This window comes from Pinus tabuliformis, chromosome Q (assembly GCF_031772625.1).
Source record: "Pinus tabuliformis cultivar Carrire ecotype Pingquan chromosome Q, CPIR1, whole genome shotgun sequence".
NCBI lineage: Eukaryota > Viridiplantae > Streptophyta > Pinopsida > Pinales > Pinaceae > Pinus > Pinus tabuliformis.
Genome location: NC_142296.1, coordinates 953917163 through 954061341, shown reverse-complemented (window position 1 = coordinate 954061341; position 144179 = coordinate 953917163).

Genomic DNA, 144179 nt, shown 5'->3' with positions numbered 1-144179 from the left:
TGTTGAGGGGTTGATTCAATCCTTAGGTTGTTTAACCTTAGAGGAAGCAGAGTCTGTGCTTAATGATTTCCATAGTGGATCTCGTGGTGTTCATCTTTTAGGGCTTTCTACAACCCAGAAAATCTTGCATGCCGACTACTTTTGGCCTTCACTTTTCAAAGATTGTATTGAAGCGGTCAAACATTGCCACCCTTATCAAGTTTATACTCGGAAGATGCACGAGCATCTAGCTCCTCTTTTCCCTGTTATAATTGTCGGTCCTTTTACAAAGTGGGTTATTGACTTTACTACTTGTAATCCACCTTCAACAGTGAATCACAAGTACATTATAGTGGTTGTAGACTACTTTACAAAGTGTGTTGATGCCATGCCCACTTATAAAAATGATAGTGAAGCAGTGACATTGTTTCTCTTCAATTAGATTATTTCTCGTTTCGGTATCCCGAGAGAGATTGTCACTGATCATGGCAGTCATTTCTAGAACCAAGTGATGTCCCAATTGGCTCTTAAATTGGGCTTCTGACAGGAGCATTCATCTTCGTATTATCCTTAGGCCAATGGGCAAGTCAAAGCCATGAATAATTCCCTCAAGACAATCCTGCAAAGGACAATTGACAAAAATCGCTCCAATTGGCATCTCATGTTGTATCCGACTCTCTGGGCGTACCGAACCTCGATAAAGATTTCCACCGGTTTTACACCTTTTCAGTTAGTTTACGAGCTAGAATCTATTTTTCCTATTGAGTGAAAAATTCCATCCCTTAAGCTGGCTGTTGAGCTCCTTCCCAAGACCTCTAGTCTCAAAGAGTGCCTCCTTCATTGGGAACATCTCGATGAGTGTCATCAAGATGCCACCATAATCAATGAGGCTCATAAGAAAAGGGTTAAAACTTAGCACAATAAAGTTGTCTATCCTCAAGTCTTTTCTGAAGGCGACCCTGTCTTGGTCTATGACCAAGATAAAGACGCCTTGGGGGTAGGAAAATTCAAGTCTATGTGGAATGGTCCCTTCATAGTGAAACACGTTTTAGGAAAAGGGGCTTATGAATTAGTCAATTTTGAAGGGAACAAGTTGGCAGAGCCCTGAAATGGGCTCTACCTCGAGAAGTACTTTTCTTAGGTTACGGACGAGCAAATGGCTTCTTTGTATATTTTTTATTTTTGTACATATTCTATCGGGAGTTTTTTGTGATATCGACACTTTTTTATATCTAATTTGGTAGGTGTTGATGGATGACTTGGTCTATTTCGGATTCGCCAATGGTGTTAGTCAGCACACTTAGAATCTTGATTCCACAGCTTGGGTGATTTATTATCCATCTGATCAATTGATGGTGTCAATGAGAGTATGTATTGGTTCTGTGTCAAATAATATTTCCGAATATACTGACATCATTAATTTACTATCCAAAGCTATTTCTTATGGAATTGATTCATTGGTAGTGTATCTTGACTCACAGCTGGTAGTGTCACAATTTAATAACATTTATCAAGTTCGGGATCCTTATTAATATCACCAATTTTTGAGAGTGAGGGTGTTGCAAAGATCATTTGTTTTTATTACTTATTTGCACATTCCATGATCTGAAAATTCATTAGTGGATTCTATCACTAATCAAGCATTAGATTGGCATATCATTAATTCATCAGGATAAAAACAAACATCAAAAATCTGGAACTGTATATATATATATATATATATATATATCGCCTGTGTGTACATAAAGTGTTTCAAAAATAATATACAAAATCAGGACTAAATGCCCATAATCATGTCCAGTATATCTAATGACTCGGCTCAGGATGAGAGGCTAAGTAGATGACTATTGCTTTGGTCACACGCCGAAAAAGGCGAACCCATTCACGTGGCACTCTTGCCACGCGGTGTTGCATGTCCTCAGGTAGATCTTCTATGGCCTCCATTGGTACCCAATCAGTCAATCTCACCAAGTTTCATTGGACTGCATATAGTACCCTCTCTATCTTTGCAGTCACCTCTTCGACACCTCTTTTGCGATGCCTATACCATGGAAATCCGTCTGGTCGTATCAAACCCACATCTAGAACATGATCATTATGTCAGTATTTTAATCCCATCAAAAATATCTTTAAGTTAATTTTCATATTTAGAAAACATATAAAAAAATCTTAAAAATTGATAAAACTTAAAAAATGGTTACCTATCTCTCCCCATGCAGCATTTGGTGGTAGCACTAAGTCCATATTTCCTCTGAAATCCATGCCAACATAGGGATAGTCATCCACAACGATGATTTGTTTTTCCCACCAGGAGAAGAACTTATCATCGAAAGTAGTACTCGGCACATCTCTTCCTCCAAGGTGTTTCATCAAGTTGGCCCACCTGCCCATCCGAGGATCTCGAGGGCTACTGATAAAAATTTATACTCTGAGACATAGCCTTGGAACCTTATCAAAGAAAAAGGAGCACAAAATGGTCCCGTATCCAAAATTTTTGGTCTGTCCTTTCTGAATGGAGGACAACTAGCTCTTCATGTTGGTAAGAAGAGGTGTACACCAATAAAAAACTATAGTGAGACACTCCATGGCCAAGCTCATGGATAGTCATGACGCTTGGTGCAATAAGGATGATCTATTTATCCTGGCTATGGTTAACAGTAAAATCCTCAGGGACAAACTCTCTACATGTTTTATTGGAATTGGATTCCAATTTTCTCAGGATACCCTGGACAGTATATATGCACGTAGTCTTCCACTAAAGACTACCTCGTGTTCGACCAGTCAAATGTACAACTTCTCCTCTCCGGGAGAGACTAGTGATAAATTAAATATCTTCTACCTCTATCCTCAAAGGCATTTGATCAATCATAAAAGCATCATCTTCGATACTCCAATAGTGGATTAACATTTCAAGCAAGTGAATGTTGGCCTTCATATTTGGCATTTTGAAAATTTCTAATAAACTACATCCCCTCAATGCATCTAAGGCCTTCTGATCATTCATAACTTCATTATCAATGGTAGTATGCTCCCTCTCTCTTTAGGTGATTGTCATCCTGAAAGAAAATTGATTTCCAACTGTTATTTTTTTGTATTTAAATTTCAAACCGCGTATACATGGGTCCCTTTCATATACAGTCGCATGTAGGGCCTACATGTACGCGGGTTGATAATGTCCAACCTACGTATACGTCACGTTGAAATTTTAACATAAATTCCTATGGTGAAATCTCAATAAAAATTTCTAAAAACAATCATAAAGTAATGCAAGCTAAGATTGGGGATTACCTGCTGATTTTTATACAATTTGAATGGTCCAATTCTTTAGGGGGCAAGTTTGCTCTCTTTTTCTCCACAACTTTTTTTTCTCAACACAAATGGTACAAATGGTGAGTCAAAAAGTCATTTTATAAGTTTCGAAAATGTTAAATTTTTTCAAAACTTGATTTTTTTCATCTCATGAATCTTTTAACTTGTGAGCTTGGATTGTCGAAAATAGGTTGTTTTTTCAGGACATTTTGGATGCTTTTTAGAAAATTTCACATCGGTTCCATGACTGATAACCTATCATGGCAGTTATTGTTTACTCACTGGCATATAGGTTAGGGAAACCTTTTTTCCGTTGCATTTTGCATACTAGCCTCCACTTGATGATACACTTGCCATAGGGTTGATCCCATCGTGTTATGGTTAGTAAACCATGTTCACTCACTGATTTTTAAATCATGACATGATGGTAGAGCCATCCTTTACATGGGAATCGTAGTTAGCACCTCGCTGACATTGGTTTCCGATGTTATTTCATTGAGTAGGCTCGGGATTCCTCTCTAGTCCCGCCATGACTTGCGCGTTGAAGACTCATTCCTCTTTGCTTCTTTGCTATGTTTTGGTCATATACCCTAGAGGCTCCTTTGTGTTGAGTTATACTACTGCATTGCATTTTGACCATTTTCACCTTTTGGCCTTGAGCCAGCTTAACTTGGACTTGTGTTTAAGACACTTTTTGACCATGTCTTCTGCAAAAATCAAACTTGCAATCCCTTAGCTTCTACAACTTAACACACCCCCAGACCCATGGAAGGAACATCCCTTTGAGTGTCCTTGACCAGTTTCACCTCCCTGAATTGAGCATAGGAAGGTTCCCATCCCAGGAACTAGATCATCTGTTTCACTGACACTCGTTCTTTCCGCTGTACTATAGCATTCTTTTATTCTTTTTCCAACTTAAAGAAAAAGACAAAAAAATTACATATTCCAAAAAGAGCGGGAACGGGACAACATTTCCATATATTGTTGGCAACTAGAGTCAATTATGTTGCCCTTGAACAAAGCACTTAAAAGAAAGTCTCTCCTCCATTTGGGTGGGATTTAGTTTGACTTAGGTACGCCTTAACCTTATTATTGAGTCAATTCTCCTCCGATTGGTTATCTCTTCCAATCATATGGAGAGTTTGTTCATGCCTCCTGCATGATGAACTTGTAAAGAGTTATCATATGATACCACATGGTCATGATTGAGTCATGCTTTTGTTCAAGGGAAGTAAGCATGAGTCAGCCTCTCTGCGGTGTCTCTTGAGCTATTTTTCAGTCGGCCATACTTGGTTGTCAGTGTCTTGTCTATCTTCACATCAATTATATTGGTCCTTTGCTCGTGCTAGTTTGAGAAGGTCTCCATTGACTTCTTGTTTATGGGTCTTGTCCTTATCGACAACAACATATTACTCTAAGGACAGGCCTAGAGCTGCAACCTGACCCTATTTTAATTATTGATAGGTCACCTTGTGCTCAACATCAATCAGTATCATGGGTCTTTGACTGAGTGGTTTCCCTTGTGTTCGACATCAACTTTCATTATCACACATTGGGATTCGTGTAGTGCCTTAGTTTCCATTTGACCCTATTGGTGGATTACTCACCTCTATGTCATCTTTCATTATTGGTTGGTTCAAAGGGTTTCTATCATGTGCTAGCTACATCTTGTGTACGTTGGAAATGTGCTTCCGTTAGGTTACTACATCTTTTTTAATCCGATTCCTTCCACATTATTGGCCTACAAGTCACACTCACGCTAGATTGATGAATGATGCCTTAATGCCTTCCTTCTAGTGGATCTTTCCCTATTGACTATGACTCATTACTCTGGGGCAAATGTCTAGAGTCCATTTGGTAGTACCTTGGGGTTTGCAGTCATCAGTGGCAGATCCTTCGCTATCAACAGTGGGAAACCATCATTATCTGTTGATTGATAGATTCTTCCAGGTGTTCGACTTCAGCTCATCTATTCACACTTGTTAGATTGTATTGGGTACCTTGACTCTCATTATCATTATTGGTGAGTAGTCTTGTGTTTGTTAACAGTATACATCAATCACCAGTAATCAAACAATTTCTCACATGGTCGACTTCAGATCATTTATTCCCATTGTGTAGAAATGTACCACAGTGATCGGTGAAGACCTCGAGTTGCATTAGCATTCTTTGGTTCACTTGTCAGTTACTCCTATTGCTGCTAGTTAGCACCATTCCACATTATATGTTGCAGTCCTTCACAGCGACATCCTATATGCTAGCATCCGAGTTGCGATGTAGTATCATCTTATTCCATCATGTTCATTTAGTACTATTGGGATTAGTTTTCGACATCAGTGATACTTCATTGATCATCTTCTTATATGTGATATTCAGACATGTACTTGTTCGATCATGATCAAATGATTTCAGTTCCTTATACTCGTATACATAGTGGATCCACTTGTACTTGATATGTGGACATGCTTTACTTTCTCTGAGCATGGGTATGCCCACCTCAGACAGTTGTTTCTTTCTGATCTTCTTTTGCTAGCTTGGCAGGCTGAAATATGGTGAAGTCCTTTTCAGTTTTTGACAGGTTTCCTTTCCATATACTTAATACATTTCAGCCATCATGTACCCCTTCTGACCTCATATATTGGGGGCATCTATTATAGCTCCAAATATCACCCTTTGTATTTGTGATGCTTGGTTTGTGGCCTAGGGCAACCCTTACTTCTATACTTGGTCCAAATATTTTAAAAACAACGTTTTACTCCCTGTACACTACTTTCCCCTGTGTTAAAATCATGTACATGTGGGTCAGTCAATACCCAACTCGCATATATGTGTTAAAACACTTTAAAATATTAAATTTCCTTAACTATCTGTGGAGATCACAGGTTTTACCTCTTTATTACCTATTAGTGCCCATGGCCCAACTATTCCCAACTGTTTCCCCACTAAAAAACTAATTTGGGATAAGTATAAAAAAACTTCAATGGGAAGGCCTTAAGGAGGAGAGAAATGATAGAATTACTATACTGAGATTATCCCCTGATCAAGTCTGAATAATCCTTGTGCTTCAAGCACTTCCCCAAGTTCAGGAAACCCTTGTTTCCTTGAGTTTTAATGTTCTCTCATATGCTTGGAGATATCATGGTATTGGTTATGGAAGGAGGTTGTTGAAGACTAGGACTAGATGGACCTGGAGGATGGTTCGCTTGGAGACAAAATAGGAAGACTCGGGTGAACTCTTTCCATGTTTTTATTATAGTTTTCTACAATAAAAAGAAATTTTGTCTTGTTCCTGATATCAACTTTATTTATGCTTCTGATGTGATTATTATGGTTTATATATGAATGACTATTTCAATGCATAACTAACCATCTACTTATATGATATAAAGTTGATTTCACTACAATGCTTTATCTATATGTTGCTATGTGTATTCGAATTGGCTGATTTGCAGGTTCGAAGATCATTAGGAGTTGCAGAGGGTTTGAACCCTGGTTGGAACTACCTAAACGAAGGACATCCAGGTATATCCATCCTTGCATAGTTAGTTTGTTTAAGCATGTTACCTGAGTTAAATGCTTGTTTCTTGATGTAGATTACTCCTACTCTTCTAGGGTTTTGACCCAAAGCCCTAGGGGACTTATTCCCTCAACAACTCTAGTGCTGGGTATAGGAAGCAATTCCAATCCTTGGATATCTTACAATGAATAAATTTATGGGTACTACCCGAATCAATCATCACTATTGCCTTTTTCTTCTTGATATGGCCTTCTATCTTGAGAGGTTGAGGGGTGGTAATTCCTATAAATTCTTTAAAATATGTGGTCGGATTCATTTTTCTACGGTTGGTTCATGGTGTATATCCTCTTCTTTTGACGTTTCTTGTTCCTTTTCTTCCACCTCTTCACAATCTATGTAAAATAATTTCTTCTTGGCACACTTATAACCTTTAGTGTATTTTCTATCAAAATTGTAACAAAGCCCTTTTGCTATTTTTTCTTTCAATTGTTGTGGTGTCAACCTTGTAAGTTGTGGATGGCTAGGAGCAACAACACTTCCATCTTTATAGTTGTGAGTACTAGACTTCCTTGTTTCCATAATTTTCTTTGAACTTTTCTTGCCACCCTGAATGCCTTCTCCAATGAATTAGGTTCCCAAAGGTGAACCTCATGTTGGATGTTATCCTTTAAAGTCCCTATGAATACATCAATCATATGTTCCTCTAGAACATCATTTACCCTTATATTTAATTTTTGGAAGTCCTTAATGTGCTCTTCCATTAAACGATTTTGTTTGAGATTTATCAATTGGCTAAAGAAGGTGTTGCTCTTTGTATCCTCATAAGGTTCTATCATTTCCTTCATAAAAATTGACCAAGTGACAAGTGGTTTACGAGAAAAAATACATCAATACCATACAAACTAATTGGGTTCTAATTATAAAGTTTCAATGTGTACCTTTTGTGTTGCTTGCACATTATGGAGATCAAAATATTGCTCCATCTGTTGTATCCATGTTACCGGATCCTTGCCATCAAAATTCCTCATATCGATATTTGGAATATGGTGGGTCTTCAATCCAATGTTAGAGTCTATGAAATCATGATTAAAATTTCTTTGATTCTCATCATGAGTTTCGTCTAATGTTTTTTCACCATTAGGAAACATTTCTTGTAGCAACTTTGTCAAACCTTCCATGTCTTCTTTTAAACCATCCTTCAAACCTTCCATGCCTACTTTTAATCCATCCTTCAAACCTTCCATGCCTTATTTTAAACCATTCTTCAAACCATCCATCTTAGCTTCCATTTCATTTTTGGTTACTCTTTGCAGGAGAGAAATTTGTTTCACTTGGTATAATAGCAATAGTGGGCTTCTATGGGGAACAATAATTACAATATGGGGACTACACAAGAACAAAAATAACAATAAGGGGAATACACTAACGATAACAATAAAATGATACACTAGTAGTATAGGGACTTAACAGCTTTATATTTTTATAGTTTTTCATCTCTGGCATTGTTCTCCTATGAGCAGGCCTGGACAGTAACCCAAAAAAGTCACTTCAGGAACACAAACATTGCCTCGCTGGCATTGAGCTTGGACAATACCCCAGTGGAGTTTCTTGGTTCACCTCCCTACGCAGGAATCCTTTATCTTCTTTCACCCTTTATTTATTTACTTTATATAGGATTATGCATCAACACTTATTCATTTCATGGGTGGAAGAGGTATCTCAACTTATTGAGAGAAGAAGAGGTTTTTCCTTCAAAGAGGCATACGTAAGACCTCTAATATTGGTTTTCTCGTTTATATTTTCCCCTTTTCCTTCTCTACTTGGTTGGATCAATGTGGAAAATAGTGAAACATTAAGAACTAATTGTAGGCATGAGGCTTCTAAAATAGACATGAATATCATCATTCAACACAAAGATTTCCTCACGCAAGGATCATATTTTTCATCAGAACACCATCAACCAAAGGATAACCAAGACAGAGAATAAGGACTGAAGGTTATCCAAATGTTGCAGTGTCACAAAGCCCTTTTCTATTTTGACACGTCGTCTTTCGAGCCAAAGGGAGTATCCTTAATGTGAAGTCTTACTAAGAAAAACATGTAAGAAGAGACAAGACACAAAAAGAAACCAAAATCAAAATGACAAAACAAAAGGAGGCTAGACCAAAAACAGAGTGCGATACAAAAATAAAAAAACACAAGACAAACTACAGAAAATGAGTTCAGGATGAATGTGTAGGTAAACTAATATGTATATGGACCTACTCCTAACCTATCCAGCTAGAACGTTAGGGTCACGTATAATGACATTTCCAATGTAGCCACCATAGCTTCTCCTGACCTGCATTCACAAAGATACAAGCAATTAAAACAAACATAAAACAATGTGCAATGGAAAATATAAAATCTTGAATAACTTGCACAACAAAATGAAGGTATTTCCAATTATCAAAAAGATATGCAATAACCACTACCTATAAATATCTTTCTTTCTTAAATTTTCGTTGAAAACCAAAATTAAACACACCTCAAAAGCTTCTTGCTAATGTATCTTTACGAGTACTACTCACCTTAGAAAGCATCAGAAAAGATAAAAACTTTTTATTTGCGACGAAGCTTTTTAAGTAAGATTTATCCAACCATTCAACGATTAGATAATAAAATTTGAGACAATTCTCTTGAAAACCCTGAAATCCTTGACAAGAAGAAATTTTAATTAAAAGTGCGGGATCAAGATGAGAACCTTGCAAGGGAAAACGAGTTTGATCATATTCAGAAGGCTTGTCAAGATAGTGAGGACCTAACATAACCATTAGTGAAGGCTGAACTACCTTATCTTCTTGACAGGTATTTGAATAGTGAGATAAACCATACAGATTAATCAATGTGCTACAATTGTCATCGGATATACTAGTGGGAAAATGATAAGAAGAATTGCATTTAATATTATAATCGAATGGACAGTTTGTGGTGTGAGATTCTCAATTAGAAGATAATGAATATAGCTTAGTTTGAGCAGACTTGAAAGTTCTTTGAATGATATAATCATCTTCCTCGCATAATGGATGTAACAAGCCATTTCTTTGTGACTGGTTTTCCACTACCATAGCATCGTAATCGTCGAAGGAAGTTAAAAGGAATGCCATTATATCAAACACATGAAACCAGTGAGGATACAATGAGTGAAGAAGAATCTTATTCAATAAATATCTCATGCATTTGTTAGTACTCGAGTATTTAAGGTGCGATGAAGAAAAATATTAGTAGTAGAACATTCACAAGAAAAAACTAGAGCTAACTATTTTGAAATGCAATTGATAGACATGATTCCTTCAGCCAAATATAGTCTTTGAAATAATCAACTTCACAGTTCCATGCTTCTATGAGATATACACACTCCAAACCCAAGTTAAGAACAAGAGCCTTGCATGGAGATGAATCAACTGAAATAGAATATTGAATCCAATCAGAAATCTAATATTGAAAGTTTGAAATATTATATCCACAACAACAAACATATTTCAAGAATAAATTTACATCGAGTGAAACCATGTAGAGAGAAGAATTTTGCGGTGAAAACCAGATCTGAATTATTTCGAGGATCTTACCAGCGATGCGAAGTTCTAACATAACCATCAACTGAAGTTGAAGTGCCTTGACTTCCTGGCAAGTTTTGGAACTTTCAAGGATTGTAATATCACATTCTAAAGATTAAATCAGATCATGCATAGTGTGAGGATAGTTTCTTTCACTAATTTCAATGAGACCACTACTAACTTGATAGCATCCATCTTTGTCACTGAGTCATATTTTACAACTTTGACAACCAAATTACTCAAGTCAAAAGATTCTTATGATCGAAAACCTAGAGATATATGAATTGGAGAAATTTCATGAGCAAGTTGATTTGAAGAGTTGTCTTCATGCAAAACAAGAGATGATATGGGATGGAAAGGATACTCAATGATATGATTAGTTTATCTTTCATCATGGAAAACCTCACTACCTTGTGTCAATTGAGAAGTGAACTCATCTAATGAAGAACTTGAAGAGCATGGAGTATCTTCATCACATGTAGATGCATCGCAAATAGGAGAGTAAAAGGGATAGTGGGATGAAGAGGAAGTTTCGATAAGAACATTTTCTTTGTCTAGATCAAATTCTAGATATAATTTTGTAAAATAAACATCTTTTGGAGGAACTGAAAGATCAGCTGGTGCACTTGGGAATTCATCATCGCATACATTTACAAAGCCATCATCATCAAAATGATTTCTTCCCAAGACTAGGGGTCTAAAAAAATTGATTTCATTCAATTCACTACCGATATTAGGAGATTGCAAGTCATCCAAGAATGTTAGAGCATAATATTAACATGGGGGACTTTGAAAAAGATAATAAAGATTGAAAAAATATTTGCTTTTCTACTCCATAACCTGTGAAATGTGACTACCGTGCACCTAATCACTTTTTGGATTTGGAATAGGTTGATCAAGAAAATCATCGGGCAAGGGGTCATGAGAAAGAGACAATAGAGGATAATAGGAATCCAAATTAGATTCAAGGCTAGAGTTATGAGTGCTACTACCATGTTGGGGAATGGAGAAATTAGACTTCACCATAGGCTTGATGAACCATTTTGGTATTTCCTTCATGGGATTTGAGTCATGAAAAGTGAAAGGAGGATGAGAATATGGATTAGGAATTTGATTTGTGGATTTTCCAACTTTATTATGATCGTAAGGAGGCACACTCATCGTGACTGGAAAAGGAGGAGGCCAAGGAAAAAAACAAATAGCAGGTTCCCCATTTGGAATTATGGGTGTCTCATCGCTTACAAGAGTTGGGGAAGGAGAAACATCAAGAGGATTGGATTCGTCATGTAAAGAGATATGAACCATATTGAAATTTTGTTTAAAGAAATCCCAATCCATGTTTTCTTCAGGAAATTCATAACATAGGTGAAGGAACCAATTAAACAAATCCTCAATTGATTCCTTAGGCTTCACTCTTAATTTATTAATCATTTTATGAACATCTTGGTAATCATACCTATCAAATGTGAAATGAAGCTCCTTAATGAGGTGTTCGAGAGAATGAATGGAAGGAGGTATAGTACGACACCATCGGCTAACTCGACCTTCAAGTGTGATGCAGAAAAGAATGCAAGCTAAATATTCACATAACTTAAGGAAAATAGATGCATGCTCGACAATGGATGTATAACCCTCAACATCAAACTTGAGTTGATAAAATTCATGAAGAGGCTCATCAGGTATTGAAGGTTCACTAGGATACATGTTATAAAAACACCTTGGGAGTATGATTTGAGGATGAGCCATTTTAGATAAGAGGTTCAAAGCAGACTCAACAGGAAAAACTTGTCATCTGGCCCTCCTTCTTGCTCCATTTTGTTGTCAGTGCTGGAAATTCTTCAACCAAGGGGGTCTCCCCGATGTGAAGTCCCAATTAGACCTCACACTATTTGGAGTAGTAGCCTCATCCGAAGTATCGCCCTGGCTTCCATGTATTCTTGTATATTTTCCTCGGCTACAAAATTCAGCACAAGAGAGTAGTACACAGGTATTTCTAGATTAGCAAGTGAGCATGCCTTGTGAAATGTCCAACTTCAAAAAGTATCAAAGTACTTCTACCAAAAGGGAATAAAAAAGTTGGGCCTTTAAAGACAAGTAATAGTACTAATCTAGAAAAGGCACATGATCATATACATAAGAATGAATCGTTAATCAAATAGTGAAATAGTGTGACAAGGAGGAAATGATGATTAAATAAAATAAAACACACCTTCAACAAGATGAGTACCAAATCCACCGAAATAGTTCAATTTCCTTAGTAGAGAATGAAACAACATACATTGAAAACATCCAAAGAATAGTCTTACAATATTCACTTCATATGCATGAAAGTGTGCTGGCTCAACAAGCCTCTGAATTAAGTTCCAAGATACATCAATACAATTAATACCACTAGCCCCAATAGTGAAGCATTAGAGAAGTAACTCACTCCTCCGAAACAACTATCTTCCTCTCCACTACCTGGTTGGAGGAGCCAAGGTGAAAATGCCTTTACTTGTACAATGAGGGTGTATATATAACAAATGGGGTGATCCTTCAGCTCCCTTGTGACTCTTGGACTACCCTCATGACTCTTTGACTTCTCTATGACTTTTCAACTCTTACATGACTCTTCATATTCTAGACATGAATCTTGGACTTCCACTTTACAATAAATTTTCCAATATTGAATTAACATAACCCACAAAATGATGTGGCACATGATGACTGATGACATGATATGACACTACTGGCATGGAATGCATGATGACATGGAAATATCAAGCCACTCTTTGTTGTTGCTTTCTTTGATAAAATATCTCTCCAATATTTCATCTTCATAAGAGATATGTTTTTTTCTTTATATCCACCCTCCAAAGGTTTGTGAATCAATATGGAGTCTTTATGCAGTCCTAATGTTTGATCTTTTTTTATATTCTGGTGTTCCTTTGTCTTCTTGCATGTTGATTATTTAATATCTTTAGCTATGATAGGTGTCTTCCAACATGGTTTCCTTCTCCTTTTCCTCCATCATCATCCTATCATGATAAGATAGAGTGCCGAAAACTGAAATCCGATCATGAATAGAACACATCAGTATGAAAACCCCTAATATAACATGCTTCATGAAATGACTTATTAGGGCTAGGATCAAGTGACCGATTGAGTGATTGACTCAAGGATTGTGTAGTTATAGAGGCCAAGGTCTGAGACTGAGGCTAGAGACTATGCAATGCACAGTTCAGGATGGGTATGGTAAAAGTATTGCACAATTAAAGGGTTCAAGAGCTCAAGGTTGTGGCTTGAGGCTTGAGGTTTCCCAATGCATAGTTATTGAGGGACATAAGCCAAGGGGTAACATATTTGAGGCTTGATGCTTGAGACTATGCAATGCATATTTTTAGAAGACCGAGGCTAGTGACTGCATAGTTGAGGGGATAAGAATGTTAGGCTTAAGGCTTGAGCCTTGAAGTAGCCCAGTGTCTAGTCCTAAAAGGCCAGGCTAAGTGAATACATATTTGAGGCACTTAGGAGCTCAAGGTGGAGGCTTGAGGCTTGGAGTTTCCAAATTCATAGTTCTATAAGGAGAACAAGTTGGGACATTGCACAGTTGGGGAAATCAAGAGGTCAAGCAGAGGGCTTGAACACCGAGCTTGCCCACTGCACAATTATGAGAATAGGAGTCCAATGATTAAATAGTTTCACAGTTCAAGAGCTCAAGGTTGAGGTTTTAGGACTAAGACTCTGCAATGCACAGTGGAGGATTGGCTGGAGAGGAAAACTGCATAGTTCTAGAGTTTAGGGGTTGGGCTTGAGCACTGATATTGCACAGTGTAGTTATGGGGGTAGAGACTATGCATTATGTAGTGACAAAAGACAAGTTTTTTACTTGAGGATTGAGACTATGCAATGCATAGTTCGGGATAGTTGGATGAGGCTGAGTGGCCCAATCGAGGAGTTTTCCCAATTTTGACTAAGTGTGGGATCAATAAGATAAATTTAAACAGGAACAAGACTTAAGCATGATCACACACTTAGTTTACTTGAAAGAACAATAAAGGATACGCATAACATATGAACACCATACTTTCCTCAATGTCACAACCTTACGACAACTCACTCCAAGTGTGACACTAAAGATACACTTTCCGACAATAGTGACGAAAATTTTGTGATAGTCCTTGAAACTTTAGAAATGAATATGATACATGTTTACATGATGAGAAGGACTCATTATCACAAATATTACCCCTTGAAACAAACCAGAACTATGTTTTAGACAATGTGTGACACTTAACATGCCAAAAGATGACATTTCTTATATGAACAAGAAAAGTGCGAACAACACTTGCAATATGTGAAAGACAATGACATCAACACATGCCATATTGAAGATAACATGAAAATGAAACTAATTAAGGTGAATAAAATCAAAAGAGACGGTTGAAAACATCTAAGCGACACTTGCAAAAGTGAAGATGCGCAAAAGAGAGTTTTAAACACTAACTAAAATAGAAGTAAAAACATAGTCAAAAGTGAGAGAATGTCAATGGTCGTGCACACTGACTATCGACATGGATTTAATATTGCATAAGAACTATCTTGATGGACTATACTAGGCCTATTCAATATTGCATGAAGGAATGCACTCATAAATTCATTACGAATTGAGCATGTGTGAGCAGGTAACTTCAGCACTTACAATCCAAGAAGAAACTCAAAGACTTAACAGAATATTAACCAACAAAGAAGTGACTATGGAACGGGCGATCACAAGATCCATAGTAGGCTCCAAGATTCAAGTATAGGCAAAAGTTTGGAGGGTGTTTGTCGCAGATACAACAGGAGGCAAGACAAGATAACTCTTGGTGCAATGAGGAATTTTAGTGGACAAGAGCTGAGGGATTGTCAACTAAAATTGTGCCATGCGCTGTGACTGAGATGCAGGATTAAGGGAAGACATATTTTTCTTTAACAATCATCTATGGGAAGTTCCACTGTCTACTAGAACCACGCCATGCACTGGGTGGAGGATGAGGCTTAAGAGAAGTTGCATTTTTCTTCAATAGTAGTTGACTATTCAACAAACATGCACCATGCACTCTATGTTGGCACAATTTTATTCCACATTAGCTAATTGTTCATTAAAAGTGCACCCAGCACTAACAAAGGCTCACTGGAAGAGGAGATTACACATTTGACTAAGGCACACAGTAGAAGGTAAGTCATGTTTCCTAGGAGATGGTTAGTGCACTGTGAGAGGGATGATACTATGTATGGTGCATTTTTATTTTGCAGAGGGCCACTTGAAATGCTCCATGATCCCTACAAGGAAAATTACTCATAACTCAGTGCAATGAGGCAATATATGAAGGAAGGGTTAAGTGACTATTCCTTGAAGGTTGTGAAAGTGTAGCCATGGGAGATTAATTTAATAAATACTTAGTACAAAAGTCTGGGAGGGAGACTTTCTATCTATAAGGCTCATAAATAAATAGGGTTCATCACTTCATGAGGGATAGGAGCTTTCATAAGTTTTACTTGGAAGTATGGCCAAGAAGAGCTCCAAAATGGCTAAGTGTGGTATCAATAGAGTAAGAGAGGGACAAGTATCTGAATGAGACTCATGTTGGAAATAATACTGAGAGGGGGGGGTGAATTAGTATTTACAAATCAATAACTTTTTCATTTCCATAATCATATTTATATACACTACTTTAGAGAAGGGAACTCGCATGTGCACGCAATTGTTCTTAAGGAAACCAGTGTATATACAGTGAACTTATGATTCAGTTAATTCATCATATGTTGATCTTTAATCGGTGCATCAGTACTTTATTAAACATTAAATAATAACAATGTGCAGTAATAACAGAATAAACCATCACACATAAGCAACACACGTGAACACCAATATTTAAGGTGGAAACCTAATGTGGCTGAAAACCACCTGCTGCTATTGTCTCTGTCTTCTTTTAATAATAAGAAAAAAAAATTACAATATTGTACTGGTGTAGACTCATACCAGTATGCAGGCACCCACCTGTAGAAGGCTACAACCTTCTCTAGTTCTCCAGCTTCTTCTGGAAGGGATATACAACCCCCTAGTTCTTGTACTAGCCGATATATTTATTAATACATAGGCTTTGACCTACAGAAGGCTACAACCTTCACTTGTTCTTGAGTTGCTACTAGAAGAGAGCTTATGGTCTTCAAGAAACAAAGACTTCACCTCAATAGCATATACAGATGCAGATTGGGTGGGAAGCATGGATGACAAGAAAATTACAATTGAAGGGTAATTTTTCCTAGGCAATTTCCTAGTATCATGATTGAGAAAGAAGCAAATGTCAATATATCTATCAATATCCAAAGTTGAACACATTAAAGTAGCAACATGCTGCACTCAAATTATTTGGATGAAGTAGACTCTGAAGGATATCAGGGTGTAATATGATCATCCAATATCAATCATATTTTATAATACAAGTGAAATAAACATCTCAAAGAACTTTATAATGCATTCAAGGAAAAAACACATTCCCATCAAGTATCACTTTTTAAGAGAATAAAAAGTTGTAAGATAGAATACGTTTCTATCAAGGAACATATTGTAGACATCTTTGTTAAACCATTCCCAGAGAAACCTTTGAATATCTCAAACAAAATATGGGAGTGATATACTTTCCAAATCATCAGTAAAGGGAAGCAAAAGCTAAATGGAGTAGTCCTTTTCCATTGATGTCAAAGGGGGAGTAAATATGGGTAGGGGAGGTCGCATATAGCGAGAGTTCTACAACAATTGAAAATGTGGGGAGATTGCAAACAGGGGATTTCATTAGCAGGAATGCACAAATGTCTAGGGTTTCCATCAATGAATAAGTGGTATATGTTTGAATATTGGGTTGTCAATGATTTCAAGGCTAGGGGGAGACCTAGGTGCACACCTAACTCAAGGGGATTTCAATTATCAAAGTTGGCCCAAGCCATGGGATAACACACACACAGATATATTAAGAAAGAGTGAGTGCATTTAGGAGAGAGGGTGAATTATTTGTGAAGAGGAGAGGACATCAGAAGTGAGAGAGAAGGCATAATATGAGGTGAAGATGGAGTAGAGTAATTGTTGGGTGCAGGATCCCCCAAGGGAAGTTTTGGGGCTTAGAGCCCAGATTTTGGTCAAAAGTTGTAACCCCGATGTAAAGACTCTGCATTTTGTGGGCGCAAAGTGCGTAGTTTTCAAAAGAGTCATACGGTTGTCCACCCTCAATTTTGTAATGTAATGTTGGCTGTAGAGATCTACTGTTATAGGCATTTTTGTGCCTTGAAACTCCAAGAATGAAATGTCCATAAACCAAGGGCTCCTAAGTCCCTAAAAGTGTTGTTCTAACCCCTAAAGGAACAAGGTCAATAGATTACAGCTTCTCCCAGAAGTTCTCCACCAGAAACTACTCAGAATTGGTCAAAACAGGATCATTTCAGCTGCTCCACTGGCTAAGTGCGTTGCCTTGCACCTAAATACACTGTGAGGGTGTGTTGCATTTCAAAACTCCCTTCTGTAGGGTGCGATGGGCGAGAAATGACAAATGGCAGTGTCATTCCGCGAGGTGGAGAGGCAATGGAAGCTTCCAGAATCTTCTCCTATGACACTTGCCTCACTGAATTCGACCAAGGATGAGTAAGAGGCCCTCAGTCTCCAAGTGGAAGCAAGAACTGACAGAGAGAAGACACTAATCAAATCACAAGCTGACTCATCCTCCTTACAGATATCAATATATGGATCCCTCATCCCAGAGATCTAGAGGCTGGAATTTTGCATATTGTAAGGAATTGATGTTGGTTTCTAGAGACAAACATCAGATCGTTGGGTGATTTATGCATTGTTTGAGGTGAAGAGGGGCTTCTTTGCTGGGAGGTTGATGCTGGGTCGGAACCACTGGTTGTAACTCCTCCTGGACCTTTTCTTTTTTATCAATAAAAACTATTTGAGTTCTCCTCCATGCTTTTGTATCATTGATGCTTGTTACATTTGTATGGTTAACTTAAATTTGATCCTAAGTTGTTTATGAATATAGATCCATGTCTTTGTATAGTGCTCTTCTTCTGTGATATTATAGGTACTTTGTGAAGCTGGGCATGCAAGGGAGCCGGTAGCTGGAGACTATCAAAGAAGAGAGGGATTGGATCAAAGGATTAGCGCAAGACACAGGTTGGTTCTTTCTATTCCTATCTATCTACAATTCATAAAGGAAATACAAATGTAGTTTTTCTCTATTTGTTTCTAACGCAGCTGTCACACCTTAGTGGGATAGAGCAGTTCTAAATAGACACTTTTCCCTGTAACAAAATGGCGACTCCGCTGGGGAATGTCTAATTAGTTTGTTTGTGTATCATTCTTTGTTATTTGTTTCATAAACTTATAAGTAGCTTTCGAACTGCATTTGCCATAACAAATGCAAAGTAGATAACTGTTGCTTCAATCCATTCACTGGATCTGTTTATGATTTAAACAGCTGATTCACAAACTATCTGATTGCCCTTGTGATAGCTCTTAGATCCTCCTTAGATCTACCCCTGATTGTTGCATTACTGATTGCTTTTTACTCAGCCAAAAACCAAGGACTGAACTGCAAACTGTGACCCAGAACCCGGACAGAGTCTCGTTTCTGGCCCAGCGTAGGTACTGTTCAGAGATCCTGAATTTCAGTGCACTTCCCGAAGGGGCAACCTGTACTGCATTTCAGATTCTCTGTGTTACAGGTGCACTGATTAGACTAGCTCTGTGCAGCTGTGGTTCATGTGCTTCATTCTTTCTAGTTCTATCCCTGAATTTTGCTGCTTGTGATCAGTGTATGTCTGTTTGAAGCCTCTTTTCCTTGTTATTATTCCGCCTCCTTTGTACAAAAGAACTGTAGATGTTTTTGTGTGTTTGTTGAGTCGTTTACAGTTTTCCATTGCAAAAGTAGAATAGTCGTACTGTCATCCTTTGATTTGAATCTATCGCAAGTGTCGATTTCGATCATAGGAGAAAGTTTGATTGCTGTTGATGGTCGATTATATTGTTACTATTGCCTTTGGTCTGAATTTGTAATTTTCTAGTGTCAAGAACGGGTGTTCATTTCAAAATCGTAAGGTTTCGTAATCATCTCTATTTTTTATTTCGAAAAAGAGCTTGTTTATATTTGTCGCTTGAAAAGAAATTCAGATTTGTACATCAACTTTCTTTTTAGCATCAATACTAAGAAAGTCGAAAAAAAATACATGCATGTGCATTTGCATATAGACAGTCTGTTTGACTTGATTTAGGAAAGTGCATTTACAGTGTGCTCTTTGCTATTTGTGAAAAGATTATGTCTTTCTTTTACCCTAGTAGCTAGGATTTTCATTGCACAAAAGAGATAAAAAAATTGTTTATCATCTTTAGATTACATTTTAGGAATTACATCTACATCTCGTGGTGAACCCGAAAGGAAAACTTCATAAACAAGATCAACTTAAAATAAATTCAATGAATCTAACAACGCTTTGGAACTTAACGCACAACATTTAGAGGTCTAGGCTAGAGACGTATTCCGGCGTCGTAAAACCTGGTAACTATTGTCCTGGCTGATGGTTGGGTGATTCCTCCACTTTGAGACGATAAGTGCCAGTACGGACTTGTGCTCCCATGTACCGTCGAGTATATTTTGGGAGACCCCTATAGTCTTAAATCCTTTATCCTTAGGAAGCCATGTCTGCCGCCCTATCGATCGCAATGCACTGAACACAGCATTTGGGAAGATTGACTGCCGTACCGTAAAAAGTATTCTGCAGTTTTGCGATGGTTTGGTACTCCCTCTACCTAGATCTCCAGAGTAGTCCCTTTCGTTCATTTTCAGACTCCTTAATGGAATAGGTCCATCTGAGCACTTGTCACTTCAGGCTCATTAAAAATTGAAGGTGACTAGAGTCATCTTTTGTTTTTTCTCGACTCTTAAAAACTAAAAAAACAAGTTGTGTCAAAGCGTCTAAAAATTTATTTTAAACGGAATATTCATTACCCCTTTCCTACGTTGATCTTGGGTTGAGAAAATGGAGTCCACCAACCAAGGAATTCCCCTTGGAGGAAATCCTAGTCCCTTCTCCTCTTGGGTAGATGTTGGTGCACACCATATGGCCACATTGTCGCTTCCAAGACTGACAATTGGTTTGCCTGTATGGCTCTTCTCAACCTCTATCGTTCAGAACACCACTATTCCTGAACAATCGAATCAGCAATTAGACGAGCCCAGAGTTACACACCAACCTTCTACTTCTTCTAATTCTTCCTCTCCTCCTTCCTCTTTGCTTGATGGGGCTGGTAAAGCCAAAAGTCAAGTTCCTAAGGAGAAGAAGGAAAAGAAGAAGAAAGAGAAGAAGAAGAAGGAGCTGAAAGCAAATGGGGGCAAACGAGTTTCGTCTAACGAAAATCCACACACTGCACCGACCAGGCCTAAATCGCCATGTGTCATTTGCAAAGGAGACCACTTTCACAGAGATTGTCCTTGCATCCCTCGGATCTTAAGGGACTGGTCTCCTCGTTTGCACAACCCGGTGTCGTCAACCTCTGATGATCATGTTGAAAACACACCGTCAACTAGTGAAAGTGAAGCCCTAGGACAAAAAGGAAAATATAGATTTCCTTGTAAACTGTGCGAAGGCGATCATGCCGTCCACCGTTTTCCCTTCTTAGACGAAGCTAAAAGAGTTTTGGATGATCATCCGGTTTCACCGTTACGACTTCCTCCTGGATATAAAAAACTCTTGCCGAGTCCGTCACTAGTTGAAAATCCGGCTGACCCACTCAGGTGGTCGGCCGATGTATCTGTCATTGAAGATGAACCATCTGAATCCATACCAGACAAAAGTCAAAAGGTCGAGGTGGCAGTTGACCCGGTCTTGCCTTCAGAGGTTCCATCTTCAGATGATACAATCACTGAAGAGAACAAGGATGACACCATCCAAATTCTTTTCATAAGCACAGACTCCAATGGACATGGGGACAATTTACCCGTTCCTTTACCGCAGGAAGGAATTTCGTCAGAGTCGTACCCGGCCGTCTATTCGGTCCCACCTCCAAGCAACCTAGTTGTCTCCTTCGACTGGAATCAACTAGGCAGACCCCGTTTACTGGCCAGTATACCATTCCGGATTATTGTTCAAATATATAGAATGGTTATGGCTGGTACCATCATAGATGAGGGGGCTTCTATGAGTATCATTTCCTCAACTGCTTGGAAAGCGCTTGCTTCGCCATCGCTTTTGCCTAAGATGAGAAATCTAACAGGCTTTGATAAAGGAACCAGTCGACCGTTAGGGATCCTTCCCGATGTGACCATAACATTGAGAGGGAAAACCGTTCACATGAACGTAATGGTAGTTCAAGGACCTCTAGATTACAATCTACTCCTTGGACAAGACTATATTTATTGCATGAGAGCCATTGTCTCATCACTCTTTAGAGTGATGTGTTTTCCGCACGAAGGAAGAGTGGTCAAGCTCATGGACCAGCTTTCATTTCCCCGATCACGCATAGCAAATAGTCATATACCATCCCTGAATGGTCTTTTCACGCAATAAATGTCTCAATCTCCAGTCAGTCCTCTCGATGAGCGCGAGTGATTCGGAGGGACATGACTGAAACCCAGGGGGCATGCACCCTGGTCTGCTTCGGCAGGAAAACTTCGGGTATAGGGTAGGTTTCCACGGGAGAATATGACTAGCATGTACCCCCGTACGTGATTGGAAGAGGGGGTTATTCTAGAACAAGATTCTCTTGTCAAAGTTATGTGAGTTGGCAGGCATCGCCGCTCACCTTTGTTTATTTCGGTAGACATCGCCGGAGAAGTGTTTTGTTTACGCCGTGAATAGAGCAATCTTTGGGTAACCTGTAAGAGGTATGCCTCTCTCGGTAAAAAAAATGTTTTAACGGACTAAAGAAGGGGTAACCTTGAAACTCTGTTTTATACTTGGGGGCATGCAAACCTTTTGGAATGCAAGCGAAGAGCGACTATTTATTTTTTAAATTTTTAGGACCTCTAACCCTTTAAACCCGTAGGATTGGTCGTTTCCTAACTTGCATAAAGAAAGGATGTGAGGCAAATCTCTAAAAGTTGTCGTTATTATATGAGACATTCTTATCACAAGACTGGATTAATCGATCAGTTTTAGCACATAGTTCAAGCTCGTTAAAAAATAAACATAAGACATGAGCAAATGTTTCCACCCGCGTTTAAGCTCATTAAAAAATGAACTATTTCCCCGGTAAATAACCATCGTGAATGTAGTACTTCAGCTGTTAAAGCCTTGGTCATGTTTGCACCGTCACCTCCACTTTTCATTGGCCAATCATTCACCTCCATTTGATTGTTTACCCATTTTTTGAGGAACGGCTGCGAAGAGTGATTTCACTAGCCATCCTTGTGACACTGCCATGATTGGAAAATTCCAAACCTTACCTGGAATCAGCTGCTACCCGTTTTATCACTCGTTCCTCAAAAGACGAGTCTCCTTTAAGCTCTTTTCAACTGACTTGTAAAATATGAAAAGATTGTCGAGCCATTGGCCTCTCCAGCTCGTAAAAGGGACAGGAAGTGTTATCCCACCTCTACATTTTAATCTTTTTGGACCTGAGGGATTATTACACAAAAAGATCGAGCGCTTGTTTTGTTCGGCTCGTTAAAACTATCGAAAATTCATCCCTTCTGTATTGTTTTATACTTTTTCGGACTTAAGGGATTAGATGATGAAAAAGGAATTTTGGAGTTACCTTTATGTTCCTTTTCATACTCTCTAAAATTGAAAAGGACCGAGTTATCTTTATCGTTAAACTCGTTAAAAAGATTAATAGCGACAAACTTGTCTTTAGACAAGAACGAGTTTCACTATCGCTAGGCTCGTTAAAACACAGCGATAGGTTTGCCCAAAGGGAAAATTATAGAACAAGCATATGTTATCCTCCTCAAGCTTGACAAAAATAAAGAGGTACTGGTCAGCAATGACTGGGGAAAAATTGGGAAGAAAACTCAAAGAAACTTTGTTGGTAGCAAGTCGCTCTTGAACATGAAACTTCCACTCTGTGTCCAAGTCGGGTTGGGTTGTTTCATTCACCGGCCGCATCACCATGGTCACGCCATACCATCCACATTTGGGGTTAATGCTACCAATCCATCACATCAGTGTCGCCGATATGTTCAAGAGAAGTCATCCAGAGAAGTCACCTGTGTCTCACCCAGTACCATACATTATACTCCATTCTTTCATGACTGTCACCCTGAACCTTATATCACCAGATTGTTTTCACCTCCATCAAAATAATTTGCTCCGTTCCGTGTCATTGATGTGGGATTCATTAAGGCCCTCCTGTGATGGATCACTTCTTGTTGACATTAGCTCATTATCCAAGAAGTTGATCTAGGAACACCCCATTCAGTAGTTTGAAGCTTGCATGCTTCAATGGCAAGTTTCTCACTTCCAGCGACATGTTTACATCAATGGCCTTCGACCGAAAGATTTTGTGTGGTGTTCGATGCCAAGTCCTTTATTCACACCATGTGAATTGTACTGCATTACCTTGAGGATCATTATCATTATCGGTGATTCCTCTCGTGCTTGTTAACAGTTTACATCATTGACTAGTAATCAAGCGATGTCTTTCCATGTTCGACTTCAGAACATTTCTCACATGGATCGACTTGTACTTCGAATGAAGATCGGACGAGATTGAAGACCCCGGATCTAATTTCATCCATCCGGGCTGCGATATATATTCAGGGAAATAAAGACATTAAATGTATAGCATTGCAGCACAGATAATCATCCTACCAGAAGGATGATGGCTCTATCAGAATCATCAGTCTACACTCAGACGATTGTTTGTCCTATGTACATGAAAATGAATTTATAAAGCTGAGCATGGGAATGCCCGCCTCAGCTAGATCATGAAGAAAGTATGAAGATAATGTATTGTATTGTATCTTATTACAGGTCTCCTCCCAGCATTGAAAGAACTTCGGATCCTCATAATAAAGCATTTCACCCGACACCAAAAGGTTAACGGCCTCATACTTTAGGGGGCAACTGTTATAGAAATTTTTGCGCCTTGCAACTCCAAGCATCAAATTTCCATAAACCAAGGGCTCCTAAGTCCCTAAAAGTGTTGTTCTAAACCCTAAAGGAACAAGGTCAACAGATTACAGCTTCTCCCAGAAGTTCTCCACCAGAAACTGCTCAGAATTGGTCAAAACAGGATCATTTCAGCTGCTCCAATGGCTAAGTGCGTTGCATTGCACCTAAATACACTATGAGGGTGCGTTGCATTTCAAAACTCCCTTTTGTAGGGTGCGATGGGCGAGAAATGACAAATGGCAGTGTCATTCCGCGAGGTGGAGAGGCAATGGAAGCTTCCAGAATCTTCTCCTGTGACACTTGCCTCACTGAATTCGACCAAGGATGAGTAAGAGGCCCTCAGTCTCCAAGTGGAAGCAAGAACTGATAGAGAGAATACACTAATCAAATCACAAGCTGACTCATCCTCCTTACAGATATCTATATATGGATCCCTCATCCCAGAGATCCAGAGGCTGGAATTTTGCATATTGTAAGGAATTGTTGTTGGTTTCTAGAGACAAACATCAGATTGTTGGGTGATTTATGCTTTGTTTGAGGTGAAGAGGGGCTTCTTTGCTGGGAGGTTGATGCTGGGTCAGAACCACTGGTTGTAACTCCTCCTGTATCTTTTCTTGTTTATCAATAAAAACTATTTGAGTTCTCCTCCATGCTTTTGTATCATTGATGCTTGTTACATTTGTATGGTTAACTTAAATCTGATCCTAAGTTGTTTATGAATATAGATCTATGTCTTTGTATAGTGCTCTTCTTATGTGATCTTACAGATACTTTGTGAAGCTGGGCATGCAAGGGAGCAGGTAGCTGGAGACTATCAAAGAAGAGAGGGATTGGATCAAAGGATTAGTGCAAGACACAGGTTGGTTCTTTCTATTCCTCTCTACCTACAATTCATAAAGGAAATACAAAATTAGTTTTTCTCTGTTTGTTTCTAAGGCAGCTGTCACACCTTAGTGGGATAGAGCAGTTCTAAATAGACACTTTTCCCTGTAACATCTACCCATGGTCCACAGGCCATGGGATTGTGTAAATAGATCAAGGCTCTAAGTAATCAATAGATAATGGAATAATAATGATAAGGATGAAGAGTTGAGTCGTATATGAAGTGTAAAGTCTATTTTTGGGTCGTAGAGTAGGAGAAGGCTCTGTAGCTGAGTGCACAGAGGCCTAGTAGTTTGCAGCTGAGTGCGCAGACCCCTGCAGCTGAGTGTGCAGGGTGATTCAAGTCTGTAATAGTTAGAACATTAACAAAGAGAAGTTTCATATCCATTTTGCATATTTATTTCTTATTTTATGTATCCATTACATTGAATATACATTACACTTTTAATGCTTATATGATGCACGAATATGTATGAATGTGTTGAATAAGTGAATGCAAGACAGAATATCTGTTTACGCGAAGTTAACTAAGATCTTTAAGAAGATAAGTAAGATACGAGGTGTAATTTGGGGAAATAGCACAAGACGTTGCCTTAGCAACGCGAAAGCATCTCAGCCCCTAGTTAGGGTTGTGCAAAAGGCGATTATAATAGATTGTGAGGGTATTGAGGGTCAAGATAGTGTGCAAAGTGACCTACATGAAGGTAGGCACATTTGGACTAAATCATCACCTTAGACATTGATGAGCCCCCAAATTGGGTAACTTATTGGGCTCATTTTGCCTAGTTGTCCTTGTTCAATCCTCCATTTTTCATAGATTATGCATTTTTTCTTAGTATGTTTGTGTTATTTGAACGAATAAGGGTGGTCACTCTACCTAGCAGGATAATACGTGGTTATTTCAGGTTTTTTGGACAAATTTTGGAGCAAAACCAAGCAATCATGGGTCAGCTGACAGCCAAGCTTGAGGTGAGGATTTGTACGGAGGTTGTCTCTCGCATTAAATGACCTTCCTCGAAATCTCCACCCTCAACTCCGAGCTCCATAGGCCACTAAAACGAGTTTTAAAGGAAGCCAAGTAGTTTTGGGAAGAGTGGTTGTTTACTAGCAGTTGGGACAACCAAGTTCCTTGAATCTAGGAGGGCTGCTAGACCCCTCATATTGTACAAATAGGAAGGCCCAGCCTTCGTAGTTTACTTTTGGAACTGTTGGTATTTTTGCACTATAGTGTTGTCATTTTGCTCAGCCTGTTTTCTTGTAGCTACTATTGTACAACTTTCATATGATGATTATTTTTGAATAATGAGAAGCATCTTTCCTTGGCACCAGATCTAAGTTCTTTATAGGAGCCTACAGCTCTTGGGGTTGGGCCCAACCCGAGTGCTAAGGCCTCATTTATGTATTGTTATTTGTTCTTTATGCATTTGCAAAAACATTTCTGTAAAGTAGATTAAATTTTGCTGAGTAACTAGGTCACTGTTAATGGTTAGAAAGACTTATGATGCTCAAATTTAGTTGATAGGTTGTTAACAAGGAAAAGCTTCAAAAAAGGGCCATCAAACACCACTGGTTTCACCTCTCCCTCAATGGGATCAGGAGCTGGGATCAGGGTAACCTTGCTGCCCACAAAAACACTGATTTTGCTTTGCCATGCAATCACTAGTGTTTGATTTTCATGTGTAGAAGTTGGTTACAAGTTCAGACTTTTGCTTGCTTAGTTGCATGAGTTAGAATACATGGTTTTATTGCAGGTCAAACTTCTGGTCATTCTCTTTACTGACAGCTAGCAAATTAGGTCAACGCAACTAGGTTTTTTGAATTTACAAGTCTTTGTTGGTTCAGATTGGAAAAACGACTTGCAGAGCACTTGTACCACTCCTTGATATGCTTATTCTCCATCAGCACCATCCACTCCACCCTCTACTTAGAACCCTTGCCTTACATTTTCCATTTGCTCACATAACCCTAGTTTTCGTGCATCATTGCTTCAGTCCTCCTTGAACCAACCCAGCCATCTTCACCTGTCCTCAACCCCATCCACCAAGTCCTGGACAATCTCCAACCCTCACCCTACCTCCACACTCACTCCTTTACCTTTTCCTCTCCATCCATCCACCAAAATCTCATTTCTGAACATCTTGTAGAAAATTACAGACATCCTGTAGAAAATCAAAGACATCCAGTGGAACCCCTACAGACTTCCTGTAGAGGCTCATGAATGAGGTTTCTTGATATCCAAACTCAGTGAAACTCTATGGAAGGGTGTTAGGGACCCCTTAGGCCTTCTCAGAACCTTCTTGACCTCCTCCAAGCATTTCTTCTCTCCCATCCACCTCTACACAGCCAAAAATAGTCAAATCATATGCATAATAACTCTGGCAACTTATTCAAAAATACAAAAAGATGTTTTTTCAGATGTTACTGTAGAAGTAGCTTAGATACATGTATTTACCTTTCTAGAAACCAATGGCATCTCTTTCAGTAGCTTGCATTCGCTTTCTTGCATCAGTAGGATTCACTGGTAGAATTAGGGTTTGCTAGGATTTACGTTTCCTTTTATCTTTCCAGTTTCTTTCTGCAAGTAGATCAGCCTTCTTTAAGTTAGCGTTCATCCATCAGTTAAAAAGCTTATTCTCAGAGCTCATAGAAGTTGGCTTAAGCCCCTAGTGGACTTGTGCCAGCTGACCAAGTGACAGCTGCGGTAAGAGCTAGTACTTGTGCATACAGCACTGTCGCTTCCAAGTTTGTTACGAACTACCGGGTTGATAAAAGTAAAGAAGGGAGTCCTAGGAGTTGTAGCATTATTTCTGCAATACTGGAGCTCACCACTCTTTTTGTCACCGCTGCCAGGGAAGCGTCAGAGTATTTGTGATTGCTGATTTTCTTCTATTTTCCTACTCTAATCTTCTGCTAAGTAGTTTATTTCAGTTCCATTCTGCAATTTCATTTCTGCAAAAGTAAATTAGACATTTCCTACTTTCATAGATTACCCTTTCAATTCTGCAATTTCAATTCGGCAAGCGTAGAATAGAATTTCAATTCTGCAAGCGTAGTCTAGTATTTCCTTCTAGCAATTTGATTTCAGCAAAATAGATTAGTTCAATTCCGCATTTTCATTTCTGCAAGATAGATTTTAGTTAGTTGCAATTCCATCTGTTTCAGTTTTGTAGGTACAAGTAGAGAAAAAAGAAAAAACAACCAAAAATCCTTTCATGCCTCGTACGATCAGAGATAATACCGGAAAATTCCTACCCAACACCCCCACCACTTCACTGAGTCACCCTTCTCTCTTCTTTAGTGGCAGTGATCCAGAAGAACCTATAGGTGAACCTCCTTAGATATACGAAGATCCTATAATAGAAGAAGAGCAAGAAAACATTCCTTTTGAGACCATGGTTGACAACAGAAATGGTAGAAACGATGACGAGAGAATAGAAGGTACCTTCCCCATCCGAGAGACTAACGAGGACATGAAAATGAAGAACATAAGTCCCTCGGCCTTACCTCATTTCCATGGATTGACCACTGAAGACCCTGATACCTTCCTGTTTGAGTTTGCTTTCCTTTGTCGAACTTATGACTATACAGAAGACGAGCATAATTTGAAACTCTTTCCCTCTACCCTCAAGGATGCAACATTATGCTGGTTCATGGGGTTACCTGGAAACAATATCACTACTTGGGCTCAGATGCAGCAAGCCTTTAACAACAAATACTAGGATTATTGTAGGTCTAAGGAAACCAAGGGAGAAATCTTTCCAATGACCATGGGAAATGATGAGTCTTTAGAGGACTACAAGGAAAGGTTCCAACTCAGCTATAAACGGGCCAGGTGCACACTTGACCCTAAATCTCTAAAGCTGATTCTGCTCCGAGGAGTCCCTGAAGACCTTCTAGATACCCTTCACATGCTATTTGGAGGAGACATTTACCAACTCCCTTATGAGGACATAAAGACTGTGTTTAGAAACCACTCTAGGGAAGCCCGGAAAAGAGGTAGGGGGAATCCACTTTCAGCTAGTATTACCTTCTCCAAGCATGAGTTTGCTAATCAGATGGAAGACCTCAAAAGTGAGATGAGACAGACCATTGCCATGCAACTTGATACTTTCCGAATCCAACAAAAGAAAGAGGAAGCTGAGAGGGCTTTGGCCATTTTCTGTCCCAGATGTACGAGGAAGCACCCTAAGAACGAGTGTCCATTGCACTCAGTAGAAGTATGTTTCATTTGTGAGGAGGACCACCCCAAAAACCAATGCCCAACCTTACCCAGATTCAAAGCCATGTACCAAGGGACTGAGGCATCCACTGAACCTCTCTACTTCCTCAACCAAAGGAGGTTGCATGGACCCAGACCTTACCAGCAAGGGATGCAAGAGACATCCCAAGCTTATTATAGCCCCAACCAGTCTACTCACATGCCTTCATGGGGTCCCCCTACTCATCCTTCCTAGTCTGCACCTCCTCCATGGTCTTATCCACCTCAATACCATACTTGTTATAGACATTTTTGTGCCTTACAGCATTGAGCATGAAATGTACATAATCTAAGGGATCCAAAGTCCCTAAACATGTTGTTCCTACCCCTAGAGGAACAAGGCTAACAAACCACATCAATTCACAAAAGTTCTCCACCTGAAACTGCTCAAAAACAAGTCAATTCAGGATCATGTCAACTGCTCCACTGACCATCTGTGCTGAATGTCAACGGCTCCACTGGCTACCTACGCTGAATGTCAACTCCAACACTGGTTACCTACACTGAGCGAGATTGGACAAGTGGCAGACTCATTCCTCAAGGTGTCAGAACCCAGGAAGCTTCCAAAATGACACTTGCCTCAGGGAATTCGACTGGTGATGAGTAAGAGGTTCCAAATCTCCAAGTGGAAGCAAGAACCTCCAAGTGGACTCAAGAACTGACAGAGGGAGAGGACACTAGTCAAATCTCAAGCTGAATCATCCTCTCTCCAAACATCTATATATGGATCTCTCCTCCATGAGATCTAGAGGCTAGAATTTTGTTATTGCAAATAATGGTTGTTGGTTTGAGACTGGAATCATTGGGTGCTTAATGCTTTGAAGGGGCTGAAGATAGGAATTCCATTTGCTGGGAAGGAGATGCTGGATTGGAGCCCTCTGGGTTTTATCTCTTCCTGAACCTTTTTATTCATCAATAAAGCTATCTTGGTTTCTCCTATATGCTGATGTATTTTGATGTATAAATTATTAGTGTATTTGGTTTATTTCTAATCCTAAACTAGTTATGAATGTGAACATCTGTCTTTGTGTAGTGTTCTTCTCTTGTCTCAAGTAGTTGTTCTCTTGTCGCAAGTAGCTGTTCTCTTGTGATCTTGCAGGAAGTTGTAGCTGGATAAGCAAGAAGATAAGTAGCTATGAACACCCAAAGGGAAGGGAGATTGGATTGAGGGACAAACGGAAGACACCGGTAAGTCTATTGATCTCTCTTCTTTCACATTTCATAAAGGAAGAAACCAGTGTAGTTGTATTCGTTTGTTGCTAAGGCACTGTCACACCTTAGGTGGATAGGATCGTCCTGCATAGGCATTTTTCCCCACAACAAATTGGCGACTCCACTGGGGAAGATTTGTTTAGTCATTTTATTTGTGTTTCCATCATTTGTTTACTTCATAGACTTGACAGTAATAATCGAACTGCATCTTTCCCGGATGCAAAGTAGAAAGTTGCTGCTTTCATCCAGTTGCTGGACTTGTCTATGATTTGAACAATGGGTTCACAAATGATTTGATGATCCTTGTGATAGATCTTAGTAGCTTTCAAAGCATCCCTTTGATGATACCTTTCTTGTGTTTCTGATTTGGCCTGAAATTGTTGATTTTTGAGCAATTTGTGACCCAGAACCCAGGAGAAACGAGAGTTTCTCCTTCAGCGCAACTGCTGTGAAGGCAGTCTGCATTTCAACGCAGGTCCCGTGAAGGCTACCTGCGCTGAATGTCAAATCCTGAGTGTTGAGGTTGCGCTGAACCAGTTTAGCCTTGTGCAGCTGGGGTTCTCTGCTCTCTGTTGCCCTGTTTTGATCTCTGTTTTTTGCAGCCTTTATAGGTACCAGTCAGATAACTCCTTTTCTTTGCTTAGATTCTGCCTCCTTTTGTACAAAAAGTCTGTGAGTGTTTTATGTGTTTGTGGCGTCATTTACAGTTTTCCTTTGCATGAGTAAAGTAATCATCCTGTACCCTTTGATTCAGATCTGATTAATTGTGGTCTTAGAAGAGAGTTCATTGGTTGTTTGCAGATTGATTATACATTTACTTTTGCTTATTGGTTTGAATTTGTCTCTTTTGAGTGTCAAAACAAGTCTTTCTTTCGAAAATCGTTAAGTGTTGTAATCTCTTCTATCTTCTCTGATTTCGAAAAAGTGAACTTGTTTGTATTAATCATTTAAAAGCAAATTCAAAGTTGTACAAAAAGCTTTCTTTGTAGGCATCAATACTAAGAAAGTGGAAAACAAACACCTGCATTGTGCATTTTGCATTTGATAGTTTGCATATTGGATTTAGGAAAAGTGCATTAGAGTGTGCTGATTGCTCTTTGAGAAAAGATGGCGTCTTTCTTTTCCCTTAGTAGCTAGGATTTTCAAAGTTGAAAAGATATAAAGCTTGCTTATCATCTTTAGACTGCATTTAGGAATTTGTATCATACATCTCGTGGTGAACCTTGAAAGGCAAACTTTAAAAAGATCAACCTAAAATAAACTAAATGAACCTAACAACGCTTTGTAACATAACGCACAACATAGAGGTCTAGGCTAGAGACGTGTTCCGGCGTCGTTAAGCCTAGTGACTGTCGATCTCGTGGAAGGTGGGTGATACCTCCTGAGGGACGATAGCGCTAGTACGGATTGTGCTCCCACGTACCGTCGCGTATATATTGGGAGACCCCTATAGGCATATATCCTTTATTCTTAGGAAGCCGTGTCGGCCACCCTACTGATCGCAATGCAGTGAACACAGCATTCACGAAGATCGACCGCCCGTACCTTAAAAAGTATTCTGCGGTTTTGCGAAAAGTTTGGCACACCCTCTGCCTAGAACTCCAGAGCAGTTTCTTTTGGCCTTTTTCAGACTCTATAACATAAAAAGTCCATCCGAGCATTTGTCACTTCGGGCTCGTTAAAACATCGAAGGAGACTAGAGTCATCTTTAGCTTTTTCTCGACTCTTTAAAAGTGAAAAAGCAAGTTGTGTCTAAAGCGTCGTTAACAATTTATTTTAAACGGAACAATCACCCTTTAATTCCTGCGTTGATCTTTAGGTTGAAAGATGGAGCACACCAACCAAGGAATTCCCCTTGGTGGAAATCCTAGTCCCTTATCCTCTTGGGTAGATGTTGGTGCGCCCCACATGGCCACATTGTCGCTTCCAAGACTAACAATTGGCCTGCCAGTCTGGCTCTTTACAACCAATGTCGTTCAAAACGTCACCATTCCTGAACAGTTGAGTCAACAGTCAGACCAGACCAGAGTCGCCCACCAGCCTTCTACTTCGTCTTCCTCTCCTCCTTCCTCTTCGCTTGACAGAACTGGTAAAACCAAAAACCAGGCTCCTAAGGAGAAGAAGGAGAAGAAGAAGAAAGAAAAGAAGAAGAAGGAGCCAAAGGTGATTGGGGGCAAATGAGAGTCGTCTGACAAAAATCCACACACAGCACTGATCAAGCCTAAATCGCCATGCATCATATGCAAGGGAGACCACTTCCATAGAGATTGTCCCTGTATCCCTCGAATACTAAGGGACTGGTCTCCCCATTTGCACAATTCGGTAGCATCAACCTCTGATAGCCATGTTGATTGCTCACCGTCAACTAGTGGGAGTGAAGCCCCAGGACAGAGAGGGAAAGCTAAATTTCCCTGTAGACTGTGTGAAGACGATCATGCCATCCACCGTTGTCCCTTCTTAAACGAGGCAAAAAGAGTTCTGGAAGATCGCCTGATTTTACGAGCGCAACTTCCTCCTGGATATCAAAGACTCCTGCCAAGTCCTTCGCTAGTTGAAAACCCGGCTGACCCGCCCAGGTGGTCAGCCGAAGCACCTGTCATTGAAGATGAACCGTCTGAATCCATACCTGACGAAAGTCTAAAGGTTGAAACGACAGTTGACCCGGTTTTGCCTTCAGAGGCTCTATCTTCGAATGATACCATCACAGAGGAGAATAAAGACGACACCGTCCAAATTCTCTTCATCAACACTGACTCTGATGAACAAGGGGGCAATGCCCCCATTCCTTTATCGCAGGAAGGAATTTCGTCAGAGCGATATTTGGCCATTTATTCGGTCCCACCACCAAGCAACCTGGTTATGTCCTTTGATTGGAACCAACTAGGCAGACCCCGGTTGCCAGCAAGCATACCATTCAGAATTATCGTTCAAATATACATAATGGTGATGGTTGGCACTATCATTGATGAAGGGGCATCTGTGAGTATCCTTTCCTCTATTGCTTGGAAAGCGCTTGGTTCGCCAGCGCTTTTGCCTGAAATGAGAAATCTATCAGGCTTTGATAAAGGAACTAGTCGACCTTTAGGGATCCTCCCCAATGTGCCCATAACATTGAAAGGGAAGACCGTTCAAATGAACGTGATGGTCGTTCAAGGACCCTTGGATTATAACCTACTCCTTGGACGAGACTATATATATTGCATGGGAGCTATTGTCTCCTCACTCTTTAGAGTAATGTGTTTTCCGCATGAAGGAAGAGTGGTCAAGCTCGTGGACCAACTTTCATTTCTCGGATCGCGCATCGCAAATAGTCATGTACCATCCCTAAATGGTCTATTCATGCAAGAAGTGTCTCAACCCATGGTCCTTCCTCCTGATGAGCGCGAGTAATCTGGGAGGATATGACTGGAACCCAGGGGGCATGCATCCTGGTCTGCTTCGGCAGGGAAACTTTGGGTATAGAGTAGGTTTCCGCGGGAGAATATGACTAGTCTGTACCCCATCCGTAGAGGAAGAGGGGTTATTCTAGAATAAGATTCTTTTGTCAAAGTTATGTGAGAGGGCGGGCATCGTCACTCACCTCTGTCTATTTCGGTAGACATTTCCGAGGAAGTGTCTTGTTTGAAAGATTAACGAGACAATCTTTGGGTAACCTGAAAGAGGTAAACCTCTCTCTTTAAAACAATTTGCTTTGAAGGAAGAGAAGTAGAGGTAACCTTGAAATCGTACTTTATACCTAGGGGCATGCAAACCTTTCGGAGTGCAAGCAAAGAGCGGTTATTTATCTATTTTTTGGGTTAGCCGTTTCCTAACTTGCATGAAGAAAGGATGAGGAGCATAGCTTTGGTAAGGCGCAAGCTCCATAAAAAATGGAATCTTTCATGAGACATTCTTATCATATGACTGGGTAATCGAGCAGTTTTGGCATAAAGTTCATGCTCGTTAAAAAATAAACGCAAGATCCGAGCAGTTTTAACGCGGACTTCATGCTCGTTAAAAAATAAACATAAGCAATGAGCAAGTGTTTCCACCAACTTTTAAGCTCATTTTAAAATAAAAAATGAACCTACCCGGTAAATAACCACTGTGAATGTAATATCATCAGCCATTAAAGCCTTGGTCATGTTTGCACCGTCATCTCCACTTTTCATTTGGCCGATCGTTCACCTCCATATGATTATTTACCCATTTTGAGGAACAGCTGCGAAGAGTGATTTCACCTAGCCATCCTTGTGACACTGCCGTGATTGGAAAATTCCAACATGTACATGGAATCAGCTGTTATCCCTGTTTATCACTCGTTCCTCAAAAGACGAGTCTTCTTTAAGCTCTTTTCAACTGACTCGTAAAATATGAAAATATTGCCGAGTTTTGGCCTTCCAGCTCGTTAAAGCGACTGGAAGAGCTATCCCTCCTCTAGATTTTAATCTTTTTGGACCTGAGGGATTATTGCACAAAAAGATCGAGCGCTTGTTTTATTCGGCTCGTTAAAACTATCAAAAACTCATCCCTTCTGTATTGTTTTATACTTTTTCGGACATAAGGGATTAGATGACGAAAAAGGAATTTTGGAGTTGACTTTATGTACCTTTTCGGACTCTCTAAAAATGAAAAGGACTGAGTTATCCTTGTCGTTAGACTCGTTAAAATTATTAAATAGCGACAAACTTGTCTTTAGACGAGAACGAGTTTCACTATCGCTAGGCTCGTTAAAACATAGCGATGGGCTTGCCCAAAGGGCAGGTTATATAACAAGCATATGTTATCCTCCTCAAGCTTGACAAAAATAAAGAGGTACTAGTCAGCAATGACTGGGGAAAAATTGGGAGAAACTAAAGAAAACTTTGATCGTAGCAAGTCGCTCTTGAACATGACACTTTTCCTCCGTAATCAGGTTGGGTTGTTTCATTCACCGGTCACATCACCATGGTCTCGCCATACCATCCATATTTGGGGTAATGTTACCGATCCATCGCATCAGTGTCGCCATATGTTCAAGAGAAGTCGTTCAGAAAGAGTCAATCGTGTCCCATCCACTGCCATACATTATCCTTCATCCATTCATGACCTCCACCCTGAATCATATGTCACAGATCGTTTTCACCTCCATTAAAATCATTAGCTCTGTTCCGTGTCACTGATGTGGGATTCATTAAGGCCCTCCTATGACGGATCGCTTCTTGTCGACATCAGCTCATTATCCAGGAAGATGATCTAGGAACAACCCCTTCAGTACTTTGAAGCTTGCATGCCACAATGGCAAGTTTCTCACTTCCGGCGATAGGTATACATCAATGACCTTCGACCAGAAGATTTTGCGTGGTGTTCGACGCCAAGTCCTTTATTCACACCACGTAAATTGTACTGCAGTACCTTGAGGGTCATTATATTATCGGTGATTCCTCTCGCGCTTGTTAACGGTTTACATCATTGACCGGTAATCAAGCGATGTCTTTCCATGTTCGACTTCAGAACAATTCTCACATGGATCGACTTGTACTTAGAGTGAAGATCGAACGAGTTTGAAGACCCCGGATCTAGTTTCATCCATCCGGGCTGCGATATATATTCAGGAAAGATAAAGACATTGACATGTACATCATTGCAGCAGATAATCATCCTACTCAAAGGATGATAATTTCATCAAAATTATCAGTCTATCATCAGACGATTGTCTGTTCTATGTACAGAAAAATGTATTTATAAAGCTGAGCATGGGAATGCCCGCCTCAGCTAGATCAAGAAAGCAGTATGAAAAATAATGTATTGTATTGTATTGTATTACATGTCTCCCTGCCAGCATTGGATGAACTTCGGATCCCCCTCATAAAGCATTTCGCCCGATAAACGGCCTCATACTTTAGGGGGCAACTGTTATAGACATTTTTGTGCCTTACAACATTGAGCATGAAATGTCCATAATCTAAGGGATCCAAAGTCCCTAAACATGTTGTTCCTACCCCTAGAGGAACAAGGCTAACAAACCACAGCAATTCACAAAAGTTCTCCACCTGAAACTGCTCAAAAACAAGTCAATTCAGGATCATGTCAACTGCTCCACTGACCATCTGCGCTGAATGTCATTGGCTCCACTAGCTACCTGCGCTGAATGTCAACTCCAACATTGGCTACCTGCGCTGAGCGAGATTGGACAAGTGGCAGACTCATTCCTCAAGGTGTCAGAACCCAGGAAGCTTCCAAAATGACACTTGCCTCAGGGAATTCAACTGGTGATGAGTAAGAGGTTCCAAATCTCCAAGTGGAAGCAAGAACCTCCAAGTGGACTCAAGAACTGACAGAGGGAGAGGACACTAGTCAAATATCAAGCTGACTCATCCTCTCTCCAAACATCTATATATGGATCTCTCCTCCATGAGATCTAGAGGCTGGAATTTTGTTATTGCAAAGAATTGTTGTTGGTTTGAGACTGGAATCATTGGGTACTTAATGCTTTGAAGGGGCTGAAGATAGGAATTCCATTTGCTGGGAAGGAGATGCTGGATTGGAGCCCTCTGGGTTGTATCTCTTCCTGAACCTTGTTATTCATCAATAAAGCTATCTTGGTTTCTCCTATATGCTGATGTATTTTGATGTATAAATGTATTAGTGTATTTGGTTTATTTCTAATCCTAAACTAGTTATGAATGTGAACATTTGTCTTTGTGTAGTGTTCTTCTCTTGTCTCAAGTAGTTGTTCTCTTGTCGCAAGTAGCTGTTCTCTTGTGATCTTGCAGGAAGTTTTAGCTGGATAAGCAAGAAGATAAGTAGCTGTGAACACCCAAAGAGAAGGGAGATTGGATCGAGGGACAAACGGAAGACACCGGTAAGTCTATTGATCTCTCTTCTTTCACATTTCATAAAGGAAGAAACCAGTGTAGCTGTATTCGTTTGTTGCTAAGGCACTGTCACACCTTAGGTGGATAGGATCGTCCTGCATAGGAATTTTTCCCCACAACAATACTCAACCCACTGCTCATTCGTTTCACTCACATGTCCAGCCACAGCCTCAGTGGAATTCACCTCAACCAGGGTGGAGGTCCCAATACAACTCTCCTCCCACCATTTTGCCTCCACCACCGGCTCAGCCAAACCATTACCTCCTGCCCCTCTAAGACAACCCCAAATGCCTGCTCAACCGAACCCGAACCCCAACAACCGAAAGGCCCAACAGGTATACACTGGGGAGACAACGTGTCCTACCTATGTTGTGGAGATCCAGGAGATCAGCCAGAGATCTGGGAAGACCCTTCCAGATCGCCAACCTCCTTCCCCAGAGGATGAGGAAGACAAACAGGAAAGTGAACCCAAAGCCATTCCACCATTTCCTGAGCGGCTAACAATAACCACACAACCAAACCCAGAGGAGACTGAACTTCTGGGGGAACTGAAATAGTTGTGTGTGAAAATACCACTTCTCCATGCCATCAAAGATGTACCGATATACAACAAATTGATTAAGGAGAAGTGTTTCAGGCACCCAGGCAGGAGAAAGAGAGATGACTCAACTATGAATGTCATAAGACAATTGTCTGATCTAATGTTGGGGCAAGTAATCTGTCCAAATTATTTGGACCTTGGGAGTCATGTAGTTGATGTCCACATCAATGGCACCATTATCCCCCATACCTTGATTGATCTAGGGGCTGCCATTAATGTGATGACCAAGGACACCATGCTTAAACTCAACTTTCAGAGTTCCTTAAGGAAGACCTCGACAGTCCTGTAGCTAGCCGATCTCTCCACCGTGACTCCTGAAGGGATTGTGGAGGATGTCTTGGTCTCTGTAGACTCTTGGGAGTATCCTACGGACTTCTTGGTCCTTCAACCAAAGGCAAAGCTTACTGGATACCCCCTCATTTTGGGAAGGCCTTGGTTAACCACTGCGGATGCTTACATCAGCTGCCGAGATGGAATCATGACCATCAAGAATGGGCCTATGTCCAAGCAACTAGTCCTATATACTCATGCCCAATATCTGCTAGAAAATGACTTACCACTCTGGTTGGAAGAAGGAGATGAGGATGAGGTCTACTCTGCACCCTTGTGCACAATAGAAACCACTAGGGTAGGTCCTCAAATAGAGGATGATTTGATTAAGACTTTGATTCAAAATCCACCTCCCAGTGCACTGTCCTTAGAGGAATTGGTGGAAGATACCCAAGCCAGCACCTTAGTGGACCTCTATGTGACTGATCCAACCTCTTCCAGAGTTAAGAATGTGGAGTTTGGTCCCGAAAGAACTTTAAATATCAGCTCTTCCCTATCTCCTCCCCAGGAGAAGGAGCTGTGTAGCTTACTGAACAATCATCTAGATGCTTTTGCTTGGAGCTATAAGGATATGAAAGGATTCCATCCTTCGGTCTATACCCATCACATCTACATCAAAGAATATTGTAAACCAGTCAGGCAGCCTCAGAGGAGAATGAATCCAGCCCTTAAAGACATTGTCAAAGAAGAATTACACAAATTATTGGATGTAGGATTCATCTACCCTATCTCCGATAGTGAGTGGGTTTCGCCTCTAGTGCTTGTGCCCAAAAAGAATGGGAAGTGGAGAATCTGTGTAGATTACTGAGAACTTAACAAATCCACCAAGAAAGACCATTTCCCTTTGCCTTTCATAGATCAAGTATTGGACAGACTGACAGGGAAGAAGTTCTTCTCTTTCCTAGATGGGTTCACCAGGTATAACCAGATCCAAATAAGCCCAGAAGACCAAGATAAAATCGCCTTCACTTTTCCATGGGGTACCTTTGCCTACCGAGTCCTTCCTTTTGGGTTATGCAACGCTCCTGCCACTTTCCAGAGAGTAGTATTGAGCATCTTTTCTGAGTTGGTCCATGATTCGGTAGAAATCTACGTGGATGACTTTACTCCTTATGGGTCCAAATTCCAAGAAGCATTGACTAATCTGGGAAAAGTTTTAACCAAGTGCATTGAAATGAACCTGTCCCTCAGTCCCGAAAAATGTGAATTCCTGATGACTGAAGGGACCGTGCTAGGTCATACCATTTCTCGACAAGGATTACAGGTGGATCCTAATAAAATTGCTATCATCCAAAAGGTCCCACCTCCTAAAAAGGTAAGAGATGTTCGGAGTTTCCTATGCTTAGTAGGATATTATTGAAGATTCATTAAAGACTTCAGTAAGATAGCCTCGCCATTGTTTGGACTCTTAGGGAAAGATGTTGAGTTTAAATGGACTGACAACTGTCAAGGGGCACTAGATGAATTGAAAGATAAGATGGTGTCTGCCCCGATCTTGAGAGGTCCAAACTGGGCCCTACATTTCCACATCCACACTGATCCCTTGAACAAAGCCATAGGGGAAGCCTTAGGACAAGTTGAGGAGAAACTCCCATATGCCATATACTTCGTTAGCAAAAACCTGTCCAAGGCAGAAATGAACTATACTGTAACCGAGAAAGAGTTCCTAGCTATAGTCCATTCCCTAAACAAGTTCAAACACTACATCACTGGTTATCAAACATTTGTGCACACTGATCATGCTGTGATTAGATATTTAATGAATAAGCTTGATATCAATGCTTGTATTATTATATGGTTACTTTTGTTACAGCAATTTGATTTGACGATTGTCAACAAGCGAGGTAAGGAAAATGTTGTTGCTGATTTTTTGTCTAGATTGGACTTGCCTGCAGGTGAAGAAGGAACAGTGGATGACCAGATGCCAGATGAATATCTATTTGCTATCTCACTACTCTCTCCATGGTTTGATGATATAGCAAATTACTTGGTCTCAGCACAGTTCCCTTCGCATCTATCCTCAAAAGAGAAGAGCAAAATCGTAAGGAAGAGTGCCCCATTCACTTGGATCGAGGGCAACCTGTTCAAGCTTGGCCTAGATCAGATCTTGAGATGTTGTGTTAGGGAGGAGGAAGTCTTTGACATCCTCCTAACCTGTCATGATGGACCTTGTGGAGGCCACTTTGCAGCAAAAAGGACTGCCTTCAAAATTCTGCAGACAGGCTACTATTGGCCTACTCTTCATCAAGATGTCAGAAGATACATCATCCAGTGTGACTGATGTCAGAGGATGGGGAAACCGACTCTAAGGGATGAAATGCCTCTCCAACCTCAAGTGACCTTCGAGCCATTTGAGAAGTGGGGCATGGATTTTTTGGGTCCTATCAACCCTCCTTCAAAGCAATGGTCTTACATCATTGTGTGTACCGACGATCTGACCAAGTGGGCAGAAACAAAGGCAATCAAAGCAGCAACAGAAGAAAAGGTGGTTGAGTTTCTGAGGGAAAATATCTTCTACAAGTTTGGCTACCCAAGGGAGTTAGTCACCGATCAAGGAAGCCAGTTCACCTCCAACCTGATTGAAGACTTGCTTGCGCATCACAAGATCAAGCACAAGACTTCCACCCCCTATCATCCTCAAGCAAATGGGTAGGTGGAAGTCACTAATAGAGCATTGGAAGGGATTTTGACTAAGGTTGTGAGTAGCAGCAGAAATAATTGGGTAGATCACCTGGTTGAGGCCACCTGGGCCTATAACACCACTTGGAAGACTACAACCGGTTTCACACCTTATGAGCTGGTCTACGGGAAGAAAGCTTTGCTGTCCATAGAGTTCGAGTACAATACATTAAGGGTGGCAGCTCAGCTGGACCTAGATCTCAGCCATGCTCAACGTGAGAGATTATTGCAGCTGAATGGATTAGATGAACAAAGGATGCAGGCCCTTCTCCACTCAGAGGTTGTTCAACTCTAGAGGAAGATATGGCATGACCGGCACCTTAATGAAAAAGCAATTCTAGCCACGAGATTGGGCGTTGTTGTATGACTCAAGATACAAGGATTTCAAAGGGAATCTGAGGACAAGATGGTTAGGACCATATACAGTGGAGAAATTCAATGACAATGGTTCAGTCCTCATTAGGACCATTGATGAGGAAGTCATCCCCATGCTTGTCAATGGGCATCGACTGAAAATCTACAAGAAACCCCTCTCGAGGCAGGAATTCATTGAAACTGTGGAAAAATCAGTGCTGATAATAGAGCAGGGTTCTGCCTCTATTCTCGCCACACCTTGATCATCAAACAAAAAAAAAAGGGGGAATAAAAAAAGATCCCTGGACGAAAACCTCTCTGAGGCGGCCAGGGCAGGCAGTGAAGGTGAAAACCTCAGGGAGGCGCCCCTGCTGTCTCTCAGAAAATAAAGAATTTGAATAAAAGGATCCTTGGGTGAAAACCTCTTTGAGGCGCCCAGGGAAGATAGTGGAGGTGAAAACCTCATAGAGGCGCCCCTGCTGTCTCTAAAAAAAAACAAAAAAAAAGAAGAAAAAAGAGAGAAAAGAAAAAACAGGTCTGATCTCTGAAATTATTGCAGGTTGCAGGGCATATGATGCAAATAAAGAAGATCGCGCAAATCAAGGACAGGGGTCCATCCCAAGCTACCAGGCATCCTCAACGACACTCCCTCCATGGCCACTCACTTTTTCCAGGATTTGGACACATTCTGGTCAAGATTCAACCTCCTACAGGAAGTTTCAGGGCTTTCTATAGGAAGTTCTGCATTTCTACAGGAAACATCCTGTAGAACCTTTGGGCAGGCCAAAATCGATTCTGGAGAAGGATTTAAAGCTTAAAGTTTGTTGGTGAGGCCTGCAGCCACCCCTTTTTCCCATCCATCACCTGTTTCATCTCTTTCCACCGCCATTACCACAATTTGGTCCTGTATTCCTGCACAGTCATGAAAAAAGTCCTGTTTTCCTCAGATTACAATTTTTTTCAAGGGAAAAATCAAATACATGAAGGCCCGCACACTCTACCTTTTAAATCTCCATTGAGACCCTTCAATCGTGAATGCAACCCCGCTCGTTTCAGCATGCAGCCTAGGAGGAGAAGCAGCTACGGGATGTCCTACAGGAATCCTGTAGCAGCTGATCCACCTGGAATACACACTATGGAGTCAAGAGCAGTTGAAATCAACACAGGAGGCATGCAACTAGCTCCGCGTAAATGTGAACACCTCCTTGACAGCCAAGAAAAGACAGAGTCGTGCATGCAACGTTCACCACCAGTGGATCAGGTCCCAAAGCCTTGCATGGAGCATCAGCCAATGAACGAAGGAATTCCAACGCTTGTGCATGAAACAACAATGAGCAAAGCCATCATTCCATGTCCAAAAACCTGCAAAACATGTCCACGGCCACACAGGTAAGTGTCTAACCTTATTTCATCAAATTACATAAACTATACTATGAACACTTCATATATGTGAATGGTGCAGATTGAATGAATGCAATGGCCAATCAACTGGCCACCCACAGCCAGTAGAATTGCCTCGTGGGATCCGAACGAGCTTGGTTATGCTCAATTCTACCAGAAGGATGTCGATCCAACACGTGGTAAGTGTCCAGTCGGCAAAAATCAGCAAATTTGCAGTGAAATCGGCGGACTGACAGGGATGACGGTGGGTAATGGCGGAGATAGACATTGGTGGTGAAAGACACGTCGAGGAATGATGGCCATGATGTTGTCTAACAGCTCAGCCTGGACACCTCACCCCCCGCGCCATGAATTGCATCGTATTTCAAAATCATTCGGCTAGAGAACTCACATTAACCACTATCATTTATGCCTACAAACAGTTTTCAGCAACGTGAGCGTCTTCCTCCTCTGTAGTTCGTTAGCCCGAGTTTCTTGGCCTGGTTCAAAATCTTCCCACGTCCCAAGCTTGCTCAGAAGCACCGTGACGTCCTCCAGAAGCAGGAAAATCTCTCTATAGGAAGGAGCTCTACAGGTAGCATAGCGTAAAATCCTGGAGTAGAGAAACCTGTATCTTCTGCGTCGGAATTGGAAATTTCAAAGAGAGGTAAGCTCGAACACGCCATCCCCATGCTTGATTTTCGAAAGGTGGTGAATTAGCTTGTTTGAAGTGGGGAAAATTAAACCCTGTCTGCTTGTGGGTCAAGAATGGTAGTTTTCTTATATGATACAAGGAATTTCTTTCAAATGATGTTGCATCACATTTTCCTCCACGGTTCCTGTTAACCAATTCTCTCCATGAACGATAAACCGTTGTAAGGCTCACCTATGCACATATAAAAAAAAATTGTGACTGTTATGTGGATGGAATAGAAAAACAAGCTCTGCACCCTGCCTGTGAGAGCCTAATTTCCTTTTGAAAAGTCGAGTTTTGGGCAATAGCAGTATTATAACCAGGGAATTGGAGAAAGGGGAGATACAAACAACTGAGAAACCATGTCCTGAGAATCAAAGGAGGAAACCATATAAGAATTTCCATTCTAACCAGAGCTCAAGCCAAAATAGAGTGTTTTCATCATGCCACGAGGGTTTATCATGAAGGAACCCTCAGATTCCAGAAAATTGAGGGAAACTCCCGAGGTGGTAGAACTGTTTACCCGTGCCAACTGGATGACCTTCTGTGACAGAATTCAAGGTCACAATGTTGAGATAACAGAGGAGTTCTTAAGGTCCTTGCAGCCCAAATCAAAAACACTGGCCACTGTAAATTTCAGAGGATTGACCTTGAAACTCACCCCACAACTCATTAGTCGGGTCACTGATTTGCCATTGGGGATACCCTGGGATAAAGAGGAAAGGAAATTGGGCCAGAAGGCCAAAAAGGAATTCTTCCTACCAGAAGAACAGTTTTCAGAGGATAAGAATGGGGTTCAGAGAGCCAGCCTTCAACCATTTTGGAGCGAGGTCAGCCTTCATATTATGAAATATATTACCTGTGAGGGGCGATTCAGTATTGTGTATGGTTATCACTTCCGCTTGTTAACTGAGCTCAGGCATAAGATGGATTTGCCCTCAGAACAAAAATTGAGCATCCCATACTTCCTCCTACAGTCATTGATTGAGTGTGGCACAAAACTGAAGGAGGGGACACCAAGCTAGCTGTCTCATCATGGGCTTATCAAGCTCCTCGTGGAAGATGCCCTCCATACTTATACTGTCCCTATCTCCTGGGAGATTTTCCCTAATATGTCCAAGGATGATGATATCCGGACTCTGGCCGAAGAACTCACTTCATCCAGCAGTGAGGAAAAGGATCATATTGAGGCAGAGAGGAAAACTAAGGGTAAGGAAGCTAAGGGTAAGAAAATCCAGGGCAAACCACCACAGGAAAAGCAAGAGGAAAAGCAATAAATAGGACAAGTTGCTGAGGCCAAAACTGTGGGTGGAGTAAAAACACAGACGCCAAGGTGGAAGCGGTTGCAAACCCGGGTAGAGAGGACTGAAAAACCCAAAAAAGTGAGGGTACACCCAAGGCAACCACACCACAAGTAAAAGAGAAGGCGCCCCCAGCCAAGCAAGCCAAATCAGTAAAAACCGGTTCTACAGGAAGTCGGCAGACTGTTTCTACAGGAAGCCAGAAAACTGCTTCTACAGGAAGCCAGAAAATGGTCACTACAGGACTTTCTACAGGAAGCCTGGGAAAAGGGTAGCAGAAGGAGAAATCGGCTGAGATTTTAGCTAGGGAAGCAGCAGCTGTGCTGGCCACCCTAAGCACATCTCCCAAGCAGAAGGAGAACCGAAAGAGGGAGCTTCCACTATATTTTAAGGCGAGAAGAAGCGTGAGGATTAAAACTGGCAGACCCCAACCACCGTCCAAAGAACCAATCACCATTGTAGACACCCCTACCACACCAAAGGAGAGGTCCCCCTCCAAGGCAGCCATCACTTATGAATAGGGAAGCCCAAAGACATCCACCTGGAGGAAGAGAATGAAAATGTTAGACACAAAGGCCTCTCTACAGGATGTTGAGACTATTCTACAAGAAACACTGGCTAGACTAAAGGAGACCGAAGCAATGGAGGGTGAGGCAACTAAATCACCTCAAAGGGAAGAAAAGGTAGAACAAATTATGGAACCTAGCCCCCAGCCGAGCTTGGGCTCCTACTATAACTTCTTGGAGGCCGGAAAGATCATTCCTCAGAAATTCACAGTGCCACTTTTCCTTGCACTAGAGGAAGAGAGAGTGAGGACCCACACTTGGATGAAAATTGCTAAGTCCAAGGGAGTGGCAAATATAGGTCCTCTGGAGGAGCATCTCAAGGAGGCCAGAAGAGAATTGGCTATGGTACGACATGTGGAGAGCAGCCAGCAGGTCAGGCTACAGGAAGAAAATGAGCTGCTAAAACGACAGCTACAGTCACAGGGGCAAGGGAAGGAAGACATGCCTCATATCTTGGGAGAGAAACAGCAATAGGAGGGGCCCACAACAGCCACAGATACCCCTTATGAACAGCAGAGAAAGGAAGGGGCGCCAACTGAAGTTAAGCCACTGAACCAATAGCTACATGAACAAGAATTGCAGATACATTCTGTGAAACAGTAGGATTCCATGACCGGGAAGAGGATATCACCGCAGAGACCTAGGACATGAGGGAGGCAGTCAAAGCCATCAAAGATGATGAGCTGGACTAGTTTCTCAGAGGATGAGCAACACATTTAGCAGGGGGGTGATGATGAGCCCCCAAATTGGGTAACTTATTGGGCTCATTTTGCCTAGTTGTCCTTGTTCAATCCTCCATTTTTCATAGATTATGCATGTTTTCTTAGTATGTTTCTTTTATTTGAACGAATAAGGGTGGTCACTCTACCTAGGAGGCTAATACGTGGTTATTTCAGGATTTTTGGACAAATTTTGGACCAAAACCAAGTAATCATGGGTCAGCTGATAGCCAAGCTTGAGGTGAGGATTCGTAGGGAGGTTGTATCTTGCATTAAATGACCTTCCTCAAAATCTCCACCCTCAACTCCGAGCTCCATAGGCCACCAAAACGAGTTTTAAATTCAACCAAGCAGTTTTGGGAAGAGTGACTGTTTACTAGCAGTTGGGACAACCAAGTCCCTTGAATCTAGGAGGGTTGATAGCCCCCTCGTATTGTACAAATAGGAAGGCCTCAGCCTTTGTAGTTTACTTTTGGAACTGTTGGTATTTTTGCACTATAGTGCTATCATTTTGCTCAGCCTGTTTTCTTGTAGCTACTGCTGTACAACTTTCATATGATGATTATTTTTGAATAATGAGAAGTAGATTTACTTGGCACTAGATTTGAGTTCTTTATAGGAGCCTCCAGCTCTTGGGGTTGGGCCCAACCCGAGTGCTAAGGCCTCCTTTATGTATTGTTATTTGTTCTTTATGCATTTGCAAAAACATTTCTGTTAAGTAGATTAAAGTTTGCTAAGTAACTAGGTCACTGTTAATGGTTAGAAAGACTTATGATGCTCAGATTTAGTTGATAGGTTGTTAAGGAAAAGCTTCAAAAAAGGGCCATCAAACACCACTGGTTTCACCTCTCCCTGAGGGGGATCAGGAGCTGGGATCAGTGTAACCTTGTTACCCACAAAAACATTGATTTTGCTTTGCCATGCAATCACTAATGTTTGATTTTCATGTGTAGAATTTGGTTACAAGTTCAGAATTTTGCTTGCTTAGTTGCATGAGTTAGAATACATGGTTTTATTGTAGGTCAAACTTTTGGTCATTCTCTTTACTGACAGCTAGAAAATTAGGTCAATGTAACTATGTTTTTTGAATTTACAAGTCTTTGTTGGTTCTGATTGGAAAAATGACTTGCAGAGCACCTGTACCACTCCATTTGCTTATTCTCCATCAGCACCATCCACTCCACCCTCTACTTAGAACCCTTTCCTTATGTTTTCCATTTGCTCACATAACCCTAGTTTTTGTGCATCATTGCTTCAGTCCTCCTTGAACCAACCCAGCCATATTCACCTGTCCTCGACCCCATCCACCAAGTCTTGGACCATCTCCAACCTTCACCCTACCTCCAAACTCACTCCTTTACCTTTTCCTCTCCATCCATCCACCAAAATCTCATTTCTAAACATCCTGTAGAAAATTACAGACATCCTGTAGAAAATCACAGACATCCTGTAGAACCCCTGCAGACTTCTTGTAGAGGCTCATGAATGAGGTTTCTTGATAGCCAAACTCGGTGAAACTCTATGGAAGGGTGTTAGGGACACCTTAGGCCTTCTCAAAACCTTCTTGACCTCCTCCAAGCATTTCTTCTCGCCCATCCACCTCTGCACAACCAAAAACAATCAAATCATATGCATAATAACTCTGGAAACTTATTCAAAAATACAAAAAGATGTTTTTTTCAGATGTTACTATAGAAGTAGCTTAGATGCATGTATTTACCTTTCTAGAAATCAATGGCATCTCTTTCATTAGCTTGCATCTACTTTCTTGCATCAGTAGGGTTAGCTGGTAGAATTAGGGTTTGCTAGGATTTACGTTTCCTTTTAGCTTTCCAATTTCTTTCTGCAAGTAGATCAGCCTTATTTAAGTTAGCTTTCGTCCATCAGTTAAAAAGCTTCTTATTAGAGCTCATAGAAGTTGGCTTAAGCCCCTAGCGGACTTGTGCCAGCTGACCAAGTGACAGCTGCGGCAAGAGCTAGTACTTGTGCATACAGCACCATCGCTTCCAAGTTTGTTACGAACTACCGGGTTGATAAAAGTAAAGAAGTGAGTCCCAGGAGTTGTAGCATTATTGCTGCAATACTGGAGCTCACCAGACATATCAAGGGTGTGGAAACTTGGTTCCAACATCCCCTCATACTGCTTCGGGTGAGACTGCATTCCACGCTCTGCGGGCTAATGCCGAAAGGGCCAGTAGTATAGGGATTTGTTTGGCTAATTAACTCTAAACCTGGGTCAGGCCCCCTCAAGCCAACAAATTGGTCCATTGCTGGGATCGAAATCTGCATAGAGATGTCTGATGTCATACCATCGGAATCCAACTAAGAAGGAAATTGAAGGGTGGTTGGACAGAAGAATTCACAAGTTCGTAGCACAGGAGAACAGGAATCTGTGACTGACAAAAGAAGAGTGCCTAGACTACTACATGTACATAGAGATCCATGAAATCTTCTTCGTATCTTTCCCTACTGAGATATATGAGAGGATCGTGAAGCTAGCAGATAGCCAAGGAAGGTGGAAACTTGACAGTCCTATTGTGTGGACTCCAAAGTTAATGCGAAGGTTGGAAGCACCGGAGGATAAGATCGTGCACGCCATTGATCATTGGCTCGATCGGATTATAGGAGGATTCATTACTGAGTTCACGGTTGACACCTCAATCAGCTGTAGTGAGGCAGGGTGACACTTTCTCAAAGGACCGTGAGGTAAGTACGTAAAGTCTTTGAATACTTGGATTAAAATGCTATTGTGTGAAAAGAGGGTTATGCAATTACCTTGATGTTTGGGGCTACGCAAAGTGGAAAATCTTACAGGAACAAAGGAAATAAGGGACTCGAAAATAGCCCCTTGATTTCACCTATGCGAGGGGATGAGGAAGAGCTCACGAAGGTCTCGCTGCAAAGTTTGATCCAGTTGACAAGGAAAGAAATTCCACGTATACCACCCCCACCCACACCACCACCAACTTCACCGCTATCACCTCCATTTCATCCATACCACCTCCTCCACCACCGTGATTCAATATGGCAAGCAAAGTGAAGTTGCTTGTGTTCAAGGGTTTGGGAAATGAGGATATGGACCAATTCTTGTTCGTGGTAAGGGCTGTATGGGAAGTGCAAGGAGTTACAGATGACAATATAAAGAACGTGACACTAGTTACCTCCCTGCAAAACCACGCGCTGACTTGGTATATTAAGCACTCTAATGATAATCCAAATGTGGGAATCGCAGATATCCAAGCAGCGCTAAACAGAGAATTTAGGAGGCCGAAGTCTAAAGCACAGTCAATCATTGGATTCAAAGAGATCACAATGCTACCAGGCGAGACTCCTTGGGAGTTGGATCAGATACTGAAATACATGATTCGCGAAGCTAATATGAATCTAATGGATGGACAACGCCGCAGGTGATTTGTAGCATCGCTAATGCCACATCTGAGGAATGTATTATCACAACAAAATTAACAACTCAGGCAGAGGCCTTACAGATCGCGGTGAGGCTGCATGAGACCCTGATGTAGGATCCAAACTTAGGAGTTTAGAATATCCACGCACAGCTAAAGAACTTATGCCTTGATATGTAGAGTCTGAAATAGGATAGGACAGCTCGACCAGAAGTGCGCGAAGAGGTATGGTGTGTAAAATATAAGGGGCAAGGTCATGACAAGGACCACTGCTCGGTTTTCGCAAACTACCTCATTGGAGGAGGGCCGATGCATTTAAGGCCAGAAGCGTAAGAAGGACCGAGCGCGGTGCCTGCTTTGTGGTGCATGATTTCTCAATAGCTAGAAAACATGCCACAAACAACTGCCATTTGTTACAAAAGTTTAAGAAAAATTCACAACAATTGTTCTACAACTTTTGTAGATCGGTAGGACACGATGAGCGCACTTGTAGAAGCTATGAGTTGATGATGGATAGGACACCCACCTATAGAGTTTAGGCTGAAATGCAACCTCTAGACCAGAATGCAGGAATGCCATGAATAGTATTTCAGGGGCGTGGATGAGGTCGAGGCGGAGGTGGACCTGGAAGATGTCATAGACAGTTAATATGCTACAGTTGTGGAGGGCCAAGACATTATGCCTCTTATTGTACCAATCCAATGCACCCATCATGTTTGTATTGCAACTTATTTGATCATGAGACAGAAGATTGTCCTACACTGATAGCTAGGATATGTGACAAAGGAGCGCTACCTCCTCCCCCGACTCAGAACCTGTAGATGATGACGTCTAAGCTGCGTGAGGAAGATTTGAATGTAAACGTTGTGCTCTGAAGTGGAATTGTGATAGGAGATGACAAAGGCAAACAACCAGAAGATAGTACTTGGGTTCGCAAAGCTCTGATGAAGGAAGCAGAGTTTGATTTGGAGCACACTTGGGAAACCTTCATGGAAGCCAAGAAGAGCTTCGTTGATGCCTCCACATCAGGAAGCAAAGATAAACTAGAGCCGCAGATGGACCTGTATATGCTCAAAATGTTCCTTGAAACATGTATGAAGCTACTGCATGATAGTAAGGTGGTGAAAGGGTTACAAGAACTCATTAATAGATGCGTTGGGTCCATGCCAGGAGAACCGTGCATAGTCAGGAAGATCAAAAAACATAAGACAAGGATGGGGAGAGAAATGAGACTAACCGCACAGATCGAAGAATATGAGATGGATCAAGTTATCCTGGATTTAGGATCAGATGTGAATGTTCTACCGAAGTAGACATGGGAGAAAATGGGGAGACCTATGATGCAATGGTCTCCTATTCAACTGCGAATGGCGAACCAACAGAAAATAAAACCCATGGGGTGATTGCAGGGAATAACCATGGACATTGAGGGAGCAAATGAAAAATGATTTTTGGAAAGAATTCACTGCGCGTAATTATACCCCTGGACCCTGCTGAAGGATCACATTATATGGAGTCGGTGCGTGACTATGAAAGTGATGATGGTTTGGACTGCATCTATAAGATAACAACATGAAACCAGGACTGGGTGAATCCCATAGCAGATCGGCAGATTGCATGGGAGCACGAAAGCTTCTGCACTTTGGATTCAAATGAGGAAACAAAGCGATGGCAGAATCAGTTACATGAGGTAACTACATTGAATTGTAATATGATGACAAGGTCGTTGCATTACGTATCGACAGAAGTAAGAGACCTGCCTACTTATGATGGCCTAAGTGAGGTAGATACCTTCTTGAATAAATTTGAAAGGGAGGTGCCATAAAAGCAACGCTTCTAGGCCTTAGATTGGGTACTACGTGCTACACCCATGAGGTGGTGGTGTATGCACAAAGGGAGCTTTGACGACTGGCATGAGTGTAGGGGAATGATGCGCTTACGATTTTGGAATCCTAGGGTGCAATTGATAGATAAGTACAATGGGTAGGATGATCCACGTACGCATCTGGCCAAATGGACGCAAGCCTATGGGGAAAAGCCACAGCCTAAGTGGGTACACTTGTTCTGTCATACGTTGGATGTTATACCAATGAACTGGTATATAGAAAAAGAGCTCTGCCACGGGACAAGTGAATGGGATGTTTTGTGCGAAGGGTTCGTGATGACCTTTAGTTTGCAGGATGAGTGGGACAGTATTGATGAAGCGCTACAAGAGGTAAAAGCAGCCATCTTTAGGATACCATAGGAGCTGGTAGAGTTGATTCAACCTGAATGGGCTACTCAATTGAGTTACGCACTGGAATGTTATAATGTAGCTGCTGAAGAAGAAGATGAAGATCCGTGGAAAATTAACATTCTAGAGACGAAAGGCCACCGCGAGGTTTAGGGACCATAGATTGAGAACCTTGACATAATCACACCAGTGAAAACTAAGCAGGGGAATATTGGAACGGAGGCAGAACCTAAAATGGCAGAGATTGGAGACTATTGGGATGACCTGATGGTGGATAAGGTCATTGAATTACTCTGCAAATATCAGGACTTATTCCTGACCAAGTTTACGAATTTGAAGGGAATAATCGGAGATTTAGGGGTAATGAAGATCACGTTAAAACCCAACACAAATCCAGTTAAGTAGAGTTCATATCGCTTAAATCCAAAATACAAGGAGAAGGTCCACGTAGAACTAGACAAGATGCTTGTGATAGGCATCATTGAGCATGTGGAGCAATTTGATTGGGTAAACCCGATGGTGGTACAAGAGAAGAAGAAGATGGAAGAAATAAGAATCTGCGTGGATCTCAGAAAGTTGAATGACGTGTGTGTACATGATCAATTCCCAACCCCACTCACAGATGAGGTGTTGGACAATGTAGGTGGTCAGGAAGCATATTCTTTCATTGATGGGTTCTCAGGGTACCACCAGATCAAAATCACACCGGAGGATAGGAGCAAGACAACCTTCGCAACTGAGTGGGGTTTCTTTCAATATACTCTCATGCCATTTGGATTAAAGAATGCCCCTGCTATATTTTCTTGCATAGTTGTTGCGGCATTCAGGGAATATATTCATAAGTTTTTGGAGGTCTATTTTGATGACTAGACTTTATTTGGGTTGGTTAGGTGCCATGTAGTGAACCTGCACTTGATGTTGGATACATGTCGAAGATACCAAATCGTGCTCAACCTCAAGAAGCGTATGTTTCTCATTCCTTTTGGGAACCTATTGGAGCATGTGGTTTGTAGACAAGGGTCGATGGTAGACCCTGCAAAAATCACGGTGATTCTGAATTTGGAAGCACCTGCGAAACTGCTGCATGCTACTCTAGGGAATATGGGGTACTACAGGAAGTTCATCAAAATCTATGCCCAAATCACCGTGCCGATGGAAAAGCTGTTGAAAAAGTATGTCATGTTCTACTGGAACGATCACTGTAAGAAAAGCTTGGATGTATTGGAAGAAAAGATGGTTACTGCACCGATTCTGGTCTTCCTAAACTGGAAGAAGGAGTCTCATGTCCATCTTAATGCGTCAAATATAGCACTGGGGGCAGTAATAACACAGGATGGTGGAGAATGGTTGGATCACTCTATCGCATTTGTGAGTCGTAGATTATCTATATCAAAAAAGAACTATTCCACCACTAAACGCGAGGGACTAGCTATGGTATATGTGCTCCAGAAGTATCGACACTACTTGCTAGGAGGTCATTTTAAGATGTATACAGATCATTCTGTGCTGAAGTACTTGGTCAATAAACTTGTGTTGGGGGGGTGCATATGCAGATGGCTTTTATTGTTCCAAGAATATGATTTTGAAGTTGTTGTGAAGCCTGGATGATTGAACGCAGGACCAGATCACCTGTCGAGCATTGAGATAGGAGAGGAACCTACTAGTTTGGAGGAAGGATTACTCGATGCATAGCTCTTTGCTGTGCACATAGAGGATGGAAATTTTGAAGATATAATTCACCTTCTCACAACTAGAATTGTGCTGAAAGGGTACTCTGTCCAACAAAAGAAGGAACTAATGGTGCGCGCGGCAGATTTCTCTACCATTGTGAGGCATCTATACAAGATGGGGAATGATGAGATACTGTGAAGGTATGTACCTAAATTTAAATGAAGAAATATCCTCGCGAACGCTCATGGGGGCACTATGGGAGGAAATAATGCAGGGAGAGAGACCGCGTAGAATATTCTCCGTGTAGGGTTGTGGTGGCCGAACCTTCATTAGGATTCAAAAGCACATTGCAAGGTCTGTGATGTATGTCAAATAACATGTAAGCCATCATGGAGGGATGAGATGACTTTGAATCCGTAAATGATGTTGCAACCCTTTGAAAAGTGGGCAATCAACTTTGTAGGACCTATCAAACCTCGAGGAAAGACAAGCGCGAGATATATTATCACTGCACTAGACTACCTGACTCGTTGGGTAGAAACGTAGCCAGTAAAGGATTGCACAGCCAAGATGGTCGTGAATTTTCTGTTTTAACACGTATTGACATGATTTTAATGTCTCAAGATATTGATGAGCGATTGTGGTACACATTTCCTAAACTAGACAATCAGCACGCTAATGGAATAATTTCAGGTGTATCATCAGAAAAGCACACCGTATCACCTGCAAGCTAACAGGATAGTAGAAGCATTCAACAAAGTACTAGAGACCGTGCTGACCAAAGTATGTAATGTGCAACGAAGTGATTGGGACCTGCACATACCTGTAGTATTATGGGCTTATAGGATGACATGCAAGAAACTGACAGGACAAACACCTTTTAGGCTTGCCTATGGAGTGGAAGCTTTAATGCCTATGGAATACATCATGCCTAGTCTTTGCATAGCAGCGCTCAAAGGTATAAAGGATCGCAGAGCCCTGGAGGAGAGGCTCATGTAGTTGAAGGAGATCGAAGAAGAATGATTTTTGGTTAGATTTCACCAGCAGGTCCAAAAGCAACGCCAAAAGGATTGGCATGATCGACATATTAATTTGTGCACCTTCAAGGCAAATGATTTGGTGTTGTTGTATGATAGTAAGTTTGATAAATTCAAAGGGAAGCTCAGAATGCATTGGCTGGGACCATATATTATTAAGTAGATCACAGATGGTGGCACAAAGTAGTTGGTGCTAGTGTCAGCCTTTGTAGCCTTCCTCCAGTGATCAAATATGCTCTTACAAAGTGATTTTAAGGTGTCAAGGTCAATTTTGTCATTTCAAAGAGTCTTCAAGAAAAATTTGGTCACTAGGTATTAGGTCTAGGGTTTGCTTTCACTCTTTTCAAAGTTGCCCAAATGTCAGTCTATGTCACTATTCAGCTGATTCGATCATCATTCATATGGTCGTTATCATCATGTTAAGTTCCATTCGGTCATTTTACAACTTATTCATGCTTCAGTTGTGCCTTGGTAAGGTCCATTTCCCTCTCCTAGGGTTTTTGGAGGTAATTTCTCTTGGATGGTCAAATAATTAGAAAAACTTGTATCCAGATGTTCATACACCTTCCCCTATCCTTCATGTACCTTATTAAACACTTCCCATCACTAAGATTCCCCAAATTCCTCATTTTTCCACAAACCCTAGTTTCTTGCTACAACTTGGCAATTTTCTAGGTTGGGCCTATGTTTTTCCCTTTTGGACCCATTCCCCTCACTCGATCTCCAAGATTCCACTTTCCCCTACTTCCTAACATCCCTCCCTACTTCCAAAAATTTTTCCAAGAATTTAGAAGCCCCTTATCCCCATCATTTCGCTTCATTTCGACAAAATCCCTTGTTTCACACATCGGGATAGGTTTTACTCAAATGATGTTTTTGAGCAATAAAAGATGAATTTGGGAAAAATAAGAGAGGTTTTTGTCCAAAACAGTCCAAGGAAGAAAAACCTCCTTCACTTTTTACACAGGTATAATGGTTTTGGATAAATGTCAAAAATACAATCGCCTCGGGAGAATTGATGCACCTCTGAAGTGACCTTGGGAAAATCAATTTTTCTCCTAGCTTGGTTGGCAAAATAAATTTCTTGATAAGTCAAAGGATAACTAGACAAAAATATATTTCCAATGAGCTATCATGAGCTCAATTTGGAATTGAGGAAGGCATTCATAAGTTGACTCCAACAACACTCTGCCTTGAGGCAGCCTCATTTGGCACATTTTGACCAGTCTTGGGAGATTTAATTTTTGGAAAAGGAAATGAACTCCAAATTGAAAGATTCTAGGTGTGGTGGAAAGTAGACTCAGAGACCTTTCCAACGCGCTATCCTATGCCTGATTTCGACACCGGAAATGCCTCCAAACTCCTCTTACAAAATGTGCTACGCGTTGGGTCTGTGCGCTCCAGTGTAAAAAAACAAAGGCACTACGCATACAGGTGTGCGCTACGCGTTGGGTTCGGGCGCTACGCACTCATTCATAGCCCCAAAAAAATTTTGTTAATGTGACCAGATCTTTCCAAATCAACTCCAAAGCTTGCAAGTAGGTTTTTCATTGCTGCTCAGTCAATTTTAAAATGTTTGTAGTGTGTTTAAGGTGGGAAATTTGATGTGTTGGGTGTAGAAAAGTGAAACCCTATGCACATACCAAAATCATTCCTTAGGGTTTTTAAAGACATGTGGGTGGCTTGGTGAAGATTTTCCCATTCTCCATTGGTGAAATATAGTCCCATACTCATTTGTAAAGTTTTAGCCAACATTGCAAAGGGTGCACATTACACTTTTTGCTCATTTGTCAAATTCCATTGTGATCAAAGCAGTGACTATTTTTGCAAATCTACTTAAACATAGCTATTACCACTGTGGCTTGTTTCCTATGATTCTTTGGTACACATGTAACATGTTTATGTTTTGAGCATACATTGAACTTTTGATTTCACTACACCTATATCAACATACATATTGCAAACATCTTGTTTTCAATGCCATGTCAGACACAGATTCAGTTTATAAGCAGGAGGTAGAGGCTAACCGAGAGCTTTGGCTTGAGAGGGTCAACATCCACTTAGAGAAGTTGCTGGCAAAGGCAAATAGAGACAAAGACATGCTCTGTCACATGAAACATCACTATTGGGCTCGCATGCATGTCGTCAAAGCAAAAATGAAGATTTTGAAAAGGAGGTTGAGCAAAGCATTAAAACGGAAAAAGAGGCTAGATCCACTTCGAGTTTTGGCCGAGGCTTCGTTGGCTGGGAATGATACATGATGGAGGATTTTCACTCCGAATTTGAGCAAATTCAGAGAAATTTTTGTCATTTTGAAAATTTTTGGTCCCAAAAACAGTTTTTTCAGCTCTACGAGTAGCGCGTCGACGTGCTCGCTTTTGATTGGGACACTTGCTGGAGGGAAACTTTGTATTTTTTGGTTTTTCATGGTAATTTATGCATGCTCAGTTATTTCCAAAGCATTTCATCAAGTTCTGGATGATCAAAAGGCCTAAAAACACCATGAAAACCACCTTTCTGCCACCTTTTGCAACAGCATGAAGTACTTCTGGGCGAATGCCGTTTTGGAGGGGCAAATGAGCTCCAAATTGAAAAATTCCACTTGGTTTGGAAAGTATACATCCAGGGCTTTCCAATGAGCTATCATGAGCTCAATTTGGATGTCGGTAAGTTCCCCAAAAATAGGCTTAAAGGTGTGCTACGCATAGGGATCAGGGCGCTACGCATTGAGGTTTTTGGTCCAGTTTTCATCCTCCAGCTCAGGAATTCGGCCAGTTTTCACCAATTTCACATCTTGATGTGATTTTTGACCCAGATTGATGTAATTTAATGTACATGATGTAAATTTGGTACTTATTTACCTATTCTAGATGATTCATCCACAAAATAGCAAAAATTTAATGTAATGAATAAGTTTCCTAGCATATAGGGGTTAGTTGTTTGACTACCTAGATTTCAGTTCCTTGTTTAGAATTGGTTGAAAATGCTCCTAGAAGGAGGATCTCGACCCATATAGGTTAGGTAATGGGTTAGCTTGATCTATATTATGTAAATTTTCAGTCAGTAGCAAGGGTTGGACTCTTGAGAAGATTTTGGCACACTATTGTACATATTTTTCATATTTTGGCTAAGGAAAGATCAGAGGTTTTGCAGCACCTGTTGGGATTCTTGTGGCTTACAGTTCTTTATGGTGTTATCTCTCAGTTTATTGTAATTTTATTCATATTTAATGTATGTCATTCCCTTCTTATGCTTTTAAAACTAAATGAATGAGTAAATGAGGTTGAATTCATTGTTCACAGTGCTCTTCCTTTAAATTTGTTTAGTTTTACATGTTTTCGCCAGTTTGGAGAGGATCCATGTTCTCCTTTGCCCTCTTCAGCTCCTTGTCATTCTGATCCATCCATACACCTGATCAAAGGCATCAAAACTACTACCTACCTCACCCCAACTCAAATTCTGCAAAGATCTGGCCTTATCCCCAGACCCAAAATTGGTTTTCCCGTTTCTCCAACAAAAAACTCAAAAATATAGATCAAACTTTCCTATCTCTTTACTAGCCTAAAATCAGTATTAATTCTAAGTCATCTTAGCGCTTTTGAAGACCTTTTGCCAAGATAGACCCAGAGAGAGCCCTCTCCTATCCTCGTAGGGCTAGCTACAAGGCTGAGCTTGGTTTGATGTTGCCTTGAGTTTTGTCTTTCTCAGCCTGAGGCATATTCGAGGGCTAACATAGTGGCGACCATACTGGGAAAGAAAATGGTTTGCTTGTTGATGTCATTTGTTTTATAGCTACATATGGAGCCTCAAGTTATGTCAGGTAGCCTTCGAAACACTTTTTCTTTGCATTAGCAGAAGTAGATAAACACTGCTTCAGTCAATCTCAGGTCTAGCTTGTAAACGTGACATTTAACTTGTTAATTGCCCCAGTACATGTATCAAGTTCATATCTGATTGTTGATGGTGGACAACGATCAGACATTGGCAAGGCTGAAATCATTCACCTGGCGACTCTAAATCATTTTCAAGATCAGATCCAAAGACTCCACTGGAGGATGATCCCGACCAGCAAAAACATGAAAGGACAACATGAACAGATCAGGTATTCAAGTTGGAATTTCATCCAAGACATTTTGTTCTTTGTCATAAATTCTTTCTTCTCTTTTCCCAAGAATGTCAAGAAGGCTTCACAAAATATACTATGCTTGAGAAAAGATCCTAGGCCTGCATTTGATCCCTTCCCTTTGAAGATGGTAAATACCAAAGATTTGCATACCTTTAAGCTTGATCAAGATCCTTTTTCCAAATTTTGTGATGACCATCTTCAAATTGATGAACCTCAAGAGACCAAGACTGATTCTATACCTGTTGTACATACCCCTACACCTTGTAAAATTCCAGATCGGTATAAACCTCTTGTTTTACCTTTTGTTCTCCATGCTTTCCCCAAAAACTATGATCTATACTTGCCGAGGTTTGATGGTGAAAGTAAGAATGTCAACGTTGGGCAACATGTGCAGAATTTTGAGTCTTTTCTAGATCTTTTTGAAGTTGATGAAGAAGATGTCAGTATAAGGCTTTTTGCTCTTTCTTTGCAAGGAAAAGTGAAGAGTTGGTTCAAAACCCTGCCTGATGTGAGCATCTTAGATTTCCGGCAGTTTGTCAAAGTTTTTCTCGACCGGTGGATGATCGGGCAGAACCTTTTCTTGATTATAGAAGAGTATAACCAGCTGAAAAGATTGCCAGGGGAGACAGTACAACAGTTTTCAGCCAGATTTAACCAAGTTTATTATTCAATTCCAGTTGAGATAAGGCCTAATCCTACATCTTCTCTCTTGCACTATCCGGGTGCCTTTGATCTGGAGATGGAGTTTCAGCTAAGAGAAAGGAATATTGCAACACTTCACGAGATGCAAAACAGTGCAGTAAATGTAGAGGCGCATCTGTTGATCCGACGGGCAAGGTTGAAAGAAGAAGAGATGAAAAACATAGATCCGGTCGAATCAACATCTCTAGAGGTAAAGCTTGACATTTTGGTAAGTGTAGTAGAAGAGATGATGCAAAGGATCACTCCAAGGAATGATTATGATGTTCAAGCTCATGGCTCACTGATTGAAGAAGAACAAATTGTTGATCCAAAACATTTTGTTTCTTATCCTAGTTGTCATAGATTTGATAATGATTGTTTTGTAGATCACCTTGGAGAAGAGAGATCTGTTGATATGACATGTATGCTTGATGATGTCTTTTATACTGATGATTTGCCTCAGTTTAATCAGTATGATGATGATTATGTTCTCCAAACAGAAGCTACTATTGCAGATGAACAAGTAGCTAGTTTGTGGGAGGAAGAAGTTCATTTTCAGTAGCTTGAATACAATGTTCAACAATCACATATCAGCTATGACAGTCACGAGGAAAGTGCAGCAAATTTTGAAATAAGTGAAGGATCTTTTCCTTTTTGTTTTGATTCATGTCAGTTCATCAGAGACAACTTCCATGCAATCAGAAATCAGCTGTCAACAAGTTTTGATTTGAACCATCTTGAGAGCAATGAAAACCTTGTTCAAGACTTGTCATATCCAGAATTGTAGCCCCCAAATACCTTTGATTGTCAAGTTGTAGATGAAGGCATGGAAGCTGACACGTATGATCAAATGATACATGAAGGTTCCCTACCTTTCTGTTTTGAATCATTTCAGCTTTTGAAGGGAAAATTGCAAAGTAAATCTTCAGTAAAGAATGAGCAACATGTAGGCAATCATGTAATCACATTGGAACCAATAGAAAATGGGTTGCAGCAGTCTTTTCAAGTTTTTCATGATCCAATAGCTGATGTTTTGGATGAGGTTTGCAGTCAAAGTCTCTCTCCATTGACTATATGTGAGCTTGAAACGTGTATTGATACAAACTTGATCCGGCAGTCGGTTTCTTTGTCATTTTCAGCAGAGGTCTCGTCACAAGGCTCAGATCAAAGTTTGCATTCATGGTATGAGGAAAAGAGAAGTAATCCATTGAATGAGCTAAGTTCCAGTGTGCTTGAATTTCAAGATCCTTATGCAGTGTTTTTGGAGGCGAATAGAGAATTCATATCATTCAATGGATCTGTTTCTAAGTTATCATGGGAGTTGCCTTTCAGTAGTTCTCTCTTGTTGTTCATAAGTGAGCACTTGCAAAGAATTCAACCAGCAGATGGAATACTTACTTGGTTGCATTGGTTGTTTCATTTCACTTGATCAGGTGATGAATGAAATTGTTAGAGTAGGTTGTGATGAATAAGCTCCCCTTTGAGCATCATTTTCAGTTTGTCGGTTGTGTTTAAGTATCGCGTCAGTTTTTTTAGTTGAGTCATGAGTCATTTGTGAATCAATTCTTAGTCTTGTTGTTAAGTTAGTTTGTCTCGGTTTTTAGTCATGCATTTCAACTTGCGTTTTTTACTCCATTGCCTAATGGATGAAGGCACTGGTCTGCTCTCCCAAAGATCTGTCGTTCTTGGCACCTCCAAGGAGCTACCATCCCCATTGGAGCCAATGTTAGTGTCAGCCTTTGTAGCCTTCCTCCAGTGATCAAATATGCTCTTACAAAGTGATTTTAAGGTGTCAAGGTCAATTTTGTCATTTCAAAGAGTCTTCAAGCAAAATTTGGTCACTAGGTATTAGGTCTAGGGTTTGCTTTCACTCTTTTCAAATTTGCCCAAATCTCAGTCTATGTCACTATTCAGCTGAGTCTATCATCATTAATATGGTTTTTATCATCATGTTAAGTTCCATTGGGTCATTTTACATCTTATTCATGCTTCAGTTGTGCCTTGGTAAGGTCCATTTCCCTCTCCTAAGGTTTTGGAGGTAATTTCTCTTGGATCATCAAATCATTAGCAAAACTTGTATCTAGATGTTCATACACCTTCCCCTATCCTTCATGTACCTTATTAAACACTTCCCATCACTGAGATTCCCCAAATTCCTCATTTTTCCACAAACCCTAGTTTCTTGTTACAACCTGGCAATTTTCTAGGTTGGGCTTGTGTTTTGCCCTTTTGGACCCCTTCCCCTCACTCGATATCTGAGATTCCACTTTCCCCTGCTTCCTAACATCCCTCCCTACTTCCAACAATTTCCCTAAGAATTTAGAAGCCCCTTATCCCCTTCATTTCGCTTCATTTCGACAAAATCCCTTGTTTCACACATCGGAATAGGTTTTACTCAAATGATGATTCTGAGCAATCAAAGATGAATTTGGGAAAACTAAGAGCGGTTTTTGTCCAAAACAGGCCAAGGAAGAAAAACCTCCTTCACTTTTTACACAGGTATAATGTTTTTGGATAAATGTCAAAAATACAATCGCCTCAGGAGAATTGATGCACCTCTGAAGTGACCTTGGAAAAAACAATTTTTCTCCTAGATTGGTTGGCCAAATAACCTTCTTGATAAGTCAAAGGATAACTAGACAAAAAGATATTTCCAATGAGATATCATGAGCTCAATTTGGAAGTGAGGAAGGCATTCAGAAGTTGACTGCAACAACACTCTGCCTTGAGGCAGCCTCATTTGGCACATTTTGACCAGTCTTGGTAGATTTCATTTTTGACAAGGAATATGAACTCAAAATTGAAAAATTCTAGTTGTAGTGGAAAGTAGACTCAGATTCCTTTCTAACGAGCTATCTTGCACCTGATTTTGACACAAGAAAGGCCTCCAAACGCCTATTACAAAATGCGCTACGCGTTGGGTCTGTGCGCTATGCACACAGGTGTGCCCTACGCACTGGGCCTCACTGGCCAGTGTAAAAAAACAAAGGCGCTACGCATACAGGTGTGCACTACGCGTTGGGTTCAGGCACTACGCACTCAATCACAGCCCCAAAAAAATTTTGTTAATACGACAAGATCTTGCCAAATCGACTCCAAAGCTTGCAAGTAGGTTTTTCATTGCTGCTCAGTCAATTTTAAAATGTTTGTAGTGTGTTTAAGGTGGGAAATTTCATGTGTTGGGTGTAGAAACGTGAAACCCTATGCACATACCAAAATCATTCCTTAGGGTTTTTAAAGACATGTGGGTGGCTTGGTGAAGATTTTCCCATTCTCCATTGGTGAAATACAGTCCCATACTCATTTGTAAAGTTTTAGCCAACGTTGCAAAGGGTGCACATTACACTTTTTGCTCATTTGTCAAATTCCCTTGTGATCAAAGCAATGACTATTTTATGCCAATCTACTTAAACAGAGCTATTACCATTGTGTCTTCTTTCCTATGATGCTTTGGTACACATGTAACATGTTTAGGTTTTGAGCATACATTGAACTTTTGATTTCACTACACCTATATCAACATACATATTGCAGACATCTTCTTTTCAAAGCCATGTCAGACACAGATTCAATTTATAAGCAGGAGGTAGAGGATAACCGAGAGTTTTGGCTTGAGAGGGTCAAAATCCACCTAGATAAGTTGTTGATGAAGGCCAATATAGACAAAGACATGCTCTGTCACATGAAACATCACTATTGGGCTCGCATGCATGTCGGAAAAGCAAAAATGAAGATTTTGAAAAGGAGATTGAGCAAAGCATTAAAACGGAGAAAGAGGCTAGATCCACTTTGAGTTTTGGCCGAGGCTTCGTTGGTTGGGCATGATACATGATGGAGGGTCTTCGCTCCGAATTTGATCAAATTCGGAGAAATTTTTGTCATTTTGAAATTTTTTGGTCCCAAAAACAGTTTTTTCGGCTCTACGAGTAGCGCGTTGACACGCTCACTTTTGATTGGGACACTTGCTGGAGGGAAACTTTGTATTTTTGGGTTTTTCATGGTAATTTATATATTCTCAGTTATTTCCGAAGTATTTCATCAAGTTCTGGATGATCAAAAGGCCTAAAAACACCATGAAAACCACCTTGTTGCCACCTTTTGCAACAACATAAAGTACTTCTGGGAGAATGCAGTTTTGGAGGGGAAAATGAGCTCCAAATTGAAAAATTCTACTTGGGTTGGAAAGTAGACATCCAGGAATTTCCAACGAGCTATCATGAGCTCAATTTGGATGTCAGGAAGTGCCCCAAAAACAGGTTGAAATGTGTGCTACACATAGGGATCAGGGTGCTACGCATTGAGGTTTTTGGTCCAGTTTTCATCCTCCAGCTCAGGAATTTGGCCAGTTTTCACCAGTTTCACCTCTTGATGTGATTTTTGACCCAAATTGATGTAATTTAATGTACATGATGTAAATTTGGTACTTATTTACCTATTCTAGATTATTCATCCACAAAATAGCAAAAATTTAATGTAATGAATCAGTTTCCAAGCATTTAGGGTTAGTTGTTTAACTACCTAGATTTCAGTTCCTTGTTTAGAATTAGTTGAAACTGCTCCTAGAAGGAGGATATCAACCCCTAGAAGGAGGAGCTCGACCCCTAGAGGAAAGGTTATGTGGAAGCGTCGCACAGATGAGGTTCCTACACCAGTGACTGCACTTGCCATGCAATGCGTAGAAGGGGTCCAGTTTAACTGGGTAGACTAATTGTGCCAAGAGTTCCTTGAGAACTACCGCAAGGCACAGGAGTAGGGAAAGACTTTTCATTATGCATGGTTGTTGTTTTCCATCGTGCTGGTGGCATGGGAATTGCCTAAGGATAGCCAGTTCCTAACAATTGCGTAGGGCCTTCCGGAGGCAGTGAAATACGCTTCGTTGTGGGAAACTAGAGATGCACTGAGAATCAGGGATTATAAGATATTATGGGTGTTCATGAAGATGAACATAAAAATGGGGATTAGTCGCAAGCCACGATTATCACCCATGGTCTATAACAGTATGCATAGCTTCGTGGAGTTCAAGGAAGATTTCCACCATGTGTATATCAGGGTGAGGAAGGACCTCACGAAGAAGTACGATAAAGTAAAAGGGACCACACAGATGGTTTCCCTTACACAAAGGCTTGCGCAGATGCAACAGGTGAAAGCTCTCAAGGAGCAAGTGGATGTTTCTCGACATAAGGAAACAGTTCTGAAGGCGCGCTTACAACCATGGATTGATGAGGCATACATCATTACCACCTCTATTGAAGCAAAGCTCGCATAGATGCAAGGAACACAGGAACAGGTTCAGGGAAGTAGTTCAGCTACAACAGTCTCTGAACTACGTGTCCAGGAAGTGCAGCAGGCAACCACTCAGTACGTTGTCGATCTTGTAGCAATCTAGGTAGAGATGGGAAGTCTTTGCGCAAAGATATACACACTGATAGAATGACTCGAGAGCGAGTCACAATGTTTGTGTTGGGGGCCTGTTGGGCACGGGATCCCCCAAGGGAAGTTTTGGGGCTTAGAGCCCAGATTTTGGTCAAAAGTTGTAACCCCAATGTAAAGACTCCACATTTTGTGGGTGCGGAGTGTGTAGTTTGTAAAAGAGTCATACGGTTGCTTGCCCTAAATTTTGTAATGTAATGTTGGCTGTAAAGATCTACCCATGGTCCGCGGACCATGGGATTGTATAAATAGAGTGAGGCTCTAAGTAATCAATAGATAATGGAATAATAATGATAAGGATGAAGATTTGAGTCATATCTGAAGTGTAAAGTCTAGTTTTGGGTCGTAGAGAAGGATAAGGCTCTGCAACTAAGTTTTCAAAGGCCTAGTAGTCCACAACTGAGTGCGCGGACCCCTGCAGCTGAGTGTGCAGGGCGAGTCGAGTTTGTAACAATTGGAACATTAATAAAGAGAAGTTTCATATCCATTCTGTGTATTTATCTCCTGTTTTATGAATCTATTACATTGAATATATATTGCACTTTTAATGCTTATATGATGCGCAAATATGTATGAATATGTTGAAAAAGTGAATGCAAGATATAATATCTGTTTACATGAAGTTAACTAAGATCTTTAAGAAGATAAGTAAGATACGAGGTGTAATTTGGGGAAATAGCATAGGACGCTTCCTTAGCAGCACAAAAGCATCTCAGCCCCTGGTTAGGACTACATGAAAGGTGATTATAATAGATCGCGAGGGTATTGAGAGTCAGGACAGTGCGCAAAGTGACCTACGTGAAGGTAGGCACAATTGGACTAAATCAGCACCTCAGACATCTCAAGGGTGCGGAAACTTGGTTCCAGCATCCCTCAATAATGCTTCGAGTGAGACTTCAATCCATGCTCCATGGGCTAATGCCGAAAGGGCTAGTATTGTATGGATTTGTTTGGCTAATTAACTCTGAACCTAGGTTAGGCCCCTTCAAGCCAAAAGTAATAATCTGGTAGAATAGAGATGTAATCCAATCAATTATTTTGTTATCAAAGGATATCAGATAATTTCTTAGCAGGAGAAGTCATGTCACTGGAACATAGGAAATATCACAAACACATTAAACCTCAAAGCCTTTGCAGTTTATGTGATATATTGGGAAATATCACATTAATTGAAGTTTTCATACCATAGGAAAATCGTACCAAATTTTTCGATAATGAAAATAGGTGCAAAATTTTGATATCCCAAGGCCTAGGCTATTATCCAATGAGAAAATATTGTTAGAATCAAGCAAAATCAATTTTTTTATATCTACTAGTACTTTTATCTACATAAATATTTCTAAAAGCATCTTTTATCTATTTGTATAGTGCTTCAGTATCCTATTTCCATTAACTAATGGAAAATTTTGAAAAAAATATATTCCATCGATTTTTTTCTATCTACTAAGGCAAAGCCTTACTGAGACTGGTTCACACCAAGATATAGCCATACTGAGATACTAAGAAGTGATTTGTTCACTATATATATATATATATATATATATATATATATATATATATATATATATATATATATATATATATATATATATATATATATATATATATATATATATCAACATGTCGTGGTTGATCAACTGAATAAAAAGTGACTAACACTTGACAACATTAATTTCCATTACCCACAACCTAAAAGGCTCGCTTTTGTGATAGAAATTTCAATCATTTTCACTGATATACTGGTATAAAGTGGAAATTTTGAGGCTTGACCCCCAACAATTAGCAACATCATCAGATAGTGTATTTATTGACAAGTCTTATTTATCATATTGATACTTCGCCCCACTGAGAGTTTTTGAAGTAAGGATTTTACAAATACTCTAGTATCCCAATATCTCCATGCCCAGATCCTTCAACTAACTAAGAAGTGATCAGAAGTTAACCAAAAGATTTTCCATCCCATGGGTTGAAAAGCCTTGATTTTGCAAGGTTTTCTCATGTTTTCAAATGTTGGGATTTTCATTGATATCCATGTATAACACCAAAATTTGAGACCACTGTTTCCTCGGTGTTTGGTAAAATTATTGTGAACGATATTGTATCCTCTAGTATTTAGGGTTTCTGGTGAGAAAAAAGATAGACTATCCAATCATAAGTTGTTGGTTCCATACCACTAGTGGATTGAAATATTGAGAAAATTATTTTGATGTTGTATGGTGAAGAAGTTACCCTTAGAATTTAATCAGAAGTATAACAAAAGCTAATAATGATCCATTGGTGTCATATTTTTAAACAACAAAGTGGGGATTGGTGTCTCCAATATGTTAGTGCCTACAAAGTTTTACAATATAGAGGATTGATGTATCCTACATGTTGTTTCCTACAAATTATTAAAACTAAGGGGATTGGTGTCTCCAATAGGTTGGTTCCTTATAAGAGTAGGTTGGTGCCTACAAAGTTTGTCTTAGTAGGTGGGCACCTACAAAGAATTGTTATAAATAATTTTTCTTCATGTCTTCCATGTTTTACTTGTGAGGTTGTTTTCTTATGATTTCTAAATGTTTAAATAAATAATAAATTTCTTTATACCGATCCACCCTCCTCCTGTTATAAGTCGTAACATCCCATGTTTTGAACCTTGTTTTTGTAACATAAAATGTAATTGTGACTCCAATGTGCGGTAACTGCAGTTGGTTGAAACTCTATTTTAATAGTTGGGATTATTAATTAAAATAATTGGAGGAAGGGATAACCTTGAGGATACTTGGTCTCAAGGAATATTTCTTGCTCACTAGTTTTACCTAAAGTCACTTTAATGCCTAAAGTCGCTTGCTTGCTACCTAGCTTGAAAATCTATAGCATGGCCCAGCCGAATTTAATGTCAAGGTTTCTTGCAAACTTGGGGAGCCATTTTTCTAACAATTTTAATGAGATGAGAATAAGTTTGAACTGAGTGTGCAGTTCCACTTATAGCTATTATGTGATTTGACTGGGGAAATAGAAAGGTAGGAAGTGCCCATTCCCCTTTCCCTCTCATGGATAAATGAGACAACACAAAGATATGACCCTTCAAGAAATCCAAGTATGATCCAAGGCAGTGACCTCTTGGTTGTGCTAAGGGACACTGAAGTAGGTCTATATATATGCACCTCAATGGTGAATTTTAGGTTCCTTCTCTCATGTTGAAGGTTGGCTCTCGAATTTGTGGAGGAAATTTGATTACTAGATAGAAGGGAATGATTTTCAGCAGCCCATTGCGTTTAGTTTCCAGTGGAACTAGATTGTGCTTGTCCTTATGAGATCTTAGGATTTATGACCTTGAGCCTATTCCCTATGAATTTGGGTGTTAAATACCTTGATTGTTTATTAGGCCACTAATATCCTGGTGTGAGCCTATGTTGCTAGTATGTATTTGAAGGATGGAATTCAACGTCTTAATGCTTTCCTATGTTTATGAAACCACTAAGTGTTTTCCTTGTCTGGTAAACCACTTAGTTCCTATTGGAAAATTAAACACACAATTGATTGCTTGCCTCAGTTGTTACACAACTCAATTCTTGTGGTTTTCGTATTACACCACTAAGTGCTTACCACGTCTATTAAACCACTTAGTTCCTGCTAAAAATTAATCACACCACTAGATGTTTGCCAATTGGATGTTAAACCACCAACATATTGGGTTCAATCAAAAGAAATGAAGCAACACACATATTACTTGAATTTGGGTGAAACCATGTGTTTTGAAGTAGAAGAGTAAGTGATTCAATGGGGTTCTTACTACCAGAGAGTATTTAATGAACCACTCGAGAAGTGGACTCCATCTCCAGAGTGTTTGAACAAATCCATTGATGTAAAAATTCCCATGTATAAGAATCCACTTAGAATCTAGATATGGTGGGGATGGTTAGTGGCAAAAGAGATTACAATGTGGTTTTCCTATGGTTGGGTGAAGAGTGGAAGTCCCTTCTCCAAGTTCCAGTTGATTTAACTCATTTAGATAAGTATAATGGTTTATGCACATTTTATTTATGGATGATGAGTTATGCTTAATGTGATAACAAGTTGATATATGCTTTTGTATGATTCATGAATGAATGCTTAAATATTTGTGTATCCATGGTTGACAACTTCCTAAGATGTCCATGGTTATATGAACATTTAGTGTTATTAATCTTGTTTTAGAGCTCAAAACTTACAGATTATGTCATATGTTGAGTGATACATAAATTTCTAGACTGTGTTATCCAATATTGTGTTTATGGTTGATATGTTAACAATGTGTAATGTTCTCTTTCACTTGGCTAGTATGCCTAAGGGATGGAATAGGATATGCACTCAATGGACTTATGTTGTTTTACTAGAGGATTTATAATTCCTCACACAATATTATTAGCTTTGAATACTTGGATTATGGAGTTTATTGTCCTATTCATGAATTGCAGATAACTTGTATGATTTAAACTGAATGAACATTTGGCTTGTGTCGATAAATTCTTAGATCATAATTAATGTGCTAAATTTTAGATTTATGTATGTTCATGTTGGTATGGATAAAAGTTGAATTGTTGAATGTGTAGAGATAATATATTGTTTAACAATTGGAACAAAATTCTCCTTGAGAAGACATGCAACCTTGTATCTTTAATTATTAGTTAATTGGCCAATTTAATGTCTTTAAAATTGTATAATAGCCTACAAAGGGACAACAAAGTTTGATTTCCTATAGGTCCTTCTCATAAACTTGAAATTTGTGTTGACTTGGATTCTGGGACTATGTCTTCTCTCTTAAATTTTAAAGGAGTAACTGAGATCCCTATTCATTATAGTTATGGTAAGGCGTTGTGATGGCCATGGTTCCAGACCTTAGACAAGTATCTATGCAACTGGAAAGCAGGATACCCCCTCTTGTTATTTCCACTCATTAATATTTGATTCCTAAGACCGCAGTCTCGAACCATAACACTCAGGATCTAGGCCTTTGGGTGCTTGACCTTTGGGCATTTAGAGTGTTATAATGAAGTAAGCAAAGAAGTAGGTTGATGGATCCCAATTCTAAAAAGTGAGGGGGGTGGTCCCATCAAACACTTACCCTTTATACCTTCTGACATTTAGGAAATATATTGAATCACACAGACCCATTTGTGCTATTTTCAATTGTGGAAGGTGCTACTTAATAAATTTCCCTTACCTCCATAGGCTATCAAGATAGGGTTATGAAAAATTATCCATTTTCAAAGTTTGTGAAATTAAAAACTAATATCGTGATCACATCAAGCTCAATGAGAGATTTCCAATAATATAAATTTCATCTCAATTCGAGACCCGAACTAAAATTTATGTCTATGTGAAGTTTTACCATTTAAAAAGTGTCAAATCAGCTTTGGGTCACCATGTGAAACCACATGGCCTCCACCTATCTTGTGTGGCAAGACCAAGTCATCATTATGGGGTCCAAAAAGCACCCACAAGGTTGCAATTTGGGCCACTCTTGTGCATAAACATGTTAACTTGAGAACTAGCCAAAGGTTGAGACTTGGCACCCGTAGTGGAGCCCATGGAGGTACGTCACACTAGCCCTAGGTCTCGTGACCATTCCATATTCTTAAATTATTGATACTTTAGTGTCCTAAATGTTTGTAGAATTCATGGGTCCATAATACATACATTACCTTAGATTGAATCCTTTTCTCGTTGCTTTACTTAAAACATTTGGGAGATCGATGCTTTAGTGGTGAGGTTGCATTAAGTAGAGTTTCATCGGGGGAATGGCCATCTCCATTCTTTATTACCCAATCACTTTGGGGGCTCGGTGGCCCAATGATTGAGAAACCGTTGGGCCTACTCCATACTCGTTTCAATTTTGGGTTCTATCAGCCTGATCTCATGATTCCTTGATCCAATATTCCAAAGGCTTAAAGGTATGGAGTTGTGTGCGCCTACTTCGGTCCACACAATATTAGACCAGGGAACGATTGGATGCAACTAAGTTAACACCATTTTATTTTCCTGAACGCTGAACTCCCATTGGGCTTACCCTCAACACTTTTTGACTTTGGGTTCTCTCACATCGTTCTCATCTAGATTCATAAAAATGCGTCGCAAGCCTGAAGGCTAAGAGATGAAGGTCTAACTCTTGGTATGTTAGTTTTATAGGCCATGAACTTTTATACCTTGAATTGAAATAAGTGAGAACGAGGATAGATGGAAGATATTAATCCCCAATTCACAGTGTGTTATAGACATTTTTGTGCCTTACAACTCTAAGCATGAAATGTCCATAAACCAAGGGCTCCTAAGTCCCTAAAAGTGTTGTTCTAACCCCTAAAGGAACAAGGTCAACAGATTACAGCTTCTCCCAAAAGTTCTCCACCAGAAACTGCTCAGAATAAGTCAAAACAGGATCATTTCAGCTGCTCCACTGGCTAGGTGCGTTGCATTGCACCTAAATACATTGTGAGGGTGTGTTGCATTGCAAAAGTCCCTTCTATGGGGTGCGATGGGCGAGAAATGACAAATGGCAGTGTCATTCTGCGAGGTGGAGAGGCAATGGAAGCTTCCAAAATCTTCTCCTGTGACACTTGCCTCACTGAATTCGACCAAGGATGAGTAAGAGGCCTTCAGTCTCCAAGTGGAAGCAAGAACTGACAGAGAGAAGACACTAATCAAATCACAAGCTGACTCATCCTCCTTACACATATCTATATATGGATCCCTCATCTCAGAGATCCAGAGGCTAGAATTTTGCATATTGTAAGGAATTGATGTTGGTTTTTGGGACAAACATCAGAGTATTGGGTGATCTATGCTTTTTTTGAGGTGAAGAGGGGTTTCTTTGCTGGGAGGTTGATGCTGGGTCAGGAACCACCGGTTGTAACTCCTCCTGGATCTTTTATTGTTTATCAATAAAAACTATTTGAGTTTTTCCTCCATGCTCTTGTATCATTGATGCTTGTTACATTGGTATGGTTAACTTAAATCTGATCCTAAGTTGTTTATGAATATAGATCCATGTCTTTGTATAGTGTTCTTCTTCTGTGATCTTACAGGTACTTGGTGAAGTTGGGCAAGTAAGGGAGCAGGTAGCTGGAAACTGTTGAAGAAGAGAGGGATTGGATCAAAGGATTAGCGCAAGACACAGGTTGGTTATTTCTATTCCTCTCTATTTATAGTTCATAAAGGAAATACAAAAGTAGTTTTTCTTTGTTTGTTTCTAAGGTAGCTGTCACACCTTAGTGGGATAGAGAAGTTCTAAATAGACACTTTTCCCTGTAACAAAATGGCGACTCCACTGGGGAATGTCTAATTAGTTTGTTTGTGTATATTTATTGTTTGTTTCATAAACTTATAAGTAGCATTCGAACTGCATTTGCTATAACAAATGCAAAGTAGACATCTGTTGCTTCAATCCATTCACTGGATCTGTTTATGATTTGAACAGCTGATTCACAAACTATCTGATTTCCCTTGTGATAGTTCTTAGACCCTTGTGATAGTTCTTAGATCTACCCCTGATTGTGCATTACTGATTGCTTTTACTCGGCCAAAAACCAAAGACTGAACTACAAACTGTGACCCGGAACCTGGACAGATTCTCGTTTCTGGCCCAGCGCAGGTACTGTTAAGAGATCCTGAATTTCAGCGCACTTCCCGAAAGGGCAACCTACGCTACATTTTAGTTTCTCTGTGTTACAGGTGCGCTGATCAGACTAGCCCTGTGCAGCTGTGGTTCTTGTGCTTCATTCTTTCCAGTTCTGTCTCTGAATTTTGTTGCCTGTGATCAGTATATGTCTGTTTAAAACCCCTTTTCCTTGTTGTTATTTTGCCTCCTTTGTACAAAAGAATTGTAGATGTTTTTGTGTGTTTGTTGAGTCGTTTACAGTTTTCCATTGCAAAAGTAGAATAGTCGTACTCTCGTCCTTTGATTTGGATCTGTCGCAAGTGTCGATTTCGATCATAGGAGAAAGTTTGATTGTTGTTGATGGTCGATTATACCGTTACTATTGCCTTTGGTTTGAATTTGTGATTTTCTAGTGTCAAGAACAAGTGTTCATTTCAAAATCACAAGGTGTCGTAATCATCTCTGTTTTTTATTTCGAAAAAGAGCTTGTTTATATTTGTCGCTTGAAAAGAAATTCAAATTTGTACATCAACTTTCTTTTTAGCATCAATACTAAGAAAGTCGAAAACAAATACATGCACGTGCATTTGCATATAGACAGTCTGTTTGGCTTGATTTAGGAAAGTGCATTTACAGTGTGCTCTTTGCTCTTTCTGAAAAGATTGTGTCTTTCTTTTCCTCTAGTAGCTAGGATTTTCATTGCACAAAAGAGATAAAATTTTGTTTATCATCTTTAGATTGCATTTTAGGAATTAGATCTACATCTCGTGGTGAACCCAAAAGGAAAACTTCATAAGCAAGATCAACTTAAAATAAATTCAATGAATCTAACAATGCTTTGGAACTTAACGCACAACATTTAGAGGTCTAGGCTAGAGACGTATTCCGGCGTCGTAAAGCCTGGTAACTGTTGTTCTCACTGATGGTTGGGTGATTCCTCCACTTTGAGACGATAAGTGTCAGTACAGACTTGTGCTCCCACGTACCGTCGAGTATATTTTGGGAGACCCCTATAGGCTTAAATCCTTTATCCATAGGAAGCCATGTCTACTGCCTTATCGATCGCAATGCACTGAACACAGCATTCGGGAAGATTGACTGCCGTACCGTAAAAATTATTCTGCAGTTTTGCGATTGGTTTGGTACTCCCTCTACCTAGATCTCCAGAGTAGTCCCTTTCGTTCCTTTTCAGACTCCTTAACGGAAAAGGTCCATCTGAGCACTTGTCACTTCAGGCTCATTAAAAATCGAAGGAGACTAGAGTCATCTTTTGTTTTTTCTCGACTCTTAAAAACTGAAAAAACAAGTTGTGTCAAAGCGTCTAAATAATTATTTTAAACAGAATATTAATTACCCCTTTCCTACGTTGATCTTGGGTTGAGAAAATGGAGTCCACCAACCAAGGAATTCCCCTTGAAGGAAATCCTAGTCCCTTCTCCTCTTGGGGAGATGTTGGTGCGCCCCATATGGCCACATTGTCACTTCCAGGACTGACAATTGGTTTTCCTGTATGGCTCTTCTCAACCTCTGTCGTTCAGAACACCACTATTCCTGAACAAGCAAATCAGCAATTAGACGAGTCCAGAGTTACCCACCAACCTTCTACTTCCTCTAATTCTTCCTCTCCTCCTTCCTCTTCGCTTGATGGGGCTGGTAAAGCCAAAAGTCAAGTTCCTAAGGAGAACAAGGAAAAGAAGAAGAAGAAGGAGCCAAAAGCGAATGGGGGCAAACGACTGTCGTCTAACGAAAATCCACACACTGCACCAACCAGGCCTAAATCGCCATGTGTCATTTGCAAAGGAGACCACTTTCACAGAGATTGTCCTTGCATCCCTCGGGTCTTAAGGGACTGGTCTCCTTGTTTTCACAACTCGGTGTCGTCAACCTCTGATGATCATGTTGAAAACACACCGTCAACTAGTGAAAGTGAAGCCCCAGGACAAAAATGAAAATGTAGATTTCCTTGTAAACTGTGCGAAGGCGATCATGCCGTCCACCGTTGTCCCTTCTTAGACGAAGCTAAAAGAGTTCTGGATGATCGTCCGGTTTCACCGTTACAACTTCCTCCTGGATATAAAAAAATCTTGCCGAGTCCGTCACTAGTTGAAAATCTGGCTGACCCGCTCAGGTGGTCGGCTGAAGCATCTGTCATTGAAGATTAACCATCTGAATCCACACCAGACGAAAGTCAAAAGGTCGAGGCGGCAGTTGACCCGGTTTTTCCTTCAGAAGTTCCATCTTCAGATGATACAATCACTGAAGAGAACAAGGATGACACCGTCCAAATTCTTTTCATAAGCACAGACTCCAACGAACATGGGGGCAATTTACCCATTCCTTTACCGCAGGAGGGAAGTTCGTCAGAGTCATACCCGGCCGTCTATTCGGTCCCACCTCCAAGCAACCTAGTTGTCTCCTTCGACTGGAATCAACTAGGCAGACCCCATTTACCAGCTAGTGTATCATTCCGAATTATTGTTAAAATATATAGAATGGTTATGGCTGGTACCATCATAGATGAAGGGGCTTCTATGAGTATCCTTTCCTCAACTGCTTGGAAAGTGCTTGGTTCGCCATCGCTTTTGCCTGAGATGAGAAATCTGACAGGCTTTGATAAAGGAACCAGTCGACCATTAGGGATCCTTCCCGATGTGCCCATAACATTGAGAGGGAAAGTCGTTCACATGATCATGATGGTAGTTCAAGGACCCCTGGATTACAATCTACTCCTTGGACGAGACTATATTTATTGCATGGGAGCCATTGTCTCATCACTCTTTAGAGTGATGTGTTTTCCGCACGAAGGAAGAGTGGTCAAGCTCGTGGACCAACTTTCATTTCCTGGATCACGCATAGCAAATAGTCATATACCATCCTTGAATGGTCTTTTCACGCAAGAAATGTCTCAATCTCCCGTCCGTCCACCCGATGAGCGCGAGTAATTCGGGGGGACATGACTGAAACCCAGGGGGCATGCACCCTGGTCTGCTTTGGCAGGAAAACTTCGGGTATAGGGTAGGTTTCCGCGGGAGAATATGACTAGTCTGTACCCCCGTTCGTGATTGGAAGAGGGGTTTATTCTAGAAAAAGATTCTCTTGTCAAAGTTATGTGAGTTGGCGAGCGCCGCCACTCACCTTTGTTTATCTCGATAGACATCGCCGAAGAAGTGTTTTGTTTGCACTGTGAATAGAACAATCTTTGGGTAACCTGTAAGAGGTATACCCTTCCTGATAAAACAAATGTTTTGTCAGCTCGAATAGAGGGTGACCTTGAAACTCTGTTTTATACCTGGGGGCATGCAAGCCTTTTGGCGTGCAAGCGAAGAGCGACTATTTAATTTTTAAATTTTTAGGACCTCTAACCCTTTAAACCCATAGGATTGGTCGTTTCCTAACTTGCATAAAGAAAGGATGTGGGGCAAAACTCTAAAAATTGTTGTTTTATATGAGACATTCTTATCATACGACTGGATTAATCGAGCAGTTTTAGCACATAGTTCGAGCTCGTTAAAAAATAAACATAAGACATGAGCAAATGTTTCCACCCGCGTTTAAGCTCGTTAAAAAATGAACTATTCCCCGGTAAATAACCACCGTGAATGTAGTACTTCAACCATTAAAGCCTTGGTCGTGTGTGCACCATCACCTCCACTTTTTCAATGGTCGATCATTCACCTCCATTTGATTGTTTACCCATTTTGAGGAACAGCTGCGAAGAGTGATTTCACTAGCCATCCTTGTGACACTGTCGTGATTGGAAAATTCCAAACCTTACCTGGAATCAGCTGCTACCTGTTTTATCACTCGTTCCTCAAAAGACGAGTCTTCTTTAAGCTCTTTTCAACTGACTCGAAAAATATGAAAAGATTGTCGAGTCCTTGGCCTTCCAGCTCGTTAAAGGGACAGGAAGTGCTATCCCTCATCTAGATTTTAATCTTTTTGGACCTGAAGGATTATTGCACAAAAAGATCGAGCGCTTTTTTTGTTCGGCTGGTTAAAACTATCGAAAATTCATCCCTTCTGTATTGTTTTATACTTTTTCAGACTTAAGGGATTAGATGACAAAAAAGGAATTTTGGAGTTACTCTTACGTTCCTTTTTAGACTCTCTAAAATTGAAAAGGACCGAGTTATCTTTGTCGTTAAACTCGTTAAAAAGATTAATAGCGACAAACTTGTCTTTAGATGAGAACGAGTTTCACTATCGCTAGGTTCGTTAAAACATAGCGATGGGCCCGAAGGGAAAATTATAGAACAAGCATATGTTATCCTCCTCAAGCTTGACAAAAATAAAGAGGTACTGGTCAGCAATGACTAGGGAAAAATTGGGAAGAAAACTCAAAGAATCTTTATTGGTAGCAAGTCGCTCTTGAACATGACACTTCCACTCCGTGCCCGAGTCGGGTTGGGTTGTTTCATTCACCGGTCACATCGCCATGGTCACGCCATACCATCTACATTTGGGGTTAATGCTACAATCCATCACATCAGTGTCGCCGATATGTTCAAGATAAGTCATCCAGAGAAGTCACCTGTGTCCCACCCACTACCATACATTATACTCCATTCTTTCATGACCGCCACCCTGAACATTACATCATCAGATCGTTTTCACCTCCATCAAAATCATTTGCTCCGTTCCGTGTCATTGATGTGGGATTCATTAAGGCCCTCCTGTGACGGATCACTTCTTGTCGACATCAGCTCATTATCCAAGAAGTTGATCTAGGAACACCCCATTCAGTACTTTGAAGCTTGCACGCCTCAATGGCAAGTTTCTCACTTCCAGCGACAGGTTTACATCAATGACCTTCGACCGAAAGAATTTGCGTGGTGTTCGACGCCAAGTCCTTTATTCACACCACGTGGATTGTACTGCAGTACCTTGAGGATCATTATCATTATCGGTGATTCCTCTCGCGCTTGTTAACAGTTTACATCATTGACTGGTAATCAAGTGATGTCTTTCCATGTTCGACTTCAAAACATTTCTCACATGGATCGACTTGTACTTCGAGTAAAAATCGGATGAGATTGAAGACCCCGGATCTAGTTTCATCCATCCGGGCTGCGATATATATTCAGGGAAATAAAGACATCAAATGTACAGCATTGCAGCACAGATAATCATCCTACCAAAAGGATGATGGCTCTATCAGAATCATCAGTCTACACTTAGACGATTGTCTGTCCTATGTACATGAAAATGAATTTATAAAGCTGAGCATGGGAATGCCTACCTCAGCTAGATCATGAAAACAGTATGAATATAATGTATTGTATTGTATCTTATTACAGGTCTCCCCCCAACATTGAAAGAACTTCGGATCATCATAATAAAGCATTTCACCCGACACCAAAAGGTTAATGACCTCATACTTTAGGGGGCAATTGTTATAGACATTTTTGTGCCTTACAACTCTAAGCCTGAAATGTCCATAAACCAAGGGCTCCTAAGTCCCTAAAAGTGTTTTTCTAACCCCTAAAGGAACAAGGTCAACAGATTACATCTTCTCCCAAAAGTTCTCCACCAGAAACTGCTCAGAATAAGTCAAAACAGGATCATTTCAGCTGCTCCACTGGCTAGGTGCGTTGCATTGCACCTAAATACACTGTGAGGGTGCGTTGCATTGCAAAAGTCCCTTCTATGGGGTGCGATGGGCGAGAAATGACAAATGGCAGTGTCATTCCGCGAGGTGGAGAGGCAATGGAAGCTTCCAGAATCTTCTCCTGTGACACTTGCCTCACTGAATTCGACCAAGGATGAGTAAGAGGCCTTCAGTCTCCAAGTGGAAGCAAGAACTGACAGAGAGAAGACACTAATCAAATCACAAGCTGACTCATCCTCCTTACACATATCTATATATGGATCCCTCATCTCAGAGATCCAGAGGCTGGAATTTTGCATATTGTAAGGAATTGTTGTTGGTTTTTGGGACAAACATCAGAGTATTGGGTGATCTATGCTTTGTTTGAGGTGAAGAGGGGCTTCTTTGCTGGTAGGTTGATGCTGGGTCAGGAACCACCAGTTGTAACTCCTCCTGGATCTTTTCTTGTTTATCAATAAAAACTATTTGAGTTTTTCCTCCATGCTCTTGTATCATTGATGCTTGTTACATTGGTATGGTTAACTTAAATCTGATCCTAAGTTGTTTATGAATATAGATCCATGTCTTTGTATAGTGTTCTTCTTCTGTGATCTTACAGGTACTTGGTGAAGCTGGGCAAGTAAGGGAGCAGGTAGCTGGAAACTATCGAAGAAGAGAGGGATTGGATCAAAGGATTAGCGCAAGACACATGTTGGTTCTTTCTATTCCTCTCTATTTATAGTTCATAAAGGAAATACAAAAGTAGTTTTTCTCTGTTTGTTTCTAAGGCAACTGTCACACCTTAGTGGGATAGAGCAGTTCTAAATAGACACTTTTCTTTGTAACACAGTGAAACATGACCTAAGTTTGAAATCATGGCTTTCATAATGCTTTTCTAATCTGGTGATCAAAAGGGGTCCAAATTAGTCCTGATTCATAATTTTAAGAGAAGGGACATGGTCCCAAAATTTAATCTACATATATCATAAGCTAATTAAGAAAATATTCATAGACAATCCATATTCATTGACTTATGAAGGCTAGCATACAATATTAAGTCAATTAATATACCATTGAACTATTCATAATTAAAAACACATGGTTGTATACTTGATACAAAGAGAATTATGGTCCATTCAATTCAATTCATGTCATGCCAAACATATGCAACTCATAAATAAAATACAAACTCCATAATTCAAGTACACAATATGTACAACATATGCCAAACATTTATTTATCACTCAACATATAACATAGTTTTTAAGTCATGAATTCGATAACAGAATTAATCACATTAGGCATTCAGATATTCATAGGCATCTCAAGAAGCTATTAACCATGAATATTTAGATATTTAAGCATTCATTCATGAATCATACATAAACATATATATATCAACCCGCTATCACAACTAAGCATAACTCATTATTCAAAACAAAATGCGCATAAACCATTCTACTTATTTGAATGAGTTGAATTGACATGGAAACTAAAGAAGGGACTCCCACTCTCCACCTAACCATAGGCCAGCTACACTAAAATTTGACTTGTAGCTTACCACCCTTGAGTCAAATCCATTCTGAGGAACTAATTTCACAAGGATAAAAAGATAATGGATTGGTCAAGCTCTCAAGAGATTCAAAACCTAGGGCTTCACCCAAATTTCAGAGTGTGTTACTCATCTTCAGAGGATTGATTTCACTTTTGTACATGGTTTAATAGTACATTGACAAGAACTAGTGGACTCATAGCCAACATCAAGTACCTAGTAATTAGTTTGTTTTACAACAAATGTTTGAGCTCTAGTGATTTCACAGCCTACATCAAGAACCCAGGGGTTGGGTGGTTTAACAACAAATGGAATAGAACTCAGTAGTTTGGTGGTTTAACAATGAACGGGAAAGAAATATTTTTTTTCACAGTTAACAACAAGAATAAAGTGATGAGGTGGTTTAACAGTATATGAGAAAGTACTAGTAGTTTCACAACCCACCCCAACCACCTAGTGATCTCGTGGTTTAAAAATATATGGGAAATTACAAGTAGTTTCACAACCCATCACAAGCACATAGATTTTGAATTTGATCTATGTTCTCCTCACTAGTAACGCATTCTTAAAGAAAGGAAAAAATCAAAGATTTTAACATGGGTAGAGAGATCCCAAAGCATTCACCTCCACTAAGTTAAAAACCCCCACATAAAAACCCTAGATATCATAAAACCCCCAATTCGATTCTGGCTTGCACATATATAGGTCACATGTTTGCATCTCATTGCACCACTAAGAGGTGACCACTTGGATCCATGGCTCCTTCACCTTTAATTCTCGTCTCTTCAGTATGCGAGAGGGGAAAATGGGGATGGCACTAGACAATCTAATCTATCTTTTCTCAACATAACTGCCAGTGGGGTCTGCCAACTCCAGATTGAACCAATCGCATCGCATTACTATTTCATTGAGAGAAATGGATTTTCCTAGTTGCGAATGGTTCGAGGATTAATTTCAACAAGACAAGGGCATAGATTTTCTAATTAAGAAAGTGAAACCAACAATATTATCTCAAACTCTAATCCATCAACTAACCCTTTCTCCAACACGTTTTATTTAAATTAAATACTAATTAATAAATTCCAACTACTAAAACATAGTTATTTCCAGTAGCAGTTACCCATGTTAGAGTAACAAATAGATGAAATGTTTACAAAAGCAATGGTCAACACAGGGGATGCTAGAAACCCCACCCCTTTAAAGGAACATTGTCCTTGGTGTTCTACAAATGGAAAAAGACAATAGAATCTAAGATTCATAGTTACAACTCTTTTACATCCATTTACATATTTAAAAAAATGGGCAAAACACCCTCATCTATTTTTCATTCTCCCAGGTTGCTTCATCTAGTCCAAAGTTCTTCCATTGCACCTTAATTTTCACAATTACTTGATTTTGGAGTATGGTATATCTTTGGTCCAATATGCATATTGGTTCTGGTTGGAACTCTCCCTTGAATTCCACCCTTATCACAGATCAATTGTTTACATGATTAGTGTCATGTACACACTTTTTATGAAAGGATATGTGAAATACATCATGTGCCTTTATGGTGGTTAGTAAGGCTATTCTATAAGCCATTTCCCCACTCTCTCCAAAATTTGAAATGGTCCACAAAATCTAGGTGCTAACTTAGCACAGGATCCCACTTTCAATGAACTCCTCCCTAGTTTAATGTGGAGATATACATGTTCTCCCACTTGAAGTTCTTTATGCATTCTCTTTAGGTCTACATATCTCTTCTATCTATCCTAGGCCGCTTTCAATTTTTGTCTAATACTAATAACATATTTCTCCATTTCCTTCAAATATTAGGCCCAAGAGTTACTCTTTTTACTCGGCCATCCCATCTAATGGATGTATTACACTTTCTACCGTACAAAGCTTCGAAGGGGCTCATCTTTAGTGATTATTGGTAACCATTATTATGTGAAAATTCAACTAGGGGTAAAAACTCTTCCCACCTTCTTGGCTAGTGCATAAAATATATCCTCAACATGTCTTCCAAAACATTTTTCACTCTCTTAGTTTTTCCATTAGATTAAGGATGATATGATGTGTTGAATGCTAGCTGAGTCCCAAAACTAGAAAAATATGCTTTCCAAAATTTTATGTGAACTTGACATCTTGATCTGAGATGATATTCTTGAGTATTTCATGCAATTAGAACATCTCATTCATGAAAAAATGTCTTATGTCAATGGCCTTGTGGGTGGACTGGAGAGGTATGGATTTAGTTTCCTTACTCAATTTTCCCACTATCACCATGATGGCATCATTTTGTTTTGGTGTCTTTGGAAATCCCATAATGAATTCCATAGATATGAATTCCCACTTCCAAGCTGGGATTGGGATTGATTGCAACAGTCCAACTAGGTGTATGAATTCCACTTTAAACTGTTGACATTCTAGACACTTGGAAATGTATTCAATGACTTCATTTTTCATATCTGAAAAATAATACAACTTATACATGTTTGTTATCATCTTTTTATAACTAATATGGATTGAATAAGGTATTTTTTGAAACTCATCTAAGGTCAGATTCTTCAAATCCCCCATGCATGGTATATACCACATGTCCTTGAATTTCAACATTCCATCACCTATGAGTGTGAATTTCTTACTCAGTGGTCCTTCTGTATCTTTCTGCAAGCAATCCTTCACATATTGGAAGTGTTTGTCTTGTACCAATTCTTCCTTGATATTTTCCGTGATGTTGAATTCGTAAGAGCTCATTGCTTCCAAGCGAGTCACTTGAAGATTTCTGCTAAGTGCATCTGCCACCTTGTTCTCTTTGCCATTGATATGCTTGATCTCGAATTCAAACTCACCTATGAGGGCTAACCACTTGTCCTATATTTCACTTAATTTAGGCTAGTTAAATAGGTATTTCATCCCTCCATGGTCTAACATCAACATGAATTTCCTTCCTAGCAAATAATGTTTCCACATTTTTAGTGCATGCATAATTGCTACGAGCCCTAAGTCATGGGTGACATGTTTTCTTTTGTGCTCATTTAACTTTCTTGATTAATAACAAATTACATTCCATTCTTGGATTAGTACTCCAGCCATACCATCTTTGCAAGCACCTATGCAAACTAAGAAACCTTTTCCATATCAACCATCCTTACTATTGGTGCATGCATAAGTAAATGCTTGAGTTTTTCAAATCCAGTTACACACTTTGATGTTCATCTAAATTTTTCCCATTTTATCTATAGGGATATGATTTAATGTCCAATATTTGAAAAGTGTTAGATGAACTTTTGGTAGCATCTAGCCAATCCCATAAAATATCTACCTTATGTGACATTTTTGAGAGTGGTCCACTCCATGATGGCTTTGATCTTCTCGTAGTCCACATCAACACCTTCCTTTGATATTATGTGTCCCAAATATTGAACTTGTGACTTAAGTAATTCACATTTATCAAGTTTACCATACATTTTTTCCCTTAGAAATCGTGCTACTTCCTTCAAGTGCTTGGCATGTTCCTTTCTGGTTTTCGAGTAAACCATAATATCATCTACAAATACTAACACAAATTTATTCAGGTATTGTTTGAGTATATTATTAATTAAGAACATAAAAGTGGTTGTAACATTTCTAAGTGAAAATGGTACCACGCTTATTTCTTCTCCTGAACATCGTCTTATGGATATCTTCATCCTTAATCGTGACTTGGTGATAGCCAAATTATATCATTTTTAGAAAATACAACAGCTTCTCCTAGTGAGTAAAATAAATAATTGATTCTTGGCAGTGGGCCTTTATTCTTTACTTTTTCTTTATTTAGTTTTCGGTACTCTATACATAGTTGTAATGTACCATCCTTATTTTTCACAAAATGTGCTACCGCTACTGAGGGTGATACATTAGATTTGATATACCCTTTGTCGAGCATCTCTTTTAGATGTATTTTTAATTCCACCAATTTGAGTGTGCTCATGTGATATGGTGTCTTAGAAACTGGCATTGAACCAGGAATTCATTCAATAGAGAAATTGATATCTCTCTTGGGTGATAATCTTTGCATTTCCTATGGAAATACATCACTATATTGTTTTAAAACGGGGTGATCCTCAAGTTTAGTTGTGTTTTCATTGGTCACACTATTTATCTAGATCATAGAAAGGGTACATCCCTTCTAACTATGTTTCTTCATTTGTAATGTTGAAATCTACTTGAGTGAAATGGGATTTTCCCATCTAGTGTCCTTCCTTCACCTTCATCTATAGAAATTTCACTGTAGATCACCTGGTAATGCAATGTACTAAATAAAAACACTTGATCTACTTCTACAAACAATTTAGCAGAAGCTTAATCGAACATGAGAATGAGAAGTAATCAACCATAACACAAAAGATATATCACTGGGGAAAGCACCAGCCTAAAACCCCAACTCTATATTATCATACAAGTGGAAATCTTGTTAAAGTTACAAAAAGAATCAGCTCTCAAGCTATCTTGCTCTCTCTGTAATCAAACAATACAACTCACAGACTCAATAGGCATAGGATATATCTTCCTTAAGCCCTCCAAGCCTCCTATTTCCTTACACAGTTTTGATTGGGGTCCAATGATATCACATGTGTGAATTGGCCTCATCACACTCACTGTAACCTCAATCCATAAGGAATAATATTCCTTCTGCATGCAAGGAATATCCTAGCAACTGATAGTATACTGTCCCTCCATCTGATCTCAACTGGGTCTCTGATTGAACTGACATGCATGAGTTATCCATGAGTGAATACTCAGTTATCTGAAATACAGTAGTTACATGCATGCAAGCATTAACTAACTGAACTCTCATTAATTTAACAAACTCTTAAATTAATCTAACTGGACTTGACTCAGTTAACTGAGCCAACTAATTACAACTCAATATTTACAATTCATCCTTATCTCTTTAACTAAAGATTAAATTCCTCAATAAAAGGAGAAATTGTTGCATTTCCTTACATAGACTTCAAGTTTGATTTTCCTTAACTAATTAACTCAAGATGAATTAATTAATTAATTTCCAAACTGCTATTGATATCAAATTCGAATTTTACTTCCTATGTTTAGTCCAGGGACTGACTAAAATAAGAAGGGATCCTGAAATGTTATTTTTAGAAAAGCTATTTTTAGCACTTTCACTTTTCACCCATTGTTTCTAAGATCACCAATGACTGAACAACTATTTATAGCTGGGCTATTTATAGCAATTCTATTTTAGCATTTTCTATTTCTAGCATTTCTTGTTGCACACTTTCCAACACTCCCTCTCAACAAGAAAGGGATTATCAATAACCCTAACCCTGTCTCTGTGGAACTCGAACTTGCATTTTGACAATGCCTTAGTCAAAATATCTGCATCCTGCTCCTTGGTCGAAACATACTGCAACATCATGATCCTCTTGACCATAAAGTCCTGTAGATGATGGTAATGGATATCTATATGCTTGGACCTGTCATGAAACATAGGATTCTCAAAGAGTTTTATGCAACTCTGATTATCATAGTATATCACTGTAGGATCCATCATCTGACCAAACAATCCCACTAGAATCTTCCGCATCCAAATGGCCTTGCATGCTGCCTAACTGGCAGCCATGTATTCAACCTCTACTGAGCTAAGTGCAACTGATCTCTATTTCCTGCTATACCAAGCAACTGTAGCTGAACCAAGGTTGAAGATTCCTCCAGAAGTGCTCTTCGAGTCTGATGGACTACCAGCCCAATCTGCATCCGTGAAGCCTTGCAGCTTCACTCCCTCTGTTTTTATGTACCATAATCCGTACTATAAGTGCCTCTGAGATATCTCAGCACATGCTTTGCTACCTTCCAAAACAGCTTGGTAGGTTGAACCATGGCTTGACTCAACTAGTTCACCGCAAAGCATAAGTCGGGTAGTGTGTTCACTAGATACATAAGTGAACCCACCGGCTACAGATAAACAGTAGTAGTTACTACCTCACTTGAAGTAGCATCCTTCTTCCTCCAGTTCCCAGCTAGAGGATTCTGCATGGGCTTGCACTTCTTCACGTGAAATCGCCTGAGTATCTCATTGGCATACTTTCCTTGAGACACAAATACTTCCCAAGCTTTTTGCTACACTTCCATGCCTAGAAAGTAGTGCATGAGGCCCATGTCCTTCATCTTGAACTCTCTTGCAAGGTCCTCCTTGCAAGACTGTATCAGCTAGTCACCACCTATCGAAATCAGATCATCAACATAAAGTACAATAATAAATGGCTTACCTTCTACCATGATGTGGTAAAGCTTCGCATCTTCTTCACTCTTGGTGAAGCCCAATTCTGTGAAATAGTTTCCAATCCTGGTATACCAAGCACGGGGTGCCTGCTTCAGCCCATACAATGCTCACTTGAGTTGGTAAACATGTGACTCTTGATCAATGGCCTCAAATCCTTCGGGCTGCTCAATGTATACCTCTTCCTCAATCTTCCCATTGAGGAACACCATCTTTACATCCATCTGATGGATCTTCCAACCCATCTAAGCTGATAGAGCTAGCATCGATCTGATAGATGAGTACCTTGCTACGGGAGCAAAGGTCTCATCGTAGGCAATACCCTCAACTTGTGAGAAACCTCAAGCAACAAACCTTGCCTTGTGTTTCTCAACACTGCCATCAGCTGCCTGCTTTACCTTGTAAATTCATCAGGAACTAACCACTGACTTGTCCCTAGGTCTAGGGACAATAGGTTTAGGGACAACATCCCACACACTGTTCCATATGAGTTACTGCACTGCCTCCTAAAAAGAAGAAGGTTCAGTCGCTACACACTCCCTAACTAGGGCCATGTAGCCAGTGTATCTCTTGGGAGATCTCCTCTGTCTGTGCTAAGAGGATGGCTGCCCCACATTCTCTCTCTCATCTAGCATCAATCTGTCAGCTTCCCGTGACCATTTCTGCCTGTCTCTAGAAGACTCTCTAGGAGTGGTAGTCTCCACTACTGGATCCTCTGCATGTGGCTGATCCACATCATCAGGAGGCTCCTCCTCCTTTGGAACTAAAAGTTCCTCATCTCCATGAAACTTGAGCTCCCTCTCAAGTGACACTTGCATGGCTCTCTGCTCGTCAAACTTCAGATCCCTGCGCACTACAGTCCTCTGACTAGCAGGCAGAAACACACGATAGTTGTGGGGTGTATCTATGTACCCCACAAGTATCCCCAACTTAGCTGTTGGGTTTAGCTTCTTTCGAGCATCTTTGGTCGCATGATAGAAAATTGGTGATCAAAATATGCAGAAGTGACTCACATCTAGTCGCTTCCCCGAAAAACCCTCCATAGGTGTATTCATCCCCAAGATATGATGAGGACTTCTGTTTTGAAGGTACACTATTGTATTGCATGTCTCAACCCATAGATGAAGCGGTAAGCCTTGCTCATGCAACATCACTCGAGTTACTCCCACAATAGATATATTCTTCCTTTCGGCCACCCCATTCTGTTGTGGGTTATGAGGTGTCGTCAGTTCCCGTTTAATTCCTTTTACAACACAAAAGTCTTTAAACTGTTGGGAAACATACTCTCCACCATTGTCGCTACGCAAGGATTTTACTTTCTTTCCAGATTCTTTCTCTGCCAAGGCTTTAAACTCACAAAACCTCAAGAAGGTCTGATCCTTATTTTGCATAAAGTAGATCCAACATCTACGAGAAAAATCATCAATAAAAATAACATAGTACCTTTTCTTAGCAGTGGAGGCTGTAGAGAATGGTCCACATACATCTAAGTGAACTCGCTCCAGGATTTCTCCAGCTCTACTATCCTGATCCTGAAAGGAAGCTTTCACATACTTACCTAGGGTGCATCCTTTGCATGTATCTATTTGCTCCAGTTTTCCCTTGGGTAAGCCAGTAGAAATTTGCTGCATGATCTTCAAGGCACCATGATGCAAGTGGCCTAGTCTTCTATGCCATATCTCGCCAACATCTTGGCTTTGCACCACCTATTTTTTGGAACTCAGTGCAGCATAGTCTTCTACCTCCAGCTTGTAGAGATTCTTTACTCGAATCCCAATTCACTTGGTATGTCCAGTGCTGATATGCCTCAGGAAAACTCTTCCTTTACTAAATACTACATCATAGCCTTTATCTTCTAGCATAGCAACATACATGAGATTCTTTTTCAAACCTGGTACATACTTAACAACAGATAGGGTGAGAGGAGCACCATGCTCCCTCTAAAACATAATTGTACCTTCACCGGAGACACAATACTTTCCATCATCGCCCATCTCGATCTGTATCTAGAGATCCTTCTCCTCCAATGTACTGAAAAGATTCTTGTCACCCGACATGTGGAGAGAAGCTCAACTATCCAAGTACCAAACACATCCCACCATGGATGAAACCATGCATGCGATAAGTGAGAAATCCAGCTCAAACTGTGAAGCTAGTGCATCACCATCAGATCCCTTTGAGGAACCCTTCTTGGATTTCTTCTATGGACAATTCATAGCATAATGGCCCACTTCATGACAGTGAAAGCATCACACCTTCGACTTGTTAACCTTCTTCCCACCATGAGAAGATTTGGATTGGGACGCCTTCCCTTTCCCTTTCTTAGCTTTACTCGCTAAAGCTATATTTTCTTCATCATCTTGTTTTGATGAAGATCCATCCCTAGTGCTCCGCCTTATCTCCTCCTGCATTAGGTCGACCAAAGTCGTTCCTAATCTGGTAGTTTCTCTCTTCCATTAACCGAGTCCTGGTAGTTATTCCATCTCTTTGGAAGACTGAAGAGTGCTAGACTCACCATGTTGTCATCAGCTGTCATGACCCCTACGCTTGCAAGCTCATCTCCTGCAGGTGTTGAGCTTGTTCAGGAACGTAGAGATTGTGTCGCCCTTTTCACACTTGATCTTTCGAAGTTTGTATTTCAGAGCCAGCTTCCTCTGATTGCTGCTATTCCGATAAATATCTTTCAATTTTTCCCACATCAAAAACAGAGTCTCCTTCCCATGGAGGCTCAAGACAATGTGATCTCGAACTCCCTCCATGAGGATTCTCCTTGCTCTAGCCACACATTTTTTCCATTCTGCCAGTTGAGTAGCATCAGCTAGCTTTTGTACTTCTTGATCAATGAATTCCTTGAGACCGTTATCTTCCAATACTACCTCCATGTGATCCTTCCACGCTATATAATTCGAATTGTCATCAAGGGCATATTCGAGTCTCAAACCACTGAAAGCCATAGGTGAAATAGATGTGATAAGAACTCAATTCAATATTCAGAAACCAAACTTTGTACTTCTCCTGTTTGTATACTGTTCTTCCTTGATCACCTTTGCTGTGATACCATGTAGAAATTTCACTGTAGATCACCTGGTAATGTAATGTACTAAAGAAAAACACTTGATCTACTTCTACAAACAATTTAGTGGAAGCTTGATCGAACATGAGAAACATCAACCAAGAACAGATATAACTAAGAATAAGAAGTAATCATTCATAACACATAGGATATATCACTGGGGAAATCACCAGCCTAAAACCCCAAATATGTATTATCATACAAGTGGAAATCTTGTTCAATTTACAAAAAGAATAAGCTCTCAAGCTATCCTGCTCTCTTTGTAAACAAACAATACAACTGACAGACTCAATAGACATAGAATATATCTTCCTCAAGCCCTCCAAGCCTCCTATTTCCTTGCGCAGTTTTGATTGGGGTCCAATGATATCACATGTGTGAATTGGTCTCATCACACTCATTGTAACCTCAGGTCCAACTGCGTAATCCATAAGGAATAATATTCCTTCTGCATGCAAGGAATATTCATCAAGGAATATCATAGCAACTGATAGTACACTATCCCTCCTTCTGATCTCAACTGGGTCTCTGACTGAACTGACATGCATGAGTTATCCATGAGTGAATACTCAGTTATCTGAAATACATCAATTACATGCATGCAAGAATTAACTAACTGAACTCTCATTAATTTAACAAACTATTAAATTAATCTAACTGGACTTGACTCAGTTAACTGAGCCAACCAATTACAACTTGTTCTTATCTCTTTAACTGAAGGTTAAATTCCTCAATCAAAGGAGAAACTATTGCATGTCTTCACATAGGCTTCAAGTTTGATTTTCCTTAACTAATTAACTCAAGATGAATTAATTAATTAATTTCCAAACTGTTGTTGATATCAAATTCGAATTTTACTTCCTATGTTTAGTCCAGGGACTGACTAAAATAAGAAGGGATTGCGAAATGCTATTTTTAGAAAAGTTATTTTTAGCAATTTCACTTTTCACCCATTGCTGCTAAGATCACCAATGGCTGAACTACTATTTATAGCAGCGCTATTTTTAGCATTTCTTGTTGCACACTTTTCAACATCATCATCAAGGCACTCTAATGATTTATTGTAACTTTCCACTTTGGTTCTATGGGATGCTAGCCAATCCATGCCAATTAATGTGTCACATGAACCCAACGAAAGTACATTGATATTCATTGTTGTGGACATGTCGCCCAGTTCTAAGTGGCATGATTCTATTAGGTCTATAACTTTATTCTTAGCTCTCGTAGTGAGCTAGACCAACCATGAGTTGGTATTCTCTTTCGTTTCAAAGATACAATATTTTACAATTTTAGGGCTAACATAACTAAGATTAGAGCTTGAATCAATAAAAATAAAACTGGTTGGTCAATGACAATAACTTCCATTTCAATTATTGAGGTTTGATGATCCACTTGTCAACTATCCAATATTGCATAAATTCAAGGCATACTCTGGGATAAATCATTCACCATCATTTCTTATTATACATTATAAAACCTTTTAACATTTTTCTATTTTCTGAGAGGGAAATCCTTTCACATGTGGATTTCCCCATAGATCTAACTAAAATGGTGTTTTCTAAAGCCCCTCGACCTCTTCTCTTTCTAGTTTAGAGAGTTGATCTTTGTTAGCAGCAGAGAATGTTCATTAGAATTCATCTTTTGCGGTAGTGGTGAATCTACCACATTTCCCCACCTTCCTATGCATGTAATGTTTTGATACTTTCCCTTTAAAATTGGTTTGATCCTTCTTCTTCCAATTAGTTCAGGTCTTTGTCTTATGATTGGACTAATTGCAGTAGTATTTATCTTTCTAGATAGTTTCTTCTAATTTTATGGCTCCATAAAACTCAATCTTGTCTTTGTATGATTGTGGTAACCCACTAAGGTACCTTTGAATATTTAGGTTTTCATCCTTGATGTACGACACATACATCAGTATTTTCGAAAATCTGTTTTTGTATTCATCAATAGTTAGATTCCCTAGCTTATGCTCGTGGAATTAGTTAATCTTGCTATGATAGTAACTTTCCAACATTTACTCCTCGTAGAAATATATTTCAAACCTTTTCTATGATAAGTCTATGAATCTAATGTTCTTGACATTTCTCAAGTCCTCCCACCATACATCATATTTTCCTTTTAAGCTGAAAATGGGTACCCTGGCCTTCATGTTTTTAGAGTAGTCTTGTACCTTGAAGAATTTCTTCATCCCCAATGGCCAGGATTTTGCCTCTTTAGGTTTATGTTGAAGCCCCGGAATTCCTTTTCAACAACATGGGGGATAACCACCTGGTCGAGACCTTGAAAGAATCTCCTTTTCTATTTGGTGTGGTGGCTCTGATTGGGAATAATGGGACCAATTTCCTAGCAAGAATTTATATGATAATGATGTTGGGTTGATATAAGATATAATGGAAAATGGTCTAACTAAAATTATCTATTTAAATAGTAAAACACATGCATCTATCTATTCTAACATTATCTTACTATATACTCGGGAATAACTCAAATCATGTGATCTACAAAGATGTCTTAAAGCAAAAGGTAATAAAGATCATTCAATTGCTATAAGATAAGAAATTGTTTAAAGATAATTATTTTGACTAAATAGTTAGGCAAAATAATTATGAAAAATATATCACATATATCAATTGATCATGTATTCAATAAAGAATTACAGCTAAAACATTTATACAAAAGTGCTTTGATGTTTAAACTATAACTCAGATTTCCTACATAACACAATATAAGAAAGATTATTGCTAATTCATAAACGAAACACAATCATAAGATAAAAGTACCAGATATGAAAGGTCCTACTCATGAGATCAACAATATTGATCCATTTCTTTTCAATCAAATATACTCCAAGAGTACAGAAATGCGAATTCAGTAGAGTATGCTTCAATATCCAAGAAAATTAGATCTTTTTCCAATTATCTCATCAAAACGTTCACAAAAGTATTGAAGTGCAAGCTCTTGAAAATTTCTTTTGATAAAATTATGGACCCCTCTCTAGATGCTTGAGAGAGGTTTAAATAATATACATATGTTTCAAAAATATATTATTACATAAGAAGTTGAGGAGGTTTCAAACAACCTTCCTCAAAATAAGTGAAATAAAAACTAAAATAAAAATAAATGATGACAAGCTTCTCCAAATTGAATGATCTTATTCAGTCATTCGGTCCTTGACATTGCATATGTCTATCATTGGCTTAACCTGGGAAGGTCAGCCAATTCTAGATCTCAATTGTCCCGTGAATACAACATCAGTGGGAGGTGGCACCATCTTTTGAGAAGAATTAGTTAAACAATGTAGACTCATCCAATGACTGTGTGGTTTTACTAGAAACCACCAATAGGTTTCCCAATCAAGCTTAGGCAGTTGCTTGATTGCTTCTGCATTTGTTTTGGCAGTTTATTTCCACTGTTCTTCTAACTGTTTAATGTCTGGGAGATCTTTTGGCCTACATTCTCTGATAAGATTGGCAGTGTGGAGGTTTTCATTAACAACTTCAATGATGTTGTTCGCTATACTAGCTACTCTTGTTGCTGCCCTTTCCGCTTGTTTTAACTGTATGTCCCAATATGCAAATAAAATGTCCTTGTGGGACTCTTCGATCTTTGGTAGATCAGCCCTTTTTCCTTCTTCAGATTATTGCCAAGAAATTTCTTTTGATACCCTTTTATTTAGCTCCTCATATTCTAATCTTTGATCAATCACTTGATTGTTTAATTTGTCACTTGATTCACAATAAGGATTGATCAATGAGATTCTTTGACAGAATATTTCCTGTTGTTGTGACAAAAGAGAATTTTATTCAAGCTCCTCTTTAATGAATTAATTTTTTTGAGGAATGTATTTGAATTTATCAAGTATAGCCTACATTTGGTAAATATGTGTGTTCTTCTTTGTAATGTATGTATGAGGTTGTAATGTCATTTGCTTAAAATTTTATTGAAGTTATGCTAGTTGTATTTCCGCTTGCCTATTGGTGCTTTTTTTCTTGCTTAAGTTGTTGTTTGAGCAGTTGAACTCTTTCTTCTTTTTCTTTCAGTAAAAGTCGAACTTATGTTTCCTTATTGATTGTTGCAGTTGCATAAGCTCCTGAAAATTGCGATAACTTTGTAAGATTTTCTGATGGATCAATTGGGGTGTCTTTCCACACTAACTCCATTGGTTCACTTCCAAGAGTTTCTACTGCCAATACATCCAATTTTCTTTTCTTCCTTTGCCTTTTTACTACAACCTTATATGTTGGGCTGTAGAATATGTCTAGCGGTGGTATTTCTTCAATCTTTAAAACAATTTTTAAAGTTGGGTGTGCCAAGATGACTTCAATATCTTAAGTAGTTATAATTTCTTGTATCATTGTTTCTGGATTTACAACCTATTGAGTGTTATGGAGCGTGGAATCCAGAAGTCCCTTCAAGACTGGTCTCTGTTTGGATCTTTTTATTAAATTTCTCCCACTCATGTTCCAGATTGACGAGTGGGATCTTTTTTGTTTCAACCTATGGTGAACCAGACTCCATGTTCTCTTCAATTGAGACATTCTTAGTCGTTTCTTCAATATTTTCCTCTGTGTCCTGTTCAGGGTCTACCTCGAGGCTTCCTTCTTTATTCTCATATTGGTGTTCAGAGTCTTCTGAACCTTGAACTGACTTTTCTTGTGATTCCTCATCAGAATTATGCTTGGAACTCTCCTCTAGGCTTATGTTGGGAGTATGTTCTCTTACTTCTTCGATTTGTAACAGGTCCAAAGGGACCTGTTTGAGCCTTTTATTTCCATGTATGTGGAATTCTTTGAGGTCCTGTGGGTCTATTTTTAATGATGCTAAATGAAAAAGCTGTGAAAATTTCTCTACTTTCTCAATGAAATAATCAATCATCATCTTCATGAATGAATTGCATGATTTTGACCATAGCAGTGAAACTCTTGGCTATCTTGTTGGGGTCATACTATCTACCTAGCATGGTAGCCAGGTTTAGAGTTGTGTTGTTCTATATTTCTTTTGATGCATATCCAATATCATGCAACGCGAAAGTGCCACATTTCAACAGGAAGGTTGGACAAATGGGTTTATTCTGCTCTTTGATGATTTTTGTTATACCATCACCCACTGTCTGATAAGAAATCTCTCTTGACAGTAATTTATCCAGAACATAATATCGAAGAACATGGGGAGTTATAATACTCCTGAAAACTCTAATATAAGTAAACAATTCCTCACTAAACCATCTTGCCACCGGCAATATGTCTACCCTTGCTTCCTTTGAAAGCCTATGGGCTTTCTTATTAAAAATGGTCTGATAAATTGGCAACATGACGCCATGAAAATTTTTATAAAAATGGGAGCCAAAATATGATTCCCACCATATTTTTTGATAAACATGGATGGGTGTAGGATCCTTTAAATTCCATTTCCAGCCCATGTTTGAAAAATGTGAGCAAAAACATATAGCATCCATGACATAAGCACTCATGTAAAAGGGAGGGATATTCTGAGTGGAGACAATTCTATTATGCCTATATTCTCTAATGGCCATGGCTAAATTATTTGACAAAATGGTACTCCAATTCAAAATCATTGCATTTACAATTGCATCAATCAAGGGAACTGATTCAATGGAAAACTTGGTGGTATCATCTTTTCTGAATAGCCTACACAACATTGCAGTTGCAAAATTGTGTGGGGTTGACAGAGGTGCAATGGGGTACATGTCGGTTTTCTCTCATTTGAACTTGTTGGATCCAGACCTCCAATTATTCATAATTCTCATTGGGTCTTCATTATCTTTGGCAAAATTCTCAATAAAAGATTTTTCATAGATCTTTTGTGCCTGTCGCAAGTGGTACGTTTGGCTCAAATTGTTTAGTTTGAATGACCCCATGACGTCTTTCTTGGAGTTCCTGAACTTTCTATCCAAAACATCCATTTCATCAGTAATCCATCTTACCATATCTGTGTATGGTATTATTTTCGGTGTTGCAGCAATCCTATGTAGGAAATAACATGCTGCTTCGAAGTAAGAAGCGTCAGATGAATCCATGGCATCTGTTATTGCCTTAGTTTCCATGGGCCTTGGGTTTTCTTCCTCCATTAAATTGCACATTGCCTCCCAAGATGTAGTCTTGCCATCTTTGTTACAAGTGGTATCAAAGAAGAGTGGTTTCATGTCTAACTGCTCAGGCATAGTAGCCTTTGTAGACTTTTTCCATTTCTTAACCATTTTTAAGAGTGTTGTGTTCTTCGAAAACTTCCTGAAATTCGGGAAAATGGAGAAAACGGGATAAAAATGCAGAGTGGTAAATGTAAGCGAAAACAAAATTAGCACAATAAATTCTAAAGGAATGTAAGGATGGAGATTTTATTTCAAACACGAATAAGAAAGATATCTATCATCTCCAGCTGTTAAATGAATAAATGCATTTAAACCTCATTAACTATGCACTAAGGCCTACACAATATTTTCTTTATGTCTGTCAAAATATCGCATCGCATGTTTCAAATAGATATTTCCAATTGGTTTGAATTGTGTGTAATGTCGATATTGCAATTACGATGAATCACAATATCGCAAAATCGCAAATCGCAAAGATTGCAAATTGCAAAGCACAAATATAACAAATCACGAAGCTCAAAGATCAAAAATCACAATATAGAAGATTATGAATAGAGAAATTCAAAGTTGCTTTAATGTTTTGTGATTTATGATGAGCAGCATACCTTTTACCTTTTAGAGCATGTTTCCTTTATGTGGTGGCTTATTTCATTTAAAATATACTTTTACAATATATTGGACCTGATTGAATTTTTATAACACTTTTAATATTCTGTCAGGTCCGAATTACATCCCATTTCGCATTTTCTTGTGGTTTGTATGTTTTACACTCTTTTAAAAGTTGTGATGCGATTATGATAAATACTTTAAAGAATATTTTAAGCCTTAAGTTATCCCATCTCACTGATCTTGTCTCATGACTAACCCTTGTTACTTCAGATCCTGCGATTTACAATCAAGTGGGATTGCCTAATCACGAGTTGACTTGGTTTGATATCTTAGCTTATCCAAAGTTTCATTCTGAATGGTTTTAAAAAGGCAAGCTCTTATTTGCTAAGTTTTTTGAAATTAAAAGGGTCCTCATTTATTAATACAATACTAACTATTAATATAATAAATGGGGGGTTGTTGAATAGTACAACAATTGGCGACTCACTAGAAGAACTAGCTATCTCTGATAATTTTGAAATTTCTAAAACTTTCAAAATAAATATAGTTCAGGAAATAGGAATTGCATGAATTTTAAGATAAGTAACATTTCTCTGAAATAATAAAAAAAAAACTCACCTCATTACAATTCATTTGATATCCTCTTCAAAATGAAAATTCATTCGTCTATTTAGTCTTTACTTAGTTTAAAGATAAAGTAGGGGGCTCCCGCAGATTAGCTTTTAGATGTACCAATTTGCCACAGGTAGAGCCTCTGTTGCCAACAGACGTCCATAGCCTCGACAGGGTTGCCTTTTAACCATCAATGGTTCAGTGTCCCATCCAGATAAGAGTGTCATGTTTAGAGATAAATTCAGAATCATATACTTATTATCTTCTTTTTTTCCTTTTTTAAACAATTTAGAAATTTTTTTCTTTTTTATTACTTAAAAGTCATTGTCTGGTTTGGTGGAAAAATAGTGACAATGACATTCACTGGTTATAATTCAATTGAACAAGTTGGCTCATGATGAGACCCCTTGTCTTTTGATTAAAATAATCTCAAGCCATTACCCTGTTTTGATATGTAGTATTGGTAATGTCAGTCTATTATTTCCCTATGAACATGGTACGCAGACTCTTAATGAGACCTTGTATCTTTTAATATTTAGTGTATTTTAGAATTGCACTCTAAAAAGAGAAAATTTTACTGGATGGGGAGAATCATTGACTCCTTAAGAGTTTATGGATGACAAAGATAGAGTTGAAGATGCTTATCTGTGGAGAGTCTTTACTTTTGTTAAAGATATTTTTATTGACTGGTAATAGAACAAAAGTCTCTTTTATAAGTACTTATAAAAGAGATTTTTTATCGTAAGGCCAAAATTGAATACTATTTAACTTTTATTTTCCTAGGAAAATTAAAGGTGATAGTGTATAAGGGATAGAAGAGGTTATCTCCTATGACAAATATTTCTTCAAAATATGCCCATTCACATGCAAAGAATCTCCCTTACGTGATAAATCTTGCAATAGAAACGTTGATGGGCCGATTTGTTCTACAATCTGAAATGGTCCAAGCCACATTCTTTGGAATTTGGTATGCTTACCTTTTTCCTCATGTGCTTTATCCCACTTCAATATAAGGTCTCCAAGTTGAAACGATTTTGGACTTATAGAATTTGCATCAAAGGAAGATTTAACCAACTGTTGATGATGGGCATGTATGATTTTGGATTTCTCTCTTTCTTCTTCGAGTTTGAGGATTTGAGATTGCCTTAATTGCAAAAAAGAAGGAGTTTCTTCAATAAATTGAAATAGGGCCATAGAGGGAATAACTACATTTGTAGGAAGGACATCTTCTTTCCCATAGACCATATTAAATGGAGAAGTGCCTATTAAGGCCTTATATGTTATCTGATCTACCCATAGGGCAAATGTTAGAGATTTATGCCAGTCTATTTGACTCTGGTCAATAGCTCATTTAATGATCTTAATGAGGTTTTTATTGGTTGATTAGGCTAAACCATTTCCCTAAGGATAATAGTTAGCATAATACTTAAGTTTGAAACCTCTTTTGAGAGAAAAATTTTTCATAGCGTTACTTGTGAAATAAGATGCATTGTCAAACATCAGGGCAGTTGGTAGGCCAAATCTGGTAATAATAAATTGATCAATAAATTCAATAATGTTCTCAGAATTGTTTACCTTTAGTGGAATTTCTTCCACCCATTTAGTAAAGTAATTAGTATCTTTAAGGATGTATCTATGTTGCTTTGAAGAGTGAGGAATGATCTTGACTATTATGTCCAGTCCCCATTGCTCAAATGGTTGTTCAATGTTGACTGACTATAATTGCAATGCGAGTTTCCTTTGTTTTCCAACAGTAGTTTGGCATGTTCTGCACTTCCTTACATATTCATGTACATCTTTGAATAAATTTGGCCAATAATAGCGAGCATGCAATATTTTATGTGTTGTTGTGTCTCCTCCAAAATGTCCACCAGCTAGTCCATCATGGAGTTCCTGCAAAACATTTTCTACCTCGGATTTTTCAAGGCACCTTAGTAAAACAGAATCATAATTCTTTCTAAACAAAAAATCATTAATGATTTCGTATTTATTTGCTTTTAATCTCAAATACCTTTTTCTTTTGTAACTGAGCTGCATGGGGGCATATCCATTTTTCAAATAAAATATGAGATCAACACATTGAGATTTAGTATCGTTGAGGCTTACCTCAGATATTTGTATATCATCACCTGAATCTTCTTATGCTGGTAAGTTGGATGCTCCAGCTAACATTTTTCAAAAACCTTGACCTCTAACAATTTAGCTGGTCTGATTTTGACATCATTTTCTTGTAGTGTAGTTACCTAGTTGGCCCTTTTTTTCTCCTACTTCCCTTTGCACCAGTAATTGTCTTATTGCTGGGAATGGAACTATGATTTTGGTTTGGGTTTTGAGGAGAAAGGATCTGAAATGCTTAATTGACTTAAAAGCAACAAAGGCTTGTTTTTCCATAACAGATTAATTTAACTCAGCACCTTGTAGATTTGAACTAAAAAATGAAATTGGTTTCTCAATTTGTTGAACATTGAGATGTGTCAAAATGACAGCGTGTGATGTTTCTGATGCAAATGTATATAAAATAAAATGATTGGAAAAATTGGGAGTTGTTAGAGAGGGAGCATTGATAATAGCTTGTTTTATTAGATCAAATGCTTCTCTTTCATTGTGGACCCACTTGAAAATTGCATTTTTCTTATTCATAGACTGTGAAGGTAAAACTATCTGTGAAAATTCAGGGACAAATCTTTTTACAAATTTTATTTGACCAATTTCCTTAATCCTTTCTGGATCAATATAAATACCCTTTTTTGATATGAAAAATCCCAAAATCTTTCCTTTCCTTAAGGCACAATAAGACTTCTTTGGATTCTGAGCGAGATCCCATATTTTTTACATCATCCAAATATCTTCTTGAGGTCGTTCAAATGGTTGCTTCTCTTCCTGGAATAGATAGTGATATCATCTATGTAAATAACAATTTATTTGTTAATGATTCCTTTAAAGGCTATATCAATAGCTCTTTGAAATGTGGAACCTGCATTAATCAAACTAAAAGGCATTTTCTGATAAGTGTATGTTCCCCATTTAGTTCTGAACGTGGTTTTTAATCTATCATCTAGATGAACCAGGATTTGGTTATATCCTGAAAACCCATCAAGAAAACACATGAGCTCAGAACCAGCTACTGACTACAGCACTCATTCCATGGTTAGCAAAGGGAAATTGTCTTTCTGACATGATTTATTCAAATTTCTAAAATCTATGCATATGTGAATGTCACCATTCTTCTTTCTAACAGGCACTAAATTGGACACCCATTTCAAATGCCTAACAGGAAATATGATTCTAGCCTTTAGGAGTTTATTCAGCTCTGATTTGATTTGACTTTCAAGGTTCAGGTGAATCTTCCTTAGCTTCTGTTGCACTGGTTTAACATTAGAGATCATAGGAATGGTGTGTTGTATGACAGAAGTATCATAAGTTTTGAGATCAGAATAATCCCAGGCAAAGATACCTTTGTATTTCTTCAACAATCGAATGAATGATGTTCTTTCATTAGAGGATATATCATGGACAAGATTAATGTTATGAGGCTTGTCATCAGTTCCAAGTTTCACTAATTCAAATCTCAGGGTTAAGCTTTGGATTTTGGCATTAGTTACCTTCTTAAATATGTCTTTGAGATCATAAAGATCTTGTAACTTCACTACCGATTTAAGTATTGGATTTTCCTTAGCTTTCTATTTTAACTAAAGGTCATGCTCATTTTCATCTATGATTTGGGCATCGTATGACCCTTCTTATGTTAGAAAATTTACAATATCATAATCATTGTTGAATACTTGCCAATTAGTGACATTCTCCAGAATGGATGATCTAAAAATTAACTCAATGGAAAACCTATTAGGACTATAATCCTCAGATGGTATGAGTTTTGATGAAACATTAGCTAACAGATCTGCACTGGCATTTTGTATTCTAGGTACAGGAGAAATATTAAATGCCAAAAAATGTGATGTAAGATCCTGGACTAATGATTGATAATGCTTAAGATGTCCAAAAAGGCAGTGAATAGTATTTCTTACATGTTTAATGATAATTTTTGAATCTCCAAAAACCTGTAGGTATTTGATGTCGAGGCCAATTTCTTTATATAATCCTTGAACCAATGCCTCATATTCTACAGTATTATTTATACATTTGATTTGTAATATGCAAGCTAACATGGTTTTTTCTCCATCTTGGCTTATTAAAATGCAACCAACTCCTACACCATCATTAGATTTGGAACCATCAAAGTATAAAGTCCAAAATAAAGTATTAAATACAAGTTTATTTACAAAATTTTACACTTGGAAGCATATGTCTGTGAGAAATTTTCAATTTGTGAGGTGAAAACATTATCAAAAAAGGGAGACTCATGTTCTTTAAAGTTCCCTAAAAATGACTCAGTTGAATAGTTTCCAATAATGTTAATACTTGCTCATTATCACCTTCAAATTCAGTCGTTGTGTGTTTCATGTGTTTCTCTCGTTCAACTCTAATTTGATTTGGCTTTCCATTGTATGATAGCCACATGTGAGACCAGTCTGTAGAAAAGTATCCATGGAGCTTCTCATACCAGTCTCTACTTAGAATTAGACCATAGAATTCAAGAATGTCAGCAACCAATATATCAATTATTTGACAGAATTTAGGATTTGAGGAAAGTCGAATGCTAACTGGATTTATTTCCCCTAAGACCTCTACCTTAGTCCTATCAAGTTGAGGTATGTGAACAACATAATTTTGAGGAGTGACATTCAACTTAGCATAGACTGTTGTTGGCTGTAACGAATAAAATATATAAATAATATAAATATAATGTAAATGATAATAATCATAATTAATTATTAGTTAAATAGTAATTGGGTTGAAGAGGCATGTCTAATAAGACATGACTCTTCATGAAGAGACACTTGCGTGGTATATAAGCAAGCCTCTTGTTCTCATTTGTAAATCATCATTCTCATTCTTATTCATTTTATTTAATATTTATATCCTAAATGGATATCTTGACATTCCAAGTCTTTTGGAGTAATTAATCTGTAGAAGGAACTTTGTTTGCTTCATGTGGTATCAGAGCCACGTTTGGCTGAACACCAGGCCTTTGGCTATCAACCTATCATCAACTTCGTTGTTGTCATAATTGAAGCATTTCGCTACATATTGGGAGATTCTCCATTTTTTAGGTCTTTGGCCATTATTTAAAAAAAAAATTAATAAAGAAGAAGGGTATATTAAAAAAGAGGAGGAAAGGAAATAATAGATTCCGAACAAACAAAAAAAAAGGTGAAAACATATATATATATATATATATATATATATATATATATATATATATATATATATATATATATATATATATATATATAAGGGTTTTACATTATTGATAAACGTGCATAATAAAGATAAGCGGGAATCTTTTCAAGTATATTTAAAACTTTTTACGTGGAGAAGCCCATGGTTTTAAAAAAAAAACCCATGGTAATAGCTCATGGTATTTTAAAAGTTAAAGAAAAAATAGGGATACAAAAGCTCTTACGTGAAAGTTAAATATTACTTTTTACAGGAGGTTTTAGAAACAACCCATGGTAATTGCCCATGGTATTTTAAAAGTAAAAGGTATTTTGATAACATTGGAGAAAAAATGTGTGATCTAAATAATTTTAATCATTCAAATCTAAGGATTGTGACCATACCAAGAGTCACGTCTCATCCAAATTTTCTGAGAAAAAAATATTATTATAATTATAAAAAGGGATACTATATAAGCCTTATATAGTTACATATAAAAAGAAAAACGGGTCTCAAAAAGTATATATAAATTTTATAATTATAATTTTATAATATATATAAATTAAAATTATATAATATATATAATTTATAATTATATATATTATAAAAATTATTATTATATAAAAAGAGAGTAAAAAAAAAAAGAGAGAAATTATATAATAAATAAATAAAAAAGAGGAGAGAGAATATATCATATAAAAAAAGAGAGAAATTATATAAAAAGAGAGAAAAAAAATCAGAATTGGCCAAAGATATAAGTAAGGGATAAAGGAATATAAAGTTTAGGGTTCAATTTTATTTAACAGAAAGTCAGAGCGGTTATTTAAAAAAAAAGGCGCATAAACGATAAGTTTTGAAGGAGTAATAAAGCTTTAAAGGTATTTAAAAAAAGAAAAGAAAAGAGAGAAGTAAATTAAAAAAAAAAAAATATGGAATCCCTGAGTTGGGAACAAAAACAATCAATCGCAAGAGATATAGAACAATTAATTACAAGAATGGAGTGACGGGCTGAGGAGAGAAAGAGAATGAATTCTTTCATCGATTCTATATATCAATCATCACTTCCACAAAATGATGTTATCTAGTGTACTGAGAAAGTGCAACTAAAAGATCAAGAGAATGACAAAATATCCAAAATTCAACAAAGCAATGAAGTGTTAGATTGCGAACATAAAAATCTTGTGGATATACATTACAAAGAAATAATGGAAAAGGATGAAGAAATTTCTCGTCTCAAGGACCATGTCGAAAAATTACTAGCACAAGTAAAGAAGACTAAAGTCTCAAAGAAAGAACTCAAGCAGCATTTATCAAACAAGAACAGGAAAATTTGCGTTTAAAAAACCTTAATAAAAATTTATTAGAACAAATCAGAGATCTAAAAAATGAAAAACTTAAAATTCAAAACGCTGAAAATAAGGTGGTTGAATCAAAAACCAAAGAAATTTTACGTCTGAGAAACCATAATCAAAGTCTGCTCAATCAAATTAAGAAACTTAAGGGGGATAAGAAAGCATTAAAATATAAGTTGGAACAAGTCACTCAAGTAGAAGTATCAGAATCTCCAATCGCAACCGTTCAAATTGAAAATAAGGGAATGAATACTGATCCCGTGAATATGACAGCTCAAGAAGACAAGTCAGTTGAAGAAACGACACACGTAGATGTTGCAGTTCAGATAATAGACATCCCAAGTGAATGTTCCATAACCAATTCAACAACATCTTTGCCAGAAGAAAATCTAAAAACTTTATATCGACATTCGAATCATGAGAGTAGACAACTCAACCATGCTACGTATTGGGGACATTTAGACCAGAAACAACAAATTGATGTTTCATAGAATAATGACGTAAAATCAATCCAGTCTTATGCTAACAAGTCGTTACAAAATTCCAGTGATCAGAATACTATATAGAAAATTAATCTAGGATGGTCTGATCCCTTCTCAGTGCGACAATTTTTTTTGTCACTAAGAAGATCATATCAGCTTGTATCGACAAAGATGATTGTTCCAAGAGAGAAAGACTTTCAAAGCCGAAAAAGAGATCAAGCCTTTTTTCATCGACAAGCTTTGAGGACAAAGCTCTTTGAGGAAGGAGGCAATGTAACGAATAAAATATATAAATAATATAAATATAATGTAAATGATAATGATAATAATCATAATTAATTATTAGTTAAATAGTAATTGGGTTGAAGAGGCATGTCTAATAAGACACGACTCTTCATGAAGAGACACTTGCGTGGTATATAAGCAAGCCTCTTGTTCTCATTTGTAAATCATCATTCTCATTCTTATTCATTTTATTTGATATTTATATCCTAAATGGATATCTTGACATTCCAAGTCTTTTGGAGTAATTACTCTGTAGAAGGAACTTTGTTCGCTTCATTGGCATTATATTAGAAGAGGCTCTTGAGTCAATCAAACAATTGTGAAGGTTCCTATTGAAAATTTTGTAAGTTAAGAGGAAACGAGGTGTGTGAGAGAGAGATCGGTCACTGATAAGGATAGCATTTGTAGGATCGACCTTGTTTGAAGGATGTAGGGGCAAAGTAGGAACTGAATTTGGTTCTCTAAGCAGATTTGTTTGTTGTTGCTTTAGCTTGCTAAGTTCATGTAGTGAAATATTAGCCCTAGTCTTCTTCATGTCTTCGACAATGTTATACTCCATGGTATTAGTAACTACCAGGGTCTTTGATGTAGATGGAAGAATTGATGAAGATGGATTTGGTTGTGAAGCCTTAGGAGAAGACTTTTTGCTGATTTTTTTTCCTTAGCAATAGGAGTTGAAGTTTCCTTCTTTTGATTTGAATGAGTTATATCAACGGGCCCTTTACTTATGGTGCTAATAGGAAAAGCTTCTTGTTCTTCTTCATTTGGAAGGATAAATTCCCACATCCCATTTATCTCGACCACTTCTTCTTCTTCTATTTCTTCATCGATCATAGTGTTTTCTTCTTCTTCTTCTTCTTCTAATTCAGACTCAACATTCAATATGGTATTTGGTGGCTGAGAACTAGAACACTGATTCCTCCTAAAAGATCCGAAAGGTTTTTAGGAGTAGAGGATTCAACAACTTGTTTCTTCATTTCAACCATTTCATTAGACATGGCTTTCAATACTTTTTGAAGGCCTTCAAGATTAAAAAGATCTTTTGGGGTGTTTTTCCTAGGGTCATCTCTAAACGTAACTTTTTTAGATTTTCTCTCTTCCCGAGAGGTCTTATTTTCATGAGAAATTATGCATTTCTCAACAAAAAGAGCTTCCTTCATGTTCTCGGCCAATGTGTCCAAATTTTCTCTATCTACAAAAATGGCTACATTGGAAGGAAGGGAACATGTGTACCACTCAATCTACACATCAGCACTAGGGGTTGATGTAGTGTGAATTTTATTTAGTTTGTTGAATCTAGAGTTGAAATCTTTGACCTTTTATTTTGTTTTAGCCTTAAGATTAGATAATTCATTGATGAGCGATGCAATGGTTCTATCATCTCCAAGTTTATCTAGGAATTGTTCTTCAAACATATCCCATCTAGTTATGGAACGAGGAGGCAATGAAAAATACCATGATCTTGTTGATCATGTGTTAGGTCCCTATAATAATAGTGATTACCCCATTACTGTTGTAGTTGTATCCCTTATTAATATTTGTGTGCCCCTATTGTCCCCATATTTTTATTACTGTGCCCCATAGAATCCCTCTATTGTTATTTTTGTGGTTTTATATTATTATTGTTAGGTCGGCTGGGTTATATTGTGACTCCTTAGACTCCTATATATAGAAAGGAGGTTTTTTCATTTGAATCATCCAAGAATTGTTCATTTGTGTAATGTAAAGGAGGTTTCCCCCTCGAAGACGCTGAATTCTAAGTCGTTGATCTCTCTTTCCTATCTTTTTGTGAGCTGGTTTCATAACATTTGGTATCAAAGCTTTGGATTCTAGGGTTTCGCTGCTCCAAATAGGCCATTGTGGAATTTTATCTATAACCTTTTTTCTACAATGTTTCAGAATCGAAAAAAAAAAACCATTTGAGATGAAATCGCACTGAACCTCGGGTCCAAATTTCAGAGATTTTCGTGCTATATTTGCAGAGATATGATCTGTGGAATTTGGTCTTTTTGCAGGCTCCTAAATTACATTCCAAACAAGTGACCTGGGAAAAATTATCATAACTTTCTCTCTGAACATTGGATTGAAATTTTGTAAGAAGGTACAGAAAGAGGACAGACTGTAGTTTCTTGTATATATTTTTTAGTGCCAAAGGTTGACACAGTGACATGTGGCACTTCATACAAGTTCGCTCTTCTAGAAAAGTCTATAATCAGGTCATCTTGGGAGATTGTGCATAACTCTTTCTTGGAGAATCCAATTTGGATCAAACTGGTGGCATTGGAAAGAGGACACAGAGAGCTACTACAGTTCACAATTTCAGAACTAGATGATCCAAAATTACAGAGATACATCAGATTCAATATCAAGCTCCTACAAAGTGAAAAATTGTGTGTATTTTTTTTTAATTTTTGCATAAGCTTGGTTTGAAAAATTAGTTTGAAGGAATTCAAAGGGCATAGTAAAGCATTATTATTAGTAATTGATGCCCCAAGAAAAGAAAATTCAAACACCTAGTAAGCAACCTAAAACCTCTAGCATGACTCATGAAGAAGAGGAAGAAATGCAACATGATATATCAAAATTACAAGACCAAGTGCAACAAGTGTCACTTGCACAAAAATTAATAGAATCTAAGATGGATGGTTTAAATAAAGATGTAGAAGCTAAGATGGATGGTTTAAATAAAGGTGTAAAAGCTAAGATGGATGGCATGGAAGCTAAGATGAATTGCATGGACGCTAAAATGGATGGCATGGATGATAAAATGGAAGATTGAAGATAAATATGAATAAGTTGCTACAAGAAATGGTCACTAATGGTGAAAGGGTAGTAAAGGAAACTCATGATGAGAACAAAATAAATGTTAATCATGATTCCATATACTCTAATGTTGGATCGAAGACCCACCATTTTCCAAAAATCGATATGAGGAAGTTTGATGGCAAGGATCCCGCAACATGGATATTACAGATGGAGCAATTTTTCGATCTCAATAATGTGCAAAACACACAAAACGTACATATTGCAACTTTATATTTGGAACAAAATTAGTATGTATGGTATCAATGGCTTTGCTCTTGTAAACAAATTATCACTTGGGCAATTTTTACAGAAGAATTGACAACACATTATGAGGATACAAAAAGCAACACTTTTTTTAGCCAATTGATAAGTCTCAAACAAAAAGGTTCAATAATGGACCACATTGAGGAGTTCCAAAAAATGAACATAAGGGTAAAAAATATTCTAGAGGAGCATAGGATTGATGTGTTCATAGGGACTTTAAAGGATAATACCCAACATGATGTTCACCTTTGGGAACCTGATTCATTAGAGAAGGCATTCGGGTTAGCAATAAAAATGGAAAGCAAAATTATGGCAACCAGGAAGCATACCAGTCACAACTATAAAGATGGAAGTGTTGTTACCCCTAGCCTTCCACAACCTATAAGGTTGACACCACAAAAATTGGAAGAAAAAAGAGCAAAAGGGCTTTGTTACAGTTGTGATAGAAAATACACTAAAGGTCATAAGTGTGCTGAGAAGAAATTATTCTACATAGATTTTGAGGAGGAAGAAGAAAAGGAGAAAGAAAGGTCAAAGGAAGAGGATATACTCCAAGAACAAAGCCTAGATAAAGAAGAAATGAATACGACCATATCTTGTAATGCATTGGCTGGAATTACCACTCCTCAAACCATTAATATAGAAGGACAAATCAAGAAGAAAAAGGTAATAGTGTTGATTGATTCAGGAAGTACCCACAATTTTATTCATTGTATGGTAGCAAAAGAATTGAATTGCTTCCTATATCTAGCACCAGAGTGTCAAGTGATGGTTGCAAATGGAGGAACGATAAATTGCTCTGGAAAGTGCCATAATATCAAGCTATCCATGGGAGAATATGTATTGACTAGCCCAATGCTTTCCATTCCAATGGGAGGTGCTAATGTTGTACTAGGAGTCCAATGGCTATAATCCTTGGGTACAATAGCTTTTAATTTTCAAGAACTTTTCTTGAAATTTTCTGGGGAAGGAAAGGAAGTTGAATTAAGGGGTATTATAGGGAAACCGGGAAAGATAATCAGCTCTAACGGTATGACAAAGCTTCTAAAAAAGGAACAAAGAGGTGTAATTGCACAATTATGTTTGCTAGATGTTTCCACATCAGAATCATCTATTTCTCTAGACCTCCAAAAATTCTTGGACAATCATTCCAAGGTATTTGAGACTCCCAAAGGTCTCCCACCTATTCGTGATCATGATCATGCTATTCATCTGATCCCAGGAAGTGTTCCTCCAAACATCAAGCCGTACAGATGTCCCTATGCCCAAAAGAGTGAAATTGAACGTATGGTTGTAGAAATGCTAGAGGCTGGTATAATTCAACCTAGTCAAAGTTCTTTCTCTGCTCAAGTAGTATTGGTGCACAAGAAGGATGGATCATGGCGCATGTGTCCAGATTATAGGGAGCTCAATAAGCTCACTATTAAAGATAACTTTCCCATTCTTTTCATTGATGAATTACTGGATGAATTGCATGGATCAATTTACTTCACCAAGTTGGATCTTCGTTCAGGATATCATCAAATCAGAATGAAGACTGAAGACATTCCAAAAACAGCATTTAGACCTCATGAGGTTCATTATGAATTTTTGGTCATGCCTTTTGGCCTTACCAATGCACCTTCTACATTTCAAGATTTGATGAATTCCATTTTCAAACCCTTCCTTAGAAAATTTGTGTTAGTATTTTTTGACGATATACTAATCTACAGAAAGTCTTGGAAGGATCATGTTGTAACATGTTGACAGGGTGCTACAACTATTGGAGGAGAAACAATTATATGCAAAAAGATCCAAATGTTTCTTTGGGGTACAAGAGGTGGAATATCTGGGTCATATTGTATCTCATGAAGGAGTTAAGGTATAATCTAGCAAAATTAAAGCCATTAAGGAATGGAAAATCCCCACATCCATAAAGCATCTGTGAGAATTTCTCAAGTTGACAAGTTATTATCGCAAGTTTGTTAAGAATTATGGGAGAACAGCAGCACCTCTAACAACATTATTGAAGAAAGATGCATTTTCAATGACTCCAGAAACAAAAAAGGCCTTTGAACATCTTAAAGAGGCAATGTGCCAAGCACTAGTCTTAGCTACACCAGACTTCACAAAAACCTTTATTCTGGAATGTGATGCTTCAGAAAATGGAATTGGTGCTGTTTTAATGCAAGATGAAAGACCCATTGCTTTTGAAAGTCATCCAATCAAGGGCAAGTTTTTACACAAAGCTATTTATGAGAAGGAAATGTTGGCAATACTACATGCACTTAAGAAATGGCGACCCTACCTAATGGGAAGACACTTCAAGGTAAAAACGGACCATGATAGCCTTAAATACTTTTTAGAACAAATATTATCCTCTGAAGAGCAACAAAAGTGGGTCACAAAGATGTTGGGTTATGACTTTGAAATCATCTAGAAAAAAGGGAAGCAAAATGTGGTGGAAGATGCACTCTCAAGAAAGGATGAGGATCTGGAAGCATTGTTGTGCGCCATTTCTATTATCCAACCAGATTGGATAAACGAAGCAAGGGAGGAATGGAAGAATGATGAAGAAGTGTGGGCACTTATTCGAAAATTACAACAAGATTCCAGTACATCTTATACATTTAGCTGGCAAAATGATTCATTATGGTACAAAGATTGCTTATACCTCTGTAAGAATTCGCAACTCAAACAAAAGATTCTTATGGAATTGCACACTTCTCCCTTAAGAGGGCACTCAGGATTTTTAAAAACATACCACGGGGTTAAGAAGGAAATTTTTTGGGATGGCCTTAAATCGGATATTCAAAAGTTTGTGGCGGAATGTTTGGTTTGCCAACAAAATAAAGTTGAAACAATTAAGACCCCGGGTCTATTACAACCTTTGTCCATTCCAAGCCAACATTGGGAGGAGGTTTCAATGGATTTTATCACAGGTTTACCCAAGTCTGAGGGAAAGAGTGTCATCATGGTGGTAGTTAACAGACTTACCAAGTATGTGTTAAGTTATGGTATGTTCTATGCTTATAACAGTTTACTTCTTTTTCTTATTATATTCCACCGATTAGCAATCACATGTAGTAAAGTAAAGTGCAAATAGAACATTAAACGATCGACAGAAAACAAGCCAAGACAAGAGACACAAGATGTGGTGGCTAGCCAGGGACAAACCCCACAATGTGTGGGGAAACCCTTTGATCAAATCTTCTTTTATCTTCAATAATTTAGCAGAGAGAAATAGTACAATAAATCTGATTCATATCAGCAGTAGCAAACCCTAGATCAGTAGCATTAGCATTAGCGGCTTCATTATCAAACTAGGGCAGACCATATCTCACAAACCGACAGTCGGATTGACTTCATTCCACCACCAAAAGTTTTGGCTTCCAGAGGAGGTTCAGATGAAACTACAACATAGTTCAGATGAGGAGATATGTTAGGCCACGCAAGTCAATCTTTACTTCTGCAGTTGCAGCTTCAGTTTCAGCAGTTTCCGGCTTCAAACTAGGGCAGTCGATATCTTGCAAACTGTTCGTCGAATTGACTTCATTCCACCACCAAAAGTTTTGGCTTCCAGAGGAGGTTCAGATGAACGTATATCGTAGTTTAGATGAGGAGACCTTCTAGGCCACGCAAGTCAATCTTTACTTCTGCAGTTGCAACTTCAGTTTCAGCAGTTTCCGGCTTCAAACTAGGGCAGTCAATATCTTGCAAATCGTTTGTCGGATTGAATTCATTCCACCACCAAAAGTTGCGGCTTTCAAAGGAGGTTCAGATGAACCTACAACGCAATTCCAAAGAGGAGATATTCTAGGCCACGCAAGTCAATCTTTACTTCTGCAGTTGCAGCTTCAAATTCAACAGCTTCCGGCTTCACATGTGTGAAAGAGAGACCCATTTCAGCGCAGTAGAGAAGAGACTCATATCTGCGCAGTAGAGAGAGATAGATGTGATGAGATGAGTGAGTCTAAATGAGGGAAATTCCTCTTATATTTATACACAACGTTGGTGGGTGAATAGATGCGACTATTGGGCTTCTGAGCCTACATGAGTTGTAGGTCGGCTTGATAATAATTCCATAATCAAAATAAATTCATATCTCCATGAATACTTATCGGAATTGGATGATCTTTATATCAATCCTACACCTCTCGACGAGAGGAATCTAATAAAAATATTATTAGCCATGAATAAGATGACCCACATGAATTTTTTCCCTGGTTGCCAATTTTAACACTCCCTCTCAACCATGGAGAACTTCATCTGCAATCTGTCTATCGGTCGTTACTATTCATCCATCAAATGCACTGCCTTGTACAGCCTGACCCTTGTCCTGATCTGCTCTATTTTGTCTGTTCTGCTTTGTCTTGTTCTGCCCTGCACTGATCTGTATTGTTTTGCTATGTTCTGCTCTGCTTTTGTTTGAATTATGAAGAAGAAGAAATGATTGAGGATGTATCATACTGACTCAAAGTCAGTCTCAGAGTATGTACCACTGGTCCCAGACCAGTCTCAACCAACCCAAAGTCAACGTCATAGTGAGTACAACCCCAATGGTCCCAGACCAATATCATCCTCCACTGACTCAAAGTCAGTCTCAGAGTATGTATCACTGATCCCAGACCAGTCTCAACCGACTCGAAGTCAGCGTCATATTATGGTACAACTCCTACCACTGGTTCCAGACCAGTATCATTGATCCCAGATCAATGGAGGTCATCCTAGCGTAGGGAGTATGTTAGTTACAATGATGCATCCATCGGTACTACTATGGTCCCTAACTTTATTTCCCTGCTCATTGATCAGATGAGAGGTACTTCCCATGAGTCCCAGACTGCATGGGTAGGATGCCTCGACAGAAGAACTAATCAATCTTGTCCTCACAGGAGAACACATCAATCCTGCTACAATTGCCATGGAGAACACATCAATCCTGCTACAATTGCCATGCAGAACACATCCATCCAGGCTGCCATGGAGAACACATCAATCCAGGCCTCACAGGAGAACACATCAATCCTGCTACAATTGCCAAGGAGAACACATCAATCCAGGCCTCACAGGAGAACTAATCATCCTGCTACACAGGAGAGCGAATCATCCTGTTCCACAAGAGAGCGAATCATCTTGTCCCACAAGAGAGCGAATCATCTTGTTCCAGTGTGCACCACCAGGGGAGGGTGAGTCACCCTGTGGTCGTATGTTGCTCCAGTAATAACCGCAAGCCCTCAGAGCTCCCAGAGCTCAATGTATGCAACATGCAGGACCCTTGTACAAGGGTTTCTTACCGACTCCAAGTCGTTTGGGAAAATCACAGATTAGATCTTTCCTCGAGGCTTTGACAAGGTGTATCAGCCTTTACATCATCTTAATGCAATGGAGCCTCCTTGCTCATCAACTTACCATATCCAAGATGATTTCTATCTGCTGGAGAAATCGACGAATATGGGATTCCTCAATAATCGAATCCCACCTCTGGTTGTTATAGAAAATCACAGTGGTATCCAATGTAAATCCAAACAGCTCACTGAAGAGTTTTCGCAACCAGACTACCTCACACGAGGTTATGCTAGCAACAATATATCCTGCTTCGGCGGTGCTCAAAGCCACCGACTTCTGCTTCCTGCTCATCCAGGATATCGAAGCAGATCCCAAGGTGAAACAACACCCGGAAGTGCTCTTACGATCCACCACACTGCCTGCCCAATCAACATCAGTATATCCAAGTAGTCTCACATCTCCAGCAGTGTATCTTAATCCATGAGAGATTGTGTCCTGAAGACATCTCAGAAGATTCCTGGCATCAATCCAGTGAGGCTCAACCAAATATGAGCTCACAATGCTAACTGCAAAAAAATATGTTCGGACGGAGGTTCACCAAGAACATCAATGCGAATGAGTTTATGAACCTCAAAGGCATTTCCCAAATCTGGTCCGACATCACTACCATGTAACTTCTAAAAGTTAAGATCCTCGAGGTAGTCACAGGCTTGCAGTCCATCATATCAAATCTTTCCAATATATTTACCACATATTTCCCTTGAGATAGGAAAATTTACCTTGGCTTCTGCCATACTTCAAGTCCTAGGAAGTAGTGCATCATTCCTAGGTCTTTCATTTCAAATTCGGAGGCCAGCTCCCTCTTACATTTGTGAATGAGAGGGTCTGCACCTGTTAGAAAGAGGTCATCCACATACAACACTAGTATGAGAGGCTTGTCATCTTCAACCTTAAAGTAAAGGTTAGGATCAGCTTCACTCCTAGTGAATCCCAGCTTCATAAAGTAGCTATCGATCCTCTCATACCATGCTCGGGGTGCTTGCTTCAGCCCATAGAGAGCCTTCTTCAACCTGCATACATGAGATTTTCAATCATAAATCTCAAATCCCTCAGGTTGCTCCACATAAACCTATTCTTTGATAGAACCATGCAAGAACGCGGTCTTAACATCCATCTGATGTAGGTTCCATCCTTGTGAAGCCACAAGGGCTATGATCAAGTGGATGGTCGTATATCTAGAAATAGGTGCAAATATCTCATCATAGTCTATACCTTCCTTTTGGGAGAAACCTTGAGCAACAAAACGAGCCTTATACTTTTCTGTGCTTCCATCTGCTGCATGCTTTATCTTGTAAAGCCATTTTGAAGTAACAATTGTCCTGTCCAGGGTCTGGGAACTACTTCCCAGACATCATTCTCCATAATAGACTCATATTCTACGGTCATAGCATCCTTCCATACTTGATGCTTGACGACATCTGAGAATGGCGAAGGCTCATTTTGTATGATCGTGCTCATGATGGTCAGGTATCCTTGATACCTATTAAGTTTCTTACTTTGACGGAAGATTCCTCAGGGTGCAGTATGTCCTTTAGCATCATCAAGTATCCCCCTAAGCCATGAAGGCCTCTTCCTAGAAGAGGAAGGCTCATGTGGATGAGGATCAATTGGATCCATGGGTTCTTCTACATCAGGCATTGATTCATCATCCTTTTCTTTCAGTTCCCTGGTGTCGGCTTCTTGAGAGCTACTCAAAATCAGCAGGTTGTCCACCTTGTTGAGGGCCATATCTTTGTCAAAGGTGACATCATGACTAATCACGACTTCCCTTTGACCAATGGTGAACATTTCTTCAGGAGTTTAGGAACCCAATGCTTGATGAGGGCATCGATTTTGTAAATATACAACAGTGATTGTAGTTTCAGCCCATAGAAACTCCAGAAGTCTTTGATCATGTAGCATGGCCCGGACAGCTTCCATCATCGTGCGGTTCTTCCTTCTCACCACACCATTCTGCTCAGGAGTATGTGGTGTAGTAGTCTCCCTCTTAATTCCAACCTCAGGTATGCCCGAGTGAACCAATTGTAATATATTGGAGGTCTTGCTTTGGCTTGAGGGGAATGGTCGCCTTTTGAGCTTTCCTTCGGCACATCCTAGACATACACCTTCTTTCTCTACTCAGAATTCGGGCATCCCTGTCACCATTTGTCTTACATCGGGTAGAGCTTTGTAATGAAGGTGGGCAAACCTCCGATGCCAAAGTTCAGACTAAATAGTTGTGTCACAAGACATGACACCTAGCGGACTTCCATCGACCTGATATAATGAATCAACACTAAACCCAAGAGTAAAGGCATCTTTAACATTATTTTTCCATATACATACCTTGCCATCGCTGAAGGTTACCTTGTAGCCTTTGTCTTTCATTGCCGAGATGGACACTAGGTTCTTTTTTAGGTCAGGTGCATTTAATACATCTTGGAATTTCTAGCCTTCTTGAATGCTTGTCCTCTTCCTTGATTCCCAACTCTCCTCTTACCTTTTCTGTTGAATTTTTCATTCCTTTGATTGCCATCAGAGGGATTTTGAGTTGCACCACTGCATACTGTACCATGCTTCTCTAATCATGATTATCATCATGCTGCCCATGTCCATGATTTTATCCATCATAATGCTGCTCAAACTAGTGTGCATCATGATCATGCTATCCTATATGTCCATGATCTCATTCATCATGATGCTCATGATCTCATACATAGTGACTTGCTTTATCGCAAATGTAACATCGTCATTTTCTTCTAGCCTTAGGTCCAGCCTTTCCTTTTGATTTAGTCCCGGAATTATTTCTTTTCTTTGCATGAGAAGAAAAAGGCAGCAGGAGGACCTTTAGGCATGGGCATTTCTTGCACTTCTTCCCTTATTTCTTCTTGAATGCATCTAGCCATTAATGCCTCGAAACCAGGAATTACATTATAGTTCAAAATAGTAGTCCTGAACACATACCATTCAAATGGTAATCCTCCAAGAGTTGTGAGTGCCATTTCTCTGTCAGTAATAGTTTCCCCAATAGATAGGAGATCGTTCTTAATCTCGGTGATTCTTAAGAAGTATGCTTGCATACTTTCATCTTTACCCTTCTTGATTTCCCTCAGCTTATTTCTAAGAAACAAAACTTGATTTGCATCATTAACTTTAAATAAACTCACCAGTCTATCGTAGATTTCCTTGGAGGTGTCCAGTTCAGAGATGTAGGCCACCAAGTGCTTGTCGATAGAGTCCCGTATGATCTTCTATTGTTTTGACTTCTCCATTTTTCCATTTGTTCCAGGCAGCAGCAGATGCATTTGATGAAGGTTCAACAATATTTCCTCTTACATGGTCCAGCACTCCTTGATCTTCAAGGGTTAGATCGATAGACATCTTCCATCCGTGATAGTCAGCTTTCTCACGGAGCTTGTCTTCGGCAGGAAAGAGTGTTGAGGACCCCATAGTTCTTTTAGGATAGCCTTGCCAATCTTCTCTTCAATGATTGCTCTTGCTCTTGCTCGGGCTTTGTCTTCACCTCAGCTCTGATACCATGTTAAGTAATGGTATGTTCTATGCTTATAACAGTTTACTTCTTTTTCTTATTATATTCCACCAATTAGAAATCACATGTACATAAATTAAAGTGCAGATAGAACATTAAACGATCGACAGAAAACAAGCCAAGACAAGAGACACAAGATGTGGTGGCTAGCCAGGGACAAACCCCACAATGTGTGGGGAAACCCTTTGATCAAATCTTCTTTTATCTTCAATAATTCAGCAGAGAGAAATAGTACAATAAATCTGATTCATATCAGCAGTAGCAAACCCTAGATCAGTAGCATCAGCATTAGCGGCTTCATTATCAAACTAGGGCAGACCATATCTCACAAACCGACAGTCGGATTGACTTCATTCCACCACCAAAAGTTTCGGCTTCCAGAGGAGGTTCAGATGAACCTACAGTGCAGTTCAGATGAGGATATCTTATAGGCCACGCAAGTCAATCTTTACTTCTGCAGTTGCAGCTTCAGTTTCAGCAGTTTCCGGCTTCAAACTAGGGCAGTCGATATCTTGCAAACCGTTCGTCGAATTGAATTCATTCCACCACCAAAAGTTTTGGCTTCCAGAGGAGGTTCATATGAACCTACAGCGCATTTTAGATGAGGAGATATTTTGTCCACTCAAGTCAATCTTTACTTCTGCAGTTGCAGCTTCAGTTTCAGCAGTTTCCAGCTTCAAACTAGGGCAGTCGATATCTTGCAAACCGTTAGTCGGATTGACTTCATTCCACCACCAAAAGTTGTGGCTTTCAAAGGAGGTTCAGATGAACCTATAGTGCAGTTCCAAAGAGGAGATCCTATAGGCCACGCAAGTCAATATTTACTTCTGCAGTTTCAGCTTCAAATTCAACAGCTTCTGGCTTCACATGTGTGAGAGAGAGAGAGACCCATTTCAGCGCAGTAGAGAAGAGACTCATATCTGCGTAGTAGAGAGAGAGAGATGTGATGAGATGAGTGAGTCTAAATGAGGAAAAGTCCTCTTATATTTATACACAACGTTGGTGGGTGAATAGATGTGACTGTTGGGCTTCTGAGCCTACATGAGTTGTAGGTCGGCTTGATAATAATTCCATATTCAAAATAAATTCATATCTCCATGAATACTTATCGGAATTGGATAATCTTTATATCAATCCTATACCTCTCGACGAGAGGAATCTAATAAAAATATAATTAGCCATGAATAAGATGACCCACATGAATTTTTTCCCTGGTTGCCAATTTTAACAGTATGCACCCTTTTGTGCATTATCACATCCATTTAAAGCTAGTACAATTTCTACTACATTTATGGAAACAATTCAAAAGCTACATTGAAACCCAAAGATTATTGTAAGTGACAGAGATCCCATTTTAACTCGAAATTTTTTGACGGAATTATTTTCTTGTCTTGGTACTCAGTTAGCTCATAGCTCATCTTATCATCCTCAATCTAATGGGCAAACTGAGATAGTAAACAAATGTTTGGAAGGATATCTTTATTGCTTTGTATCTGATAAACAGACACAATGGGTCAAATGGTTACCTCTGGCTGAATGGTGGTATAACACTTCCATATATCAACAAAAATGACCACATTTATGTCACTTTATGGATATCAGCCACCATCCATCACATCATATTTAAGAGAAAATTCTAAGGTTCAAGCAGTGGAACAACACATCGAACATCAACAACAAGTCCTCCAACTCTTAAAGGATAACCTCATGTTGGCGCAGAATAGAATGAAACAACAGGCAAATCAACATCGCAGCGAAAGAAGTTTTGATGTAGGTGATTGGGTATTCCTAAAACTACAACCATATAAACAAATGTCCCTCAAGCAAGCTAAGAAGGATAATAAATTATCACCAAAGTATTATGGTCCATACAGGGTGTTGCAAAAGATTGGTACTATGGCATACAAATTGGAGCTTCCTGCAGCATCTCGAGTGCACCTAGTTTTCCATGTTTCATGTTTAAAAAATGTTATAGGTGACAAGCTCCCAGTTCAAACAATATTGCCAAAACTTAACGAAGAAGGAAAAATTATATTGGACCCGGAAGCAATCACATAAACAAGAACTCGACAGCTACGAAATCGATCAATTTCGGAGTATCTCATCAAGTGGAAGAACTTATCCGCTGAAGATTCCACATGGGAGGATAAGAATTTTATACAGAAGCATCCAGAACTACTCAAGCGTTGAGGAAAACACTTTTTTTGAAGGAGAGGGGCATGTTAGGTCCCTATAATACTAGTGGTTACCTCATTACTATTGTAGTTGTATCCCTTATTAATATTGTTGTGCCCCTATTGTCCCCATATTTTTATTACTATGCCCCATAGAATCCCTCTATTGTTATTTTTATGGCTTTATATTATTATTGTTAGGTCGGCTAGGTTATATTGTGACTCCTTAGACTCCTATATATAGAAAGGAGGTTTTGTCATTTGAATCATCCAAGAATTGTTCATTTGTGTAATGTAAAGGAGGTTGCCCCTCGAAGAGGTTGAATTCTAAGTCGTTGATCTCTCTTTTATATCTTTTTGTGAGCCGGTTTCATAACATCATGTGAGAGTATATGGAAATAATCTAACGATGCAGTCTTCTTCATCGACTCCATTTAAATTTATGGTCAGCATATAGTTATGGAGATGTTCTTTTGCTGGTAGTCCATCATCGTGATTAAATTTCGGCAACCATATTTCAGGATGCTTCAGAAGAGGGTGAATAGGAGTTGACATTGCTACAACATAGATATTATTCCATGGGTGTACTCATGGTGGAGGTTGTTGTCCTTCCATCAGATTTTGAATGGATGAGATGATAAGAGGGGTTTGAGTGAACGAGGATGTGGATGGAGTTTGAGTTGAAGAAGAGGCAGGTTGGGTGCTTGGATTAGAAGAACTAGCACCAGTAATTGAAATGGAAGTTGTTGGAATCAGTGGAGGGAATGAAGGGGTTTGAGGTGGTGAATTGGACAAAACCTCGCTAGTGGATGTTTGTGATTCAGACTTCTTGGTTTTATTTCAGAAAGAAGATATGGGAAACTCAAAAGGAGGAATTCCAGTCTTCTCACTTTGAGAATGAGTCAATATTCGTCTTGGTTGTAAAATAGAGGAAATGCTTCCTTTAGATGATTGAGAACTTGTAGGATTTTCAGTTGAAATAGAGATTTTCTCTAACTTCTCTATCAAAGTCTGAACTTCTGGGGATTCAGGGTTGTAGTCTAAAGAAGGTATTCTCTGAGATTCACTAGGAGATTTTGGAGAGGTTTTCTCAACTTCTGATCTTGAGATTGTAGTTCTAGATGGGGATCTAGAAGTTGGAGGAGATATAGAAGGGGAGTGACTCTTAAGATGTATTTTTTCTTTATAATCAGTTCTCTTTGCCATTCACAGCCATGGCCCTCCTTCTAGCACCAAAATGTTGAAGCCTCAGAACTTCGTAGCAACAACATGGGGGATAACCACCCAGTCCAAACCTTAAAATCAGCTCCTTTCATGTTTGGTGTGGTGGCTTCGACTGGGGATAATGGGGCCAGTTTCCAGCAAGAATTGATATGATAATGATGTTGATTTGATATAAAATATAACGTAAAATGATCTAACTAAAATGATATATTTAAATAGTAAAACAAATGAATCTATCTATTCTAACATTATCATACTATATACCTGGGAATAAATCAAATCATGTGATCTACAAAGATGTCTTAAAGAAAAACCTAATAAATATCATTCAATTTTTATAAGATAATAAATAGTTTAAAGATAATTATTTTGACAAAATAGTTAGGCAAAATAATTATGAAAAATATATCACATATTCAATAAAGAATTACAGTTGAAACATTTATAAAAAAAGGCATTGATTTTTAAACTATAACTCAAATTTCCTACATAACACAATATAAGAAAGATTACTGCTAATTCATAAACGAAACACAATCATAAGATAAAAGTAACATATATGAAAGGTCCTACTCATGAGATCAACAATATTGATCCACTTCTTTTCAATCAAATATACTCCAAGAGTACAGAAATGTGAATTCAGTAGAGTATGCTTCAATATCCAATAAAATAGATCATGTTCCAATTATCTCATCAAAACATTCACAAAAGCACAAAAGTGAAAGCTCTTGCAAAGTGTTTTTGATAAAATTATGGACCCCTCTCTAAATGCATGAGAGGGGTTTAAATAATATACATATGTTTCAAAAATAGATTATTACATAAAAATTTGAGGAGGTTTCAAATAACCTTCCTCAGAATAAGTGAAATAAAAACTAAAATAGAAATAAATGATGACAAGATTCTCCAAATTGAATGATCGTATTCAGCCATTCGGTCCTTGAGCTCGTAGATGTGTATCATTGGCTTAACTTGGGGAGGTTGGCCAATTATATATCTCAATTGTCCCATGAATACATCATCAGTGAGAGGTGGAACCATCTTTTGAGAAGAATTATTTAAACAACGTAAAGTCATACAATGATTGTGTGATTTTACCAGAAAACGCCAGTAGGCTTCCCAATCAAGCTTGGATAGTTACTTGATTTCTTCTGCATTTATTTGGGCAGATTTCTTCCACTGTTCTTCTAACTGTTTAATGTATGGGAGAGATTATGGCATGCATTCTCTTATAAGATTGGCAGAGTGGAGGTTTTCATTAACTTCAATGACGCTATTTTCTATACTAGTTGCTCTTGTTACTACCCTTTCTGCTTATTTTAACTGCATGTCCCAATCTACAAATAAGATGTCCTTGTGGGACTCCTTGATCTTTGGTAGATCATCCCTTTTTCCTTCTTCATATTCTTTCCAAGAAATGAATTCTGGTATCCTTTTATTTAGCTCCTCATATTCTAATCTTTGATCAATCACTTGATTGTATAATTTGTCACTTGATTCACAATAAGGATTGATCAATGAGATTCTTTGATGGAATATTTCTTGTTGTTGTGCCAAAAGAGAATTTACTTCAAGTGCCTCCTTAATGAATTCATTTCTTTGAGGACTATCTTTGAATTTATCAAGTAGATCATGCATTTGGTAAATCCATGTGTTCTTCTCTACAATGTTTGTTTGATGTTGTACTGTCATTTGCTCAATATTTTGTTGAAGTTGTGCCAGTTGTATTTCCACTTGCCTATTGGTGCTTTGTTTTTATTGCTCAAGTTTTTGTTTGAGAAATTGAACTCTTTCTTCTTTTTCTTTCAGTAAAAGTCAAACTTCTTTGCCTTATTGATTGTTGCAGTTTCATAAGCTCCTACAAATTGTGATAGCTTTGTAAGATTTTCTAATGGATCAATGAGGGTTTCTTTCCACACTACCTCCATTGGTTCACTTCCAAGAGTTGTTGTTGCCAATACATCCAATTTTCTTTTCTTCCTTTGCCTTTTTTCTACAATCTTATGTGTTGGGTTGTAGAATATGTCTAACTGTGGTATTTATTCAATCTTTAAAACAATTTCTGAAGTTGGGTGTGTCAGGATGACTTCAATATCCTGAGTAGTTACAATTTCTTGTATCATTGTTTCGAGATTTACAGCTTACTGAGTGTGTTGTGGAGTGTGGAATCTAGAAGTCCCTTCAAGACTGATCTCTATTTGGAGCTTTTTATTAAATTTCTCCCATTCCTCTTCCAGATTGATGAATGGGATATTTTCTATTTCAACCTTTGGTGAACCAGTCTCCATGTGCTTTTCAGTTGAGACCTTCTTGATCGTTTCTTCAAGATTTTCCTCTCTGTCATGTTCAGGGTCTACCTCGGGGCTTCCTTGTTTATTCTCATATTGGTGTTAAAAGTATTCTGAACCTTGAACTGAATTTTCTTGTGATTCTGTTGGAAAAAATACTGAGAGGGGGGGGAGTGAGTCAGTATTAGTCAAGTCAATAATATTTTTCTTTTCTTACTCAATTTCATATATGCTACTTCAATGAAGGCAACCCACGTGTGTACGCAACTGTGATTAAGGAAACAAGTGTATATCCAACAAACTAATGATTCTATTAATTCATCATATGTGATCTTTAATCTAAGTATCAATACTTTATTAGACATTAAACAGTAACAATGTGCACTTAATAACAGAAAGAGCCATCACACATAAGCATCACACATGAACACCAAGATGTAAGGTGGAAACCCAATGTGGGTAAAAACCACCTGCTGTTGTCGTCTCTGTCTTATTTTAATAATAAGAAAATATGTTTGCAACAATGTACTGGTGCAAACTCATACCAGTACGCAGGCTTCTACCTACAGAAGGCTACAACCTTCTTTTGTTCTCCAGCTTCTACTGGAAAGGAGCTACAACCCCCTAGTTCTTGTACTAGCCGATATATTTACTAGTACATAGGTGTTGACCTACAGAAGGCTATGACCTTATTTCTTTCTCCAGGTACCACGTTTCATAAATTTTCAGACTGGATACTCTTGGAACACAACACCATAATCTGAAGGCCATGTTTCATCCAATTTTCATACTGGACCCATCAACAACATTGAAGCACATAATCAATCACCACTACAATACAACCATCAACCACATCTACATCATCAATCTCTGAATCAACCAATCAGAATACTGTCATCATAACACAGTCACCAGAACACAAAGAAAAATGCAGAACTCTGCAACAACATTCAGAGCCAACTGTATCCTCAAAAACCATGCATCAGAGTGCATATGCTACTTGGAAGAGCCGAACCAACGTGTATATGAAACATCACCAAAGTGAACCAACATATATGTCATCAAATGCTTACTTATAACTTCACCGCACTTCCTGACTTCAGAGATACCTAGATCATTACATACAAGAAGGATAATACATGTGTTAGCAACCAGATCTAGTCCATCATATCACATAAAGATAAGTCATTATGATTATGATCCATTATTAGATCTCATCGATCTTCACTTAGCAAATCAATCAATCTGAACATTGTTACTAGAATGCAATCACCAGAACATAAAGAAAAAACCCAGAACTCTGTATCAATAGCAAGAATCAATTGTAACTTCAAACATCATAGTTCACAAGGTATACACTACTTCGATGTGTAGAAACTGTGTGTACAAGCACTTTTTTAAAAGTCAACCAGTGTATACATCTGTAACTATTCATTCATAATTTTCAGCTATTCCAGACTTTAGTTATACCCAGATTATAATATTTACATTACATGCATCAGTATGTAGATCTAGAATAAGCATGATCAAACCATATAGAGATGATTCATTCCAAGCCATAAGATCCCAATCCATCATTAGATCTTTTCCTCCTTCAACTGTTGAGTTTACTCCTTGGCTTAGATCAAGCATAGCATCATAAACCCATAACCTACATATTGGATCTCACACTTCATCAGAGATTCGAGATTTTCTCACTTGTACATTGGCCTAATGATCTTCTTCTCCTTATATAGGTTTAGGCCTCTCTCAGTACCATGGTCCAAAACCATGTAGGACCAATACCTTGGACCCAATACTTGGGGTCAAAACCTCAGACCAAATACCATGGACCAAATACCACGGACCAAAACTTAGTTTTCCGACATGTACGTGCCTTTCCTTTTGTGAAAATGCATGTGTACATTACACACACCTTTCTATATAGTGAACCTACGTGTATACACTACTTGTTATATAGTGAACCTACGTATATACGTGAGTTGGTATATAGTGAACCTGCGTGTGTACACGACTTGGTATATAGTGAACATGCATATATATGCAACTTGGTATATAGTGAACCTGCGTGTACCTTTCTTCATTCTGTGAGTCTGAATTGTGATCTGTCATCTGAGTGAGTTGCCATCAAGGACAACACTTGAGTCATACTTGTATCGTAATGCCAACAGATTCCTCATTAGAATTATGCTTGGAACTCTCCTCCAGGCTTACGCTGAGAGTAGGTTCTCTTACTTCTTCTATTTGTACCAAGTCCCAAGGGACCTGTTCGAGCCTTCTATTTTTGGATGTGGAATTATTTGAGGTCCTCTGGATCTAGTTTTAATGATGCTAAATTCAAAAACTGTGAAAATGTCTCAGCTCGCTCAAATAAATCATCAAACTCATCATCTTCATGAATGAATTGCCTGATTTTGACCATAGTAGTGAAAATCTTAGCAATCTGGTTGGGTTCATACTGTCTGCCTAGCATGGTAGCCAGGTTTAAAACCGTGATGTTCTGTATTTATTTTGATGCATGCCCAATAACATGCAACGCAAAAGTGCCACATTGCAATGGGAAGGTTGGCTAGATGGATTTCTTCTGATCTTTGAGAGTTTTGGTTATGCCATCACCCACTATCTAATAAGCAATCTCTCTTGTCAGTAATTTATCCGGAACATAATATGGAAGAACATGGGGAGATGTAATACTCCCAAAAAATCTGATATAAGTAAAAAATTCCTCACCGAACCATCTTTCCACCGGCATGATGTCTATCTTTGCTTCCTCTAAAAGCCTGGGGGCTTTCTTATTAAAAATGGTCTGATAAAGTAGCAACATGACGCCATGAAAAATTTTATAAAAATGGGAGCCAAACTTTGATTCCCATAGTATTTTATGATAAACATGGGTGGGTGTAGGATCCTTTAAAGTCCTTTTCCAGCCCACGTTTGAAAAATGTGAGCAAAAACATATAGAATCCATGGCATAATCACTCATGTAAAAGGAAGGGATAACCCGAGTGGAGACAATTCTATTATGCATATATTTTGTAATGGCCATGGCTAAATAATCTGACAAAATAGTATTCCAGTTCAAAATCATAGCATTTACAATTGCATCAATAAAGGGAACCCATTCAATGGAAAACTTGGTGGTATCGGCCTTTTCAAATAGCCTACACAACAATGCAGCTGCAAAATTGTGTGGGGCTGACAGAGGTGCAATGGGGTACATACCGGTTTTCTCCTTCTGAACTTGTTAGAACCAAACCTCCAATTCTGCATAACGTCCATTGGGTCTTCACTCTCTTTGACAAAATTCTCACTAAAATATTTATCATAGATCTTCTATGGTTGTGGCAAGTGGTACATTTGGCTCAAATTGTTTGTTTTGAATGACCCCATGATGTCTTACCTAGAGTTTCTAGACATTCTATCCGAAACATCCACTTCATCAATAATACATATTACCATATCTTTGTATGGTAAGATTTTTGGACTTGTAGCAATCCTGTGTAATAAAGAACATGTTGGTTCGAAGTAAGAGTCGTCAAATGAATCTGTGGCATCTGTTGTTGCCTTAGTTTCCAGGGGCCATGGTTTTTCTTCCTCCATTAAATTGTACATTTCCTCCCAAGATGTAGTCCCGCCCTTTTTGTTACAAGTGGTATCAAAGAAAAGTGGTTACATGTCTGACTACTCAAGCACAGTAGCCTTTGTAGTCTTTTTCCCTTTATTAACCATTTCTCTGAGTTTTGTGTTCTTCGAAAACTTCTTGAAATTCGGGCAAATGGAGAAAACACGATAAAAATGTAGAGTGGTAAATGTAAGCGAAAACATAATTAGCAGAGTAAATTGTGAAGGAATGTAAGTATGGATATTTTATTTCAAACATGAATAATAAATATATCTATCATCTCGAGCTGTTAAACGAATAAATGCATTTAAACCTCATTAACTATGCATTAAGGCCTACACAAGATTTTATTTATGTCTTATCAAAATATCGCATCACATGTTTCAAATAAATATTTCGAATTGATTTGAATCATGCGTGATAGTGATCTTGCAATTGCGATGAATCGCAATATCGCAAAGATTGCAAATCGCAAATTGCAATATCAGAGATTATGAATAGAGCAATTCAAATTTTCTTTAATGTTTTGAGATTTGCGATGAGCGGCATACGTTTTACCTTTTGGAGTGTGTTTCATTTATGCAATGGCTTATTTCATTTAAAATATACTTTTACGATATATTGGACCCGATTGAAGTTCTATAATAATTTTAATATTCCGTCGGGTCTAAAATTACATCGCATTTCACATTTTCTTGTGGTTTGTATGTTTTGTGCTCTTTTAAAAGCTGTGATGTAATTGCGATAAATACTTTAAAGAATATTTTAAGACTTAACTATTTATAAAAAGTTTAATGGTATCTTTGGGTCTTTTATGGGGGTTTCTCTTATTGTATCTCGCGGATCCTGTGATTTACGATAAAGCAGGATTGCCTAATTATGAGTTGAATTGGTTTGATATCTTAGTTTATCCAATGTTTCATTCTGAATGGTTTCAAAAATGCAAGCTCTTGTTTGCTAAGCTTTTCAAAAAAAAATAAAAGGGTCCCCATTTATTAATACAATACTAACTATTAATATAATAAATGGGGGGTTTTTGAATAGTACAACAATTTCTTATTTTCTCTATCATAGGTTTGGGGCTTTTCTTTCTTAAACTCCTCCAACCTTAGGCCTTTCTCATTCCTTCTTTGTCAATAATGTCTTTTAGTTGTAGCACCAGACCACTGGTTATGGTTGCTTGATTATCTTTCCAAACTGCTAAGTGGAGTTTCACCTCTCATTGTGTCTTTGTTGTCTTGCTTGTGCCTTTTTGTTGAATTTTTTCCTTCTACTTCATTAGCTTCAAATCCGTGCTTCCCTATCTCATATGGGATTTTCTTGGATTTGTGTTTTCCCATATAGTTGGCACTAATATTGTGTTGTTTCTTCATTTCTATGTCTAATAGACTCTACAAAATCATAGCATTCACCTATGCTTACTTCTCTTGTGCTTTCACAATCCTCTCATTGTCTACTTTGAAAATTCTTAATTCAACATTCAAAATCTTGAGGGTATCCATTTAGTCAAGGGAATTATCCTCCAACCTCTTCCCAAATGATTCTTCTTCCTGATTATGTTGGGATCTATTTATGTTGTTCTGCACCATATTGCTACTCATTCATTTCTTTTTGGCTATAACTTGCACTAACTCTTATTTTTTGGTATAAACACATAAATGTTAGTTAAAATTGGCATAAATACATTAATTCATAACCTTTTTCTATCTAAATGTTGAAGCTATTCACTAAATCAGATTTCAAATTAGTCTAAAATAAAAGACATGGAAGCATACTTGTAAGAGTAGTACTCATATCAACTATAAATCCAAAGAAATTTTGCACATGTAAGGGCTAAAATTTCATTTTAAATTATGTTTTTGAGTTTCTTCAGGTCCAATGTTGTACCTCAACTTTGATTACTTTGCTTCAAGGCTCTAAAATTTATTCTTCAAGACCCATTTAGTCCAAGTGTTGAACCTAGCTCTGATACCACTTTGCATTGCTCCCTCCCACCCCTTTGTGATATCTTAGGATGTGTAAGGTGTTAATTTATAACTTTCCCCAACCTTCATAGTCTATCATGAAGATGGGGTTATGAAAAATGGCCCATTTTCAAAGCTTATTGTTATAGACATTTTTGGGCACTGCAACCCCAAGCATAAAATGTCCATAAACCAAGGGCTCCTAAGTCCCTAAAAGTGTTGTTCCAACCCCTAAAGGAACAAGGTCAACTGATTACAGCTTCTCCTAGACGTTCTCCATGAAAAACTACTCAGAACTGGTCAAAACAGGATCATTGCACCTGCTCCATAGGAAAAGTGTGTTGCATCTCACCTAAGTACACTTTGTGGGTCCATTGCATTTCAAAAATCCCTTCTATGGGGTGCGATGGGCGAGAAGAGACAAATGGCAGTGTCAATCCGCAAGGTGGAGAGGCATGGAATCTTCTAGAAACTTCTCCTGTGACACTTGCCTCTCTGAATTCGACCAATGATGAGTAAGAGATCATCAATCTCCAAGTGGAAGCAAGAACTATCAAAGGGAAGACACTAATCAAATCACAAGTTGACTCATCTCCCTTACAGATATCTATATATGTATCCCTCATCCCAGAGATCCAGAGGCTGGAATTTTGCATCTTGTAAGGAATTGCTGTTGGTTTCTTGAGGCAACTTCATAGTGTTGGGTGATCTAAGCTTTGCATGAGGTGAAGAAGGGATTACTTGCTGAGAGGATGATGTTGGGTCAGAACAACTGGTTGTAACTCTCTTGGCTCTTTCTTGATTATCAATAAAGCTATTCAATTTTTCCTCCAAACTCTTGTGTAATCTATGTTTTGTGCATTTGTATGGTCAATTTATATCTAATCCTAGATTGTTTATGATAATAGATCCATGTTCTCGTATAGTGTTATGCTACTTTGATTCTACAGGTACTCTGTGAAGCTGGGTATACAAGGAAGCGAGTAGCAAAGGACTATCAGAAGAGAGAGGAATCGAGCAAGGAACCAAGCGCAAGATAGAGGTTGGTCTCCTTTATTCTTCTCTCATCTATCTTTCATAAAGGAAAACGAAAGTAGTTTTACTTTGTTTGTTTCTAAGGTAGCTACCACACCTTAGTGGGATTAGCAGTTCTGCATAGACACTTTTCCCTGTAACAAAATGGCGACTTCGCTGGGGAGCGACTAGGTTGTTTGTTTATCTACATTTGTTTTCTTTATAAACTTACAGACGAAGCCTGAAGTTGAGCCAGGTAGCTTTCGAATTGCATTTGCTATGCAAATGAAAAGTAGATAAATGCCACTTCAGCCAATCTTTGGGTTTTGTTTATGAGTTGAACAACTGATTTACAAACTCTCTAATTTCCCTTGTGGTGGCTCTAGTAATCTCTTTAGATCTACCCCTGTTGTTGATTTACTGATTACCACTTGCTCGGCCAAAATCCCTGAACTGAACTACAAACTATGACCCGGAACCTAAGCAAAGTCTCGTCTCTGGCCCAGCGCAGTCTCTGTTCTGTGATTCTGAAATTCAGCACACTTCCCGAGTGTAGTAGGTGCGCTGCATTTCAAATTCACTGTGTTACAGGTGCGCTGATCAGACTAGGCATTGTTCCTGAATGTTGGTTTTTGTTCACTCTTTTCAGATCTATTCAAGAATTTTGCTGCCTGTAGTCAGTATATCTCTGTTTGAAACCCCTTTCCTTGCTGTTATTCCACCTCCATTGTGCAAAGAACTGTAAATTTTTTTGTGTATTTGTTGAGTCATTTTCAGTTCTCCTTTGCAAAAAAGTAACGTAATTGTACTGTCGTTTCTTGATTTGAAAGTGTCGCAAGTGTCGTTTTCAGTCATAGAAGAGAGTCTGATTTCTCTTGATAGTCGATTACCCTGTTACTATTGTATTTGATCTGAATTAGTAGTTTTTCTAGTGTCGAAAGCAAGTCTTCATTTCCAAATCGCAAAGTGTTGTCATTGTCCTCATTTTGATTTTGAAAAGAAACTTGTTAGTAATTGTCGCTTGAAAAGTAATTCAGATTTGCGCATTAGCTTTCTTTTTATCATTCACATATTAAGAAGGCTGAAAACAAATACATGCATGTGCATTTGCATTTAGACTGTTTGATTGGTTTGATTTAGGACAATGCATATAGTGTGTGCTCTATGCTCTTTGTGAAAGAATATTGTCTCTCTTTCCTTAGTAGCTAGGATTTTCATTGCACAAAGAAGATAAAAAGATTGTTTATCATCTTAGATTGCATTTTAGGAATTGTACATATACATCACGTGGTGAACCTGAAAGGAAAATTTCTTAAGCAAGATCAACTATAAAATAAATTTATTGAATCTAACAATGCTTTGGAACCTAACGCACAACATCTAGAAGTCTAGGCTAGAGACGTATTCCGGTGTCGTAAAGCCTGGTAACTATTGTTCTCACTGTTGGTTGGGTGATTCCTCCACTTTGAGATGATAAGTGCTAGTACAGACTTGTGCTCCCACATACCGTCGAGTATATTTTGGGAGACCACAATAGGCTTAATCCTTTATCCTTAGGAAATTGTGTATGCCGCCCTATCGATCGCAATGCACTGAACACAGCATTCGGGAAGATTGACTGTCGTACCGTAAAAAGTATTCTGCAGTTTTATGATTGGTTTGGTAATCCCTTTGCCTAGATTTCCAGAGCAGTCCCTTTCGTTCCTTTTCAGACTCCTTAACGGAAAAGGTCCATCTGAGCACTTGTCACTTCAGGCTCATTAAAAATCGAAGGCGACTAGAGTCATCTTTTGTTTTTTCTTGACTCTTTAAAATTGAAAAAACAAGTTGTGTCAAAGCGTCTAAAATTTATTTTAAACAGAATAATCATCACCTTTCCTACGTTGGTCTTAGGTTGAGAAAATGGAGTCTACCAACCAAGGAGTTCCCCTTGGAGGAAATCCTAGTCCCTTCTCCTCTTGGGGAGATGTTGGTGCACCCCACATGGCCACATTGTCACTTCCAGGATTGACGATTGGCTTGCCCGTATGGCTTTTCTCAACCTCCGTTGTTCAGAACACCGCGATTCCTGAATAATCGAGTCAGAAACTAGACAATTACAGAGTTACCCCCAACCCTCTACTTCGTCCAATTCTTCCTCTCCTCCTTCCTCTTCACTTGATAGGGCTGATAAAGCCAAAAATCAAGTATCTGAGAAGAAGAAGGAAAAGAAGAAGAAAGAGAAGAAGAAGGAGCCAAAGGCGGAAGGGGGCAACCAAGCATTGTCTAGCAAAAATCCACACACTATACTGACCAGGCCTAAATCACCATGTGTCATTTGCAAAGGAGACCACTATCATAGAGATTGTCCCTGCATCCCTCGGATCTTAAGGGAATGGTCTCCTCGTTTGCACAACCCAGTGTCGTCAACATCTAATGATCATGTTGAAAACTCACCGTCGACTAGTGAAAGTGAAGCCACTAGACAAAAAGGAAAGTGAAAATTTCCTTGTAAACTGTGTGAAGGCGATCATGCCGTCCACCGTTGTCCCTTCTTAGATGAGGCTAAAAGAGTTCTGGATGATCGTCCGGTTTCACCGTTTACGACTTCCTCCTGGATATAAGAAACTCTTGCTGAGTCCGTCGCTAGTTGAAAATCCGGCTGACCTGCCCAGGTGGTCGGCCGAAGCATCTATCATTGAATATAAACCTTTTGAACCCATACCAGACGAAAGTCAAAAGGTCGAGGCGACAGTTGACCCGGTCTTGCCTTCAGAGGTTCCATCTTCAGATGATACAGTCACCGAAGAGAAAAAGGATGACACCGTCCAAATTCTTTTCGTAAACACAGACTCCGATGAACATGGGGGCAATTTACCCATTCCTTTATCGTAGGAAGGAAGTTCATCAAAGTCGTACCCGGCCATCTATTCGGTCCCACCTCCAAGCAACCTAGTAGTTTCCTTCGACTGGAATTAGCTAGGCAGACCCCATTTACCGGCTAGTATACCATTCTGAATCATTGTTCAAATATATAGAATGGTTATGGCCGGTACCATCATAGATGAAGGGGCTTCTGTGAGTATCTTTTCCTCGACTTCTTGGAAAGCGCTTGGTTTGCCATCGCTTTTGCCTGAGATGAGAAATCTAACAGGCTTTAACAAAGGAACCAGTCAACCGTTATGGATCCTTCCCAATGTGCCCATAACATTGAGAGGGAAAACCGTTCATATGAACATAATGGTAGTCCAAGGACCCCTGGATTATAATCTACTCCTTGGACGAGACTATATTATTTCATGGGATCCATTGTCTCATCACTCTTTAGAGTAATGTGTTTTCTGCACGAAGGAAGAGTGGTCAAGCTCGTAGACCAGCTTTCATTTCCCGGTTCACACATGGCAAATAGTCATATACCATTCCTAAATGGTCTTTTCACGCAAGGAATGTCTCATCAATCCCTAGTCCATCCTCCTGATGAGCACGAGTGATTCGGAGGACATGACTGAAACCCAGGGGGCATGCACCTTGGTCTGCTTCGGCAGGAAAACTTCAGGTATATGGTAGGTTTCCACGAGGGATATATGACTAGTCTGAGGCTCCCGTCCGTGATTGGAAAAGGGGGTTGGACTGGAATAAGATTCCCTTGTCAAAGTTATGTGGGTGGAGGCGTCTGCGCCACTTGCCTTTGTCTATTTCGGTAGGCATCGCCGAAGAAGTGTTTTGTTTGAAGTCCAGATAAAACAATCTTTGGTAACCTGAAAGAGGTAAACCTTTCCTGATAACACGAATGTCTTGTCAGTAGAATAGAAGGTGACCTTGAAACTCTATTTTATACCTGGGGGCATGCAAACCTTTTGGCGTGCAAGAGAAGAGCGACCATTTATTTTTCAAATTTGTAGGTCCTCTAACCCTTTAAACTCGTAGGTTTGGTCATTTCCTAACTTGCATAAAGAAAGAATGTGGGGCAAAGATTTGAAAAATTATCGTTTTTATATATGAGACATCCTTATTATACGACTGGATTAATCGAGTGGTTTTAACGCGGACTTCATGCTCGTTAAAAAATAAACATAAGCAATGAGCAAATTTTTCCTCCAGCATTTAAGCTCAATAAAAAATGAACCAATTCCCAGTAAATAACCATCATGAATGTAGTACTTCAGCCTTTAAAGCCTTGGTCGTGTTCCCATCATTCACCTCCACTCTGTATTGGCCGATCATTCACCTCCATTTGATTGTTTACCCCTTTTGAGGAACAGCTACGAAGAGTGATCTCGCTAGCCATCCTTGTAACATTGTCGTGATTGGAAAATTCCAAACCTTACCTGGAATTAGCTGCTACCCAATTTTATCACTCGTTCCTCAAAGACGAGTCTCCTTTAAGCTCTTTTCAACTGACTCGTAAAATATGAAAAGATTGCCGAGCCATTGGCCTCTCCAACTCGTTAAAAGGACTGGAAGTGCTATCCCTCCTTTAGATTTTAATCTTTTTGGACCTGAGGGATTATTACACAAAAAGATCGAGCGCTTGTTTTATTCGGTTCGTTAAAAGTATCGAAAATTCATCTCTTCTGTATTGTTTTATACTTTTTCGGACTTAAGGGATTGGATGACGAAAAAGGATTTGTGGAGTTTCCTTTACGTCCTTTTTAAGACTCTCTAAAATTGAAAAGGACCGAGTTATCTTTGTCATTAAACTCGTTAAAGCCTAATAGTGACAAACTTGTCCATAGCAGACAAGAACGAGTTTCACTATCGCTAGGCTCGTTAAAACATAGCGATGGGTTTGCCCGAAGGGAAAATTATAGAACAAGCATATGTTATCCTCCTCAAGCTTGACAAAAATAAAGAGGTACTGGTCAGCAATGACTGGGGAAAATTGGGAAGAAAACTTGAAGAAACTTTGTTGGTAGCAAGTCGCTCTTGAACATGACACTTTCACTCTGCATCCAAGTCGGGTTGGGTTGTTTCATTCACCGGTCACATCACCATGGTCCCATCACGCCATCCACATTTAGGGTTAATGCTACCAATCCATCACGTCAGTGTCGCCGATATGTTCAAGAGAAGTCACTCAGAGAATTCACCTGTGTCTCACCCGCTGCAATACATTTACGCTCCATTCTTTCATGACCGCCACCCTGAACCTTATATCACCAGATCGTTTTCACCTCCATTAAAATCATTTGCTTTGTTCCATGTCATTGATGTGGGATTCATTAAGGCCCTCCTATGACGGATCGCATCTTGTCTACATCAGCTCATTATCCATGAAGTCGATCTAGGAACATCCCTTTCAGTACTTTGAAGCTTGCATGCCTCAATGGCAAGTTTCTCATTTCCGGCGACAGGTTTACATCAATGGCCTTCGACCGAAAGATTTTGCGTGATGTTCGATGCCAAGTCTTTATTCACACCACGTGAATTGTACTGCAGTACCTTGAGGGTCATTATCATTATCGGTGATTCCTCTCGTGCCTGTTAACAACTTACATCATTGGCTGGTAATCAGGTGATGTCTTTCCATGTTCGACGCCAGAACACCTCTCACATGGATCGACTTGTACTTTGAGTGAAGATCGAACGAGATTGAAGACCCCGGATCTAGTTTCATCCATCCGGGCTACGATATATATTCAGGAAAATAAAGACACCAAATGTACATCATTACGGCACAGATAATCATCCAATCAAAGGGATGATGGCTCTACTAGAATCATCAGTCTACACTCAGACGATTGTCTATCTTATGTACATGAAAATGAATTTATAAAGTTGAGCATGGGAATGCCCACCTCAGCTAGATCATGAAAATATTATGAAGATAATGTATTGTATTGTATCTTATTACAGGTATCCTCCCAGCTTGAAAGAACTTTGAATCCTCATGATAAAGCACTTCACCCAACATCAAAAAAGATTAACGACCTCATGCTTTAGGGGGCAACTGTTATAGACATTTTTGGGCACTGCAACCCCAAGCATAAAATTTCCATAAACCAAGGGCTCCTAAGTCCCTAAAAGTGTTGTTCCAACCCCTAAAGGAACAAGGTCAACTGATTACAGCTTCTCCCAGAAGTTCTCCATGAAAAACTACTCAGAACTGGTCAAAACAGGATCATTGCACCTACTCCATAGGAAAAGTGCATTGCATCTCACCTAAGTACACTCTGTGGGTGTGTTTCATTTCAAAAAGCCTTTCTATGGGGTGCAATGTACGAGAAGAGACAAATGGCAGTGTCAATCCGCGAGGTGGAGAGGCATGGAATCTTCCAGAAACTTCTCCTGTGACACTTGCCTCTCTGAATTCGACCAAGGATGAGTAAGAGATCATCAATCTCCAAGTGGAATCAAGAACTATCATAGGGAAGACACTAATCAAATCACAAGCTGACTCATCTCCCTTACAGATATCTATATATGGATCCCTCATCCCAGAGATCCAGAGGCTGGAATTTTGCATCTTGTAAGGAATTGTTGTTGGTTTCTTGAGGCAACATCATAGTTTTGGGTGATCTAAGATTTGCATGAGGTGAAGAAGGGATTACTTGCTGAGAGGATGATGTTGGGTCAGAAAAACTGGTTGTAACTCTCTTGGCTCTTTCTTGATTATCAATAAAGCTATTCAAGTTTTCCTCCATACTCTTGTGTAATCTATGTTTTGTGCATTTGTATGGTCAATTTATATCTGATCCTAGATTGTTTATGATAATAGATCCATGTTCTTGTATAGTGTTATGCTGCTTTGATTCTATAGGTACTCTGTGAAGCTGGGTATACAAGGAAGCGAGTAGCAAAGGACTATCAGAAGAGAGAGAGGAATCGAGCAAGGAACCAAGCGCAAGACAGAGGTTGGTCTCATTTATTCTTCTCTCATCTATCTTTCATAAAGGAAAACGAAAGTAGTTTTACTTTGTTTGTTTCTAAGGTAGCTACCACACCTTAGTGGGATTAGCAGTTCTGCATAGACACTTTTCCCTGTAACACTTATGGAATTAAAAATTGATATCATCATCATATCTAGCTCGGTGAGAAATTTTTAGTGATATAAATTTCACTTCAATCTAAGTCTCATATTGAAAGTTGTGCTCGTATGAAGTTTTACCATTTAAAAAGTGAAAGTTAAGCTTTGGATCACCATGTGCACCCACATGGCCTCCACCTAGCCTGTGTGGCATGGCCAAGTCATCATCGTGGGGTTCACAAATAACCCACAAGTTCATGGATTGAGCTACTCTTGTGCATTGGCATATTAACTTGAGCATTGGCCAAAGGTCGAGACCTATCACCCATAGTGGAGCCCACAGAGGTATGTCATACCAACCCCGGGTCTCATGACTACTCCCTCTTCTTAACTTCTTGATATCTTGATGACCCAAAGGCCTACAAAATCAGTGGGTCCACAAGACCCACATTAACTTGGACTAGCTCCTCTACTCATTTCTTCACTTAAAAAATTTGGGAGCCCGATCATTTAGTGGCGAGGTTCCACTAAGCATAGTTCTACCATTAGACCATCCATATGTTCTTTACCACCCAATCACTTTGGGGTCTTATTGGATCGATTGTTGATATCCTGCTGGGCTAACTCTTGACCCATTTCGACGTTGAGGTTTATCATCCTAGTCTTAGGTTTCCTTGATCTAGTATTCCCAAGGTCCAAAGTTGGGTAGGCCCACTCCGCTCCACACCGTATTGGACAGGGAATGATCATCCATGAATAAGTTTACATCATTTTCTTTCCCTAAAGCCCAAAGGTTGAACTCCCATTGGGCTTACCGTCATCGCTTTTAGGCCTCGGATTCTATCAACCTGTTGTCATTCAAATTCATAAAAATACCCTGCAGGCCTGAAGGCTAAGGTGGTCAAAGATATAACTCTTGGTTTGTTAGAGTTGGAGGCCATGAACTTTTATACCTCAAATTGAAATAATTGAAAACAAGGAGAGTGGAGATATATTGATCCCCAATTCATAGTGCAACATTTCCTAAGGCCAAAATCATGGCCTTCATAATGCTTTGCTAATATGGTAATGAATAGAGGTCCAATTCACTCTTGATTCATAATTGTAAGTGATGGGACATCGTCCCAAAATGAAATCTACACATATAATAATTTGATTAAGAAAATATTGATAAATAGTTTAGCTTTATTGAACTTATGCAGGTTAACATACAAGTTTAGGGTCATCAATTGACCAATTAACTATTCGTAATTGAAATCATAGGGTTGTATAATTGATACAAATAGAATTATGGTCCATTCAATTCAATGCATGCCAAACACCCGCAACTCATAAATAGAACACAAAATCCATAATCTAAGTAAACATTATGTACAACACAATCCAAACATTTATTTATCAGTTAACATATAACATAATCTATAATTCATGAATTCAACAACATAATTAATCACACTAGACATTCAAATAGTCATTGGCATCTCACGAAGTTGTTAACCATGAATATTTAGAGACAGAGAGAGACAGAGAGAGAGAGAGAGAGAGAGATGATTTTTTGAGTTTGTTATCACAATTAAGCACAACTCATTATTCAAAAACCAAATGAGCATAAACCATTATACTTATTTGAATGAGTTGAATTCAGCGGGAAACTAGAGAATGGACTCCCACTCTCCACCCAATTGTAGGCCATCTACACTAAAATCTATCTTGTAGTTGACCACTCCTAAGCGGGATCTAGGGTTTGAGGAACTAATTGCACATGGGTAACACACCAATGGATTGGTCAATCTCTCAGGAGCTTCAAAACACAAGGCTTCACCCAAATTTCAAAGGAGTGTGTTACTCAACTTCAAAGGATTGAATTCACTTTTGTAGGTTGTTCAACATTAAATTGACAAGAACTAGTGGTTTCATGGCCAGTAGTAAGCACCCAATAATTATATTGTTTAACAAAAAATAGGAGATCTCTAGTTGTTTCACAGCCTACAACAAGCACCCATGGGTTGGTTGAATTAACAACAAATAAAAAGAACTCAGTGACTATAACACCCTCCTCCCACATTTACCCAAGCTAACTGGTCCACCGAGGTAAACATGTGACAAAGAGTTACTATGATATGATTCAACTCCCCAAGTAAATTTAAGAAAGTGGAATCGACAAACCAAAACCAAACTGACCTTCCCCAAGAGCTAAAGGAACCCCAAGGGCTAACCAACCCCTCATTTAACCTGCTCTTTAACTGAACTAAACCCCTAGTCCACCCATGACAAACCCTCCAGTCGCATGCATAGCAAGGGCATCCATGCAACTGTAGACTTGTCTAGGCAATTATGTGCCATCAACCTCTAATTTTGAGCCACTTTTCCAAGGCTAGGACTCAAGCCTCTGCCCAAAACTTGATGAAATTCTCAGAAATGATAAATAACGAGAAGACAAGGCCTCTAATGTAAAACTTGAAAAAGGACCTAATCTTACGCATCCTAGCCATGACAGGAATTTTGTCAAACTCATCATGAACATGTAATGTACAGGTCATAAATACACATCTAAACATAGGGCTCTCATACTTATTTGAGAATCATCAAGAAGGATTGATGCCTCCTCATAATAGCTACAAGATCATCTATTAGGTCATGCATTCATTAACATTTCATCTGCTAATTAAAACATAATGAGATCCATAACTCAAGTCTATCATAAAACATGCTTATAACCAACAAATAACTCGAGAAATATCAATGATGAAACCACCATTAAAGCCACATAATGAAAAGCACATTTACTCATGAAATACCAAAAGAAAAAGGAGCTCTTATTAACATATGAAAATCCAACTAAGTCAAAGACTTCCACATATCACCCGACCATATATTGGACCAATCCAAATCTCTCTTTCATCCAATCACCCCCACGCCATTTTCCAAGCATGAATGTGGGATCTCATGGAATAAACCAAGAACACAAAATTAGGGCTTCCAGAGGCCAAACCACCTCAACCCTCAACCAGTGATTCCACATCATGGTCAGAAATCATTAACCATCACCAAATCGTTCTTTACCTAGGTTGTCTAAGGCTCCAGAGTGTTTTTCCAACCAAGTCTTCCAGGACTAGTAACTCAACTCACAGTTGTTTCTAGGCTCCAGAGCATTTGTCCAACCAGGGCTTCCATGACTAATAACTCAACCCACCAAGGGCTCCAGAGCATTTGTCCAACCAAGGCTTCCAGGACTAGTAACTCAACCCAAGTTGTTACAAATATTCTAGAGTGTTTGTTCAGCCAAGGTTCCAGGAACTAATAACTCAACCCACAACCATAGGGAACACGAGCACTAAAAAAAAAAGGAAAACCCCCCAACACCATAACTATCTAGGAAATGGAAAGGCTAGGAAAAGCCATTATCAATCTAGGAAATCCACCATACTAATGACAGACTACAACCAAACAACCACATGCATGCCAAAAAACTAGCAAGGAAATCATAAATGCAACTCGATACCTACACAAAAAACCCATTGTAGCTATTGATCCCATTTTCTCCTAGTGTTTTCCTGCTTTTCCTTTGCCTTCTTGCTCCAAATCCCAAGTATGCCACAATAATCCAAGATCACTCGAAGAAAACTCCAAGTCTGCAAGAGTATGAGAGAGATAATAGAGAAGAGAGCTCCAATATAAACTTGACAAAAGCTACGAACTAATCATCATAATCCCTTTTATCATTGAGGCTTCTATTTTCTTCATTTTCCTTATTTTTCCTTCAATTTCTTCCTCACATTTTTCCTATTTTCCATTATTTTTGTAAATAAATACCACTTTTCCTTTGTTATTTCCTTTGTAAATTTCCATATCCATAAATTAGTCACCAGTGATCCCCATCATTATGTTTTTTCTAACATTCAACTTGGAGTATGTGTCCCATGTCCTTGGTTATTGTTTGCCTTAATTAACTTTATTACATGGATTTTTGACCATGGTTGTTATAGTGATCCAGTGGTTTAATAGTGAATGGGAAAGCACTAGTGATTTCACAACCAACAACAAGCACCTAGTGATAAGGTGGTTTAAAAATATATGAGCAAGTACTAGTAGCTTTAGAGCCCACCACAACCACCCAGTGATTTGGTGGTTTAACAATATATTGGAAAGTACTATTAGTTTCACAGCCCATCACAAGAACCTAATAATTGAATTTGATATTTGTTCTCTGCATTGGTAACACAAACTTAAACAAAAGGAAAAATTAGTTGTTTTAACATGTAGGAAGAGAAATCCTAGAGCATCTTCCTCCATAATTCAAAAACTCCCACATTAAAATTTCTAGAGAGGGAACCACTTGGCTCCATGATGCATTCACCTCCAAGTCTTGTCTCTTCAATCCATGAGAGGGGAAAATGGGGACGGCACCGCCAAATCCAACTGATATTTTCACAACATAATTATCAGTTGTGTTTGCCAACTCCATATTAGCCCAATCACATCTCATTAAGATTTCAGTCAGAGAAATGGATTTTCCCAAACACGAACGGTTTGAGCATTAATTCAACAGGATAAGGGAACAAATTTTTAGGCTAATCAAGTGAAACCATCAATATTATCTCAAACATTGATTCACCGATCATCACTTTCTCTAGCAAGTTTGATTTAAATTAAGTTTTAATTAATAAATTCTAACAGTGAAAACAAATATCTTACCAGCAACAATTACCCACACTAGAGTCATTGTTACATACAATATTTACAAAATCAATGGTCAATGTAGGGGATGTTAACACCCATTAGGCTCTTAACCTTCGCTCCATCAAATTTCCAGAGAAGTACGTGGAACACTCCTTACTACTTACTTTGTGGTTAAATTTGTATTGGGTAAACTGGCACGAGTTAGATTTATTTGGATGTGGTTTCTAAACAAAACCCTATTGTTTCCCACTTTCCACTGTCGTGAGTTTTGGCATGTTTTGAATGTGATACTAGTCTGGCCAAGGTTCTAGTGTGAGAACCATGTCCATGGGGAGACTTCCCACCACTTTTTTTTGTTACCTGTTAGTGGCCACACGCAGTGGTCAAGAATGCATTGGAGTGTTTCTTTGGCGTGACATTGAAAGTAAATTTTGGTCCCACATAGATAGTGTGGCGATGCCACCAAGGCTTAGCGGAGACCACATGGGTGCCACATGGTGCCCAGTGATGACATGGCCTCTTTTGATCGGCTAAAACTGGGCATAATTTTTGGTCCGAAACTCAAAGTGAGGTGAAATTTATATCGTTGGAAATCTCTCAAGTAGTTGGGTACAATGGTAATATCATAATTAAATTATGTAAACTTTAAAAAATGATGTGTTATGTGACCCCGTCTTCATAACCAACCTTGGAGGTTGGGTTGAATTATCAAGTAACACCTCCCACAACTGAATATAGTACAAGTAGGTGAGAGGGAGTGTTACATAAGTGTGAGTTCAACAAAAATTTAATTTCTCATGTCCATGAAGGAAGGATTTAACTATTAAAGTCTAAATACTCAGTCCCACTCTAGATTTTAACTTGTGACCTCTTATGAGAAAACACATGCACTTATCCATTAGGCCCCACTCAAGTTGTACCAAATTTAGAGTATGGTTTAAGGGCATGAGTGTCTACCATAAGAGGCTTATATAAATATGGGAAACAATGGCATGAAATAGGACAATAGAAAATCCATTCTTACAAGAAGAAAACATAGATTCAACCTTTCATAGTTGGATCAGTAAAGCCTCCGGGATAGATGGTTTAAGGTGATTTATGGCAACTTGTTAAGTTTAGATAATAATGGTATTTTCTATGCTTAAGACAATTTACTTCAATGTTCCTTTAGCATCCCAATGACAAATTCCAATTATGTCTAGTAGAAATCACATTAACTTATAAACATTGATAGTAAATGCAGATATAACATAAAATCATATGCATAATAAAAGCCAAGAAAAAAGGACACAAGATGTGGCAGATGTTAGGGACAAAACCCAAAGTGGGGAAACCTTTTGATCAAATTTTCTTATTATTCTTCAATAGTTCAGTAGAGAGAGAGAGTACAAATATAAGCCCAAAACCAATCTATCAAATCAGCTATCAAATTAGTTGTCAAATCAACCCTAACCAAAAATTCAACGGTTGTCAAAGTTGTCCCAAAACATCATCCAAACAACAGTCCAATTTGACCTTCTAAGAGAATCAAAGTCAGCTCAAATTCTTCGATAAAACCCAGTCAAAGGAGAGAGAAAGTCTTCTATAAGTTTTTGCGGTCAAAACATAAGTCAACCTGAAGTTAATGTTGGTCAAATTACCCCCAAACACCTCAATTAATTTGCCAATAAATGTGGCCTCCTAAAATAGAACTTCTAGCACAGAAATTGAGGTAAATGTTGGTCAAATAACCCAAAGTCAACACTTGTCAACACCCTGAAATCTATGACTCGATTCACCTTGAAAAACTTGGCTTCCTACCACACATGTGAAGTAGAGAGAGAAAGGGAGTTTCCACACATGCAAAGAAGAAGAGGCGCCTTCAATGTTGTATGACCCAATCAAGAGAGAAAAGAAGATGTGAAGAGACAAATCAAAGGTCTCTCCTATTTGTACTCTTTGTTGAGGGTGAAAAGGCACACCTATTGGGCTTCATGAGCCTACATTGACTGGACCTAACCTTGACAATTTGTCCATATGAGAAATAGATTCATGATTCCATTTCTGCTTGTCAGAATGAGATGATATTTATAACAAAGTTGTACCTCTCCAAAAGAGGAATCCAATGCAATAATCATCTCCATCATATGAGCTATCCTAAGGTGGAAGTTGTCCCTAGTTTCTAATTTTAACACTCCCTCTCAACTAGGGATAATTCCACTTGCCAATCCATCAGCATGCCAACATGTCCTCTTGTACCATCACTGCCCTTCTCTGCTCTACTCTACTCTTCTCTGCTCTACTCTACTAAACCATGAAGTAATAATGAAGAATATGTGATCGAGAGTGTCTTATACCACTCTCCACTGACTAAAGTAATTCCTTGATCCCATATCAAGTTGTTGAACACCATGCATCCTAGTCATAGGGAGTATGACCGTACATAATGCATCCATTAGTAGTGTTATGGTCCCTAACCAACTTTTCCCAACTCATTGGGTAAATGAGAGGTACCTCCCATGAATCCTAAACTTTATGGGTATGATGTGTGTCGGGGCATCAGCAAGAGAAGGTGAACCACTCATCCTAATCATATGCCATAGGAGAAGGTGAACCACTCATCCTATGCATATGTCAACCGTAAGGGAAGGTGAACCACTCACCCTACATGCATGTGTCTAGGTAGGGGAAGGTGAACCACTCACCCTACATGCATGTGTCTAGGTAGGGGAAGGTGAACCATTCACCCTACATGCATGTGTGCAGGTAAGGGAAGGTGAACCACTCACCCTAAACACATGTCAACCATAATGGGGTATCACAAGGGAAGGTGAACCACTCACCCTATGGTCTCTCATAGCTAGCTCTAAGAAGTACCCCATGTCCCCAGGAGCTTCCAAAGATTTATTTCCAACACATACGGGACCCTCATAAGAGGGTCGTTCCATGACTCCAAGTATCTTTGGGAAGGTTAAGAATTTGACCTTCCCGAGAGGCTTTGTGATAATATCTGCAACCTGCTCATCTTGGAGCCTAACTGCTCCTCGTTGTACCATATCTCGGATAAATTGGTACCTGATATCAATGTGCTTGGAGAGGTCATGGAACATGGGATTCTCTGATAGATGAATCCCACTCTCGTTGTCTCATAATATCACAGTGGTATCTAGCACATGCTGAAATAGCTCACTAAATAGCTTCCTCAACCAGACTGCTTCACAACAGGCCATACTTACAACAATGTATTCAGCCTTGACGGTGCTTAGTGCAACTAATTTCTACTTCCTTCTCATCCAAGATATAGAATAAAACACCAAAGAGAAGTAGCATCCAGACGTGCTCTTATGATCCACCACATTGCCATCCCAATTAGCATCTGAGTATCCATGTAGCCTCAGATCCCCAATAGTGTATCTCAGTCCATAGTGGATAGTGCCATTAGAGATATCTCAAGAGATTCTTAGCAGCAATCCAATGAATTTGATGAGGCTTGACCATATGTTGACTCAATTTATTCACAGGTAATCATATGTTAGGATGGGATTTGACCAAGAACATTAGTGCCCCCACAAGTTGATGATACTTGGTAGGGTTCACCAATTCGAGCCCAACAACACTTCCAAATAACTTCTTAAAGTTGAGTTCCATCAGCATAGTCAGAGACTTGTATTCCACCATTACACATCTCTCAAGTAGATTCACAATATAGTTTTCCTGATAAAGGAAAAACTCACCTGGATTTTGCCAAACTTCCAACCCTAGGAAATAATGCATCAAACCTAGGTCCTTCATCTCGAACTTGGAATCCAACTCCCTCTTAAATTGATGAATGAGAGGGTCATCACTTGCCAAAAATAGATCATCCACACAAAGGACCAGAATGAGAGGTTTTTCCTTTTCAACCTTGAAGTATAGGTTTAGTTCAACATTTCTTCTTGTAAATCCTAGCTTCATAAGATAGTTATCGATCCTCTCATACCAATCTCTAGGGGTTTTCTTCAACACATAGAGGGAATTCTTCAACCTATATACATGTTTCTCATGACCTTAAACCTTGAACCCCTCGGATTGTTCCACATATACTTCCTCCTTAAGAGAACCATGAAAGAAGGTAGTTTTGACATCCATATAATGAAGGTTCCATCCTTGTGAGGCAGCAAGGGCTATGATCGAATGATGGCGATATATTAGGAAACTGGTGAAAATATCTCATCATAGTCTACTCCTTCCTTTTGAGAGAATCCTCGAGCTACAAATCTGGCCTTGAATTTCTCAACACTCCCATTAGCTCCATGTTTGATCTTGTAGAGCCATTTCAAAGTGACCACAAACTTATCCTTGGGTCTAGGAACCACATCCCAAACATCATTCTTCATGATCGACTCATATTCTTCATTCATCGCATCCTTCCAAACATGTTGCTTCATGACTTCTTCAAATGTACAAGGCTCAGATTGTACAATGGTACTCATGAAATCTAATTACCCTTGGTACCTATTTGGCTTCTTACTTTCACGAAATGTCCCCCTTGGTGCAATGTGTTTCTCAGAATCTTTAAGAGTATCTTTAAGCCACAAGGGCTTCTTTATTGTAGTAGAGGACTCACTAGGAGGTAGATC